This window comes from Carassius gibelio, chromosome B4, assembly GCF_023724105.1.
Source record: "Carassius gibelio isolate Cgi1373 ecotype wild population from Czech Republic chromosome B4, carGib1.2-hapl.c, whole genome shotgun sequence".
Classification (NCBI taxonomy): Eukaryota; Metazoa; Chordata; class Actinopteri; order Cypriniformes; family Cyprinidae; genus Carassius; species Carassius gibelio.
The window spans coordinates 15,672,806-15,816,984 of record NC_068399.1 but is presented as its reverse complement, the minus strand read 5'-3'; the positions used below and the strand labels follow the sequence as shown (position 1 = coordinate 15,816,984).

Sequence of the window (144,179 nt, the reverse complement as noted above, 5' to 3'; positions counted from 1 at the left end):
TTACCACAAACCTCTGGCAGTCCACACCTGACACCCAGCAATAAAGCCGAGCTGTCACTGAAAGATTGATTTTATAAACTGCTATTTTAGCTACCATGTAAAGTCGTAAAAAAAGAACACATGCAAAGATGCGTGTGTGTGTGAGTACTCACAGCCCTCGTAGATATCAGTGGGAATGTGCACTGCTGTTGTGTTGTATGAAACAGGGCGTCTGAAATCAGGATCCTCTTTGAATTCTAGCTTGAGGCGGTTCTGGCGCGTTTCATTGTCATTGATGTCAAACTAGGAACATAAAAATAACCATAAACCTCTCAAACAACAACAACAACAAACACCTGGTTAATTTTCATTGCTTTGTTGTTTAGTTCATATCCAAGCATGCATTTTTAAAAAGAAACCTTACCTTGTCCTTGGCATTGTAGTAGATGGTATCATCAACCTGTTTGACAAAGAGTGAACAAGACTTCAGTGTGAACAGTGAGTGAATCTGATAGTGACTGTGTATTTCCAAGTGTTTTTACTTAGCTCTCTATGTGTGGTTTGTACCTAATCGTTGTGCATTCACAAAATGAAGTTGTTAAATATTTGTACTCTCTTTTTCCCAGAAGTGGTGCATGCTTTAGGTGTGTGTGTGTGTGTTTGTGTCTCCTCCCAGGGTTGTTCTCCTCGCAGTGTGAGGGCGCTGTCAGGACTAGCAATAGTGGGGCGTTAACAAGCAAGCTCACTATCTGACATACAGTTGCCTTGGAGACATAGGAGTGGATCATCACTGGCTGCTGCCACGTGTCCTACTTGCTTGATAATTATGTGACAGACACTCTTTTTAGGTTATGGACTACTAATCGCTGAGACATGCACATATAGGTCAGCCCTGCATGGGATCAAACTCTTGACCTTGCAGACTGTGTCTGTAACACGATTCTACCTGCATCCCATCAATAACTAAAAAGAAAACATCTCTGTCTGTCACAACAATTGTGTTCATAACAAAGGCTTGAAGAGAAGCACCTGCTGTGACAGCTCCAAGCAGGACAGACTTTTGAACACAAAGGCGCCCACACATTTGTTTGATTTACAGTACACACTATGAGTGTAACATCTTAACTAAAACACTAGAACTCATTTTTTAACAGGTGTTATTATAATCCAATAACAATTTTCATATTATGGCCTATATAAATATCCAATGCTATTTTGTGTAAATAAATAAAATGACAACATAATTTGTTATAAATGCTAATCTATATACTACTTTAATATTTATAATTTCAAATTAGCTTTTTATGTTTTTAGATTTTCAGTTTTCATTTCAGATTTAGTTTGCTTTATACATTTTTTGTTATGTACTTTTGTCATTTTCATTATTATTCTTCTATTTAGCTTTTTATATATATAGTTTTACTTTTTGAAATGTATTATTTCAACTAAAATATAATTTTTATTCAATATTTTTCAAAATAATATTTTCAATTATTTCAGCTTAAAGCTGCGGTAGGTAACTTTTGACGCTCTAGCGGTTAATAAACAGAACTGCTTGCGTCTTGTGGAAGAACATCGTAGCCAGAACTACTTCTCTCTGTTTATGTCTATGAAGAATTACAACGGTACTGGGTTACTCCGCTGCAGTACCCCCAAAGCAATCTAAAATAGTCCGGATATAAACACTTATTATAGGTGCACCCTAGTGATTCAGGACAAGCTAAAAACACGGTTTGGAAAATGGATTCATGGTGTACTCGCTTATTATATACATTTTTCTACATTTTGAACACAAACAAAGTTACGGACTGCAGCTCTGATTGGTTGTTTCTTAACGGGAGCGATGTATTTCTGCAAATGGCAATAGGACCACTGGGAGGAGCCAGAGGAGCTTGGTTTTTTTCACAATTATCTGTCTCATATTCTACTGTCAGGACATAATGACAGGTTTAACAAATATGTAAAAAATACATTTTTACAAAAGTTACCTACTGCAGCTTTAATTGAAATTACTAGAAATGTATTTAATAACAATGATCACAACAATATAATATACAGAATCTTAAAAATATATAAATATAAATTTTGAGATCTACAAAAAAAAAAAAATGCATTTAAGTGAACATTAAATGAGGTCTATCTATGCTCACCATCACATATATTACTGTGGCAAACCACCTCTGGTTGTGATCATCTGAATCTCTATATCTCTCTCTAATATTCAGATTAAAACCACTGATTAAACATGTTTTAAAACGTTTTGAGTTAAAGTTTTTTAAAAGCATTTTAAATAGCGAATCTCATCAAATACAAATTTTGATGACTCATTCAGACAATACTTGACTGACAAATCTATAACCAGACAACCAAACATTTCTCTGCAAATTAGAATTGATATTTCAGTCCATGGGAACCTGAAATGTATCAATACCAGATACAGTATCACAGATGCAACGTCTGAGACCAAGATACCAACATTTTAAAACCCAATTGATTATCTCACCATCTAAATAAGTGGATGACGTGTGCAAATGTTTCCAGTACCTGTTTTTATCCAGTAAACGACTGATTGAATACATGCCCTGGCAAAAGTTTCACAGCCTTATTTCTTCTACCTGTGTGTGTGTGTGTGTGTGTGTGTGTGTGTGTGTGTGTGTGTGTGTGTGTGTGTGTGTGAATGTGTGTAACATTACTTCAAGATCATCCTTCCACTGGTGCTCCATCTGCAGGTTTTCCGCTGCCGTCGCCAGCGCCTACAAACACAAGGAACGAGAAAGTGTTAAAGAATGCATTGATTTTTACATTTTTTAAAAATTTTTATAAGTTGTATATGCTGGGAACACAATAGTAAATCGTGGGAATACAACAGTAATCGTGTGCACGTTTTAGTACATTGAGGGAATGGATTAGTAAATCGTGTGCACAATTCATTTATTTTTTCTTGCATGTCATGTACGGGGCTCCGTAGTAATGTATATCAATCACCATCTTAAACCAGAAAATAACACAAAACCATTAGTTCTAACAATATGTGATCATCTATGTAAGAAAGTTGAACTTAATTGATTTTCTCAAATTTAATAAAAGACCCTCAGAACCAAACATTAACATTCAGACACTTTATAACACCAAATAAATGCATTAACATGACAGAGTTCCAATACAATTGGCTAATTTATTTATCATTCTTTAATGAAGGAAAATGAAGCTCTGCTTTAAACCTCCTCATCAAGGAGACACATTTTTCTCAGACTGACCTGCATTCAGCCTTTACTCCAGATTCTCTGCCTATGAGAAAACCCCACAGTGACGGCAGACTAAACTTAGACTGCACCTCAGGTCCGGTCCAGGTCTACTCAACTGATTAGGTTAATAACAGTATAATGGCATCATTTTTTAATCTGGTCTGTACTAGAAACTCACTGTACGCCTAATTTCCCTTGGGAACTTTCACATCCCATTCCTGTAACTTGTCCCGGAGCCTTTTTCTTTATGTATCTTTTTTCCTTTTAGTTTTTATTGGCTTTGAAATCCGATTGAAGATCAGGAAGTCAAGTGAATCTTGATAACCAGGAGACTAAAAGCAAATGAAGAAATTCTCATTTGATGCTCAACGCTTTTTACGTTTTAAATAAAGGCTGAAACTTAATGGTGTTTAAGGGTTTAGTGCAGAAATCGCGCTGCGACTAATAAACATAAATGTAAAATAGAAAAATTTTCACACTTTCCAATTTTTGCTATTTACAAACCATTAACTATGACTTTGCCTCAATAAACTCCTAATTTGCTGCTTATTAATAGTTTGTAAGGTAGTTGTTCAGTTTAGGTATTGGGTAGGAGGGATGTAGAACATGGTCATCCAGAATATGTGCTTTATAATACTAATGAACAGCAGATATGTTAATAAAAGGCATGCTAATAAGCAACTTAATGGTGAGAAATGTTCCCTTTACAAAAATTTTACTGAAAAAACAACAACAAACAAAACAACATAAAACATAGGAAAACATGACATTTTATAATAGAGAGAGAAGACCAAGTTGATCAGAATGATCAGAAAATATGACTTTTTTTTAAAGGTCAAGATTAATTTAGGTTTCAAACATTATTTTTTATTTTTTTGTGGTGCACTTACATTATATTTATTGCAAGAAGCATACTTACATTTATTCAGTATTTTGTGGAAACTATGATACATTTAGTTGTTTTTCTTTGCTAATTACAATTTGCCATTGTTGTGCCATTCATGTGACCTTTGTAAGATCTTTCTGACATGACTTGAAGGCAGCAATAAAACATTTAAAACATCAGCTTGATATCACCGCTGCCAGAATAAATGACATCAGAAGAGCACAAACACCACTAAAGCTAAATAAAGCCAATATACGCACATCTTGCATAATGGTAAAATGGCATTGAAGGCTTTTTTTATGCTGTAGGGACATAGTGGAATTTGAGAGTTTTGTGATGGTAATCCACACAAAAGGTTCACTGGAGACTCCCCATTATAATAAGACTAAAAATACAGTATTTTTAATCACTCAGTCCCTCCAGGGGAAATGAACAAAAAATTGTAACGCATGGCTAGATGATGAAACCTCTCCATCCGATTCAGACATCCCATAATAACACTGACCCCAGGGTCTATGCACTCTGATGAGCTGTTGCCATAACAACCCCAGTGGCGTGGTCTCTCTCAGTCGCATGAGGACTGGGGTGTGTGTTTGTGTGTTTGTCTTGGTGCTGACCCTTACTGTCACACAATCCAAGAACGACGTCACAATCTGAATCGCAAGAGCCTTGATCTTCAGAGAAACATGTCTTATCTCAGACTGATCAGGGTCAGCGCTAAAATTCACAGGGTCTGGAACAATGTTTTTGTGCGTGGGCCCCTCTTCCACGTGAGAAAGGTGATACTATAGAGCTGTAAGGACCCACCAGGAGGCTTCAGCAAACAAAAAATGTATTTAAAAATATTTGGATACACTTTATTTTAAGGTGTCCTTGTTACGCATGTTAAATGTTCTTAATTTTATAATAACAATTAATTATGCATTATTACATGAAAGTAACCCTAAACTAAACCCTAATCCTAACCCTTATCATATAGTAAGTACATGTAGCTAATTCATATTACTCAGTACATGAATGTATAATTACACTGTAAAAAAGACACCTTAAAATAAAGTGTAACCAAACATTTCAAATTATTGATTGATTGATTGACTGGCTTATTAATAGATTGATCAATTCATTCATTTATCTCTGTTTCTTCCTTCAACTCTGGGCTCTTGGCTATACAGTCTCTCTCCTTTGGATTATTAACATTTTTATTTTAAACCTAACTAAAGCTAAACTTCATTCATTCATTTCCTTCCTGGTCCATCCACAAGTATAAGTTGTATCTCTTTTTGATTATTTGAAGAATTATATTTTAATAAAACAATGTTTTTGGGATTGTTTTGAAATGAACTAAACATTTATGTAAAGTATGTATGCATCCATTTATTTATTTATCTAAATCTAACCCCAACTTCAAAGTAAAACAAACTGACATCATCATATTTCGTATGTAGACCCTTTACAGTTTCAAATGTTATCTGTGCAACCCAAAATATATATATATATATATATATACATATTTTTTTTTTTTTATTCTGTTGACTGTTATCACGAAAAATGCAACTAAAGGCACCAACATGTTCACTGATCTCAGAGGGATACATTTCTTCCATCAACAATGATTTTTATTGAGGAACATACAGTTATTAAAACAATTCTATTATGTTTCTCTGTCAATTAAGCCACTTTTTCCCCAGTACTGCACCCCGAAAACAGTAAGACATCCCTCCGACATACAGTATGTTCATAACATCCATCTTCCAAACCCCATCTCTTCTCAATGTTTTTGGAACTGAAAGTTTTTTATATCATTATTATTCATATTTACAGTAATTCACTTAAGCACAGTGTAAGGTTAAAGAACAGACCTGTATCAGCCATAATGAGCTGATGAATAATGAAGCACAGGAGATAAAATCTTTAACAGCACTTTTTAAGCACCGCACACACTCGCATTATGTCTTGTACAGCAGCTCTCATGTACAAACACCTGATGTGCAGAACATCACTGTACATGCTGAGAACACAAACATCTGCTGCTCCTGTCTATCTACCCTTTAATTCCCAGAATACTAAGCAAAAAACAAAAAACAAGAAGATATATATATATATAAAACTATAGGGAATCAACAAAGGACTAATGCACACACACACACACACATGTTCACACAATTGTACAAAACTGGGTTTACACATGCCCTCTGGCTAGCATAATTACATGACTAATTACAGCGATAATTAAATAATATATATGTAGATTCTGCTTTGATGAGTACATTTCATCATTCAAGAAAAGTAAAACAGAACATCCAGTTGATTTATTCACCGTGAATTAAAAGAAAACTACCAGACTTCTGTGTCTCTGTAACAGCCCGACATTTACCATTAAATAAGCCACATTTTGTTGGGTCTTGACAAGCTCTCCAAAAGTCAGCCAATTACCCTTTGAATCCCGCCACAGTGTTGAGGGATGATGGAAGAAATGGCGTGAAATGCTGCAGGGTGGATTCGTCACGTCTCCCTGCTGTAGTTAATGTGCGTCATTTAGTTCAGTTAGTTTAATAAGATCTGACTTCTCTTTTTGTCTCTTTTTCGTTTATTGTTTTCTTATTTCAGCAGCTGCTAAATGCAATGCACAGTATTCACTGTGTTAACGGCATTATTAAATAACTAGTAAAAACAACACTAAAAAACAACACTAAAATATTAAACAGTCATTTATAATATTTATAATAAACGAACCATTGAACTCGGCACACCTGACGGCAACAGATAGGTGCGTAGGAAGCAAAGACCAACAAGGTCAAAAACTGAAAAGCAAAAAAAAAAAAAAAGTTTATTTAATGACAATGTTTCGGTCACATGACCTTCATCAGGAATGTTATTCAAAGATGACATCACAAAGTACACCCCATTTAAAAACAGATTCATGACCAATCACTGTAAAGATCCATTAATTAATAACAACCCTCAATAGGTACATCATCAACTTGAAGTTCACATACACAAACATGTTCTATAAATACATAACGGCTTATTTAGCCCTATACCAAATGGTAATTATCGTTGTGGCAATTGTGCTCAGTGCAATAATACATCAAAAACTGCTTTCTTTTGTCATCCAAGAACCGGAAATATAGAATTAAGAAATAAAGAATTAACTCCATTATTACCTGTGTTTCAATGTATGTTGTTTATTTGTCAACTTAAACAAAGAATTAGTGAACACGAGTTCTGTAGAAATGTGAAGCTGACGTCTTTCTTACAGTTGCCTGAAAGCATCCATACAGTATGTTAACCCTTCGAATGCGACTCAACAATATGGAGAGAATGAACCTCTGAAGTTCTTCGCCTACAAACACAAGCACTTGGAAAATATATTTGTGGAAATCGAGGAGTTTTCACACCTCTGAGCACAGAGTAAACACAGATTATGAATAAGAAACTATGATCCACTCATTTTCTAATGCTCATCGTGTTCAGCCTGGCAAAGACTGATGGGAGCTGGAGCCATATTGGCTTGTGGCAGAGTAAGCTGTACTGGTTTGCCAGAGTGCAACAGGAGCCAATTTGGCTCAAGGTGTGTAGAGTGTGATGCTTATTGGGGATCCACCACCTGTCACTGTTCCAAGCACAACGTGACGAAGCTGGTGTCAAGCACTACACTTCAACATACTGAAGACCAGCCTGAGGCTTTAAAACAGACGCCTCTGTTTATTGGCAAGGCAACACAAAGCATGTTTATTTATACAGCACGTTTCATACACAATGGTAATTCAAAGTGCTTCACACAAAAGAAAAGAAAATAATAATAATTTTTAAAAATCACAAAAATAAAACAAATAATTTGAAAATTTTGAAAATAATAATAAAAAAAAATGATTTTGAAGACTTAAAATGAATTTAAAACAGTTAAGGATAGAAAATGATTATACATTAAATATAGTGCAATCAGTTCGGACATTGCACAGTGCTCATTCAATGAATGCACAGCTAAACAGATGAGTTATATGTTTTATTTGTGTATAGATTTATATGCGAATCAATTCTTGTTTTACCGTCACCACTGGAATGACAAAACCTGTAAATAACTACATTGTTAAACACTAAAAAAACAAAACAAAACAAAAACACAAAACCAAAGCACAAAGCAATGCAAAGAATTTAAATAAAATAAAAAATGATGTCCCCACTAGGATCGTAAAACCTGAAAATATCTACATTTCTAGAATAATAATAATAATAAAAAAATCATAATAAGACAAATTACACAATTAAAAAACACAATAAAATGTATTTAATAATTATTTTTTAATTATATATATATATAATGCTAACAAGTTTGTGAGGGTACTATAAAATTATTTTATAGTTTTGAAACAGTTCCATCCAGATTTTAAGAAGGCATTTCTACCATTGGCTCATGAAATGGATAACTGAATGGATTGCAGTACTGTTGCTGAGAAGCAATAAGATCTCACCTGTATCTACAAATTCAGAACAGATCTCAACAATTTGCCAAATCTGAAATGTAAAGTCAGAGATTCCAACAAGAATTCAAGCGTTTATTCCAACAGCAAACTATTTAGGCTAAAATCTCCTTATTCCCTTCATAACTCTATATACGCTTAATCTCATTTCCGAACCTTAACAACAGGGCGTCTCTCAACTTCTCTCCTCTCAATCTCACTAAAAACATCAGTGAATCAACTGTAAGCTCATAACATCCCATTAAAATTTCCCAGTACAGGGTGTTTAAACAGAAGTGAAAATATCTTCCGGTACAGTCCCAGTGTGGGTGGAAAGCACTGTAATTATACAGCCAGGCATTGCTTGAGATGAGACTTTAACTACTGCCAGCTCTCACACTAGTGCTTCATTACGTCTTATATTAGGTTGGTGGAGTTTGCAGGAAGTTAGTGTGAGCCTTCTATCATTTGTTTCTTATAACATTTGTTGTTTGGAGACAGGCAGTATGGCTAAGTTTACCAGTGCCTCTATGGATGCAGAAGTAGTGTAGCAACCAAACATAATGCACAGTTTGATTGTAACATGTGAAGTTGCCAGTGACCACTATGCTTTATAGCTCAGGATATTTCCAATACAATGTGTGCTAACAACATCAAGACAAACCATGCCTCTTTCCTTTTTTCATTTACATGTCATATATTTGACACGTGGTGCCTGTGACAGCCGTTTGTCCTCTGAGAAGCACTGGACTCTTATTGCTATTGTAATCTGACGTCATACCCTTCCTCCGTCCTTCAAGTCCTCACTCTTTCTCATAACAATGAGTGACTAATTCAGTACATTTCCCAAGGTGCATTTCTCCTTGCTACAATCTAATAAGTCAGTCTAGACATTCATAGAAATTGAGTAAGAGTACAAGCAATGTTGGAATAGAAAAACAGAGTAAATTAGATGCTTCATGATTTTGACAAAAATAATAATAATAAAAGTAAGGCTATACACTGTATTTTTATACATTTAATGAGAGAAGGAATTTGTTTATTTTTTACTTTGTTTGTATTATTTTTATATAATTTATAACTACTGGTATATATACTGTAAAGCTATAAAAGATAAAGAAAAAAAAAATACACATACAATTCATTATAATTATATATATTTATACATATTATACTTATATAATTATACATATATAATTAATTATATTTAACAGTTTTTTTTATTATAATTTTTTTCCCGATCCTGCATAGTTTTACATAATGCATGATGAATGGAAAAAAAAATTAAACTGATAATAAAAATAATTTTGTACAATTTAACATTTTAAAATGTATATCTAAAAATATATAGGCTACAAATAATTGTATTTTTTTCATTAATATTATTATTATTTTTATGACCTTGATTATTTTATAGTTATTTATTTTTGTTGTCTTGTATAGTTTTACAAATACAAAAACAAATTTATATTGTATTGAAATTTTTAAAAGTATTATAAATAAACCTAAATATCACATATACTGTATACAGATACAGTAGAATGTCTCAAAGCTCAAAAGTGATGTACTCTGTATGTATTGTATAGTCTTTGTATTATTATGAGACCAGTTAACCATAGCTGCCCTTTCCCCTTAATCAAGAGAAATAGAAAGTAAAAAAACTATGGAGTTTATTACTTAAACAACAAGAAAGAGAAGGAAGTATATGTTAACAAGCTAACTGTACTGGAGTGAAACCCTATAAAACAACCCAGCGTTGTTTACTGATGTTTTCCTGAAGCTCCTTGGCCCTTCACTGCACATCATTGACAGAAAGACTGATAGTATAAGAAACGAGTGTGGAGAGGAGAGGGAATTTGGTGAAAACCGTACAGGCCCATGAGAATCTGCAATCTAGTTTCCAGAAGCTCTAATAATATTTAGCTGTCTAAGAATCAGCGCATAGAGCGGTGCATAGACCGGGCTGCTGCTGTTTTATCTGCCATATCAAAGAGAGAGCAAACAAACACCCTTCCTTTCCATCTGTTCTTTCCCTTTTGATGGATGCAAGTGACTCTCTCTCTCTATATTTCTGTGCTGCTTTTAATTTTCTACCTTCTGATGTAGCATTTAGCAGGTGGGCTCTCAGATCACTGTGTAAGCTACTCTTTTTTTCTAAAAAAAGAAGCAGATACTTTGAATTGCTAAACATGAACACACTGGATCTGTTCCAAAACATTAAGCTGCCCATAGAACTTTAAGATATAATACACACTTTCCTGACATAAAAGAGGTGTTGAGTGTAATACACTATTTTAATGTACTGAAGTAAGAAGTATCAAAAAAAGATCAACCTAAAAATGATTACTCTCAAATCTTGTGCTTGTTTAATGCTTGGTTAAGTTTTGTGGGTTTATCTTAGCAATAACATCAACTGAAAAGCAGTGTAAATTGATTCTAGTGTGCGTTATCTGTGTATAGTTCCTGCATATGAGTCACTAGCAGCTTCCATTTCAGTTTGGTTATGTAAGTACGAGGTAAACTAACTGGGTTTTTTTGCTTTTAGTTTCATCTGCATATGACACTTTTCATGAATTGGGTACAAAATAGGCTAGGCGGCTCTTAAAATTGTATTTATTTGAACTTTTTAACTTTTTTATACACTGTAAAAAATGACTTTTCAAAGGTTTAAATGAAACAAAGATTACTGGAGGATGTTTTGTGTTACTTGCAGTTTCTTTGTAATAATTTATTAAATTGACTAGCGATTTCAAAGAAAACATTATGCCACTGTTATTTTTATTTAATTAATTATTTCATTGTAACAGGCATTGAAAGATAGTACTTAAAAAAATTCAACTTCAAGGGAACAAAACAAACATTTTATTAGGTGTATATTATCTAGGTATATTATATTATATTTTATTTTAAATGAGATTGCAATATTGTAATCTTGCAACCAAATCTTGAGACATGTCTAAATGTAGTTTAAAACCACTTTTTTTCATTTATTTAGAAATTGTCTAGAAATAAACATCAAAATAAAACAAATTTGAATTTACAGAAATGAAACTAACTAAACAAATTAAAACATTAACAAATAAAAACAAATAAATCAATTAAACAGGGATGCTAATTTGCATTTACTGATTAACCTTAAATTTCCTAAAAGAAAAAATACAGATATAAAATGTTTTTGAATCTCTCTCTCTCTCTCTCTATAGTTTTACGCTTATAAATTTCCTACAATTTCTAACTTTTTTTAATTTATTCTCAGGTTCGGTAAAGTAAATCAAATCTGTCCTCTCATAAGCATCACTTGAGAAAAATGTTTTTTTTTTAAATCTCATAATATCTTGGGAGACGAGATTGAATGCTTGAGGTTACCAAATGCAGTCCAAAACACATTTGATGATAGCTTCTTTTTCAGTATAATATAATATCGCATACTCTTTAAATTAGTTGAGATTCATTGGTGTATAGGGAGGTCAGTAGGATAAAAAAAGCGATGTCCACAAAACAGCTGGAGAGAGAGAGAGCTTGAAGAAACAGCGATTGACAAGGAAAGGTTTATGTTTATAAGATGAATTGCTGTAATTGGAATAAAGTCGGGGGTGGGGGGCACGAGTGAGACATATTCGCTGTTTACATGATTTGACTGACGTTTAGGATAAAACAGGCTCCATTAGCAGGCAGCACCTTCAGTTTCCTGTTAGACAACACAGCATCAGGGCCGCACGTCAAGCAACCTCCGCTAACTCCCATCGACCGTGCAGACAGCTGCTGATGGATGGCTCCAAATTAAAGACTACCACTGATTAACTTAACTGAGCTGCCAATCAATCAATCAATCAATCAATCAATCAGTCTAATCCAACCACAGCGGTCCACCGTCACGTTTGGCATCCGGATCAGTCAGGACCCATCCAGCAGATATTGATTAGAACAAGACACGATCTGTGGCCATCCTGCACCCGAGGGGTCACTCAGGAAAGAACAACAGGAACGTGAACAGCACTACATGATCGGCAAGATATGCTTATCATCATAGTGACAGCTGGCTTCATGTTATGGAATAAGAGTTCTCGCGAAAAAGCAGTTTCATTTGATAAGAGGTTTCTTGGTAGATGATTATAAAGATAATGTGATTCAACCAAGCACCACCCACCGTAGGTTCCACAATAACTTACTGACTTACTGTACATAAAGCAAAATGGATTGTGCAAACAGACTAACAGAAATAAGTCAAGATTGTACGAAGTCATGTGTGTGTGGGATTATCTGATGAACATGTCTAAATCTGTCCTTGGCCAAAGCTTCAAACCCTGTTATGCTATTTACTGGAATATGAAAGACTCCATAAATAATGTTCCTGAGCTTTAGGACTGCATGCTAAAAGTGCAAATTAACTGATTGCATTTTGTTCTCATTAGCTCTCAGCGGTGCTATAGAGACAGAAAAAGAAACTATGTTGCATGCATGTTTGATTTATTTTAGCATGCAAGGCCATTAATCAGCGTGCAACAGTTCAGCAAACTGTTTCATCAAACAATCCTGAAACAATTGATCACTGTTTCCATAAACTATAAACAAAAATAAACAAATAAAGAAAGATATCACAATGTTTTACAAAATGGCAGCACAAGTTTTTGACAATGAAAGTGTTTGACAATGAAAACATAAAAATTTGTATTAATTATGAATAATTAGTACAATAATTAGTATTCTTAGTTTTACATTTTTTGTGCTGAAAAATTATAGTAATAAAATGCATTTGAAAACAGTAAATAAAATTATTAAATCAATGTACTCTACAAAAATATTAATAAAAAAAAATTTTAAGAAGTGTCTGTGTGCTCAAAATGTTATTTCTGTGTGTCTGTCAATAATTATTAGTATTCATTTATTTATTTATTACACTTCTCTCCCTATTTATTATATATTAGTATATTATTTAAAAAAATTAGGATTATTTGATGAATAGGATGAATTTCACAAAAAGGCAGCAGAAGTGTTTTCAACAATCAAAATCATTATTATTCTTAGCCCTAAATGTTCCTTGTGCTGAAAATTCAGCTTCGCAGTTCTTGTAATAAAACTATAAAGTCTTTATACACTAACATAAAAGTAAACAGTGTAAACAAGTATGCTTCAGTGCTTAGCGACAAAACTGAGTTAGCTGCATTCAATTACATTTTCCTCTTGATTCACTAGAGATGCCAAACCGGATATCCCTGTGAATATTCTAATTATAGGCAGGATGCGCAAGAAACTCCAATGAGTCACTGAAATCTTTTTTGTTCGGAATGTGATAAAGAGAGCAAAGAACACAAGCAAGCCTGTGTTTGAGCTGGTGGACGGCCGAGGGAAAACACTGGATAAAGACTACTTTAAATGGAGTGAAATGAGAACAGCAAACAGTTTGGGCATTGTGACCGGAGATAGAGACAATCTGCCAAAAATACACACACACAAATGGACAGAGAAGCAAAAAGCCAAGCTGTCCTAACACCACAGTCAGCTCTTACAGATCCAATGACATAAGAGCAGTTATTTCCATCATATGAGGCACACCAGTGCGTCCATATCCATTAAAACAAGAGCACTTAATTCAGACCAATTAAACACTACAGACAAGAGCCAGCAGTGGAAAACAAGAGAGAGAGAGAGATAGAGAGAAAAGTCAATACTTTCATCAAGGTGAGCTGTCAGTGATGTGTTTAATGCTGACCAATAAAATCAGCTCCACACAGTCTGCCATACACATCACCTGCACTTTAGGAGCAAGAGTTAAACATTTATAACACTGACGGACCCTGCTTAAGCACACACAACATGCAATATTTCTCCACTATCTTGGAAAATGAGCCTGCATAATGATATGTAATGATTTCTATTCATACATTAAGGGGGAAAATGCTCTTGAAATTTAGCTTTCAGGGCACACAGCACACAGTTTATCAAGAAAGAAAATCAAAAGGCCAGATTGTATCGACAAACTAATTAACTTTCAGCTTCAAGCAGCCCTGCCAACATTCTGGAGCCGGTTTTATCAGAGCTAAATCAATCCAGGTCTAACCAAGCTGGATCTTTCTGCAAGATCTAATAATTTTCTAACAATATAAAATATTGGAAGGGTTTAAACAATGAGTATTGGTAAACTAGCTTAGTACACACTACATTGTACACTATTTTTTTGATAATAGATATAGTATTTATTAGGGGTGCTCCGATCACGATCGGCCGATCGTTAATGCGCATTTCGTCAGTAAAGCCGGTTTTCTAATCAGCGGTTAATTCCATCAGGTGTGTGATTTCACATAGAGCAGCTGTTACTACACAGAGCCGTTGTTAACTGAGAAGATGGGCCAATAAACGCTGAAAATTAACGTGATTTGCGCATCTTCTTTATTAACAACGGCTCTGTGTATTAACAGCTACTCTATGTGAAATCACGCACCTGATGGAATTAACCGCTGATTAGAAAACCGGCTTTACTGAGGAGATACGCATAACGATCGGCCGATCGTGATCGGAGCACCTCTAGTATTTATTACATGTCACTGTATACATGTTTCCATGTAGTACATTTTGGTTGTACACTGCTCATTTTTTGCAAATGTAGTGGATCATCTGGCTATTATTTGCATACAGATGAAATATGAATTTTAATCTGCATTAAATCACACATGTATATTCAGTCGCACTGGGTAAATAAAAGTGCTACATGTTTTGGATTATGAGATGATAATGTGAAATAATGCTTATTAATTACCTTTAGAGCTGTGGAACGATTGGCAAGAAGTTTCTCGATTTCAAGTGCAGCGTTTTCCACCAGCTGTTTAGCGTCGTTTTGCTTCACGTTATAATATTGCCGAAACTGCAGGAAAATCTGAGAGAAAAAGATAAAGAGAGGGGGTTAAGGTTTCAGGTTTACTTGCTGGAAATTGTCTCAAAAAGACATTACCTATGTGCGGGGGTGTGTGTGTGTGTATGGGGGGGTGGGGGGGTATAACCATTAAAGACAGCATAGCATTTATGAAAAATTTACCTGCAAAATTAGTCTAATGTAAAAACGGTTGTGGCAAATAAGTAATGCTTAAAAAACACATATCCAACTGATAAATTAGCCTATCCAAACTTTTACTAGCTACTGAAATTTATCCAAAACACGGCTATGTAAAAACAGTAAAGCTGGTAAGAATGTATAGGTTTCAGACATTGCTGAAGGAAACATGCAATTATTTAGTGGTTAGAAGGTCGACTGTAAAACATTAATAATGAGGATGTGCTGAGAAGACTGGAATAGAATAGCAAATAAAAAATATAATAAATATAATGTTAACATCAAGGCCAAAATAAGATTTATCACTTTCTGTCTTTCTTCTGTTTCCATCAATATTGCTGTAACAAGTCCACATATTAAAAAAGTTTGAGGGATATACTTTTTGCTATACTTAATAAAACCTCCTGTATAGGTTTGGATATGTATATATACATTGTATCACTGTGCGTACTTAACTAGTACTGTACAAAAATGTATAACAGAAGAATCTTTGTTTCAGAGAAAACACTGGACCTTATGACCCCCATAAGATGCACCATTAAAGATCGCCACCAAGCTTAACAGCTGGCAGCAGGCATTGTGGGTTGATGAAATTCTTCGACTTTCTCACACAGTAAATAGTCTTTGGCATTGGACACAAACACTTTCAGAATGGCAAACTGCGTGACGTACAGCAGAAGGTTTTGTTCAAACTGGGTGATACACCGATGCTAATGCAGTTTTGCTCCTTTTGACGTTGTACCAGTTCACCCAAAATAAAAATTATTCACCTTCATATCACAACTTTCTTTTATCCATGAATGGAGAACTTCAAAACTACTGCAATAGGAAGACCCATTCATTTTCTGTACTGGGAAATAGATTTTTAAGGAAAACTTCTAAAACTGCATTATTTAGTCCGGATTTCAACATACTTCCAGAACTTAAGACTAAAGGTGGGATATATACTAATTATCAAGCTAATGTGACTCGTGCTTGTATTTTTTTTAAGCATATAAGTACACAAAATATACTGCATAAATTATTAATAAAATGTTTACTAAAACCAATGTGTGGTCTTACATTTTGGAGCTCTTTTATGCCGGTCTCATCATCGATCAACTGCACTAGCTCCTCCTGCATCTGCATCGCCCATTTCCGGGTCCTGTAAACACAAAGAGCCAATCAGATTTAGTTATTAATTACTGATCTCAATCATCTTAAAGAACACTTTAAGTACTTCTTCTATACCAGAGCAAAAAATTCTAACATAACTAATAAAGTTCAAACAAGTGAACAGTCAGTAAAATAAAGAACAAATGCACAAATTACAAACATAGATGCATTGCATACAACAGAACAAAGTTACAAATAAAATAGTCGCATTTTCCAAAAATGACAAAGACAGCAACAGGTATTTATAGACTGCTGTCACTTTAAGACTGAATGCATGGATCCAATACAATAATTCACATCCAATTTCTTTCTGTTTACATTTCCTTCACTTAAAGGGGTCCTATTATGCTCTTTTACAAAGTCTTTGTTTTGTTTCAGAGGTGTACTTGAACAGGCTCATACTAGGTTGTTCAAAAAACACATAATTTTTCACATATCATATATCATAGAAATATCATGTCGCTTACCATAACCACCTACAAGCTTCAGTGTAAATATAACTTCAAAATCAAATCAATTTGAGTGATATTTAAATCCGGATGATTGTAAAGACTCTTTGTCTGCCTTGGGAAAGCTAGCGTGTCTCCAACATAGCGATAACAGTCATTGCCTTCTCTAGTGCAGCTTAACCAGGTCTCGTCCCATTCATCTGTATTTGTGATATCACAAATCCCAGAAAATATGCGTTGTAGTCCAAATGAGTGGTTCGATGTAGTTTTTGAAAAGTGATTTCTGTTAAATAGAATATCTCCTTTTGAAGTGGACTTTGAGCTTTGAAACTTTCCAGATCTTTTTATGATCAACCAGCAACATTAGAGGCTAACTAAAGTTGAAAAAGTGAAAAAGCATAATAGGACCCCTTTAAGACATACACACACAATGATTGACATGTCAATCATTGCAATTTTGAGAGTGAATTGCATATTTATTTGTGGATGGCTTTGCACCATGTAGCTTCTGATTTTTTAGCATAATGAAAAACAACAAAATGGGGGTTGCTCAAGGGTACCTCAGTTGTGGTATTGCCGGCCCGAGACTCTTTTGTAGCATTTTATTTCAATTACATGGCTTATGTGGCATGCTATATGGATTTGGAACATCATGATGGTGAGTAAACAACAAAACTTTAATTTTATGCTGACCAAAAATATCATAAAAGAATGTCATTCTTAATTTGTTATGAAATGAAGGGGGGATGCATATTATAAAATCACTGATTATACTTTTTTTTAACTCCGCCCACAATCTCAGATTAGCACAGCAAGCTGACCAACCAACTGCTGTTTTAAATACTCAACATAAATCTAAAACTGTTGAGCAGACAACATGCATTGCGCCTCCATCTAAAGGCACTATATAGCACTACAGAAGCCTGTTAAAGCAAAGCAGAACGAGTGTGGCGCAGAGGGAGAGAGAGAGAGGTGTAAAGGGTGGGATATGGGTGTCATGCTAGTGAATCTGTACCGAGGACCTTATCCTGTCACCACCACTATGAATCTTATCAGTGTGACTCAAAGCTATGGCTGCAGAGCACACTGAATGTACACAAGGTATCCCGCAGCATAAAACAGAAACCACCGCACACACAAAACAAGGGCTGATTAAAATTTGCTCTTGCTGGAAGGTGATGAATTTGGCCCGTTTTAGTGGGAATATTAAAAAAACACTAAACTTTATATAGACCACCACTCACATGTTACTGAATGTGTGCATCTTGTCTCCAAAAAAGTACCATCTATAGGCTTATGATTAAATGCTTGATATAAGTTCTTTTTCTAACTTCGCTCGGTGTTTCACTATGGGAATCGCTTTAGTGAAACACCTCACTCTGTTATCAAAGAAAACCCGGGATTACGTTAAGAACTGCCACTTTGTCCAGTAGTGGGTGGAACTAATGCGCAGATGGCAATCTCATTGGCTGTCTCTCACTTGTTAATGTCCCTGTTTTGATTTCAGCAAATCATTTTGGGCAAACGCACAAAACCTGATTAATATTCATGAATCCAGTAGCTCACTAATCCTTAGTGCATTTCATATTGTTCTTATAAGTAGAATTCGTATCATTAGTATCTTATCAGTATTTTTGCATACATGATTATCAAGTTTTAAATCTAATTACTAAAGTTCTATCATTAAATAATATTGAATATCATATTATGCTTGACTGACTAATGTTAAGATATTATTATATGTTAAGATATCAGATATTTAAAAATCTGTGCCATTTTACAAACACATATATATATATATATATATATATATATATATATATATATATATATATATATATATATATATATATATATATATATATATATATATATATATCAGTCTGGTGTGTAAACAAAAAAATGTACTAGCCAATGTTGATTAAATTGCCAAGGTGACCATAGAGGTCAATATACAGTATACGGTAAAAATGATGTGAAACAAATATAATGTATTTAAATGGAAATCTGCAGTGCCGCCGCATGACGAAACAAATACTTCTTTCTCAAGAGAGGTCAAATGAAGTTTCAGTCATTTAACTGCCGCTAGCGAATTAAATGTTGGGGTGGCACTCGGGGTGGCCAGTCAAATAACTCCACTACTGCATAAGGTCTTTCTGTCATTCAATCTGCTTTAGATTATATTTATGTTCATAATTATTATTCATGTAAAACGATGGGTAACTTAAAAGCTGAACTCACACTGGTGAGTAAAATCTGAGAATTGATTAGCCATTGGCTAATATTAGACATCATTTAGTCGCCAAAAATGAAGATTTAGTCGCATATGTAAGTGATTTACTTGCAATGTAGAGTGTGCATCACAGCCTTTCTGAAGTAAGTGGTATACCATGTCGATCATTTGCAATTCCAAGAGTTTAAAGTCTAAATGGATTACATATAACCTAGATAGAATGCACAGAGTGCTCTCTGTATAATAATAATAATAATAATAATAATAATAATAATAATAATAATAATAATAATAATAATAATAAATCTGTCACTCGTTTTAATTGTGTTTAACTCTTGGAAAGATTAGCATGATAATATACAGCACATGGCAATGTTAATGTATTTGGTCTTGGTCACAGATCTTCCACGCTGCTGCAGCTGTGAAAAACTCCCATTGTATCCACAGACATGCTTTTGTGAGCATGAAACGTGTACCACTGCAGCACATATACCAGCAGATTTATACAGGTGAAGGGTTTCTGAAAGCGTGCCGCAAACTGCAACATTGCACATTAGTCAAGTATTTGAATGTTTTGCAGCAAGCTCATTGGCTATTCATGTAATAAACCAATCAATGTCATTACTAACAGACCTATCAGCCTGTGTCATTTAGAGTTAAAATTTCTCACATAGTTCCATTATAATCAGGCACTCTACACTACACAATGAATCTCTTATTTGGTGTCAACACTTTATTAAAATGAAAACTAAGCTTTGATCAAAAACTTTGTTGTTTTGAATGGTCAGTGGATTCTGCCTTAAACACGTCTGCCTGGTTCAAGAAATCTAAACGTCTGTGATTGGCTACATTGCTCAAAGCTGCAAAAACACACTATATAAAGAAACCTCTGACTTTCTCTAGAATGCAAATATGTGTTGGCCAGATGTGTTTCACCGATAGCTCTTAATACATGTTCAACTGAGGGTGAAATAAATATATCAATTAAATGATTAGGCTAATTTTATTTGCATTTTAAAGTTCGAAAAACAAAAAATAAGTGATAAATAAAAACAGAAATATAATAATATTCTATATAATTATCCATTATATCACAGTGGAAAAAAACACAGTGGAAGTATTTTGATAGTATTTGCTATCTGATTGATAAGTGACTCTACATCATAGCTAACAACTTCTGCATCTGAATCAGCAGCTTAATTTTCTTCTTTCCAGAGGAAAAAAATTATATAATAATTTATGCACACAAAAAAAAACTGCTCAAACCCTAACAAGCCTCATGCCAAATCAATTCCTCTCTCTGAGTCCTTCTGGTGAGATGATTCATCGAAACTAATCATTGTCATGGATCAGAATGTAGCTCATTCAACAGCATATGAAGACGGGAAAAGGCTGCCAGTCCCTCTTGGTTTAACTGATGAAATTCGATTGAAACTCTCTTCATGACATTACAACAGCAGTATGATCACAACCACCACAGTAGCCATACAAACAGAGCACATACAAGTTAAGTATAGTGCTATGGTTTGGGGGAAAATAGATGAAAAAAGAGGGATGGAAACTTGGAGCAGTGAATGGAAAATTGAGATAAGATCATGTTTGGTCCCTCCCACCTCCAAGTACTCTGGAAAGGGAAGCTGGGGGCAGGGGCGACCCAGTGAGCTGTAAAACATAACGTACTGTAAATAGTTTATGAAACGCTTTCACTTATTTAAGACTTCAGACTTAATTTCCTTGTAAAATTGCATAATCACAATCAGCAAAAATATATATTCATAAATTACATTAGGAAACAAGTTGAAACAATCAGTTTCTGTGAACTCTGCTCAGCTGGAATTCAGTTTACTTTCATAAAGGAAAGAGTAAGTGAAAATAACTGTGCAAAGTTCTCAACTGGCCCACAATAATATCCTGGTTAAAAAAAAATCCAATTATTATCAATCTAAAAAACATTATTCTGCTTAATATTTTTGCATTAACAGTAATACTTTATTCTTTGATGAATAGAAAATTCAAAATAATTCAATTTTCAAACTTTTGAATGGTATACAAATATAAAATGTATTTTGATGGATGAGAGAATTAAAGTGGCTGGAACTGCTTACACATAAGTTTAAGACTGTCCCATGTGAAACACAAGCTCTCTCTCTCTTGCCCTCTTTCTCTATTTTAACTATACTCCCTGAGGAAGTGAGTGCTGTTTCTATGTTCAGAGCCACATTAGACCTACATATCTCCAATGCCTTGGAAATATATGAATTTATATGCCTATAACTTTAATATTTAGAGCACTAAAAATAATAATATAATAATAATATATTTAATATATATTTTACTCATTGTAAAAAAAATAAAAATAAAAAAAAAACAAAAAAAAAAACAATTTAGAGTCTGTAAAAATAGTTTAGCAAAGACGGGAAAGAATAAACATGCTCCATTTTAGGCCACAATGTCATTGCATGACCACACTGCATCCATCTAATAAGGATGAGTGAAATAGACACACACCTGTCCATTACACCAGAAGGAACTTTAATGACATTCTAAATACAATGCATTCTAAATACATGGACATTAATACAAAGTTGATCATGCTGGAATCTCCACGAATTAGAAGCATAGCATTGTCCAAAATGTCTTGGTAGATTGATGCATAAGGATTACCCTTCATTGGATGTAAGAGGCCCTGCCTAACCTTGAGAAACAACCCCATATTATTAGTCTTCCCTCAATAAACTTTACAGTTGGCACAATGCAGTCAGATGGGTAACATTCTCCTGGCATCTGCCAAACCCAGACTCGCCTGTCAAACTGCCAAACAGGTGCTTGGTATTGTGGCGATGTCAAGTCAAGTCAAGTCAAGTCTGCTTTATTGTCAATTCTTCCACATGTACAGCACATACATACAGAGAATTAAAATTCCTTTACTCCCAAACCCTTGGTGAATACAGATAACACTAACAGTAGAACATATAAATACAGATAGATACAGATTAATTATAAAATACAAATTTACAAATAAGGGCATGTTAAAAAATTAAATTCAAATTAAAAATAAAAATACAGTTAAATAAAGCAGCACAAGGCACATGGTAGATAGAGTGTAAACCAGTGAAGTAAACAAACAGTGCAGATAAGATTATTATAAAGTAATTGTAGTGCAAAAGAGCTTATTCAGACTGATTTAAAGTGACAAAAAGCTCAAAGAGCAGTTCTTTATTTAAACTGACTGAAGAGGTAGTTGAATGAGGTAGTGAGCAGACCAATACTTCACAAAGTGTCTGGTGTAGGTTACATGCTTTCTCTGGGATCGAACCCATGATCGCATGATTACATTTCATCATACAATGCAATACACTACCAAGTGAGCTCCGCGAAACCTGAATTATCAAGCAAATAGTACAAAACATTACCGTATTTTCCGGACTATAAGTCGGTCTTGCCACTTATAGTCAGGTGCGACTTAATTATCAAAATTAATTTGACATGAACCGAGAGAAATGAACCAAGAGAAAACATTACTATCTACAGCCGCGAGAGGGCGCTTTATTCTGCTCAATGCTCCTGTAGCATACACTAAGCAGCATATAGCACCCTCTCGCGGCTGTAGACGGTAATGTTTTCTCTTGGTGCTTGGTTCTAAATAAATGTGACTTATAGTCCAGTGCGACTTATATATGTTTTTTCCTTGGCATGACGTATTTTTGGACCGATGTGACTTATACTCAGGTGCGACTTATAGTCCGGAAAATACGGTAATATGAAAATGTCCTGTTACCGATAGGGGCGCAATTGTAGTATATGCTCTGATGGGCCGTATTTCAGGGATTTGGACAAATTACCTATACGGGCGTATTGGACAGGTTGCACTATTTGTTAGTGGGAGGGGGGAGTGGAAGGACCTGGGAATGTGGGAGCTAGGGAGGTGGGGAAGAGGGGAGGGGGTTCAGAGTTCAGTGGTGCCTGGGGTAAAGGAGGGGAGGGGAGGCAAGGTCGGGAGGGAGTTCAGCTTTCTGACAGCCTGATGAATGAAGCTGTCCTTCAGTCTGTTGGTCCTGGCCTGGAGACCCTGATGGCAGAAGACTGAAGAAGCTGTGTGACAGGTGGGTGGGATCACCTGCGATGCAGAGAGCTTTACAGATGAGACGGGTTCCATAAAGGTCCTGGAGGGAGGGGAGAGAGACACCAACGATCTTCTCAGCTGCTCTCACTATGCGTTACAGGCACCATTACACACAGTGATGCAGCTCTTCAGGATGCCCTCGATGGTGCCTCTTCACAGTTTGCGGAGGAAGTAGAGATGCTGCTGTGCTTTCTTGGCTAGAGCTGTGGTGTTGTCAGTCCAGGAGAGGTCCTCTGTGATGTGCACACCCTGGAACTTGGTGCTGCTCAATCTCTCCAAAGTTGCACTGTTGAGGTTTAGAGTGTTCAGTGTGCACTCTCCTGAAGTCAACAAAAATCTCCTTCGTCTTCTCCACATTCAGAGACAGATTGTTTTCACTGCAACACCCGGCCAGGCGGCTCACCTCGCTCCTGTAGTTTGTCTCATTTCTGTTGCTAATGAGACCCAATACAGTTGTGTCATCTGCAAACGTAATGAAGAAGCTGGAGTTGTGTGATGATGTGAAGTAGTGTGTCAGCAGAGTGAAGAGGAGGGGGCTCAGCACACATCCTTGGGGATGCCCAGTGTACAGTGTGATGGTGCTGGATGTGCTACTGCTGACCCATACTGCCAGAGGTCTAGATGTATGAGTGCTGAGTGGAGGGCAGTGGCAATGGCATCATCGGTCGAGTGGTTGGACCGATATGCAAACTGGAAGGGGTCCAGGGAGTGGGGGAGGGCAGACCTGATATGGTGCATGACTAGACATTCAAAGTACTTCATGAGAATAGGAATAGGTGAAACTGGCTGGTAGTCTTGGAAGCAGGATTAAAATGGCTTCTTCATGACTGTTATGATGGTGGTAGCTTTGAAGCATGTTTGGACAACAGCCTGACTTAGTGAGATGTCTGTGAAGACATCAGTGATTTCCACCTTTGTGATGTGAGGGGTGCATGAAGCTACTCGGTCAAGGAAATCCATTTCACAAAGCAGGGAGTTTTGTGTTGAAATTACTGCTGATATTCAATAATCTTCAAATATTTTGTATCAACTGGTGCGTTGGCAACTTCTGTGCACCATACGCCTCTATGATCCATCTTTGTGACTTTACATGGTCTGCTGTTCCTTAACGCTTCCAATTTCCAGTTATAATACTTAAAGTTGACCATGAAATTTCTAGGAAGGATGAATTTTCACAAACTTATCGCAAAGGTGGCACCTTATCACATTAATCAAACAGATTTTGAAAAAATATTTTGGAAGTCAACTGTTTGGTTGCCCAAACTCTTGAAAATATCTTCTTTTGTGTTCAGCAGGAGAGAGAGAAAAAAATTCTTATTAATTGGAGTCAGCGAGTAGCCTTAATGACAGAATAGATAAATTCAGATTTTTATACAGATTTCTTCTTCAAAGTTCTCATTAATTTGTTAGGAATATTTATATACATAAGTATTTATATACATATATATATATTTTCCTTATTGTCTACCATGTATTATTTTAAAAAAGGTAAACAAATCTTCAAATCATAGATGTAGTTAAATGTGCCATTAAATAATACATTAAAGGGGTCATATGATGCTTTTTTAAAGATCATTATTTTGTGTATTTGGTGTAACAGAATATGTGGACATGCTTTAATGTTCAAAAAACACATTCTTTTTCAAATACTGTACATTATTGTAGGTCCTCTATGCCCCGCCTCTCTCAAACGCATAGTTTTCTACAAAATCCTTTTGACAAGCTCAGTCTGCCAACTGAACCAGTGCATTGTGATTGGCCAAACAACGCAAGCACTCATTGGAAATGTAACGCCCCTTTCCATAATCGCAAGCTCCATCTTTCAAAATAAATGTGAAGACAGTTAATAATGTTCTTAGTTTGATCACCAGTTCAAGGCCAAAAGAGGAACAGAGTGGTGTGACAGACACAGTAATGAAGATCATATGTGTTTGCAGTACACAAGCCAGGGACAGTTAAGAGTGCGCACACACACACACACACACACACACACACAACTCCACATTTGAACATTCAGTAGCATATAAACAAAACATACTTGCAGTAGCTGATTCAGAAGCACCTAATTGTTGTAGCACTTTCTACGTGAGAAATGTGTTGAAGACAGAGAGAAAGTGAGTCAGGTAAACTCTCTGAAAAATTGCAATGACAAAGGTAATCATTTTGAATTTTCACAATTTTCTAAAATTTAATTAACGCTCCATATGAATATTTCATATTAACTCATTCATTACCAGCAACTGATATGAGCAGGACTATTATAAGATCATGTTATTAGGAACTCACATTAATCTGAGGTAACTCAGTGTGCTGCATTTGCATGCTCTGTTAACCAATGACACCCAAGATAAAAGAACACTGAAGAATGTTCAATGGGGCTGTCGCTGTGACCCTCCTGCAACCCAAATTCTGTGTGCCCACTACATTCAGCACAGTACCGTCAGCACAACTTGTGCAGCTCTAGTTCCCGCTGTGCCAAGGTAGGAGGGGCTGGAGCCAGACAAAGTCACAGTGACATTGTGAACGACCAGGGATGTTCTCCTAATACAGACTGTTGTATTATTAGAAACTGTTGAAACGGAGCCAACCCGCATAGCTGTGCTTTCAGGCACTAATTTCATGCACACCAAAGAGATATAGTGCCAAGAAAAAGAATGTGAGGCCACTGGAATACATTGGTTTTCTACATTAATTGGTCATAAAATGCCTTCTGATTTTCAATGTCACTAGTATTGGCACACTTAATTTAACAACACAACATTGAACATATCCCACTTTTTGAACAGGTTGATAAGAGTATATATATATATATATATATATATATATATATATATATATATATATATATATATATATATATCCCCTTTACGTGCAAACATCGCCGAGGCCCCAGTTTATTATTGTTTCACTTTCACAGCACATTAAACATCACTCTCTTACTTGATCTGGACAAACTGTGCATCATTTGAAAGTTTAAAGACTCTAGCTTCGATATTTGACCAATATTTTGATAAAATATTGTTGCAGTGACAGTTATTTAGTAATTTATGTCAGGAGTGCAAAATAATAAATCCGTATTATGCCCCATTTTGAATAGAAATTCACCACTCACTCGTATTCAGTCACGTCAGCAGCGGTTTATTTGTGTTCACATAGACTCACTGAACAGCGTCAATAAGGATTTATAGACCAAAGATGCATATCTGCGGAGATATGTGGATATATTTACTGATGTTTACTTCATATTTCTTCAGACAGAATCATCATTCCTATACATTTTCCACTGATTTACGCGATCTGATGATAAATAGCCTCTCCCAGCAGTGTTGCCAACTTCTTTCAATGAAAAGTAGCTAAACCCTGCCTGAAAAGTCGCTAAATGTCGCTAGATTACATCATATGCTAATTAGCATATTCATGACGTAAGTGCGTCATATTATCTTGCCCTTTCTATGCTCATGTACTGCGTTTTAAGGCAGCCAAAATTCTAAATAAAAGTTTTTTATTATTATATTTTAATGTTTCTGTTGTCCGACAACGGAATTAATATTGTAATGACTGAAACGCGATCCATTAAGAATACATAACCAGCTCTCAAAGATGTTAATCTCTGCACTAAAATCCTATTCACGACATTGTCTATTGAAATCACATACACATAAGATTAAGATAATGATTGTACTGTGATTTCGGCTATACTTTTATGTAAAATAGAGTTAGAAGCGACAGAATATATTTTTTTAACTGAAAGTGCTGCTCCTCTCTGCTCGCTGAACAGGGCAGATAGAGATGCGTGTGCGCACGCTGCCTGTGGGGGAGAGAGAGAGAGAGAGAGAGAGAGAGAGAGAGAGAGAGAGAGAGCGCTTGTGCTCGTTCGGCAGTACTGGAGAGTCTCAGAGAATAAATAAGGTCTGTCAAAAAAAGTCGCTAGATTTGTCGCTAGTCGCTTTTTTGGAAAAAAGTCGCTATGGGGGTTTGAAAAGTCGCTAAATCTAGCGACAAATCCGCTAAGTTGGCAACACTGTCTCCCAGTGCCGTCTCTGTGTGTTTGCTTCCGTGTACTCGAGCTGTGACCCAGACAGACTCTGATTGGACCTTCGGCTTGTCAATCTGACAGTCCCAAAACCAGACAGCGTCAGATCGTGTCACATGGTTCATGAACAGTTCCTGGTTCATATCTGCTCACAACAACACTGAAACACCTCTGTATACACGAAATATCCGAATAATAAACCCGCGATTACGATAGAAAAGCTTGGTATGAGATTTTCTTGAGATCTGGGGCATTTTATAAAATATAAAAAAAAATGTACATCGGAAATGCTAACTTGTGCAGCTATGAAAAAGGCTACAAATAGCATATTTTTACAATAGTAACGTTAAACGACCAAATTCCACCCGTGATCACAAAAGGATGTTATTACAAACACTCGATCGGGGTTCAAAGTGAGTTTTGAGTAAAAGTGTACTAATAATTTCATAAATTGTCTGATGTAGCTTGATGCTAACGTAGCTCTAATGCTACTTATAGCAGGTGCATTTCTTCTTCATAATGCATTTCTGTCACAATAATTCACGTAAGGTCGTAAGAAAATGTTTTGTTGTATGCTTTGTTGTACTTTTGATAAATAAGGGCTAAATGCAAAGAGAGACTGAAGTGAGATCGCTGCTTTGTTAACATTGAAAAACCACAACAAAGGCTGATAAAGGTGGAATTAAAACAAAAGAATAATGATAAAAGAATAATGCAGATAATGTGTCGTACCTGGCGGAGGTGTGAAAGACTCGTTTGGTGAGAACAATAGAATAATGAATCGGGCAGCTTTCAAAACACACATACAAAATACACAGCAGTGTTTACATGTGAGATCTCACAGAAATGACAAGTGCCATAAATCAATCTGATTAGCCTTCTCTAAAAAACACACATGACATGGCCTTAGAAAATATTTAATAAAATTCACAGTTTTACAGATTAGATTATGAAATTTCTAATGAAGTTTTGAAAGACTTGTGACTTTAGCTACACTCTATTTCTAAACTCATATCTTACATCAGCACATTTTTAAATACATTTAAAAAAATATGTTTTTAATATTTTTATTTTTGTTTTTATGTTTGAGCTTATATATCTCTATTATCATAACAGTCTGAGTGATTCATGTATCATAAAAATGGCCCATATGAGCCATGCACTATATTCCAAGTCTTCTGAAGGGATTGTATTTTATATATCTGTAATGAATAGATGGAAATTTAAGCTGTCAAAGTTCACATTCAACTTTCAATTCATGATAAAGAGCAGCTTGGACATTCTTTGGAAATTAGGTTCAGGAACAAAATTAGGGTGATGATATGATGACAAAACATCAATTTTGAGAAAACAATTCTATCATCATTTTTGAAACAGATTAAGATATTATTAATAAAGGGTGAGCGACTGGAAGTAATTGAACCAAACCTTTAAAGCTATAAAAAGTTCATAAAAACAAATGTAACAATATGTGACTAAAAGCCTAAAATAAATCTGTTATAAATCGTATCTCTACAGAAAACTTGGATAAACCTTCTTAATTCATATGGATTACTTTTATAATGTCTTGATGCTTAAAAATTTGGGTTGAATTGATTTGCATGGTAAGACAGAAATTTCTTACCATGACAGAAATGGCTTTATAAAAAATAAAAAAATGTATTTGTATTTCAAAGATGAACATAAGACTTCTGCGGTTGAAACGACTGAGGGCGAGTAATTAATGACAATATATACATTTTTGAATAAATAAAAAAAATCTTTTTAAAGGTCAGATTTTGTGACAAGGGGAAGGAATGAATTAAACTACAATAAAAATATACTTTATATACAGTATACATATTTTTTGGATGTAACATTTTTGTCTACGCCTGTCTTGTGGAGCATGTAAAATATGGATCTCTCTCCCCCGGGACTGAGCTTCCCTTAGGTCCTGATATTGAAATTTCTGATTAAAACTGATTTAAGTCAGAATGAATTCCTAAATGTGAGGCTGAAATCAAAATATGCTCTTTCTGCATCCTGCGATAGCTGGCAGAGAGTGAGTATGTGCGTGAGTGAGTCCATCAAGGAGAGTGTAGGGTTTCTTTACACATTAGTAATCTCCTCTGGCAACCGTGGCTGTCTCCACAAATACATCTCTCCTCCTTTCTGTCCCTCTTTTTCTCCTTCCTTCACTCATGGTCAGGACATCTGTCTGTCTCACTATAGCACACGTCTTATAAACAGATGTTAAGATGCACATGTATGTTAAGCCCAGGGTACCTCAAGTACACCAATGCAAGTTAGCATATCATATTCTAACCATAAGATTAATCTCAACCCTATACAACAACCATGGCAACACATGCTTGTTTCCCTCCAATAGCTAAATTCACACACACACACACACACACACACACACACACACACACACACACACATCTGTCCTTCACTGTTCATTCTGGACTTTGTACAGCTTCTCCTGCGTCAGTGTCATAAACAGTGAAATTGGCCTTGTGGGGGAAAATGTCAAATTGATATCAATCTGTCCACCTCACGTATAAAAATGAACCAAGATTTTGCTAAAACTACCAAAAAAAAAAAAAAAACAACAATGGGTAAATATACTGTAGCTCAAATTTGTATTTAAAGTAAGACTGTTGTTATACAAATGTTAATCATTCTGTCAAAAAAAATATAATAATTTCAAAGGCAGTTTTTTTGGCCCTGAAGAACAGGATCTTTATGGTTTGGGTCTCATTTTAAAAAACATTTTTGAGCCAATCACCTGAGCCGTAAATGCCATGTGACTGATAACTTCTTATATTACAACTCTAATTCTAAACTAGACAGACTGAGAACCTACAGTAAATAAATAAATAGTCACTGGTGAATCTTATATGATATAATATATAACATAAACTATTTTTTGAAATGGGTCTCACCAAGGCTGCTTTTTTATACAGATGCTGTAAAAAACTGCAACATTATGACATATATCATTACAATTTTAAGAAATTATTTTACATTTTAATACATTTTAAAATATATTTCTGTACTGTAGTTTGCTGTGTCACATGATCCTATAAAAAATGCATAAGATTTTTGTGGAAAACAAAAAGCGGAAATAACAACATATTTGTTTGAAAAAGATTTTTTTGCAACAATGCATATTTGATCAATGCATCCTTGCTGAATAAAAGTATTAATTTAACAAAACTTGTGAACAGTAGTGTAAATACAGAATAACACTGATATTTCTAATGCAATACTTATGAGCTGCAGAAGATCAATAAGTTATCTTACTGTCTGTTTTTAAAGCCACAAGCTCTCACAAATAGCCTAAAGAATCCACTAATCAGTTATTTAGAGTATCTTTAGCACAAATGAGGAAGGATTGTGAGATATGAGCCTGTAGACAAGTTTACATACTCTCAGAATGTATGTGTCATGATTCTGCCTTCATGTCCCGACTTTTCTCTAGTCTTGAGGCAGGATCATGACAGACCCGTGTTTTGTGTACAAGCACATGGCCTTGTCTTTGGGCCATGTGCTTGTGTTGTCTCATTCCCTTGCCCCGCCCCCCTTGTTATCCTAGTCTTGTTGTGATTGCCGTATCTGTGCCACCTGTCGTGTCTTAATTGTTCCCCTATTTAGATCTCCTAGTGTGCTCTGTCTTTCGTCGGTTCATTGTTCTACTTATGTGTTCCTACATGTCATTCTCCTGAGATACCTTGTCCTAGAAACCCCTCGAAGAAGTCTTTGTCTTGCAGTGAGTGTTTGTTAGTATTTAGTGTTCAGAGTCTTTGTTTACCTTGTTTATTGTGTTTTGTAGAATTCTTTTAGTGTTCACCCTAGCCCTTGTTTTCCCCCTCGTGGGTTTTGTTTTTCCCCTTTTTGTATAATAAATCTTGTGTTCAGTACATCCTGTCTGCATCTGAGTTCGTCCCAAACCCATCCTCACAACAGAATGAACCGACCAAATAGGAACTCAGCAGACAGGATGTCCCCCACTCCTCAATCCCAATTGGAGTTCCGCCAACAGTGTTGGATGTCGTCCCCCGCCGAGAAGAAAAGGGTTGCCCTGCCATACTCGCCTGAGAACGAGTGGGTTCTCTACAATTATGCCCGGCTGTGGGAGAAGTTCTCCCAGGAGGCGCCGCAGGGTACCCCCCAGAGGTCCCCACCTACCCAGCTGCCGGCGATCCCGGAGGGTCGTGTCCTGGCCGTGGCAACCCTGGGGGATCAGTTACGTCCCTCCCAAGATCCTGAGGTACCTCCCACTACCTTAAGTCTCCCCAACAAGCGAGGGAGACGGCTTTCATGGGAGTCAGCTTCAGAGTCTTCGGCGTCCGAGGCTGCCCTGCCCGAGACCAAACTCCCCCAACCCGCCTCTGACCCAGCTGTAGCCTCTGCACCGCGCCCGAGGAGGAAGAGGAGGAAGAAGGGGCCTGCCGGTCCTGTGACCCTGTCTCCTCCCGTGCCAGCAGCGGAGAGAGCTGGTGTGCCCGAGCCAGCAGCGGAGAGAGCTGGCGTGCCCGAGCCAGCAGCGGAGAGAGCAAGCGTGCCCGAGCCAGCAGCGGTGAGCGTGCCCGAGCCAGCAGCGGTGAGCGTGCCCGAGCCAGCAGCGGTGAGCGCTGGCGTGCCCGTGCCAGCAGCGGTGAGCGCTGGCGTGCACGTGCCAGCAGCGGAGAGCGTGCCCGAGCCAGCAGCGGAGAGCGTGCCCGAGCCAGCAGCGGTGACTGTGCCCGAGCCAGCAGCGGTGAGCGCTGGCGTGCCCGGGCCGGCAAGGATGAGAACTGTCACTAAGCCAGCAGTCACGAGGGCGGAGGAGAGAGCCGCGGCCGACTCTGCAGCCAAGGCTTTACTACAATCGGTCTCATCTCGCAAGGAGATGCCCATTGTAATAGCTGTAAAGTCTTTTTCTGATTATTTGTCCCGTCTTGTTCAGATTTTAGAAGTCCCCGTCAGTCCTGTCTCGTCCCCGGACCCTGTCCCCAGAAATCCCGAGTGTCCTGTCGTTGCCTCCCCGTGTCCCGTAGATGTCGTCTCCCCGTGTCCCGTAGATGTTGTTCCCCCGTGTCCCGTAGATGTTGTTCCCCCGTGTCCCGTAGATGTTGTCCCCCCGTGTCCAGTAGATGTTGTCCCCCCGTGTCCAGTAGATGTTGTCCCCCCGTGTCCAGTAGATGTTGTCCCCCCGTGTCCAGTAAATGTTGTCCCCCCGTGTCCAGTAGATGTTGTCCCCCCGCGTCCCGTGTCTGCTCCTGTCATGTCCCCTGTCAGTTGTCCCGAGACCCCTCCCCGTCCCTCACCACCCAGACCTGCCCGTACCCCCCGTCGTCAGCCTTCGTCCTGTCCTCCTAAGATTCCTACCCCACCCACCCACCCTGGTCTGTCCCCCATGAACTTTGTGGTCCCGCCCCCTCCCCTTCCCTGTTTGTTTTTTTTGATTTGTCACCCTAACCCCGTCATTGTCTATTCATGTTTGCCTTTGTTATTATTTGTCATGTCTTGTTGGTTTTTGTCTCTGTCCCAGTCAGTCTTGTCCCGCGTTTGATGTTCCCTTGGGGAGCGTCTGGAAGCCGCTCCTTAAGGGAGGGGTTCTGTCATGATTCTGCCTTCATGTCCCGACTTTTCTCTAGTCTTGAGGCAGGATCATGACAGACCCGTGTTTTGTGTACAAGCACATGGCCTTGTCTTTGGGCCATGTGCTTGTGTTGTCTCATTCCCTTGCCCCGCCCCCCTTGTTATCCTAGTCTTGTTGTGATTGCCGTATCTGTGCCACCTGTCGTGTCTTAATTGTTCCCCTATTTAGATCTCCTAGTGTGCTCTGTCTTTCGTCGGTTCATTGTTCTACTTATGTGTTCCTACATGTCATTCTCCTGAGATACCTTGTCCTAGAAACCCCTCGAAGAAGTCTTTGTCTTGCAGTGAGTGTTTGTTAGTATTTAGTGTTCAGAGTCTTTGTTTACCTTGTTTATTGTGTTTTGTAGAATTCTTTTAGTGTTCACCCTAGCCCTTGTTTTCCCCCTCGTGGGTTTTGTTTTTCCCCTTTTTGTATAATAAATCTTGTGTTCAGTACATCCTGTCTGCATCTGAGTTCGTCCCAAACCCATCCTCACAACAGTATGTATGTATCTTTGCAGTTCTTTAAAACATCAAGCATTATTTAATGTTAAGGCAACATTTTGTGGGGCTACTAAAATCATCTGAAACCATACAATTATGACACTAATGAAAACAAAATTAGACTCAACATATTATATGTGGGCATGGGAAGGGGAGGACTTCTGCTGAGTGGGTTTACTTTAGCTTTACTCTGGGGACAACTTTGTCTAAACCGGTCGAAATCGGGGGATTTCAAATTTTCCAATTTGAGAAATAAAATGAAATAAAACATGATAAAATAAAATATACATTTAAATGAAATTAAAGTGTAAAAAAAGTTATAAGTAAATACATTTAACAAATTTGAGTTGTCACAATCACAGTTTCGTTCAATTCAAAATTCATCATTGATTAAAAAATAGATTAAAAAACATAATTAGCTTTTTACAAATCAACTGAAAGAAATGGAAAAAAATAATGTTTTCACTGACATATCTATGTAAATGTAGCCTATTTGTGTGGAAAGAAAGTAAAAACTTCTATGCAGTTTGCACAAGACTATTAATTGGTAAGACACAAGGGACATTCTGGTCTTCTGCCATTCACCCTGAATCTGACAGAGCTTTAACTTTGCCCGAGTGTCTGAGTGACCAAAAATTGCTCATAGCAAAACATAGCTGTTTTCAGAGGGCTCAGCAAATACCTACAAAAAGGCTTCCTGCTGAACTAAGGTGTTAAAAAAACTGCCCCTAAACACATAAGCACAGCACAAACACATAATGTACAAGCAAAATCTTTTTTTTCTGGAAAGATCTAAAACTCTGGAGCCGCAGTTCAAAGTTAAACCCACACCACAAAGACTGTGAGCCGGCTGATTTCCAAAGGGCAAATAATGCTCATTTTGCACTCTGAGATGGGAGGAATGGGCTAGAAACAGGAAAGGCCCATGTATCGAACTGCTTAAGCATGAAATTTGATTATGCTTGAAGTCAAATGTACAACATGGCAAGGACTCTGACGCAAATGTTGTAGAAGTGTGATTCCAAGATGAAGAGAGGCTAACCGATCCAGTACTGTCATCCCAGAAACCTGAGCCATGAGGGAACCATCAATCTAGTTTGATGGACAAAGAATCCATCACGTGCTGAGAAATCACCTCAGTGTCCGGATCCAAAGTCAAGGCAGTAAAAAAATAATTATTCTTGGTTTTCATACATACAGTGGCATGCAAAGGTTTGGGATGCAGTACGTTTTTTTTATTATATATGTGTGTAGATATAGATAGATGTTTACATTTAGCCAACAAGACAAAAAAATAAAATAAAATTTTAAGTCAAACAAGGAAAATGCTTTTGTACAGTCCAAAACACCCTCTTTTCCCACCATGCACTGAGGCATAAATAAGTTTGATTGCATTTTGACCATTTGACAGTTTGAATTACCCAGTGATTGTTTGTGTCATTTGTAGTACAAATTATCAGTTTTAATAAGTACTTTGCTCTCCTGTGTTAAGTACTTTGTGTCTCCTGCATTATCTTGATCAAACATTACTGTAAATACAATTATATTTTTTTGTATTTTGAACTTTCTACTCATTAAAGAATCAATTAAATAACCTTTTTTCTTTTCTTTTTTACATTGATAATAAGTAATGTTTCTTGAGCATCAAACTAGGAAATCGTGGGTGTGGTATGCCAGGGACGCCTGGGCCTTGGACATTACAGCGGGAAGATGGCAGATCGACCAAGGAAGGCTGAGCTTTCTCCAGCACTCTGTGACTGATCTGTTGCCAACACCAAAAAACATAAAGATCTGGGGTGGAGAGGAAGACCCATCATGCAACCAATGTGGAGCAGTCTCCTGTACACTGAACCACATCCTGACTGGTTGTCCAAAAGCATTGGCAGAAGGGCGGTACAGATGGAGGCATGACAAGGTCCTCAATAAAATCGCTAAATGGGTGTAACACCAGCGAGTCAAAGCCAATAACAAGCAGGCCCATCCGCCCAATACCATAACCTTTGTGAGGGAAGGAGACAAAGCTCATAAGACCGGCAAGGTGGCCAAGAACCCACCCTCTTCCTTGCAACGAGCCTCTGACTGGGATTTGAGAGTGGACCTGAAGAGGAAACTTGTCTTCCCACAGGAACATGGCAGCAACCTCCCTCCGACCAGATATGGTCCTGCAATCCAGGAGCACAAAAACCATCATAATTGCTGAGCTTACGGTGTCCTGGGAAGAGAGGTAAGCCACATCCTACCAACTGAAAAAAGCAAAGTACCAGGATCTGGTTGACGAAGCTGCTGTAAAAGGGTGGCATGCAACCAGCTACCCTATCGAAGTCGGTTGCCGCGGGTTCCCTGCAAAATCGGTGCGCTATTTCCTCTAGCGAATTGGCCTGGAGTCTAAACAGCTGAAAAAAGCCACCAGGGATATAGCTGCAGCAGCTGAGTCCAGCTCAAGATGGCTGTGGCTGAAGAGAGCCCACAGTTGGAACCCTTCTGCAGGTGAAGGCTAGCATCTCTGATGTTTACTTCACCGTCTCCTGCATTATCTTGATCAAACATGTGACACTGAAGACTGGATAAATAATGTTGAAAATTCAGCTTTGCCATCAGAAATGTTAATTTTATGGGAAAATATATGAACATAGAAAATAGTTCTTTTTCAGTTGTAATGGTATTTCACAATGATGCTGATTTTACAATATTTTGGAGCAGATAATGCAGCTTTGATGAGCATAAAAGACTTATTTTAGAAATATTAAAACATCTCACTAACTCCAAACTTTTGAAGGGAAGTGTAAATAATGCCATTTTTTTGGCATAAAAATATTAAGCAGATGAATTCAGTTCAAAATAAGCCATGCAAAGTGTATAAGTTCACAGCTAAAAGTCTGTTTATTATCATGAAAGCCATGAGAGCTCATTAAAAGGAGGACGACAGGTCCCTAACCATTACAGAAGCAAAGATGACAGTTCATAACATCTAAATAATGGCAAAAGTGCATAGAGGCGCTACCTGCTTTGTGCTTCTCTCGAGAAGCTTTCCGGATGGAACGGGTGACATCAGCCTCAGATCTGAGGACATTAATCATTTGCCTCACAGCACAGCAAAAGCCACAAGACACTAAGAAGGGACGAGGGAGATTGGGGAGGAGAGTGCAGTCAGAAGCAGACAGGCTCTGGCATTAGGAGGTTAGAGTTTAGGCACAAAGATGGAGTCATTCAGATCAGGAGGAAAAGGGAAGAAAAAATCACTTATGTAATGTGACATTTCTCAGAGAAATATGATATAAGCAGGAAGGAACATCTGTTGGGTTTTGGTTGTTGCATGAAAGCAAATGGGTGTTAAATACAAGAATGCGCCAGAATTTGTGATGCCTGCTAAAAAGGAAAGTCATTTTAGAAACAAAACAAGTTATTACATTTTAACTAAAGACTATTAATATGACTATTTTGTCTATTTAGAACAATGTAAACCAACAAATCATTCAACAAGACCAAGTAAATAGACCAGATTTTGATTTCAAGTCAATTTTAACTTGTTAGATCAGGTACAAACTCACAACACAGAGTAGACAAAGGCCTAAGGACATCAGACTGTGATTTACATATTACCAAATTCTGTCTCAACCCCAAACAATCTCAAGCAAAGAGTGGAATCTGATTGCTCGCGTTTGACAGATGATTGTTTCTATGCCTTGAGCTGTTCTTGTGTCCAATCTGTCATAGAGAGGAACTATATCAGTTTAAAGATGTTGTGAAACACACTAAAACCCAACAAGTGTACAGTAGTTTAACGCCAGCGACAGGATAGAGAGCACGGTCGAGCAACTCTACACCTGTAAGAGGCTCTGCTCAACTAAAAATAACTCACAGGACACAGGTGGCACATCTGGTTTTGATGACCACTTGTCTGCACTAGCAGCCTGGCTGTTGTTATAAAACCACATAACATGTTGTGAATTAATTTGTTAAAAGATTACATAGTTTACAGTTTATAACAAAAATAATATGAAAGATTTAAAGGGACAGCTCACAAATTCCGGCATTACTTTATTACCCACATGTCTTTTTAAACTTGTATGACTTTCTTCTGCAGAACAGAAAAATATCAAGTTGGTATATATATATATATATAGACTATTCCATTTGTCCTTGAGTTTGATTTGAGAATTGGATCAGTCATATACTTAAAGTAATTATTATTTATTTATCTATTGGAGGGGTTGGTTGGATCAACGTGATTCATTTAAAAGATCTGACTCAAATAAATTATTTATTCACGAATAGGATGTCAGAGACGAAACATGCCAAAAAGAAATAGGTCACATGTTCATCACAGATTGCCTGTATTTTATCTCCACTAAACGTCGTAAACGTGTCATATGAACTACTTTTATTATACTTCGGTGGTCATTTTTGTGTTCTATTTTGAGGAATGAACTCAGGTCACCATTCTCAAAACAGTTGTTAGAAATCGCTGTAGTTTTAGCAGCACTGTACTGTACAAACCTACATTGCAATACCACATTTATACATTACAGTAAAATACTGTAATACAACCAACTAATACTTAAAATGTATGGGGGGAGGATAAATACTTTTACACAAATTAAAAACTTTTATGCACCATTTGTCCAAACGCAACAAACAAAACTCTGTAATTTTTCATTCTATCAAATGATCATAGTGTATTTTTGATTGGCTCTAAACTGACAACTTATTTGGTTAATCATACACTTGACAAAAAAAAAAAATGCTTTTTCCTAAGCATCTAGACATTTATCACAACTGCTTCAGAATTTAAGTTTGAGATCATTCAGGTGGAAAATCAAGATTATTTTCAAATTGAACAGCAGCAATGTTGACATAGTGGTCCAGAACAGCATCACCAGCCTCTAAGAAAGAGGCCTGTGGACATATTGAGACAGGAGTTTATTAAGCATGGATTCAAACCTCTTTTTTCTTTTTCTCCTTTGCAAGTGCAGCAAATATGTAGTCTAGATAAAATGCAATGAAATTCACTTCCAGATGTAAATGAAAAGCAAGATACATAATTCAGGATAATTAATGTAGCAACACACATTCAGTGGTGGCCAAAATTATTAGAACACTGTTACTTTCACCAGCTTAAAAAAAAACAAAGTCTGTATGGCTGTGCTAACTGTTTTTAGAACAAGTAGGCTACATTGCATTGGAGAAAAGTGTCAAATCGATAAAAAAAAAGAACTTAACAAACCGCCACTGAAACGCGATGCAACGCTGAAAGATATCGCTCTGACGCATGTGCATCTCCAAACAACTGTCTCCAAAAAAGCGGACACGGAACGCGCGTAACGTCCCTGTGTAAACACAACTTCTGGCTTGAAAAGTACTGGTCTATCTTCCGCTCTTGGAATACAAAAACGTAAAATTCTTTTGCAATTATAGCCAACAAAAATGCTGATAGTAAGAAGTGAAACAACTCAGAAATCATAACAATAATAGCAAGTTTTGCACTGCCTACTTACAGATGGGAGTCGGGAAATTGTATAGCGCTTCCACAGCTGAATAAAGACAGAACTAGAAGAATAGCAGTGGACAATCTGAACGCATCCATTCTTCTGACTGACATCCAACAACAGACGAGTTTCTCCCACTAAAATCCACTGAAGTGACCCTCCTAAAGCAGCCGAGCTGGCGCCATGAGCGCCGCTATACTTCCAAAATCAAATCTCAGATGTTTCTGGTCCCTCCAGCTACTTCAGCCTGTGCCCTGTTGAATCAGTTCAGATGTTTCTCCAGAGATGTGGAGACTGGCAGGGCGTTTCCGTGTCTCTCCGCTTTGACAGTACGTTAAGAGAGTCTGTGGCGGATCAGTTTCCACACGCCCCCCCACCCATCTGCGCGCGATCTCCATCACGCGTGTGGCTCCATACAAGGAGCGCGCGCCGCACAATAGATACTGTACGCGCTGCGAGGCATCACGAGCTCATAGCGTTGAATGACAAGTTAGAGTTTTATCAGATAGATAGATATATGAACAATAGATAGATGAACTCTTCAAATACAGTTTTAGTTTAATACAACAAACTGCTATTATTGCCTCAAAAATAAAGATACTCTTCCCTGTAAACAAGTTGACATTTTGTGATAATGATCTTCAACCTATTAAGCAGCTGTAGGTTTCTGTAGAATTTGGCATCTTATTGTATGTATATAGCCCCAGCCAGGCACAATTATTGCTAAATGTTTACAGATTGACAGACAGACAGACAGTCAGTGAGACAGACAGGAACAAACACACACAGTTAAATTATGAGAACATTATGTTACTGAGAGTAATAGCATTTATTAAATTATGATTATGGAAATTATGTGTCCAACTAAAAAGTTTCAAAAATAAAAGGCATATAATAATCAATTATATATAACTCTTTGGGCTGACATTTTGAGAACATTTGTAAAGGCCATATAACTCAGAGAGAGAGAGAGAGAGAGAAATACATTTAGATCGAACTTTTAAAGATTGACACTATAAAGCAAATATCTCAGTTCTTAAAAAGGTGTCTATTATCAAATGGCAAAGAGGAAATAAATCTTCCGTGACAATATAAATATATTTTTAGTAAGTTTTTTTTGCAGGTTAGATTGCTCCCTAAGGTTATGATTTCTATGTTATGAAAAGATATGCAGTGTTCGCTGTCTGGATGGGGAGGTGAGCTGCATTTACTGACTTTGATCTCAGCAAATATGAGGATTTACACTCGGGCGTATTTGAAGAACTGTGTGATTGTGTGTGCTGGTGTGTGCGCATGTGTTAGCACTTTGAATATGTGAGGTCCACAATGTTAGATGCATAGGTAGCAGTAGTGCATGAAGACAGAAACTCATTCTCATAAAAGCATCCTCACGGATCCAGCAGCACACTCATAACCTCATTTTAAGTGGATTACAGGGCTTCAGTTAGATTAGGTGGTATTAGTAAGAAGAAACAACATCCAATACAAATGCAACCAATACAGAAAAGTGACTGGATAAGACAGACATTATTATGTTTTGACTGATAATCTCTAAATAGCTGTTATTATTAACACTTTATAAAAAGGTCTAATTTATTAACATTGCTAATTTTTTAACCTTTGTTGATGTCAATAAAAATGTTCATATTAGTTTATATAGCATTAACTAATGTTAACATTATAATGTATAGTATGAAATACTGATATCCATTTAATGTCTAAAACTATGATTGTATGTGACACAGTATGAGAAGAATAAACACTGAAAATATTAAAAGTAATCAAAATTAAATGGGGGGGGGTGCACAATTAAATATAAAAAATCAGCCAATAGCCCATCATAAAAAGGTCTCCTCTAATAATTCGCTAAACTGCAATCAATCAATCATACAACTTAGTATTTTTATCTTTTGTTTTCCAGGATACGTGTCTGTTTTCTGTAAAAAAAATTAAAAAATGTTTTTTTGTTAGTTTAGCTTAAATCACACTTATCTGCCAATGGCATTTCCTTGGAAATTAAGTTATTTTCCTACCACAATTTTTTACTTGTTTAAACTTAAACTAACTTCATTTTGATACATTTAGTCATATAGTCCAGTCATAAAGTACATATAGTCCAGAAACAAGACTATATGATAAACCTTTTTTTTTTTATTCCCTCAAGTAAATGTGTCTCGACTTAAGAATGTTAAGATATTTGTACTGGAAAACAAGACACAAATACTGAGAAAAATTATTTGTTTGCATTGCAGTGGCCAATAAGGTACAGCTATATGATGCATTCTACAATTGTCAGGGTGTCTATCACTGTACAGGATATGCATATATGGGGTCATCAGGAGTTCATGGTTCATCCCCCAGGATGTGAGCTACAGAGCAGGCAGGTAGGGCAAACGCTGTACACACTATCCACAGATTACCTGATCTCAGTCATCTCCTAGAAACACAACACTATCTATTCACAGCCACGGGAGTCACCCGAGTTATCCCAACTCTGTAGCTGAAGAGGACGCACTCTTCAAAAGGCAGAAGATGAATGACAGTAAATCAGCAAAAGATAAAAAGAGCAAGGAAAAGCACAGACAGACAAAGGAAGAAGAGGAATGCAGAAAATACTTTTTAATAAAAAAGGTAACATGCCCTGTCAGTGAGGTACATCTACTCAATTTGCAGTAAATGACCTGGCAGGCGATGCCAAAGAGAGCACTGTGGTACATTTACTGACATCAGGGTGCGTGGGGCTGTTATGGATCCCTCTGTTGGGATTACATTGAGTGATGCTGGTGGGTTTTATTGCCACTTGGAGAGGGTACAGCTGTTGGGGGAGGTAGAGATTATGGAGTAAAATATGAGCAAGTGCTTTGTTTTTTCTCTCTGGTTACTCTTAATGCTCCATAACTTTCATGTTTTTAGATGGATGATTATGATATAAAAGTCAAAGTAATTCATATGCTTCATATTACACTATATTAGACCCCTAACCTACAGGATTGGGCCAAATTCAAAGTCGATTATTTTGGCTGTATTAAAAATAAAACAATTCAATCTTTAATAGTTTCTTTAATTCCATCCTTGTCCCTGTGTGTAAAGCAGATAAACCTATACATTTCAGATATTTTTTAAACCTGTAAAGCTACAAATGAAAGTTTTACTTGACAAAGTTTTGTGTTTGGTGAAAAATTGGTTGAAATTGAACTGTAATGTACTGTAAAAGTCATTCTCAGTTTAATTCTGAATTTCAGAAGTGGACAAGTTTGCCGTCTGATAGCTTTCATGTGATACATGTCAGTTTGGCAAGTATCTCCTCAAGGCAAAGTAACTGCAGTACATTTCAGTTCATTGTTTAGATTGTTGAAAGTCATCAATTATAAATGCAGACCTAGAAAAAATAAACAGGACTTGCACGACAGCCTGAACTGGATAATGATGATAATAATAAGCGCCATGTATATTTAGACCTGGTGTCTTGCTTTAATTTTTAACATAGTCATTTGGCAGGCCAAATCAGCCTTATGCTCTGTCTCTGTCCCAGTAACTAATGATTGTGTGTTAATATTTAAAATTGGCCTAATAATTTTCCTTGCTTAGCTCTTAGGTGTAGGTACTGTAGATCCATTTGGGGACCATTTCCTTTGAGGAATACTGACTTCATTAAATTAAATGACCAAGTTTTGTTTTACATCTTTCCCAAAAATAATATCAATAGTGGCCATCTATGTGGGGCACCATGTGTCACCCCAACTGAGTTTATTCCCCTCTGAATCAACACCCAGAGCTGATTCTATAAGCAGGTTTTAGCTAACTGGGTTGCTCTCCTCCAGAAAAGGGTTTTGTTCGTAATGTTAAACTGCAGAAGAAATTAACCCTGATTCCTATTTTCACTTTACATGAAAGAAAAAGCATGCAAACAAACATTTTTGTCTAAAGGCAATGTGAATGTTTGGACATGAACTGACTTACGTGTCAGAAACACATGAATTGGGTACGGTGGCGGGCATCTCTGTCCTTTTACTTGGCTGCCCTTCTTGTGGTTTTAGGCCTCAGGATTGTAGAGAATAATCTGTCAAATAAAAATATATAATTTGGTTGCTTTTCAGAATATTCATTATTACAGCATATGGTATTTATTCCAGAAACACATTTTTAATTAATTCTTTTTAATCAAGCTTTTCCTCCAATCAGGGTTTACCAAGTGTAATTTATTAATTAATCTATCCCATGGAGATTGGTTCCAAGGCAATTGAGGACTACTGAGTCCCATAAGTTACATAAGAGTTTGGGAACGTTAACTTACAGGTTTGATGCCAGATAAACATGTGAGTTGAAAACACAGATGATAACCTCAATGTCTTACAGATGCCCTTAAATTTTTCAAAAATGTTCATGATCAAAAAATGTTGTGCCAAAAACAATTTGCTATTTGGCATTGCAGCCATTCGGTGGCTTTGTTAGCAGCAATCGGTTTTGGAAATACTTGAGCTGAGAATGCAGATGGAGCCACAGAATGAAGAAAATCTAGCAGAAAAGAAGCTGGCCACCAATACATGACCTGGATGCAGTCCAACAGCTCTGCCTGCAACCAGGACACCAGCAAAAGAGATGCAGCTTCACAGCATCACAGCTTCCTGGCTAATGAGGTGCTGATTCCCTTCTGGTTCGGATTTATTTACAATTCACCTAAAAAGACGGCAATTGATGAAAGGCGTGTAACTTCACATGAGAGGCGCACATACTCAACAGGTGTCAATACTGCCACTTAGTCAATATGCAACATGTTCAGGGATTCAGAAGATCTTAGTAATAAGTATCACATATTTTAAAGATTCAGACTGGAGAAGGAGGTTTTAACACCTGAAGAAAGTGATCTGTTAGCATTGTCATTCATTTTAATGACAGTAAAAGCCTGGACATATTCTCAATGAAATCTGCCACCTTTATTATTGTTAACTAAAATGATTTTTTTTTTTTTTCGCTGAATTAAAATGTCTAAATATCAGAAATAAAAAATAAATGTTTTTCCATTGACTTTTGGATTATTGCATAAAAAAATATCTGTGACCAAAAAAAGTTTGTGACGATTTTTTAAATCATTTTCATAAAAAAACATGACTTTAATGAATTACACTGAGGTTGCATGACTTAAGCGTTACTACAACTAAAAATGAAAATCAGAAACGCTGGCAACTAACTGAAATAACGTACTAAAATAATTATTAAAAAGCCTAATAAAATAAAAGTACACCATAAATTACAAAAAATTCAACTATTTAAAATGAAAACTGAAAAATACATTTACTTATCTGATGCTATAATAGAGAACTGCATTTTTCATTATTATTATTATTATTATTGACTTTTGGATTATTGCAGAAAATACGCTCTGTGGCCAACAAAGGTTAATGATCTTTACAGGTTTCATTCATGAAAATAATCTTCATAAACAAATGAATTACACTGATTTCACTGTTACAACAACTAAAAATGAAAATCAGAAATGTTTGCAACAAACTGAAATAAGTACTAACATAAGCCTAATAAAACAAAAGAACACCAAAAATGAAGAAAAAAAAAAAACTAATTTAAAATACAATATAAATGTAAATTATACCAAAAAACACTGTTGTCCAGTCCAGTGGTTTTTAGTTAATCGCCTGAGATTGTCATGATTCAGCCCTCGTGTTCTTGATTTTCTCTAGTCTTGAGGCAGAATCATGACAGGCCGGTGTTTTGTGTGCAAGCACATGGTCTTGTCTTTGGGTCATGTGCTTGTGTTGTCTCGTTCTCTTGTCCCCGCCCCCTTGTTATCCTGTATTGTCATTATTGCTTTACCTGTGTCACCTGTTATGTTATCATTAGTCTCCCTAATTCAATCCCCTTGTGTTCGCTGTCTGGTGTGGTTCATTGTTACACATTGAAAGACCTGTGGATTGTATTTCTTTCGTGTGTTTACCTAAGTAAAGAGTCTTTTTTTGTTATACTGTTTGTTTTTAGTCCAGTCAAAGACTTGTTAAGGTTTTGTCTATTCCCTAGTCATTGTTTTCCCCCTCTTTGTCAATCAATAAACCTTGTGTGTAGTGCATTCTGTCTGCGCTTGGGTTCATCCCTGCACAGTCGTGACAGAGATATAAATGTCGTGTGATTTATCACTCTAGAGCTGCAGGAAATGACATCATGACAGGGATGACACTAACCATACTAAATTGTCATTAGTGCAAACAGATGTCACAGACGCAACCCTATTCTGTTTGTATTGTATTTTGAGATTGGATTTGTGAGGTCTGACATTCTCAAACCTTGTTTTAAAAAGCATAGATCTCACTGTATCTGACTGCTGTTCATGTAAGACTGACTTTATCTGTAAATATCAAAGGTCTGCTTATACAATAAGAGCCCAAATGGGCCTGTTGTTTCTCCAGGCAGCTGAGGTGTAATTGTGTTATTATGTCTAATGGCTCACTTCATACAGAGTGTCACATGCTAAGGAAGAAAGAAAGCAGACCGACAGGTAAGGGAATGCCAAACTAGACTAAACACTGGCTTGAGATTTAAACTCAGATCCAGCAAGCCTAGATCTTTATACTGGTCTAAGCAGAAATAACCTCTTTCACCTCTATTCGAATATTCCTCCGCTAATGAGACTGGAGGTTGGTGACCATGGAGAAACATATTGCGCATAAACAAAGGAACAACATGGCTTTAATTGTCAGCAGCATGAGGTTTGTTTGTGTGACTCATCAAAGCCAAAGTGAAGAGCATCAATGCAGATCTTTGATAAACAAACAGCTCTTTAGAAGTCCACATCTGAACCTTTGAAGAGGGAAAAACAATGCTGACGAAAGAGAAAAAGAGACGGACAGGTGTCCCCTGATCAAAGTGGACACCCAAAGAATCTCCTCCGTCCTCTATTGTTTCTCTCGCCGCCTAGATCGACAAATCTATTGCGTTACGTAACAGAAATGAAAATAAATCAAGAGTCTACTGTCCTTCATTGAGTCACAGCTCTGAATCTGTCTCACGAGAACACTCTACATAAACACTTTTTGTGTTTATGTAGGTGTAAAAAGGAATTAAATAGCAGCATATCCCAGAACATTCCGTGTCGAGTCAGTTTATCAAATCAATCAAACAACCATTAAGCCATAAAAACAAATGGGATTCTCATCCATTAAAAGTAATTAAAAGTGTGTCAAATAAAATGACAACAAATAAAATATAAGCAAAAAACACACAAGTCAACTGACCCTTTCCAGGAAGTTTGATTGACATTCAGTCTGACCAATCATAATGCCAAATCTGCCATTTTGTCTAACAAACCAGACAGGAGAGTAGATTAATTTTGGTGGACTTTAACTTGAAAAATGGTCTGTACTGACATCTTTTGGCGGTGTGAACAAGAACCTTCTGATGTTCATTCATGTTTATTTCATGCTATAATTAGTATCACCATTTTAAGTAGTGACCAGACTCGTCAACCCATTTCACACAATCTCAACTGCCGTTTATGAGCACTGTTCATTCATACTAAACATTTAAGCCAAATGTTTTCAAACTTATGGTGTACAATACAGCCTCCGTGCTCTTAGTATCCCAAACACAAATCATTTTTATAATCATTTATTTATATTTTCATTGTCTGGCTTTTTGGGATTTGGGTATGGAGTTAAATGGTAGAATACATTTTTTTTGTTGTAGTATTATATCACATTGTGAGTGTATATTAGCACCGTTTGTTGTTTTCTCCTGGCCACTAACAGTGTTTGGACTCGGAAGAGGTTACGCGTGACGTAAGTCTTTGAGATGAACGCTTCACATGCTGCTTGAACCTAAGCACCATCTGTCAGGACATACTAAAGAGCCACAAAATGGCATATATTGTCAGAATTTCTTACAAAATGACAAAACTTGAAAGCTGATACTTTGTTTCATACCAAAAGTAACCTGCTTTGTCTCGCCTGTCAGTGTGTTGTCAGTGTGTCAATTTTCTCTTTGCTCCACAAAGTATTTTTCACTGTGTGAAAACATGGTGTGTGGTGTGAGAGCATTGTCGGACACAGCAACAGTAACTAAGGGGGTGGGTCTTTGTGAAGGTGTCAATTAAAAACACACCATTTCCTCAATATAACACAAACAACTGCTATGAACACAAACTGTTATCAAGAATTAACAATGAACTGAAACTGCTGGGAATCATGGGAAATTAATTACCTGATCTGATGCTATAATAAAGAACTGCAGTGATGGGAGTTAGCATCATCCAACCTGGAAGTTAGCATCATCCTAAATTACATATTTCCATTGACTTTGGAATAATAGGCTAATCCAATTATCCAATTTCCATTGGATTGTTGCAGATATGTGGCCAACAAAAGTTCATTATTTCTACAGGTTTCATTCATGAAAATAATCATAAACAAATATAACTTTTATGAATTACACTTAGGTCGCATGACTTACCACAACTTAGCTTCTGACAACTCTTTCATTCTTTATTTAAAATATACAAGTTGGAATGTGGCAGATCTTGTTTCAACCACAGACCATATTAAAAGCATTTAAACAAACACATTCCAAAAACTGAACAGAAGTGCTTATGCTAACTTGTTTCCAAGCTTTAGGATTCATTCCTTAAGCATTCTATTAAAGTAAATGCTAATGCTTCTAGCTACATGTATGTCATGTCAGAAATGTGCCAGAATGCAGTTCTTAACAATGAAAATACATTATTCTTCCACTGTTGCATGAAAGGGCAATAAAGTTTAAATTTACCATAAAATGTCTTCTTATAGGGACACGTTTCTCTGTCAGATCAACCCCCTTCATGGTGGAGAAACATTTTAAAGGGATTTTTGGTAAGAATGCCACCTATAAACTTTTAGCTATAAAGTTTTAACTAGCTACCTGAATAAATAAGTTAAGTAGCAACTATATCACCCCCTTAAGTTCTGGAGTATTGACAATACAACAGGACTGCACACTTGCCATGCATTTTTACTTCAGACTTTAATGTTTATGGCCTAATATGAAGCAGACACCTCACACATGTGACTGGACCATAATAAACAAATCCTTTGACATCTGATGACATTTATAAAATACAGTTTTCAGACTCTAGCATCACTTCTCCAGTCAGGACACACACACACACGATATGGCTGGCTGTTTCAGCTCTTGATTGCAGACAGATGTCTGCATCTCGCAGCTCTCAGCAGCAGATGTGCCTCGTCTGGCAGACACCAGCAGAGGAAGCTCAGGATCACAGATACGACGCTATAAAGATCTCAGCATCTCATTGCTACTTGTCAACCAAGCCTCATCTGATTACACGGCGAAACAGCTGTGGCTATACAGCACAAACACATTTTTACATGACAATGTATGAATATAACGTAATGAGACGAGATCCGCATGAGACTGAATCACTGTCTTGCATAAGCAGCAATCTCCTTCTGGCTCTCTTGGGTATGTGTCATAGACATACGGAGATAACACATACATAAATCTACTCATCCACTTCTCTCTCTATTTTTCCCATAAGACTAAGAGCACTGTGGGCAATATCATCTTTAAGTTAAGTGGAAGAGTTGCTAACTTTTTCATTTGTATTCATAAACCAACCTCACTGAGGTTAGAAGACACATATTTAACCTTACTTTGGATTAAATGCTCTCAAACATCATTCCCAATCATGGAGGTCTTTGATAGATGGTATTGCACCAAGAGGAGCTCGCTGGGCCGCAGCAGGTGGAGAGAAAGGTGTGATCCATCATGGCGGCCTGGCAGTCTGATGCCCTTCCGAGTTACTCACACACATCTGTCACAGCATGGGAACACCACGGTAGACTCAGAGCACCAACCAACACTTGTCTGTCTGCTGGAGGGAACTTCTGTCACCTGTCCTCAGACCTGTGAAACAGCGGGCAAAATAACCAACGAATTGTCAGGTTTAGCTGGTTGACTGGACACAAACCCTGTTGGAAAAAGAAAACAGTGTATGCTGGTTAGGTATTGTAATAATATAATCTCCATAATCATCGGAAAGGAGGAGGCGGGAACCGGCGTACAATCAAACATCATTTTAATAATTCAAAATAAACGCAAAACAGCGCATCAGCCCCTCACGGACGACTGATGCACGCAAATAAAAAGCAAACTAAAGCCCAGGCCTGGTCCTCTCTCGTCCTTCGCTGTCGTCGCTCCAGTTTAATATCCTTCCATCTCCTACGTGGGACTCGAGACCGGTGGTGGGTCGCAGGTGTAGCTCATCTCCAATCACTACACCGGCCTCACTCCTCGTTCCCACGTCCCTCGGGCCCCGCCCCACTCGTCACAGGTATGTTGTGAAGCAGCTTGGTAGCTGGTTTCATCTGGCCCTGAGCAAGAGCTATCAGCACTTGACCATCTTAAACCAGCTACTTTCCTTCAAAACATACCTAACCAGCATATGCGGGGGGCAGTGGATTAAGAGACATTCTTTTTAACTAAAAAAAAAAACACAATTATTTAACCAATTTTTTGTGTGATTTTGTAGATATTCAATTTGAATATATTGTACAGCACTTTGCTATAACAATTTTTCTTCTTAAATGTGCTTTATAAATAAACTTAAGCATGAACTTCCACTAAGCTCAACTTTATATATTCACAATCGCTATTTTAACTTATCCTTCAATTTGTAAAAACAAGCAAAAAACATGAGTACAATAACATATTTACAATTTAAGTCTATTAGGCAATGCATCCCTGCTTAAAACCCTTTGGTTAAGCTGTTTTTTTTGGCAGGTTTTAGGGCCAACCAGTTTGCTCAGGGCTGCGAGGCCAGTTTAAACCAGCTCAGTAAATAACTTTAACTGGTTTAAGCAGGGTTTTTTTTTTTTTTTTTCAGTAGGGATTTTACCGGAAACAACATTAAAACCAAGTATAAGCAGATATTATATGTTAACACTGAACTAGTGTGACAAAGTCTCTTACTAACCTTGTTGGCTAACTACTAGCAGCATTAACTGGATTAACAATTAGTAGTCTACTGCTTAAACAACTTTACATTTCATAGCACACCATTTTGTATGGAAGAACTAATATAATAATTTAAAATAAAATAAAAAGGCTGTCCTCATTGAATTTATTTTCCTTTAAATCATGTCGTGATGTGTTGTGATGGTATTGTGTTTTTGTAAAATGCACTGCTTATGCAGTCATGTAACAGTGTGTATTTTTGAGCTATGAGGATGTCTACAACCAAGAGCGATCTGCTTCACCGAAAATGACCAAAAGATCTCAGCTGTGAAAATGTTGAAATTAATTCAGCACTACAAGCATGATACAGTCCCACTCACCACTATTAGCTGATTAAACCATGGCACTCTGTGTGTGTGTGTTCAGGATGTGTATGTCTGATTCACAGCCTGTTACGTGCACGTCCTCCCGTTACATTAGGCAGCATTTGTCTCCAGTCTGTCAAAGTCCATGTGCCTGACAGAATTAAAAGACATACAGAAGAAAAAACATGGCAATAGCTTCATGCTCTTGTGCACATTTACATATTCACGTTATCTCAATACTTCTTACTTCAGACTTTAAATATTTTTCAGTACCTTTCTACACTTTTTTAATGCATTGAGTGACAATGGGTATTTATATATTACAAGGAAAGTGAGCAGTGAAGTGACTGTATGTTATTGTACAGTATGAGTATATTAGTTCAAGCTATCATGGTCAGCTAAGCAGAACAAACTAGCGATGAAACCTCAAGTAAATGTCTCAATATACAACACACACACACACACACACACCAGACACCTAAACCTACCCTTCACAGAAAACTTTCTGCATTTTTTAATTCTCAGAAAAAAAAATGCTGTATGATTTAAAAACGTGTTTGCCCATTGGGACCTAAATCAAGTCCCCATGAGTCGCAGTGTGTACACACACACACACACACACACACACAGCACCTTCTTCTTATAGGGCCAAATTATGTTTTGCACTAATTAAACACTTAACTGTGATAAACACTTTTCATAAGCATCATTGAAATTAAATGTACCCGCTCCCTCTAGTGGTCAACACAAGCACCACATTTAGACTCCCATTCAAATGTTTAAACATTTGTCCGACAAACAAACACAAGAGGTGTTTTGCAATGTTTTTTGTGTTTATTAAATGTCAATACATAAATTTCGAAACCACCAAAGACATTATAAAATAAAAAGTGGACTTGTAGCACAAGTACATCTGCAAGATGTCTGTTAAAGATCGTTACATCGTCTGCTGTGTACAAACATCTGAGAGACGCCTATAAGATCTCAGTTTTCCATCCGTTTGTTATCATCTGTTTTATAGGCTAGCTGTGTGTGGACCTAAACGTTGACAAAAACTTTTAGAAGGCCACAAATTTCAAATTCCTTTTCACCTATTTGAATTATATTTAGCAAGTAGTAGAGTATTTTACTACAATTGTTGTTCTTTTAAAGAACTTACTTTTCAGGGGTTTGAAGTAGCCTAGGCATGCAGGTGTGCTGTTAGTTGAAGCTAGAAGGAATACAGCCACAGCCACCGGAGCTTACTGGGCATGCGCACATCAATTGCCTCGTTTTTGTCAAGCTGAACAACATCTACTGTATTTGGATTATTGTAAGAGGTCGGTTTAGGGATGGGGTATGTGTAGACGATAATAAAACAGAATGTGATAGGTGGCGAATGTTCTTTATTGTTATTTTCCGGCCGTAGCTGTATCCCTTCTAGCCACACACGTTCAGTAAACGTTACCGGACATTCGTCATGTTAAATAAAAAATACAAAATAAAAACAGAGGAAAAAAAACAAACAGCTGTAACAGAAGGAAAATGGTCTAATGGCGTCCTCTTGTGATCACACTTCATAAGACAGCACAAACCCCAGATATAATAGTAATTCTGTTCTTGAGATGTTCACCAAATAGCACATTTCAAATAGCCTAGTTTTGTTTAACACGGAGAACCATAATATGGCTTCAGAGGACTTGGAATATGGTGCATAATTAGGTGCTTCTGACCCACTGTCATTGTATGGACGAGAGCAGCATGAATATTGCTCAGAAAAAAGCAAGTCATACTGCATTGGAACAACAAAAGGGCGTTATTCTTTTTGGTGAACCCAACATTTACAGGTTTTAGTAACTGTATAAATTTCTGCTCTATGTTTTTTTTTTTTTTTTTTTGGTTAAAATAGTTTTCTGTTGCTTCGTTGCATCACAGCCTCCTAATGACAAGTGACCAGAAACATTTAATATATGCTATCAAGCACTGTGATACATGGTATTATCATTTAAGATATGGCTGCATTTACTTTTAGAGGAAAAAAACAAACATTAAAAATGACATTTAAGATATCTTGAAATCTTTAAAAAAAAATCCACAAAAATATTAAGCAACACAACTGTTTTGAAAATTGATGATAATAATAATAATAATAATAAATACAAAATAATAATAATAATAATCAACAAAAATATTAATCAAAACGTTTTCAAATGGATAATAAGAAGAAATGTTTCTTAAGCACATTATAATTCTTTCTGAAGGATCATGGAGCCACTGGACTGCTGGCTGCTGAAACGTCAGCTTTGCCATCACAGCAATAAATGACATTTTATAATAAAATAGAAATATAATAAAATATAAAACAGTAATATTGCACTACATTACTGTTTTTAGCCTTGCAGTCTTGTTGAGCATAAGACTTCTCTCAAAATATTTTTTTTTTTAAATCATTCTTTTTTAAAAGTTCTTTTTTTAACAGTATACAGTATAGTGAGATTTAAATGAATATGTTTTTCACAAAGATCCAAAGATTCATACATATTTCAACATATAAGCTGCCACGACCGGGGTTCATGGGACTGTATTCCCCTGTATCCTTCCACACAAAACCCAAACATGCCAGAATTACTCAAAATGCCAAAAAAAAACAGCTGTTTACAAAGATTTGTATGTTCTCCTCCATGTGTCTCTCACAATGTTCTTGGTCCCGGCACAGATATCTTGACTGCATGTGCGTCTAGAAATAGAGTATTCTCAAATATGATTGTGATGCTGCTGCTTTAGTCCTACGACACATTGCGAAGCGAGATGGGTGATGATGCCTCCTGCAGACAAAAAGAGAAATGACACATCAGAACTTCACATTATATTTCAAGTAAAAGATGAACTGTGCACCCTTGTCAAAACTATTTGAAGCTTTTAAGCAGTTTTACCTCAAAGACTCTACTGTGTAGAATCCAAGATGTTTTCCAAAAGCAAAAAATGCTCTGAAATGTTATATTTTAGCTCCAGAGTAATGTCTAGAACAGTTTCACAGGATCTCCAGAAATCCTGAAGCACCTGAATATCATCGAATCCATCATACTGTATGTCATAAATTCAAACAACACATTGCAATATGCTGCAGCAGACTATTCAACAGCATTTAGCTCTTGTTTTAGTAAAACATGGCAATGCATCAGTTTTGGCACAGAATATTGTGTTCTCCAACTTTTATTTATTATTTAGATACTAAATGGAAAATTACAGTTTATTTCAACCATTTTTGTGTTTGAGTATTTTTAACTCCACAAGAGACAGCAGACATCAGTAATCAGAACATTAAAGGCTAAAATAAATCATTTAGTATACAATACATACTTTATGGGTTCAGGGTTTGACCTCAATATCAGGCAGAATACATTACAGTATAATTAATATGTAATAATATGTGTAACACAGTCATCATTTAAACTGATTCTGAATTAAGGCTGATCATGTGCACTATATTGTCTGTGTATTTCTGTACCAGTTCAACATGAGGAAAACATGGAATATGAAGCAAAACTTGAAAAGGATGTGCTCAGCCAACTGTAAAGTTTGATTATACATAGTTTTGTCTTATTTGATGAGCCGGTGTTGTTTCAACTTGCGAGGATTTGGCTTTTCATGAGAACGACTTCGAATCGAATCAGGCTTGCGATTCATCCGAATCCTCGATTTGTAATCTCATGGCCTTCATGTGGTCAACTGTAAACTGGTTTTGCCCATGTTTGTAATAGTGGCTTAAATCATTTGGCTCATCTTCCCCCGTGTCTTCATCACTGCTGTAAATAACAGAGGCCATGTTCTTGTATGGATCATTGTCATCTTCATCATCCTCATTAGCATTGGCGAACATACATTCCTCTCTGGGTCTTACAGAAGTATCTGGGCAACAAACATCAAACATTTCTGCAGGACTTTCTCCTGTAGTGTTAGCAAAAGTGTCCTGCTTCATGACAGGCGTCGAAATATCCGCTTTGTTTTCTATTTGATTACATACAATTATAATTTGTCCTTCATTTTTGGGCAAAGTCTCCACTGCAGCTCCTGTGTCGTCTTTAAAAGAGACTGATTTTCCGAATGCTGTCCCATTGGCCAGCGCTGAAGATGAGGTGTTTGTGGGTATTATTTCTGGAAGCACCAGGATGGGCAGCATGTCTTGCGGTGCCGTGGACCTTTCAGACTCATATGCCCTGATTGATGCAGGAAGCATGTCCTCTGTTTTGGTGTACAAATCACTGGGGTATTCATGGTCAATGAATGCCTCGTTGTGGTAGGAGGCATCCTCTATTAGCGATATGGGATGTCCTGAATTGACCTGTTGACCACGGAGAAAGGGCATTTAAGGGTTGCCTCGAACAATCGTGACATATCCACTGCTGAGGTCCAGCGCTGATTATAGAGTAGTTATGTGTGTCACTGATTCTTGAGACATGGGACAAACTACAGGGAATTAGTTGGGATCAATCTTTTTAGTGCAACGTCCTGCTTATTTTCTCACAAAATTTGAATTATTATTATTTTTTAAACTGTAACGCACATTAGAATTTTTTTTATGTCATATACAGTAGCCAGCATTTGAAGTGGAACAAAAAAGTTAATCAAAGTTGTCCTGAGACAAGAACACATTTTGATTTAAGGTTTTAAGACAAATTTGATTAAAAGTTTTGATCCAAATCTAATAAGTAATATATGTTTGTAATTTAATTTAATTTAATTTAATTAAATTTAATTTAGCCTGTATGGCCTTTAGAATATGTAAAGAAAAGACCTTAAACATTTTAATGATGTTTTTATTTAGCTGTAATGCACATTATCAGACAGAAAAATAATATGTTACTTGTTAATATGATCCGTTATGTCAAATAATTATAATAGATGTTTGCAAAGATAGCATTAAACTATTATTAGAAATATAATAAGCATGGGGCAATAACAGATTTTTAGTTTCGTCTTGTTGCTACCATCATGCTTTATTAAACCATGCATGCATGTGTTAATTTGCTTTTATAGCGTTGCTAGTAACCAGCAGGACCTCCTCAAAATAAATGAAATTAAAGTAATGTATTTTTTCATATTTTTTTCCTGACGGAGATGAGATATCATGATAGTGTGAAAAGATAGAAGCACAATTATTTAAAATAAAATAAATTAGTGATTGTCTTCACTGTTAACTAATGGCAGGTAAAAGTGTGACATTTTGTCTCATCTCTCAAGAGTCAATAAACAATCGATAAACACAATTAACAATTGCTACATTTTCAACAGTGTTTATTAAGCTTAAATATGAAACACAAAATACACATACAAAACGCCTTTCTACACAATAACAGCCACAGACCAATCAAATACACAGTGAACCATACCAATGCATCAAACACAGGGGGGTGTGCTCCATATACTGACCGGTTTAAATGGTGCACCATGTTTATGATAAACTATAACACCGACAATCCCATTTAAACCAGCCTGTCAGTAGTATACGGTTTCCAGACTCTCCGAAAATACATCTCACCTTCACAAGGGACAGTGTCACTGCAGAACACATCTAGCTACTTAATGTCAAGTGCTTACCTGCTGAAACCATCTTAAGCTCTACATGAGAGGAATTAAAAAGGAATGTGAGGGGCAAACGACAAGGGAAGGAAGTGTTTCTTCATTTCTGACTGTAAATGATGTTTTAATTTTTTTCTTGACGATACAATAATCTTTCTCAAATCAGAAGAGGTTATTTATTATGTAGTTTTCCCTTGTTCAGTGCAATAGTCTTGCTTCAACATCTGTATATCAGATACGGTCACCATACACTAAAGCAGTGGGACAGTTTATTTCACAGATGCATGTGTTCTATATTTCTCCTGCTATTTTTAAAAAGGGCATTGGTGGACTTTCTGAGATTGTAGCATTTGCTCAGGATGTAAGGATGTAAGCTCAGCTAGTGTTGCTTTTAGTTCCTTTCTTACCATAACTTGTAGATTTATTAAAAAAATGGTAGATTATCACAGTGCCCAGTTCAGTCAAAACAGCCAAATGTGTTATACTGTAGGTAAATTTTACATCTCGTCTTAGCAGCTGCGTTTCCATCAGTGTTAATGCACAAAGGGACTGAAGGGTACAACTTGGTATGATTGATAAAATATAGTAGCTCTTACCACATTTGGGTGTTTCCCAAGAGCTACTGCGCCCCTGTCCGCTGGATCCCGTCTCTCTCGTCGTCTCTTGGCCAGCCAGAGGATGAGAAATAGTACTATCACTGCCACTATTAGAACAAGGGCAGCGATGCCGCCGGCCATCCCTGCGTGCATATCTCCAAACAGACGTTCCTCACCAAATGGACTTCTGGGAACTATCCGAGAGTTTAGAAGTGGGAAGAAAAAAATAATAATTACAAATCGCTCAAAAATACTTTTGTTAATGGTCAATTCGGTGTATTGCACCTCAAAGAGATTTATTATTTAGTTTGGCTTTGAACGGATGCCAAAGGTAGGGCACAGAGGAGCATGGAGGTTAATGGGAATACAATGAGGCTACATGTAATTGAACTCCTTATTCGTTCCTCTTAAATCAACCATGAATAATCAAATTTACCAGACGAATGATCTGTGAAAACCATTATCCATATTTGGTTTGACCCTCTATTCATGTCATAATTTTATTTTTTTAGAAGCAATAAGGATAAATGATAATGATCCATGCAATTTCAGGTTATAGGAGTTTTATCAATAATGTATCAATATTCAAGAAATATGAACTGAATTAAGATTTTTTTTTTTGTAGTAGTAGTACAGAGTTTCCATATTGGATATATATATATATATATATATATATATATATATATATATATATATATATATATATATATATATATATATATATTTATATATATAATTCTCAAAAGGTTACTCTTTACATTTGTTTTATCACTTCAATGTAAGAAAAAGATATAGAAAAAAATATATTTCATTGTTAGAACATAATTCATACAATGGAGAGTTAATTGTAGTAACATAATGTTGATATTAAAGAAATCTCAAGATCTTAAGTGGATTTACCTGGCTGTCCCCTCTGCAGCACTTCAATATCCACTGAAGCATGGGCTGTCTCACCTGACTCTTCATCTGTTGCAATCACCTTTAATAATAAAAAAAGCATCACATCATCAGCAATGTTATGACAAATATGTATTGCTATAAGGCAAATCATGTAGATCTGTGGTGGTGAACCAGCGGCTCGTGAGCCACACTAGCTCTCTAACCTTTTATCAATAAATAATACATAAAATATTTGACAATAGATTTCAGCTCTTTACAGCCAATTACAACGCCTTTGTTGTACAGCCTACAGTACCAAAGTAAATAAAAAGTTTAGAAGAAGAATATATTTACAGTTGCTCCGGTCAAGTGTGTGTTCAGTGCTGTTCGTGTCAGCAATCAACTGCAAACCTCTTATGCTATGGTAACCTAAAGTTCCCGTAGCTTGTTTTTGGTATTGACAAAACACTTTTCGACTTTTAGAACAGAGGCAAAATTAAAAATGACAGAAAAAATTACCGGGCCAAAAAGCATATCATTTTATTGAAACTGGTGTTCTGTGCCATGAGATTTCAAAACATTTCACAATGTACTTTCACTTTTGCAGCACAGATCTTTTATGTCCTATAAATGTGTCTTATTTATGTACTGTATGATAATCCATGCAGCTTTCAGTGGACGGACAGTTTTAATGAATTAATGAAGAAAAACACAGATGAATGAAGTAAAGAGTGGAATATGCTTGATTATAAAAAAGAAACAGTAAAAGCGCAATAAGCCGCAAAAGAGAACTGAATCCGCTACTCAAAGAATGATGAACGTTGAGTAGCATAGCCAATCACAGACATATCTGGTGATTTGGCAATGGCCAATCAGAGGCATCCATTTTGATCAAAAAAAGGTTCCTGAACCCTGATGTAGATCATATCATAATTGTCACCTCCAGAATGTGTCGGTTGAACGCTCTGAGTTGGTCCGTCTTTGCAATCACAATGCCATCCTGGGTTATGTGGTAAAGTTTATTGCTACCCGTCAGGGGCTGCATTGTGTAATGGATCTTTGGATTTATTCCCTGCAAAAGAGCAAAAAAAGAGATAAAATGCTCTGGTTTGCAGGCATATTTCAAGTGTTTCCTATAGAGGAAATATTTTCACTCTACATCTCTGAAGTCCCTGTCGATTGCCTGGACGACCAGGACTTGGTTCCCGTAGGTAGTGACCAGCGTGGCAGGGCTGGAGCTCTCAATGAGGAACCCTTTGTAGACGGTTTTGTTGAAGAATGGAGGAAACCGGTTCTCTGACACCACATGCACCAGTGCCGTCGCCACCGAATATTTCTTTGGGTCGTTCACCTGAGCAGCCTGTAAGGGCAGTTATGAGGAAACCTTTGATGTCATTGTTGTGTCACATTTGTTTGTTCAATGCAATTTCTTTTTATTGCCTAGAATTATGGTGTGCAATATGGCAGTTGAAGTACTTCCATTCTGTGTCCTTGTTAACACTACACAGCAGATCAGCGTGGTAAATCAGCCGTCACTTTGCCGTTCATAAACACTGACATTATCTCGTCATACCATTATGCGGAGCTTGAATGAAGGCGTGAGGAGTCTGTTTTCAACACGCTGCCTGAGAGAGATCTCTCCTGTTTTAGAGTCGATTGTAAATCTGCCTTTGTCATCACCTAGAAAGTCAATTTGGACATTATTAAAAAACTATAATGAAGATTTAAAGGATGCAATAGTTTATAAATCAATGGAACATAAAGTAAACTCACCTGACAGAATACTGTAGACCAGAGGAGTCAGTATGTCTTTGTCTCCATCTTCAGCACGAATGGGCCCCGGAGAAAAATAGAGCACAGCATCCTAGATCATAAAGAGCATTATACTTTTAAACATACAGGTAAAGAGAACAAGCTTCACAACAACAACAAGCTAAACAATGCTGTGAAATATAGATCTAATTTAATTATTTAATTTTGGCAGATACTTTGCAGACAGCTAATGTGGCTACTCTAGTTTTCATATTTATAACTTTTTCAAAATTTTGAGGTTGTTACGCATTTTTTTAGGTTTTTGGAAGGAGTCGATCAGGACTGCATTTGTTATCATTTTTTTTTATCATATTTTATTACTTATTTACAATTTAAAAGAACTGTTTTATATTTAATATATTTGACAATGTAATTTATTCCTGTGATGGCAACACTGAATTTTTAGCAGTTATAACTCTAGTGTTCAGTGTCACATGATCCTTTAGAAATCATTCTAATATTCTGATTTGCTATTTAGAAACATTTGTTATTATCATCAACATTGAAAACATTTTTTTTTTTTCTTCAGGAATCTTTGATGAATACAAAGTTCAAAAGAACAGCATTTATTTGAAATGTATTTGAAATATTTTATTTACTTTTGTAAGTTAATAAATGTCTTAACTGTCGCATTTGATCAGTTAATCCCTCCTTGCAGAATAAAAATATTATTATTAAACGTACTGACTTCAAACATTCGAACAGTAATCGAAGTATATTAATTAATTTCAGCTAAATGAATCACCTCACCTCATCTGTCTCTGTGATGTTAACACTGTACACAGGGTTGGTGCAGATATTATGATCTCCGTCCTCATAAACAGGTGCACACGGCTGAAACTGAGGATACTGGTCATCACCGTCTACAACGTTCACAGTGACTGTAGCTGTTGTGCTGTACTTTTCTTTTGTGGTCGTTTCCTGTTGATTTAAATAGCAGTTCAAACTGTTTTCTCTTCATTATGATTATTTTCCAGCACATAAATGTCTTGTGATTTCCACTCAGCACATATGTGAATAACGTGTACTACATACCACAGCAAATATGACCACCTGCAGCTGGGTTTTAGTCTCATAGTCCAAAGGTTTATCCAGGATCACCATCCCGCTGTTGGGCAGATCAATCCTAAAATAGCAGGCATCATCCTGAATGAGAGAGACACACAGTGCTGGTAATGTTCTCTTGGATTGTGGAAAGGAAAAGGGGTTCTCTAATAACATTTGTGTATTTTTACAGCTGCAGACAGACCAATTGAGGCTACTGCATAACCTTTTGTTTAGCCTTTCATCTGTAATTTTGACTTTTATCGAAGGCATCACTCACTGTAGATTTGTCGGTCATATAAGTGATTGTGTCTCCATCGCCGTCTCTAGCTTTTACTGTGAACACCATTGAGTTTACGCTCAGCAACTGTAGGAAGAGAGTCAGCGGATGTCAGGACTCTAGGTTATAATGTTTCATTAAAATAATCACGCATGTCAAAAGTTAATTTCAGACAGGGGTCTATTTCTGAAAAAATTCAGTATACAGAGTAAAACCTGGAGTAAAAATGGACCAAAGTGAGTTTACCTCACTTATATATCGTGGCTGAATGGTGTCTTCAAGGAAATATGGCATGTTGTCATTTTCATTCAGTATTTCCACCATAATTCGATATCGACTCTGAAATAAGAAACTCAGGGCTAAAAGTGCTCCATTATGAAATATCGTTATTTTGGTTATTATGTTTTTATACCATACCCTTATTACATTATCTTCATAACATGTCAAAGCAGCGATCAAAACTGATCCCAGGACCTGTAAATGACCACATAAAAATAGAGTTGCATAGAGAGGTTAATATTTATATTGTCATTTATTTTATTTTTTTATCACAATTATCACTCAAAACTAAAATTACAAAACAAAAAATGGTCACACTTTATTTTAAGGTCCAATTCTCGCTATAAACAAACCATTAACTATGACTTCTGCCTCAATAAACTAATAATGTGTTGCGTCTTAATAGTTAGTAAGGTAGATAACTTAAGTTTAGGTATTAGGGATGTAGAATATGGACATGCAGAATATAACATGTCCATGCTTTATAAGTACTAATAAACAACCAATATGATCATAATAGATATGTTATTAAGCAACTAGTTAACAGTGACAATTGGTCCCTATACTAAAGTGTTACCAAAAAAACTATACTATTTTAGGACATTCAAGAAATGTGATTGTATTTTAATGTCGTCTCTTGTTTTATGCTCATTTTGCTTATCATTGTAAGGTTTTGTGTTATTTTGCCCCAGTCTCAACAGGTGAGTCTGGTATATAACTTATAACATTTGTCATTTATAGACATTCTATTTTAATACCCCAAACTGTGGCTTAAAACTCCTCCACTGTGTTGGCTGGCAGTCCTAATGCTTCAGTGTTATTCTGGCTTCCCTCCACACGCTAACAGACACTACTCATGTTAATCACCTCTCGATCTAAGGACCTTGAAAACGACGAGTTGAGTCGGATTGTTCGGCCGTCAAGGTAAAACCAGTCCGCGTTTTCTCCAGTGAGACACAGGCGTATGCTTGCTCCAGGGTCTCCGTTGATACTGATGTTGGCTATGATCTCTCCAGTGGGACTGTTCTCTCGGACCGTGGCAAATATGTCTTGACCACCAAGGCATAAACTGGCTGCAGTTCAGATGAGAGACTGATTAGATTAGAGGACTACACAAATCATCCACATTTATAAAACAACACCTTTGTAATAGCAGGGATAATTGTAACATGTATTGGATTTTGCCCAACTATTCCTGTATTGAAGTTTATGTCTATTATATGGAGTTGTGAGCTAACATCTTGTAATTTAGACTTTAGAATTAAGTTTATAACAAAAAGTGGTTGCACTTTATTTTACAGTACGTGTACTAACATGTACTTATAGTGTACTTACAATGTACAGTATTTATCTAAGAAAATTCTGGTAACACAAGGTAACTACAATGGGGTAGGGTTAGGTTTAGGGGTAGGTTCAGGTTACTAGTTATTACATAGTTATTGTAATTACTACAATAAGTACATAGTAAGTACATGAGGAACAGGACTGTAAAATAAAGTGCTACCCAAAAAGTTTGTACTTTGTCTGACTATTCTGACTCATTTTCTCAGAATTAGTAATTAAGAGCTCACAAATCGGATTTTCTATCTTAGAATTCTAAAGTAATATTCCCAATTCTGACTTTCCATTAGAAGAGTTCATAGAGTTAACACCTTGGAAATGTTTTTTTCCAGAATTCAGAATACACACTTCCATTAACTATTTCATTTAATATTCATATTAATTGTACAAAATTAAATTCACTAAATTAATATTATATTCAAACGATTGTTGATAGAACAGAATTATAAAATTAATGCATACTGTCTATATAAGTTGGTCTGAGATATTTGATGAGAAATCTTGCTCATATTGAAATCTCTTTTTGTTTTTGTTTTTTTGGTTGCAGACTTTGGTATCTAGGCAAATCTGTGCAGATTGTGTGACAAGAAAATATGGTTTCTGTTTATAATACTTAATAAAGATATAAACAACAACCTGTACCACATCTGAAATGTTTTTCTTTTTCCAGGTAATGTCACCAATCCCTCTTATTTTTTTAACTTCGCCAATTCCCGAATGTAAAATGGGATTCTCTATAAATATGATCTTAAAAATACCTCAAGTGGAAGCCACAAGGCCACAAGAAGACACACATCATGAGGCCTTTGACTTGGGCCTTTACATTTTTTTTTTGTTTGGCGAATATCCTGACATTTGCGATGTAATGAGAGTAAAAATAACTTGGGAACACAGTTTAATATTTGCTTTATGCAAAAGTCTCCATTTGCTTTCCCTTTCTCCATCTAATATCTGTCCAAAAAAAAATTAAATAATTTTTTCCTGATAGGCTGAGTGAAAGAGAGATAATGTGAAAATGATAATGAGTCTTTGAATGACTCTCTGCAAGTCATTCAAAGACTCATTATCATTTTCACATCCTCATAACCATGCCTGTTACATACATTACCACAGAGCAGCGATTCATGAAAATTAGCCTTTGCGGATCCTGATTTTACAGAGGTGTTTACCTTTCGCGATGTGATAGAATACATTCAGTGCCATCTGGCAGAGGAACAATCTCCATGGTGTCAGCATGGTGGATATTCCCCTGGGCTCACGTCTCCTTGTACCCGCTGTAAAAGAAATGCCAAACCCTGACAGTCAATCGCTCTGAAGGATTTCGAGTGCTCATATTACCTGTCACAAAGAGCAGACTTACCCATTCACACCAAAGGTCAATTAAATCAGAAGATTAACAAAGCATATTTATACTGTCGCGCCACCATCTGACATTCATCAGCCAAGTTACTCAAGTGAGTCGAATCAAACCGCTAAATGAATTACTATAGAACGTCACACAGTCTCACCTCTCAGTGTCTGTTTACTTCTGCTTCGGGCTTTAGTCATGTTAAGTCTTTACCCCAAGGTCTTTCCTAGAACTTAAAACCTATTATGATGTCTTTAGCCAGTGTCAAGCCACCAGCCTGGCAGTGATGTCGGTTACGTGACCTCCAGGCCACACTTTTGATCCTCCACCTTCCACTTCCACGCACCCCTCCACAATAAGAGCTTTTTCAAATCCTCACATAATACCTGCAAAGCTGCCTAAGAACTGTTGTTTCCCCTCTCAAGTCTTGCTGTCTGCCCAGGTGAGACGTTTCATCCTACTACACATAATTACACATTTACTGTTCAATTATAGATCATTTTGTTGGGATAATTCATGCAAAAATATTTTTCATTATGTAATTCACTTATTCCAAACCGGCATGCTCTGAAAGGACATATTTTATGTAGCTGTTTTCTACAAAAGAAAAGAAATAACAGCATGAGGATTAGTAAATAATCACAGGATTGTCATTTTTGGTTGAATTATACCTTTACAGTGGATTCATCACATGACCACTAGGCGACACCATCACTCTTGTCCTCCTTGAGTAAGGTTATAAGGACAGTCCTTCAGACCAGGTAATGTCAAAAACACATCTCACGGTCTGGGATGATTTGAGCTTTGTGACATGTAGCATTATCCTGCTGGAGGTAGCCATCAGAAGATGGGTACACTGTAGTCATAAAGGGAAGGACATACTCAGGTACTGAGAGCTGTGGCGTTTAAATGATGCTCAATTGGTTCTAAGGGGCCCAAAGTGTGCCAAGAATATATACCCCGCACCATTACACCACCACCAGCAGCCTGAACCGTTGAGACAAGGCAGGATGGATCCATGTTCTCATGTTCTTTACGCCAAGTTCTGATCCTACCATCTGAATGACGCAGAAGAAATTGAGACTCTTTAGACCAGGCAGCGTTTTTCCAATCTTCTATTTACCAATTTTGGTGAGGCTGTGTGAATTGAATCCTTTTTTTCTTTTCCTTAGCTGACAGTAGCAGTACCTGGTGTGATCTTCTGAGATGGTGTTCTGCATACCTTGGTTGTAACGAGTGGTTATTAGAGTTACTGTTGCCTTTCTATCATCTCTAACCAGTCTGCCCATTCCCCTCTGACCTCCGACATAAAGGCATTTTTGTCCACACAACTGCCGCTCACTGGATATTTCTGTAAATCCTAGAGATGGTTGTGCGTGAAAATCCCAGAAGTTCAGCAGTTTAAATAAAAATACCCAACCAGCCCATCTGGCACCAACAACCATTCCACGTTCAAAGTCACTTAAATCCCTTTCCTTCCTCATTCTGATGCTCAGTTTGAACTTCAGGTAGTCGTCTTCACCACATCTAGATGTCTAAATGCATTGAGTTGCTGCCATGTGATTGTCTGATTTACAGTTTGCTGCATATTTTTGTTGAACAGATTTTGGAATTCTTTGTTGAATAGAACGTAAAAAAAAAAAAAGAAAAAAAAGACCAGGATCCCTTGGTCAGTAAAGAAGAAATGGTCCGGGAACTCACTATTATGTGCTATAATGAGCCTCTAATAACATACATACATAATGTATTTACTGTACATTACATTACGATGCTTATATTGCAAAGCCATTACAATCATTATTGATGTATAAAGTTTAATTTACAGTTTCATTTTAATACATTTTAATGTGTAAGTTTAGCAGCTTGATTTTGGCATTAGTTGATTGTAATCATGTTTTCTTATTATTCCCTGCTTGTCAGTCTTCTAGCCAAGTCCTATTAACAGCACATTTAAGTAATACTATTCATAATTTAGTAGTTGAACTGCAACTGATTAAAATGTGTCATAATGTAATCCTGTATCATGAGGTATGGATAACCATGTTAACCATGTCAGAAATGTTCCCATTTAAGTGGCCTTAAATAAAAAAAAAAAGTACAGTATACTTATTGTGTTCATATTGTATTGCAAAATACTTTTGCTGCTATTTAGGTGGGAAGTGGGTAAGGTTAGGGACAGGTTTGGTGGGATGGGTATAGGGTAAGTCAACAGTATAATTATAAATGTCATTACAGAAATTGATTACAGATGTAATTACATGCAGAATTTTTTTAAATATAAGTACAATGTCAAAACATGAATGTACACAATAAGTACATTGTACCAAATGATTACATTAAATATAGTAGTTAAGGCCACTTAATATAAAGTGGGACCTCAGAAATCTGTAATAAATGATTGTTTGGTTATAGGATGACTGTATGTGGACTGCATGTGATTAGGGATTAAATCGAGTAATTCATGCGAAACAGGAAGTAGGTCTCAAGATTATGGGATTACAGTACAATATGGTGTAATATTCTTGCTGCACACGGCAGTCTGTTATTTATTATGCACGTCTCTGCATGTCTGAGTTTGTCTGCAAGTGTTGATCGAGACCACTTTTGTCGATTAAAGCTCTTCTTAGTTTTAGCAGAAGTATATGTAGAATTAGCCCCTTCGCTGTATTATATTGTTTTGGTTTGATTAGTCTAATCTCACATATGAGAGCTCTCATCTGCAGAGATGATATACAGTAGTGCACTCCTCAATAGGGATTGTCAGTGCATTTATTATTTAATACATAAACTGAGGTGGTACCCTTAAATCAGCATTTACTCACCCTTAAGGTGTTCCAAATCTTTATGGGTTTCTTTCTTTTGTGGAATATAAAAGAAGATATTTTAAAGACTGTGGGTAACCAAACAGTTGCTTGTCCTCACTGACTTCTGTAGTATGGAAGAAATACTATGAAATACTAAGAAATACTACAACTTGAGGGTCATTAAACAATGACAGAATAATTTTCCTTTTTGGGTGAACTATCCATTTTAAAGGTCAGTATTAGTCTTGTCACAACATTTGTAAAAAAAAAAAAAAAAAAAAACTTTTGTACCTTAAAGCATCATCATAATAAAGATGGTGAAATAGAGGGCCTCATGTGTTAAAGTCTTCAGAATTTGACTTTAAAATATATATATTCCACCAAGGAAATAAACTCATACAGGTTTGCAACAACCTGAGGGTGTGTAAATGCTGACATCATTTTTAGGTTGGGGTGAAATCTCCCTTTAAGGTATTAATACGCAATCAATTGGGTATAAATAAGTAACCTTTTAAAAGGGTACCATCCCAGTGGCACCAGTTTAAGTATAAAATAATATCATTATTTTACAGTAAATGTGAGAGGAAGGTTTATGGCTAAATCTGCAGAAACACGTTAATAAACACTACAGAGACTGGCAACTCAAGTGAGGTTCAGCATGTTTAGAAGCGTTAATGATTGATGCAGTCTCCTTAGATGAGACCATCAGACTCATTAGAGCAGCTAGTATGAAGCAGAGCCAGTCGGAAAACTGAAAAAATAACATACTTTCTGATCGAAGACAAATGAAACACTCTCAGCAAACCATGTATCACAAAACCATGTATCTGTATTCCTGTCATCTTTATAAGATCAGGCCCAAGCTATGCTGACTGGATGCTTCAGCAATCAGATTGTTTTGAGACCGATCTAAAGAGGTCATTGTACATCTATACAGCTGTCTATGACTACAGCTGGAAAAACTCATCAAACATTCACTCAATCAAAAAAACTGGTCTGAACAGCGCACTTTACAAAACCCCATGGCATGCTGGGAAAGTGAGCTTTCGCTACAGTCATGACAAGAAAGCACCAGTTGTCAATGTCCTTTGAAGTGTAGACAACACAATCACACACTAGACCAAACGCCCTCAGTATTTCCTCACCGTTAATCGGTGGTGGTTATCCTTTGTTTTTGAGCTCAGGGGATCCTGCTGTCACTTCCTGCGGTGGCCGCTCTTGTCCTCCGCCTCATGTCTCTCCTCTTAGGGGGGCTCAAACCTGCGCCACAAGGGACAGTGGGCAGCCACAGTGCAAAACGCAACAGATTTCTCTGGCTAGTTAAGTCAGGGCTGCTCAGAGCGAGAGAGAAAGAGAGAGAGGGAGCACAATGCGTTTAGCTGGAGGGAATTAAGAGCTCTCACACAGCAGAGCGAGGGCTTAGGCAGCATTTCCAGGACAGGATAACTCTGGCTGCTGAGAGGGAGGTTAAACTGAGAACATTAGCTCAGGCGCTGACGCTAATGCAGTCCAAGGTGTCCAAATGCTGCTAGTTTGTCATTAGAATACAGACTGAGGGCACATTGGCCTGACTGCAATCAGTCTGAGTAGCTGTCTCTGGGGTCAAAAGGACCACAGGAACTGTCCCTTGTTTTGGTGTATGTACAGTATGGGTGAATGTCATGAAAAATAACTCCAGGTCACGCTACACATAAAACCATAATGATCTTTTTTTGCACTGTGAGAGGACTGTTTTTTAAATCATTTTATCAATAAATTATCATACTTTTTATTTATTTATTTATTTTTCATTTCCTACTATTTTCATTATTGATTTCCATTTATGATTTACAATGTCAGAGTTAATTCAAATTTATCTACGAATAATATTCATACAATCTCAGCAAGCAACAGTTACCTACAGAAGTCCGTTTCCAACACATAAGAAAAACAAAACATGGCAAATCATAATTATGACTTCAAACAGTCAAAATAATAATGAGATAATAAGTCATAATGGTTGGTGTAAAAATAGAATTTTAATTTCATAATTATGACTTGGCAAGTCATGATTTCAGTTTATCTCAGAATGAAGACTTTTGTTTAATTTTGAAAGTTTTTCGCATTTTCTCAACTCATTATTTTTTATCTCATAATGGCTTAGTATGCCAGTTTCTATTTTTATCTGATAATCATCACTTTTTATCTAACTTTCTGTGTCGTATCTCATAATTATGACTTGGTGTCTCATGATTACTATCTCATAATTTCATACTTTTTGTAGAAATTTTTACTTTTATGTCATAATTATGATTTACCAAAGCATGATTTTTCGTCTTTACATGGAGAGAATGAGCTTTCATAGAAAGCAGAGGTGGAAAAGTCAATTGACCTACAATCTTCCGCCCTTCCTCTCTATATATGAGATAGCCTGCTAGGCTGATCTGCTTTCAGTGGGACCACTCCTTAACGCCCCGTATGAGGGGAGATAATTGGCTTAGACTTCTTGCAATGATTGCACACCACTGTGGATTAGACACTTTGACATTCACTTCTCATAGCTGGTCCTAGGTAGCGCACCTGTGGGAGCTCAAGGGATGTGCAAATTCAAAGCAAAAACCCTTCAGTTTCTGCTCTCGTAGCCTTGGAATCAATCAGAGGCATGTTTGCATCGATCGGCGGGGCTCACAGAGGAGTTAATTATCCTCCATTGCTGCTTTCTGATCCATGTCCTTCCCTGTCAGCTTCGGCACCTCTTAGGCACGTTATCCAGAGATGATTTGCAGGGCGGCAGGGGCCACTGGAGATTTTCTTGTTTGTTTGGGAATTGAGGGCTCTTAGACTTAGTTCACCTCTGGAGCTCCTGCTAGAGTTGACAGATGTACACGTCCTCGTGAGGAGAGAGCTCAATATACACTTGCTCACAAGCTAGTGTATAGGCTACTTTCAAGGATATGCGCTTATGAAATTCTTGTTTTAAGTCATTTTCAGTCACATATGCATTGAAATATTGAATAATACGCACAGCATTGCTATCTGCATGCATATAGGCCAAGTTTTTTTTTTGATGTGCATAAACTCAGAAAAATCTTCCAAATAAATAAATAAATAAAAATCGATCCCAGACTGGAATGGTGTTTACTTGATTTTGCTGGTCTAGTATTATTTATGTGCTATATTACAGCATGATGTTTTGAATTTATTTGAATATTTTAATTTTAATTTTAGCTTATGTTTTGGATATTTAAGCTATGTGCTTTTGTCATTTTTATTATTTAGGAAAACTTAGGGAATTTTTTTTTAAGTTTAAGTTTTTCATCTAATATTTATATTTCATTGGCAACACCTTGCAATAATGCTCCATTTGTTGACATTCATTAACTTCAGTAAATTCGTTCTTATGAGCTAACAATGAAAATACTTTGTTGAAACTAATCCTCCACCCCGTGGTGGTGAGGGAAAGCTCCACTACAGCTTTCCCTCACCACCAGGCACTAGTCAAACACTAGTGGAAAATGTACAGGTGCCAAGTAACTTCAGTAGAACAACAGTGAACTGCGGTCTGATTAGATGTTGTTTCCTGTCCTGTCAGTCGTGTACTGTGCTCACAACGCACGCTCTTCAACTGTACACGACTATGAGGAGCACACAATATATCACTTCATCCTTATCTACAACCATGCATCATCAGTTGAGTCATGAAATTACCAAAATGGCAATTATTTTAATTACATTAAATACAAATTAATTGTGTTCAGTTGTGTTTTAAATACAAAAACAGTAGTTAAACACATTTGCGATGTTTGATTTACATTTGAGAGAAACTGAGAACAAGTATACATACTAGCCTTTCGCCGAAAATTGCCATTTTGAATTCAAAATATCTGTGTGATTCAAGTAGATCTGCTGAGTTGAAAACTTTTGCCACTTCATACTTCAATACAGAACAAAACAAACATTTTAAAATTGCTATAATAGTATTTTTATAGTTTCCAAATATAAATCCATTAGTAAAACATTCTTTGTGTGAACATTTGGGCGGTGTTATGCAAATCTTCCCACATCGTGATGTAGACATGTGGGGGCGTGTTTAAACCAGGTGTTTTAAGAGCATGTGGTTGACTCTTAACTTTGATAAAGAATATCTTTTTGGATTTGAGACTTTAGTCTTTGCAACTTTACAGATCTTCTTTATGCACCAAGAGCTCGTAACACTCCAAAGAGAAAGGAAAAATTTAAATCACATCCTATGACCCCTTTAAAGTAAAGTTTACCAACGGTGTACACATTTTATATATAAAATGTGCAGAAATATGAACAAATTTAAAGCAAATGAATAATATATATTAAATATATAAATTCAAATGACATAACTAAAAAGCGTATTACATGTGTTTGTAAATAAAAATGAATTCTACTGTCTGGGGTCCACCATCAGGAGTTGTCTTTGTCACTTCTTTCCTCTCCTGATGAGTTTGTATCCTTCTATAAACTGGGCTTTTGCTCCATAGGCGGAGTTTCACTTTTGTGCGTGGGGGGGCACCTACCAGCAGATGCGGTGTAGCAGTCGATTCTGTTCCCCTCGGAATGTCTGTTTCCCTTTACGCAAACATACTACAATTCTTGCGTAGTTGCCGAGTTACTATCATAGACAGTAAAAGAAATGGACACAGCGACCCCATTGGAACTCAATTGAGACGAATGAAGCCCAGTTTTAGCGTTTTTTAGCACTTCCGTTTCTGACGCGCAGACTCAAATGAAGCTTGACGACGTCAGCAACCTGTCTGACAGATGTAAATCTTCTAAGTGGCTGTGCGTGCAAACTGCCATCGTTAATCTTGCAGAGACGGCGAGCTTGAGCGGGGAGTTCTTTGTCGTGAGCGAGCAGGAGTAAGTATTCTGATTAATCATTTTGTATAGTATTTTAAAATGTAACGCCAGTACGCCATATTAAGTTAATTGCCTGCGAGCTTCTCCACCTGTCTGTACGGTAATGCGACAGAGAGCCGAGTGGTTATGACGCAATCGTTAGCCTATTTTTTACAAAAACTGTTTATACGGGGCCATAATGTAACATAGAAGGTAATGGAGCCCTTTATATATTGTTGTGTATCTTTAGAAATAAATAATGGACAAACTTTCTATTCTTTAAACGCCTTTAAACGCCTCAGATGTAAAGTTATTCGCTGTCAAAGTGACGCCAAAATGAATGGGAGTCAATGGGAATGCTAACGCAAGTGAAGTTCTGCTAAAAGATGGCAGCCCCCACCCGACTTCAACTTCCGGTCGAGTTCCTTGCCCCTTGGTTACTATACGTACGATCAGAACTAGCGTGCGCAAGAAGCGTGACTGGATGTACGGCAAGTCAAATAGTTCAAAATACCGCCGTAAATCTTAAACTTGAAAATAAATTTAAGACGAGAGGTTTTTCAACTTGAAATGTAAAAACATAAGACAAAAATAACGGAACAACTGCAAAATGAATAATAAAAAAAAGAACATAAACGGGAGTGTGAGAATCATTTTACTATGCTGCAGTGTAACAAGAAAAATTTGTCCCTTTTTGCTTTCCTTAAATCCAGGTGTGTTTGGTGTATTTGTATGTTTCCAAATCCGTGGAATTTAGGCTACTTTGGGAAAATGTTTGATTAACTATTTGGTTGGGTTTATTACACGGACCTGGCAACCCGAGGGGAAACAGACATTCAGAGGGGAACAGAATCGACTGCTACACCGGCCTCGGTTGCTGAGTCAGAGCAGTGGAATTGATGGTTGAAGTGCCAGAGTTAGAAAACTCCACACTTTTACTAGTGGGTTTATTTAAAAAAAACAACGAATGTCCATTTTGTTTATTTAGCATGTAGACTAAAGAGGGAACAGAACGAGAAGTCCACTCACGTAACTTACCACGATACTTTGAAGTCCACCAAAATAAGCTTCTTTTTCAATATAGTAATTAAAAATAATTAATTCTAAACTTACTCATTATATCCACAAAAATTATAAGATAGGACAAATAAAATTTGAAAATATGAATTCTGTATTTATTTATATTTTTCAAATCACAAGACTGGTCTGGGGGGGGGAGTGTCCCCCTTATCCCCCCCCTTATCCCCCCCAAACTCCGCCCATGTTTCGGTCACTGATTTACAGAAAGTTTTCTGTGGGAGTTAGTGTTAGGGGCTGTTATAATACGGGGGGGGGGGGGGGGGGGGGCACCAACACTGATCTTAGGTTACCCTTCAACAAGTGTGCAGTTGGTTGGACAAATAGCCCCAACAGACCAACAGTCTCTAAATAAATAAACAGCTTAACGTTAAAACACAGCACGCATAACCTTCAAGGCTGCTTTTCCTCTTACATAATGAAAATCAAGTGTCATTTATTCCAGCGTCATAAATGTGATCAAGCCTCTGAATGAAAGAGCCGCTCAGTGATTCAGCGTTGGATTAGCTGTAGGCTACTATGCTGATCCTCTGTTTATACAGTTCATCGTGTATGCAGTGCTGCTTTTATTCCTCTCATAACAAGTTTGTTATGCCATATAGAACCTGTTGCCATGCAACTAGAGCGAGTTCACGGCACAGAGAACTAAACACAATATTTTCGTCTCTCTGAGAAGGATTGTTCTGTGGTATTACTTGTTTGAGTAGGGTTTATGGTTTATGTGAGATTATTTTAATATATGTGGTAGGGGTCGTGGGAGTTGGTGTGAAGAGGAATAATTTTTATATGATTGAGGTGAGACTCTTTATCTTTGTGATTGACAGGTTCATATTGATTGAATTCTCTCTGACGTGCGCTTATATTTTTACCACCAGAGGGCACCAGGAATAAAATACGAGTAAGGGTGCACGAAGTATGTTTTTTTTTCTTTTACAATTGATAGTACTTCTTTTTGTTCTTGTTCTTCTTCTTTTTCAAGGAGACACTGCCATATTGAGATCACAAAACCAGCCCAATACTGTATCCTGAATCTCAGTAAAACATTATTATTGGACAATGTTACAGATAAAATGAATTAATCACAGCTCACTTCTCAAAAGAAAAAATAATCCATTATCACTGGTAACTGAAACTATTGCTATGTATGTTGATGCATCCACAACAACTAAACTATTTATATATATCACCAATATAAATAAATAGCAATTATAAATAACACTTGTAGGCTAATGATAACAGCATAGCAACAAATTATTTGTAAAAGTATTTGTTAATCATACAAAGACGACTACAACAATTTGTTTTTCATTCTTATTATAATTAATAATAATAACAACAACAACAACGTTTTATTTTATATATTTATATTTTATATATTTTATTTTATAAATCACTTTTATTCAAATAACAACAATTATTATAATTATTTTTTTTGTTTTTGTAATAATAATAATATTCTGATATTTATAATAATAATAATTATTTTCTAAAAACTTTTTAATTATACAAAAAAGACCATTACCACCACCACCACCACCAATAATAATAATTATTAAAAAATTAAATTATTAAAAATTTTATTTTATATATTTTATTTTATAAATCCCTTTTTCATCATACAACCATTATTATAATTAAATAATAATTGTATAATTATAAATAATATGTATACCGATTATAATAATAACAATTGATTTTCATTATAATTTTCAAAAAACATTTTTAATTATACAAAAACCACAACACCAACAACAACAATTATTACCACTACTGTATATTGATTTTATGGCTTTTGTGTGTGTGTGTGTGTGTGTGTGTGTACATTCTTCATTTAGAAGAATTCTTTCTCTGTCTTTTGCTCAGCTCTCTTTGTTTTCCTGTCTTTTAATTTAATTTAATTTTCTTTTTTATTTATTTGTCGTCACTTCTTCTACCCTCTCCTGTCTGCCGCTATCTCCTGTCTTTTGTCTTTGTAAAGGCCAATTTCCTCACTTGGTTTGATTTGGTTTAGTGGCCACTCAGCCATTGTTCTGATCCACTGACCTTTCCCTCAGCGCTGGAAGCACAATTAAATAAGACTGTGGGCACACATGTCAGGAATATCTCTCTCTGAACGGCAGTTCTTTTGATGAAATATGCCCTCCATCAGAATTTAAGGGCATCTTAGTGTGACAGGAGCACCTCAAAGATTTCAGTCACTTTCCTGAGCGCAACCTATGAAGCGGGAAATATTATTCTGGATTTGGCCACTGGAAAATTGCCCTTTCCTTCTTCTCTTGAGGAAGGAAATAAGCTGTTTAATTTCACTTCAAGCAGGCTCAACTTCACATATTTAGACTCGCTTTTGATTGTGTGACTGACATGATTTGTGCTTAATCTATGAGGGCGCCAAGAGAATGGTATGCAATAATTTCGAATAAAACACACCTGCACCAGAAGCATATTATTCCTGATTACTTCCTGTCTTGCTCACATATTGAGCACAAAGCATTTAACTACATTTGGTCTCTTTAACGCTTCAGGGGAGCCAGTGTTTGAATTGTGTCAAATAAAGAAATCGATTTTGCTTCAGTGTAGCATATCAAATACAAAACATGAAATCAGAATTGAATTAACACAATCCGGCTAAAATAAATATTCAATATTTAAACCTTGATGAACTCGTATTTATTCAAGTCTTCAGCATTATAAGAAATACACAGTGGCTAAATGCAATGACTATAGAAATAAGAAAAAAACAATTGCTGAGTGCAAAGAAATATTTATTTTATTCTGTTGCTCTTATCAGGGTCCCCTGTCTCTTATGGAGGATTTAAGGACCTTCTAAGTCCAAAAACTGGCATTTTTCATGTGTTTTAATCTGGATCTTTTGAGATGTGCAGCAAGAGGTACTTGTAAAAAACTGTACATGTCTGAGTGGTGGATTTTTACATTAATTTGGTGGATTTTACATCTAATCATAAGTGATGTAATTGGTAAATGTGGATAATTTATTATGTTTATGTGCTCAGCTTGTGGTATGATTGGTGTGTGATTTGGAAAGTAATTGCTTTTTGTTGTTGAGTGAACATTGAGTGAAATGCAAAGATGTGCTTCATATCGAGCAAGTTTAAAGCAGTTTCAGGTGAACTTTTTCTATGGTCGGCAGGGTGAGCACAAATTGATTTTAAGATCAGCAATTATATAACAAATTATTATGATGATGTTTTCGCATTGTCAAGTGCTGTCATGTGTGTGTATTTGAGAGAGACAGCTTGTGGAGGAGTATAATTACAGTATGTATTGATTACATTGTGATCTATTCTTGTCTTATTGGACTTCAAAATTGCCTCTAATCTTGCTTTAACTCCCAATAAACTGTCTCTCCCAGTTTTAATGGTTCTTCATGTTTTCTCTCTTACACATCCTAACATTGATTTTCCCTCTTTGTCCTTTTCCACCTAAATGAATATCATGGTTAGCACAAGTAGAAATTGAAAAGATGTGCTCAGAGCAGCAGTTTGCTTAAGACTTAGCACTAGTTAAGGGCAATATTGACCCTATTCACCACACATTCTTACATAACATGACTCCTGCTGATGTCTCTTATTCCCAGGACCTCCTCACAGCTGTTAACTACCTGACAAATCAATGTGAATGTGTTTAATGAAGCATAGTTATGGTCCGATTCCTGTCCATTATAGCAGAACAGTGACACGGAGACCCTGCTAAAGCTCACACTTGTGTCTGTTTACTGTCTGTTTCAGGTGCTAGTGCACAGTGCAATATACTGCAATATATTTAAAATTTATTTCAACAGATGCCGTCAGGTAAATGTAAAAAACTTTAGTATAGGGACCAATTCAGTAGATTATTAGCATGCTTATTATTAACATATTGCATTTATTCTGCATGAGCATATTCTACATCCCTAATCCTATCCAATATCTAAACTTAACAAATACCTTACTAACTATCAATTAGCAGCAAATTAGGAGTTTACTGAAGCAAAAGTTGTTGTTAATGGTTTGTTGCTAGCAATAATTGGACCTTAAAATAAAGTGTGACCAAATCGATAAGAATTTCCAGAGCACATCGAATTTGGTTGAATTTATAAAGAAAGAAACGACTTGTGGAAATGAATTATTAATAATTTACCCTAACGACTTTTTGAGTGAACCCACTGTTCCAATCAGTGCTTGGTAATCACACAGAACAGAATGAAACCATTCATATCAAATTTAATAAGTGCGTAAATGGTGTAAACATTAATATTAAACATATCTGATTAGACATGATAACTTTGAAAAATAAAAGGTATTTTTTTCCCTTTCATCATCTATGATTAATGCACTCGGCTACACATAAAAAAATAAAATAAATAAACAAAATAAAAGTCATCCTATCAGTGATGCACTTTGCCAGTATTTGAGAAGCTAATATAAGTTTTTTTTTTTGTTTTATTTTTTATTTTTTTATGTTGCAGTAAATCCCAGAGGACTGCTGGCTGTTGCCTGAACAAGATTCATGCATAATTTCCACTTGGTTGTCTGCAAATATATGTGTCTATATGTGCACATTAAATGAAATCAGAGTACATATTTTAGTAGATATAGACACGTTTATGACAAACTATTAAGCAAGGCGACTAGATCAATGTGACCCAGGATCAATAAAACAGTCTGTTGTTAGTATTTTAATGTGACTAAGCCGTCCAAACCTTTCAGACTCAGACTAATGAGAAAACGAGGTCTGTTGAACAGACACAGAGTTAATTACAGAGTATGGTGTATTTTAAAGATAGAGGGTGAGAGATGCTGCTAGAAATGTATTCCAATAACACTTATGGCATGACTAAATACATGATTTACTTTGCTATACCTTCATAAACTGCAAAGTAGTTTATGGTTTTAAAAAAAGCATCAGATGATTCAATTTAAAACGACAGCAAAATCAAAAGCACACATTTCTGTGCCCATGGCCAGAGAGAGAGCATGAGTAAATGAATGATACGAAACGAATTAAGGCAGTTAGATATTTTGGGGAATGGAGAAAAGGTGTGTTATTCCAGCAGCAGCAGGGTTAACTCTCATAAATGAGATTTTAACTCTGGTTTGGTTCTCTTATATAGAATAAACTGTCCCAGGCTTTTTCTCATCTGCTACATTGTAATGCTTTTTTTTTCGGCCTCTACTTTACTCTTCATATTTACTCTTTTCTCTTCACTGTTCTTCTCAGAGCAGCAGAGTGTCAAAGTAAAACCAAGATAACACGCTAACCCTTCTGTAAATGCTAGAATGGGCTAGCGTACTATTCTTATTATTTTACAGACTCAAATTCATACTGTGTTACATGAAAAAACATTCTGTATGTATAGAATACTCCCACCCTCTATATGTGCGTTCACACCATGTCTGAATTACCATAATTACAAGACTCTAACTTGCAAAAAGCACTCCCAACCTCACAGAACTTGTAATTAAAGCTCGGAGTTTTCTGACAGCTTTAAGTTGTAACACAAGACCACTGCATCTCGCAGAAATTCAGTTAACTGTAATTCGCATTGATTTGTATAGCGCTTTTCACAATACACACTGTTGCAAAGCAGCTTCACAGGAAATCAAAGTTTCTACATTACAATTAGGTGACTAGTCACTATGTATAGTATTCTATTTAAAAGTTATCATCGTTTAGAGCCATAATGTTACTAATACAATACACTTGTATTAGTTACTAATACACACTGCACCACAGTTCCACCACAGGGGAGAGGAAAGGAGGGAAACAAGAGGAGCGAGATGAAAAGCTTTTGCATCTTACGTTAAGTGGAACCAAATCACAAAAGCGCTGAGAGGAGTGAATTGACACTGTATGAGTCATTCTGACACTGTGGTGTGAATAATCCTGTAAATGGTTTTTATACGGTTGCCCTCTATCAGTAAGTCTGATCTAGGTCAGCGCAATAATATGTCAAGGTTATCCTTTGTTCACTAATATATTATACACCTTATTTTAACAGCTATTATGCAGTGTGTGTACGTGCACACACATGGATTGAGAACAAGAAGCGGAAGACTTGGAAAGATGTTGATCGAAGAACACGTCCTAGTTGGACGAGTCTTGGTGGTTTGCGGTTATATAATGTTGCTTATTTCAGTGGTGTAGGCCAAACACATTTGGGTGAACTATCCCTTTAAAGATAATAGACAAACTGAAAGTTACAAAACTCTAACGTTTTTTTTTTTTTTTTTTTCACAGTCACTGATTGCCAAATTAGCAGCTTTAAACACTCTCCTGTGGAGTTTGAGTCCTTCACACAGAGTTAAATTCAGTTCTCTGTAATGCGACAGTGCCCACTTTACACCAAACATCTCTGATGCCTATAATCCAGCACAGAAGTTCCAGTAAATTAACATCACTTGTACTTCCGACTCATTAACCGATTCTCATTAGCGGATGATTTGACATTTAATTTATGCCCCATGGCCGCTAAGTGTTATAAATGGCTAGAAAGCTCTGACTCTCGACCTGCCCTTCAGCATGGCCCCTGCTCCACCTCTCGGTGCCTTGTTTCCGTGGTTACTTGCAGATCTGCCGGCGCTTACACAATCCTTTTAATCTATTTTTGTGTACCGCTGAGTGTGGACACCCACTTTCCGCATGAGGCATGGAGGAGTCATCAGCCCTGGTTAAACAGACCAGCATGCGGCTTATTCCCACTGCGGGATCTCTTGTACGCAAATAAAACCACATCAAAACAATGAATAGCAGCTGACTGTTTACAGAACTTGTCATGTCAGCCGGAGATCTTTTTCCGACAGACTATCAGAACATCTTTCTTCACGATTTTTCAAGTTTTTATGAAGACTCCTTGATCTGAATTTCCTGCCTGATGCTAAATAAAACACAAATTGCCCTCATTTCCTCTGTCAGTCTTTGTTGTGCTCTCGTCTGGGCTTTGACAGCTGTGTTTATAGGGCAGTTGTCTAATGGAGGGTTGGAGCATCATGTCCAAGGGGGAACTGCGTGATTGCTGGTATATATCCACTTGTGAACGCTGCCATATTCATTCCCACTGACAAACATGACAACTTTAAATGAACCGTTCACTGAAATCAGTTGTCACTCACCCTCAAACCACCCTTAGTAACTATGAACAGCCATTGTATTGCATATAAGTTTGGAAAGATATGAGGGGGAGACAGAATTTCATTTTGGGAGCTATTTATCTGCTGAGTACAGATATAGTGCTCTCTGGGGCGCCTCAGTTCAGATTTGTACATCGCAGGATACATGGTGTCTCAAGTCTGCTTATGAGATATGAATCAGTGTTCGGCTTAAAGGGTTGGAATATTGTGGAGTGCTTTTCGGAATGTCATCCTGTGATTGTTATCATCGTTGTAAACATGCTGAACGTCTCAGTCTGGTGGTTCCTTGGAGTGTGGAGACTGCATTATGGCAAACCTATGAAAAAAATTGCAATATTCAGTAGTTTTTCTGCAATATAGACAACAAATATTAAAACCAAAAAATGCTTTTTCACTTGGTCCGTGGTTGCTATGAAATGTACATTTATCATAAAGAACTTTTCTGATTGTTGATGAATGATTGTTTATATACAGCACGTTCAAAAGTTTGGGGTTGCCTTGATTTTTTTAAATGTTTTGAAGTCTCTTGTTCTCACAAAGGCTGCATTTTTAAATTTTCTGTCGTTGTATATAAAATGTAATTTATTCCTGTGATGGCAAAGCTGAATATTCAGCAGCAATTACTTCAATTTTATATAACATCCCTCAGATTAATTTTAATATGCCTATACAACATTTTACATTTTTTTTTTTTACTTTTGTGCTGTTTAATGTTTTCTTTAAAAAATATTATAAATGAGTATTTTCATTCTTATATTCAGATTAGTCTTAAATTGCACGGGTATATTTGTAGTTATTATTGAATTTTATTGATTGATTTTTAAAATTATTGTTTTTTCTTTTATGCCAAAAAATAATTAGGATATTAATGGGAGTTCATGTTCCGTGAAGATATTTTGTAACTATTCCTAATGTAAATATATAAAAACTTCATTTTTGATCTATTTAACATCTTCTTGCTAAATAAATGTACTAATAAAAATGATTACCAACCCCAAACTTGTCAACTGTAGTGTAAATATTTGCATCTATAGTGAGGCCCAAAAGGATGCGACCATATACAATTGTATTTATTTATTTATTTTTTTAATTATATTACCATAGTAAAGTAAAATTAAGATGAATTTCACAAATCCTAAATTCAACCCCAGATTGTTAGTGATGTTTCAGACTTATGAAGCTCACTGCTTATATATTTGTACAGTCTAAGCAGTAAAGCACACACATCTCCATAAAGTGACAGATGCATTGATGATCCTGTACACGAACAGCAATACTCATTCCACAAGTCTCTTTACAACACTGATTCTTAGAAGCACAATTACTATAATCCGCCCCAGATAATACCCACAATCCCCATGCCATTATGCAGTTTATTACCAGTCAATGCTGAGCATATCTACAGTACACATTTTGTGTATCACACTTGCAACAAAACTAAATTGGCAGACTGTGTGCACTAGGGCAGAGAAAGGCATCCAATGATTTTGGCAACTGTATATACACCCCCAACAGTTGGCACATTTTCCTCTTTGTATGGATGAAGCCACAGAATTAACTTCTTAACATCGTTTGTTCTAACTAAAGGTGACGTAGGCATGAAAATGAGATCTTTCCCTGGCTATGTTTACATGGTTTTACAGAGCTTGGATCATTTTGTCAGGGAAAATGTAGTAATAAACAATCTCACCATATGCAGCTTTAAGAATCGATGGCTGTGTTCGGAATAGAATAAGCATACTAGCCTACCATACTAGTAGACACCATATTTCTTGTATTAGTATAGCAGTCTTCTAGCATATAATATGCATGTGTGAAAAATAAATGAGCACATGCTTGAAATAAAAGCACACTGCGACTGTATTTGAGATGATAACTGGGTCGTAGTTGAAGTAAACATACAATGTGTCAAGTTCTGCCACTGTTCATTCAATTTTTCAAAACATTAGGCTTCCCACTGACAATATACTGCTTTTTACACAGTATGCTGGTATGCCATTCCAAACACAGCTCATGATCTAACTTTCTCTTAAATTAAAAAGCTGGCTGAGCACTCAGCATATCTATTGAAAACAACCAACACTTAAAAAAGAAGGGGGAAAGATAAGATTCATTTTAAAATTCATTTAAATATAATTAAATCAACACTGATACCAATACAACATCTCAAACACAGACAACTGTTAACTTCAATGTGGACGTTTTCACATATTTTATGCCTCTGGGCTATGGGATCAACAGTATTCTGTTATCAACTGTAGTGTTCAAGCAATAATTTTACAAGAAAATGTTCGGTTGACTAAGGCATCAGAAGTTTTCCTCAGCGGTACATCCCACTGCGCATTCAGTCTTTTCGGTAATCCATCGTTTCGTAATGTTCAGTTTTCTTAAAGCATTCCTTTGCTTGGAGAACACTGTGTACTCAGCTCATCCAGGTGTTTTTGTCTTTGCTTCCTTTAATCATAATTGTTTTAATTATTTAATTATTCATCATGAATTTAGGCTTGTGCTAAAGAGGGTTTGGCCTTAGGAGCGACAGCAGAGCAGTTTGTGAAAGACGTTCCTGAACTCCACATTGAAGGCAGTGTAGATGATGGGGTTGACGGCGCTGTTCACGTAACCGAGCCATGTGACCACACTGATCAGCGTCGGCCCGATGTCACATGACTCACACAGCGCCTTCGTCACATGGACCACGAAGAAAGGAGTCCAGCAGGCCAGAAACACACCTGGAGAGGAGAAAATCATGTCAGGAGTTTATATATATTCTCCAATATGGTCATTGCGTTCATTGCCCTGGAAACAGCTTTATATATTACACTTGAAAGGACTTCTTTTAGAAAGCAGTTTTCATGTTAATAATCCTAGAGCAGCAGGTGTCACATCAAAGCATGGAAAGTTTTTATATATTGCAGAATGTGACATTTGAACAGTTTTCGTCATACTTGACCACCTGATGGCTGTCATTTAGTTCTGAATACTGCTAACGCATTTATTCATGCCTTGAATCATTTCACATGAATGAACATTCAAACACACTGATGGATACCCGCACAGTCTTGATTCTAAAAACCTCAGATCACGGCAAGGTACTTCACGTGTTTGAAGTGTTTGAAAAGACCAGCATGGCTGCTCACCAGCATTCGCTTTGGATGCCTTTTGAATCCCCTAAAATCTTCTTAAAGGGACATAAATAAATTTGTTGTCATAATTACACTGTGTCATTTCATATCAGTCATTTAGGAGAATGTTCACGACGCTCCCAAGATGTTTACAAACATCTATGCAAAATCCAAATATGCCGATTTTCTCTCTTGACATGAAGAGTGCTGTCAAATGATTAATCGCAATTAATCGCATCCAAAATAATTAAAAAATAAATATAAAATAAAAAATAAAATAAAAGTGTGTGTACTGTCTATATTTATTATGTATATAGTAATTTGCACACATACACTATATATATTGAAAATATTTATATTCATTAATATATTTCATATAAAAACTAAAAAATCTGAAATATATACATGCATGTGTATTTATGTATAAATAATAAATATTCACAGTTCACACACATATATAAACTTTTAATTTGGATGCAATTAATTTAAATTAACATTAATCCCTTAAGCAAAAACACACAAAAAATATACAATTTTATTATGCATCTTAAAATGCAAGTCCATTTCTGCCACTGAATGAAATATATTTAAAAAAAAAGGTAATTGCGACATTTTCTAACAATTCTAAAACAAATTCTTGCAACTCGCAATTCTGAAATTTTCTCTCAGAAATGCGTAATACAGAATTGCAATTCTGACTTTTCTCTCAGAATTGTATGATATAAACTCATATTCGCAAGCTATAAAGCTTGAATAGCTGGATATAAACTGGCAATTGCAAGAAAAACTCACAATTCAGACTTTTTTAAATATAGTTTATATCTCACAATTCTGACAATATTTCTCAGAATTGCGAGTTTATATCACACAATACTGACCAATAAAAGTTTATAAAAATAAAAACAACTCAGAATTGTGAGATATAATCAATACAAAAAAGTCAGAATTGTGTTTTTATCTAGCAATTCTGACAATTTCTCGCAATTGCGAGTTTGTATCCCACTATTCTGGCTTTATAACTCGCAATTATGAGTTTATATCACACAGTTCTGATAAAAAGGTCATATTTATAAGGTGCAAACTCATAATTGCGAGAAAAGCCAGAGTTGTGAGATAAACCAATAACCCTTTTTTTAATGTTTTATTCAGTGGGAGAAATGGGCTTCCATATGCTTTAGACATTTATGTTGTGAGAAGCACAATAACAAACATTTGAAATGAATTGATACATACCCACAACCACGGGCAGCACCTTCATTGCCTTCCGCTCTCGTCCGCTCACCCTGTTGCTCTTGCTGTGGCGGCGTCCCGTATGAGGACGATGGTTCTTCCCTACACCATTCTCCCGTCCGCTCTCATCCTCAGTGGCACGCTCAGGGTTCTCTGCATCCGAAACACTGTCCATCTGGGTGGTCATGGGGTCACTCTCTGCTGCCGGCGTCTGACCTTCTGCCTGCTCATCTGTGGTAAGAGTAACCGGGCTGGCTGGGGAGACTGGAGTAGTCGGGGTAGCGGTGAGAGATGTCGGACTGAGACTTGCAGGCATGAGGTACACCACCTTTTCCCTTGCCCGTCCCTTCTCCTTTTGTAGAGCCGCTCCTAGGCGCAAAGACAGGCTTCTACGGCCTCTGGGGGGGTGGTGGAGGTGCGACCGGCTACGACCAGAGCTCCATCGCTTTAGTCCCCTGAACATCCAGTAGTACAGGAGGAGCATGACAGGGCAGGGGACAAAGAAGGAGCAGATGGAGGAATAGACCACAAACTGGTTGTCCTCCAGCTTACACACATGAGGGTCCCTGTTGGGGACCTGGTTTAAGCCGAATATGACAGGACTGGCTACACCTAGGGAAAGCACCCAGGTGGCTGTGATCAAGGCTAGCTGACGAACACTAAACTGGTTCCTGTTGTATTTCAGGGGGACCACTACTGCAATGTACCTGTAACAGAGATGTAGAGAAAGTAATACGATTCACTGACACCTATTAGGATAACTATAATGATAACTATATAACACCAGTGGACACTAGCATTCTGTGTTTTAAAAGCGTGCACTGTAGTTTTGTTGTCTGCCACTTTAGATGCTCCAGCTATTTAAAGCAGGATAGATTCTGATTTTATTGTCCTTATTCTATTGACCATCCCATAAAATGACAATATTATGAATATTATTATTATTTTTTTTTTTACATTTTTGAGAGTTATATGAAAGGCCACACCCTTTTTTTTACCAAAAAAAAAAAATCGTGTTTTGGTAAATGAGATATTAAGTAGTAGTCATTTTGAAATAAAAGGTTGAAGCTATGAGATATTAAGTCATAATTTCGGCCTTTATGACTATGATTTTTTTTCATATTTATTTTTGTCACAGTTTTAGCTTTGTAACTCAAAATGTTCTCTTTTTATGGTTTTTATACCACAATTTTGCCTTTTATGCTATTTTCTCATAATTTCAACATTTTATTTCTTAATTATGAGTCATGCCAAAGCATGGTGGAAATGGGCCCATAATATGTGGTCTTTTTATGTTTTATTTTTTGTTGTATATATTGACATAATTCCAAGAGTGTAAGTTACACCTCAGTGTAAGTGATTTCCTACTGTTCATTTTTATAAGTTATAAGTTTTTATAAGTTTGAGCTATTTTTAATAGTGATGGGTGAGCAGGTGTGTAGGTGGTGGGGGGGGGGTGCATGTCTCACCTGTCCACACTAATTGCACATAGATTCAAAATGGAGGCAGTGCAGAGCATCACGTCCATTGTCATTAGGGCATCACAGATGTACATACTCAGGGTCCACATGCCTCCCAGAAACTAAAACACACCCACACACACAGACAGAGAAAGATAGAATGTGTAAGACGACAGGACACACACTCTCATCTATACAGTATCTGCCAGGGGCATCAATTGCATATATATATATATATATATATATATATATATATATATATATATATATATATTGATTTTTGCCAAGCACTAATATGTATACATATACAGTGTATATAAGTGTAATAACATTTGGTTTGCAAACACTTTAAACAAATAAGGTGCTTTTTACAGGAGTGTTCCTTTTACATAGCAGTTAAAATATTTATTGTAGCCTACATCTCAACTTGTAACATTAATGTAATTCAATTAATTATAAAACAAGCCATTTGTCTTTGCCAAGACATTAAAGTTTTTATAGAAAATATTATATAGTTTGTTATAGAACAAAAAATTGATCATAACATTATAACAGACATCTTCCTATTAGAGACCTGCACGTTCGCAGGACCCATCGCAGTAGAGCTGATGTGCGAGTAGAGACTCGTATGAGCGGGATGCGAGAGAATAATTAGTGTGTGCTCACACTAGGCAACCTTAACCATGCCGGAGCGCGTTTGACCCCCAAAGCCTGGTTCGTGGCAAGAGGTGGGCAAGAGCGCGGTTCAAATATATATATAGATCAGTAAGTGTGAGCGTGCTACGTGCTGCATGATTGCATGAATATTTCTGAGCGGCAAAAGCGATAGATCTGTAAGCCAATATATTGTTAACAAAATGATACACTCCACTGTGTTGAGCGAGAGTGCTTCTCTGCTGTCTTCAAATGCAATCGGAAACTTCCTATTTCAAACTTATCAAGTCAAGATTATGACCTTGTTGCATTCTTTTCTGTTAAAAATAACAGTGGACAGTGGTTTGTGAATGCTGATGCTTAGCCTAAATAATTTGATAATAAATAAAATAAAATAATCAGAAGTATCCCCTCCCTGTGACCCATGATTTGTCTGTAGGCCGGTGTGTATTCAGAGCCAATGAGCAACGAACTTTCATAATAATAATAAAACTGCGTTAACGCAAGATAGAATAATTGTCGGCATTAATCAATTAATGTGTTAGCGTGATAATAATGTATTAACTTGCCCAGCCCATATATATAAATCATCAAAACCATTAAAAACAAATATAATATGAATATAATTATTTAAATTTGGATATTCAAATATTTACGAAATATATTATTCTTTAAAAATTATTTAAAATATATTCTTTAAAGTTATGTTCAAGGCCATTTTAGTTAAATCTTAATGGATCTTTTGGGAACAGATGGTACTGTAGATGTTAATCAGTTGATGGTCTAGATTGACTGCAATTAAAATTTGAACTAATTCAAAGAATTTACCAAAAACTATGTTTATTTAAACCAACCATGATACAATAAAGACAGGAAGTCTCTGAGGGAAATCACTCGCTGCATCAAGATTCACTTCACAGACAAGCAAACTTCAAAAGCTAAACTTCACACCATCTGACATTAAAATACTTTTCTGGAATACAAAATGTACCCTAAAATGGCATATTCTGCTCATTCATTTCAAACACCTTGCACTTGTCCAATAGTAACACTTCAATGAGGAATAATTACAAGTTCAACACGATCTGAATGACTCATGTATTCTCAGAAACCCTGTAGCGCTCAATGCTCAATGTACCAGCATCACCTACAGAAATATTTTCAAAGTTGATCAAAAAAATACAAATGACTGGGTGGACAATATGCTCAGTTCATTCCATATCATCATTTTGGCCTTGAGCAGGTCACTTTACCCCAGTTGGTCCAGTCAGACTGTCCCGGTAAGAAGTGTAGCATTGTTTGCATGGATAAAAACATCAGCTAAATCGAAGCTTAGTGAATTAGTAGTCTGAAACATAGAGGAGCAGTTTAGACCATCTCTCATTGGTCACTGGCACTCACCTCAGAGTAGACGTAGAGCGGCAGGACCAGCACGGCCAAAAGAAGGTCAGCCACAGCCAAACTGACGATAAAGTAGTTAGTTGCGGTTTTAAGAGAGCGTTCGGTCAACACACTGAGACACACTAGGACATTCCCCAAGATGATGATGAGGATGAGAGGCACGCCGCATATCAACGCGAGGTAGTTGTACCTCTCGTGGGCCACCGCTGGGTCTATACTGGGTGTCACATTGACCATGGTGCCATGAAGTTCAGCTGCCAACCTGGATTCAACATCTGTGAGAGGGAAATATTGACACGGTGGCGACTGTTTGTAGAGACGAATGGGTCTTGAGTGTTTTTGCATGCTGAACCGTGTTTGTGTTCATGCCCTTATGTTACTAGGAGAGGAATTATGACAAGTAGAGGCTGTAAATATGAACAAGCAACCTCATTTCACTGTCGTTTATATGCAGACTGCTTTAAAATGCAGTCAAATGTCTTCTTATTTTTCGACAATACCAGACTCAATCTCTATTTGTCATTGAATGCTAACAAAACATTGTCGTTTTATGCTGTAAATGTGTTCAGATGTTTGTGTCTGGCTCGCTTTCATTCTACTCAAAGTTCTTACCTTGAAACTGTCACAATCAGACAGGGTTTTCGGGCTTTGTAGAGTATGTTGACTTGTCTGGCGTCTGAGAGTTTTGTAATCACATTTTGGAGGTGTGTGGGATAAAGTTGACTCTTTACGTCATCAGGAGACATGTTGAAAGAGTTAGCACTTCGTTCACGCGATCTGACAGAGCTGAAAGAGAAGAGAGGTGATAATTGAATCTTCTCTTTATGCTTTATATAGGCGTCATCAGAAATGCGCATGACTTAGCTGTGATAATCAAGTTAAAAAAAAGGACGCATATGAGAAGAGTTTGACACCCTTGAATTAAGGAAGAGCGGTGATGACTTGAAGCTTTGCCGTCACAAACAAGCTAAAATGTGCCGAAACTCATTTGCAGCTGTCGTCGTACCTCATGGTATGTTGAAATATCTTTTACACATTTTTCATTCTTTAAATGCAGGTTTAATTGCTTGTTTAATAGCTGATGATATCATTGTGGCATTCTGAAGTTAGTATTTAAAAAGGCACAAAGACATAAAATAACATGAATAAAATGTTGGGGTCAATTAAAATGAGTTGCACCAAATGTTAACTTTATGAAATTGGCTGTCAGCATGCAATTCGCCTCGGTTTCTTTATTCTACGAGTGACACGTTGGAGAATTGGATCGGAGGATGCTCTGCTTCTGTGATAACGGACTGTTTGAAATTCTCCCCTCTCACAACAACAGGTGAAGGTTGCCATGACAACCTCCAGTGTGCGTGTGTGTGTGTGTGTGTGTGTGTGTGTGTGTGTGTGTGTGTGTCTGTGTGTAAGCCACAATGAAGACGGGAGGCACTTGTGAGCATGTACATAAATAAAGACCCAATCAAACCCGTTCCAGTTCACATCACCCTTTGGTAACTAATGAAAATGTTCAATTAGAGGAGTCTCCTCTCAGGTCGATGTTATCGTTTCTTCCCCTGCAGCTTCTTCTGTTGGAAGTCTGTAGTTGGAGGAGTTGTGTACCATTCCAGATTGAATTGAGAACGCCTTTTAAATTCCAATTTAATCCCTATTAAACATGATTTGACATGAAGTGTAACTCCAAAATGAAATCAGGGAAGCAGAATAAAATCCATAGCTGTTTGTGTAGTTTTTAATAATCTTACATTCACTGTCAGCATAAATTACTAATAAACATCTTTTTTTTTTTAGACATCCTCAATTTGAGATATTCGATATATATTATGAAATATAATTTTTGGGCAATGGTGAAACAACACCACATAAATTACTCTATTTTAAAGTATTTTTTATTTATTTAATAACATTTTATGAATTTACATAAGGCACCCCAAGGATTAGCGTAGGATTAGACAATTATGAAATATATATAGTTGATTGTTTAATTTAAGAATTTTCTGAATTTTTGTTTAAATATGCAAATGATGCATTATAATTATATGGGCATTACATATTATAATTATAATGTGATGCATTTCCAGAACAGAAATCTAAATATTTTAGGTTTGAGTGCCTTGACAAATGCTATATAAATGTAATGCGTTATTATTATTAGGGGCCAAGCACCGAAGGTGCGTAGGACCCTATTGTGTTTGTTCCCGTTCTTATTATTTTTCTTCCTTTTTCCGACTGGGAGTCTATGGCAGCCCATAGAACCGATTGCGGGAAAGTTGTATAATTTGGCACACTGACAGAGGACAGTCCCAACATTAACTATAGCAAATTTGAAGTCTCTAACTCCAACTCTCTAGCGACACCACTTGTCCAAAGTTTAATATTTGCATGCTAATAACTTTTGAACCGTATGCCAGAAAATGGAAATTCTTTTTTTCCTCTGAATCCTTGGTTCATGCCAAGTTGAATGAATTCAAAAATCGCAAGGTTTAGTTTTTTCGCTATTTTAAATTTTTTGAAAACCTACTTTTTCGAACTTGTCCTAGACCGTTTGTCCGATTGCCACAAGATCATCTTCAGACCACGCTGGCAAAAAGTTGTGCAATTCAAGTTGATTCGTCCAACCGTTCTCGAAGGACACGTGAACAAATTTTACAAAAAGCACGCAAAAATACCCGTGAGGCTATATCTTGGCAACGGTTTGGCATATTGAGACCAATCTTGCTGTTTGTTTTAACAAGCATAATCTACGACTACCTGCAGTGTTTCAACGCAACGCCACCTAGTGGTCAGGAGATATGAAAAATGCATATTTTGGCTTATAACTTCTGAACGGTTTGGCCAAAAATCACACAACTGGTCTTTTTCAGTTCAGTGAGTGATGTTGAGTTGAATGATATCCAATTTTCCCGTGTCGGCCATTTTAGGCGTCGGCCATTTTGAATTATGTTTTAAAATGCTGTATTTTTTGAACGCAGCATCGTATCGTCACAAAAATAACTACAAAATATTCGGCTCCATGCCCTGAAGGTACTCAAAAAGTTTGGTGGCAGCGCCACCTTGTGGCCAAGAGTTATAATGAAATTTCAAATAAATGCTAATAACTTTTGAATAAATTAGACTATTAAAATGAAAATGGTCTCCCTATATTCTCTGCTTCATGCCGAGAGCATTGATACAAATTATGCGAAAATTAGCCATTCTTCCTGTCCGCCATTTTGATTAATGTTAAAAACCTACTTTTTCGAACTTCTCCTAGACCGTTAGTCCGATTTTCATCAAATTAGACGTGAATCATCTTCAGATCATGCTGGCAAAAGTTATGGATTTCATGTCGATATACAAAACGGTTCTCATTTAGCGCATCAACGAATTTGCTGGAAGGGTGCCAAAATGCATTTGAGGCTGTATCTCTGCAACACTTTAACATATTTGCACCAAACTTTGTATGTGTCATTGCCACCTCACACTTACCATGCCACATAAATTTGGTAACAGCGCCACCTATTGGTCAAGAGTAATAAGCCATTCATTAACCACGAATAATTACACTTTTAAAATTGCTAATAACTTTTTATTGCATTAGCCTATTTGAATGAAACTGTGCTCAAAATATTCCCTGGCTTATGCCGATAACATAGATACCAAATATGCCAGTGTATGCTGAACTTCCGGTCCGCCATTTTTATTTATGTTGAAACCCTACTTTTTCGAACTCCTTATCAACCGTAGGTCTGATTTTCACCAAATTTGAATCAGATGATCTTCAGACTATTCTGACACAAATTTATGGATTTTGTGTCGATAGACAAAACATTTTCACATAACACAGCGACGAATTTGAGGCACTGTGACAAAATGACTCTTGAGGCTGTATCTCTGGAATGCTTTGACATATTAACACCAAACTTTGTGTGTGTCATTGAAAAGTCACACAGAGTACACCAAATTGATTTTATAACAGTGCCACCTATTGGTCAAACTTGATAAGCCAAGTAATCATGCTACTGGAGGTGGTATTTATGATTTTTTTTAGCCATTTCAATTACAATAATCCTAAAATTGCTCTTATTGCTCATTAATGCTTTTGGTGTTATGCTCCATGCCATGCTTAGCTCCTACATTTGCCGTTGGAGTGCTTGGCCCTGTAATTGCTGCTTGCAGCTATATTTATTATTATTATTATTATTATTATTATTATTATTATTATTATTATTATTATTATAGGTATAAAATGAAATAAAAAACAGTAACATTGAAAGAAGTGGAAATGTCTTGCTCAGTGCAAGCAAAAAAAATAAAAAAATAAAAATTTGAGAAAACAGACACACTTCAGTGACCAATTCTCACTGTTAACTAGTTGCTTATTAGCATGCCTATTATTAACATATTGGCTGTTTATTAGTATTATAAAGCACATATTCATCATGAGCATAATCTACATCCCTAATCCTATCCAATACCTAAACTTAACAACTACCTCACTAACTATAAATAGGCAGCAAATTAGGAGTTTACTGAATCAGAAATCATAGTGAAAGTTTGTTAAAAGCAAGAACTGGACCTTAAAATAAAGTGTGACCAAAATAATTTAAATCTAAAGACACAAATAGATAAAGTGTAATAAACACTTGAACTGTTTTTAATGCATTCTTTCTACTAGTGTGAAAATGTTATGAAAAGCCCAAAATCTCTCAACTGACAAGTACATTTTTCTGTCTTTCTTTAATGAAATGAAATGAAATGAAATTAGTAAAATGTCAAATTGATGTGCTGTTCAGGCTGTGCCAGTGTGCCATAAGGTTTTCTGGTTGCATGAATCACATACCCTGCCATTATGTGGGTATTAGCAGAAATCTAAAAATCACTATGTGCTGACTCTATAATCTTCCAAAGTACAAAGGTAAGCAGACACAGCGTGCCACTGGCAGTTCTCATTCTGGTAATCTATCCCCATGCTTCTCGTACCCTGCGTTCTGCTTGTAAATGTCATCCCAGGCAGGAGATCCCTGGGTAATGGAAACAGAATGGAAAAGAAGGAAAAGTCACTCACACACCCTGGTGTTAGTCTGTCGGACCGGAACGTTTCATACAAGGCACACGGATAACATAACCAGCCATCTCACCCATGTCCCAGAACATCCCTTCGGGAGAGCCGTCAAAGCACAAACAGCTTCTGACTGTCTAGTTGACAAAGGACGCCTGCAATAATTTCATTAGAAAGTCTAAAATGCCATTGTCACATTGGCATTCGCCCTACAGCAGAAGGACTCGGAAGGTTGCATCTCATTATGCTCCACCTTCAAGCATGAACTGTTTGATTTTGCACATATGAGTCTACCGAGGCCAATATGAGACGCTTTATTGGGATTAAGTTCATGCAGAAAGGTCGTTTCATTACAGGTGAAATGATTTAAGAATTAGTCTCTTTAGCGGAAATGCCCTTTAGAGGCTTCACGTTCTCTGACCTTCTGAAAACGTTTTTGTTCTGCACTTTTCACAGGTACAGTACATTCTGGTGTCCCTTGACTTCCTGTGAGAGCACTTCAAATGGAAATGCCATGTTTAGAACTATTAGTTATGAATACATCAATATGTTTCAATTCCAATATGTTTTTAAACATATCGAATATATCTCATGTATATATATATATATATTTATATATAAAAAGACACCGTTTTAAATTATATTTAGACATTTTACAGACATTTCAGGAGTTTTTATACATTTGAGTGTACATAACCATATTTTGAGGACAAAATTTGAGAGAGAAAATATTTGGGCTGACATTACAGGACATTCAGTAATGTAAAAATTATGTATGAAATCAGTAAATGATATTTGTTTGTTTGTTTCCAAAAATGCCAAATGTTTCCTGTCAGAGAAATGTGAGTATGTATTTGTATAACTGCTTTAATAGAGCCATGTAAAGGTCACTATTGCATTCATTTCTTTCTCCCTGTTGTTTTGGACCGTCAAACCATTACTGATTTCCCTTTCTCGGTTATGCTCAATTAAAAGTGTGTTTTAGGATTGAGACACTGCTCTCACCTCCAGCGATGGCAGCCGGCTTTAATTATAGACAGAGAATTTCAGAGCTGCTACGATCCTCCACGTCGGGAACAATGAAGAGTGATCAAGGTAATTACTGCCTTTCCTCTCTCTGTATTATAGTCATTTATTTCTAAGCTAATCAGAGCTCAGCAGTCTTTTTGTAGAGGTTCAGAAACTTTTCCTGTGTCTTTGTGATCATTCTGTCCAATAATAATGTTTGCACAGTATAAGTTGATGCCTTATTAGTGGAGGTTAGTAAAGTGTCTTTTTAAATTGCTGCAGAGAATAAAGAGAGAATCTGATACGCCAGACTGAGGCATCTCAGCCATCAGTGAGAGCTTGTCATCATTTTTTATATGTCGAGGTTATGGAAAAAGCTTGACAGAAAGTGTTTTTCACCCTTAAATGGATTGATTCATGAGAAGTTTTGGGAGGCGGCAGATCAGGTGATGGCCTGTGGCATTTCCTTTGTGTGGCTGAATGTCTTTTTGAAGATTTATAGCCATGAGGCTCTACAGGAAAACACTGAGAGAGCAAGAGGAGAGATAAATGAGGAGACACTCACAGAAACAATAAAAGCTCCAGAAGGAGGTGAGGCAATGATCTGTGTTAAGGGAGGCGATCACGTATTAAAGTGGGTGTTTTTTGTGTGTATGTGCCAGGAGCATGTGAAAAACATCAGGATCGTATCACAAAGGAGCAAATAGCTATTATTTATTATTAAGTGTGTGTCTGTCTTTGTAGGGTAAGAAAATAATCTGTATTTACATATCTATATTTTACAAAATTAGAAATTAGCAGACTATTACACAATATGTAATGTATAAAGTGTAGTAAGTTACTTGACTATTAGCTTTGAGCAAAGAGAAAACTATCTATTAGCATTAACAAGTACTTCAGCGGTACTTGCTCAACAGCCAAACGTCAATTCTTTAGCCAATCACCTGAACAGTAAATGTCATGTGACTAATCAATCATGATTCACAAGAAACATCCTGACAAATGTTTTGCCCCCATGAAGCAAAATTCTGTCATTCCAATAGGAATCCACACTATGGCTTTTTTGCACGAAACCTTTTCCACTTGTGTTCAAGTTGGTCATGAAAATTCGCTGCGTTGACCAAAAGAAAATGTTTCATTTATTAATGGTTTAGTATTGAGGACATCTATATGCTAGCCAGTGTAGTCCTAAAAGTTGATTAAATTAACCGTTGGGTGGATTAGCAGCATTAGCATGTAGCATGTGAAATCCCGGAAGTCTTTCTCCTCCAGGGCCAAAACATAGATGTTTCATCTAGCACTATACACATTTTGTGCAGTAAAATTGTGTTGATAGCAATGGCAAATAGCAGAACATTGAATTAATTATTTTGAATTCAGCTGAGCTAACAAGGTATTCAAACAGACTGTGTTTTTGCTTTAACAAAAAAAAACTCAAGACATGCTTTTTCTTTTCATTGAGTGTCATGTTTTTAGAAAGCCATGTTAAGACACTGCAAGAAACACAAATGCAATAGTCAATTATGTACGTTTAAATATAAAAAATTGGAAAAGAAGTGCAATGGAATGGAAAAATGGCACCTAATGCTAGTACTTTATTGTATTTCCCAACAACCAATTTATATGTGCGTCCACAACTTTTTTTGCGTCCACAAAATTTGACATATCTTACATGTACACAATGTGTCGAGTTGTATCTGCATTAAGCCAATAATGAGCTAATGGCAGTAAAATGTCAGGGGTTAATTAAACATGCTTCTAACATAATCGACTAAAGCTGTCACCAGTTAGTTACTTAAATGGCATCATCTCAACACAGACTGTGATAAGATTTCAGCTTCAGTTAATTTCACGCTGAAAGATATATGAAACACAGACTGTCTAATGTACTCTATCCACCATTAGTGCTTCATGATAATTGCCCCATTGTGAGATCTTGTTCATTGATTTTCACGTCTTAAGTCTTGTAGATCAACTACTGGCTTATCTAGAGGCCATTTCACAATCTTGCTGTCTCATTGGCCAAACAGCATTAAACACACATTCGAGATCTGAAAGAGAACAAGCACTGTTCTGCCCTTTTCTGCATAATTCAGATTTTATAGGTCTTGCTGTTCTGGGAGTGATTTTATAGAAATAACTGATGCATGGTGTTTTGAAAACATGTTTGTGAACGCAAACAAAGATCTTCACTATACCAATTAGGGACATTTTGTTGGCACCCACATGGTGAAATATTATTAGGGTTGTGAATAAACTCAACGGTTCGGTGGTCCCAGTGCAGCTGCGATTAGTGCAAGGTCACAGACAGAACCCCTCAGACTGTCAATTAGAAGGTCTGAGATGAAGAAAAGAAAATAAAGAGAGAAACGATGAGATTATTATTCTGATGGCAGGAGAAGATTAGATGTGATATGGAATGGAATGGGTCTGAGGAACAGCAGGCTCCAGATCATAGTAGCTTTTGGTTATTATTAATTCATTTGTTTGTTTTGAGGGACTGATGATTTACAATCTCTATTGGATTTCATCTTAAATGTTGGTAGTTTGTGTTTGAATATTTCCATTATATGGCCGAGTAAATTGGCCTACACAAATGCAAAAAGTTTTTCATAATTTAAAACATACTTTTGCTAATAATAAAAATGTATTTATTAATTGATTTAATTTATGTATAATAATTCAAAAATTATAAAATGTTAATTTTTAAGGTAGGGGTTTGGGGGCTCTAGTGTCATGCTAAAACCGAAATGAAAAAAAAATATTATAATAATTTAATATAAACATTTATATAAGTCTCAACATCTAACTAATGGGGTGCCTCAGGGATCACTTCTTTGACCACTTCTCTTCTCTGTCTGCATGATATCCCTAGGTTCTGTTATTTGGAAACATGGCTTTTCGTATCACTATTATGCTGATGACACTCAACTCTACCTCTCCCTGATGATCTGAAAATAGCTGCTCGCATCTCAGTTTGTCTATCAGACATTTCTTGCTGGATGAAGGACCATCACCTTCAACTCAACCTTGCCAAGGCAGAACTGCTTCTGGCTTCATAAAACTCATCGTTTGATCACAATTAATTTTTGACATTTGACATTTCAACATCCATTTAGACACATCAACCAAAACTCATTAAAAACAGCCAGAGATCTTGAAGTTAAGATTGATGATAAGCTGACATTCTTAGACCACATTGCTAAAACTGACCAGTCCTGCATTTTGCTTAATTCAACATGCTTCACAACTCCTTGATCAAGCTCTTATTCTGTATAGTCTGTACTATTGCAATGCTCTCTTGGCAGGTCTTCCAGCCAGTTCTTTCAAACCTTTATCCAGAAAATAGCAGCAAGATACATTTTTAATGAGCCAAAAAAATGCATGTCACACCTCAGTTTATACATTTGCACTGGCTACCAATAGCTGATCGCATAAAATTCAAGTCATCAATGATTGCCTACAAAACCACCACTCGCTCTGCACCCCTTTACCTAAATTCATTACTTCAGACTAATGTGCCCTCTAGAAGCTTGCATTCTTCAACTGAACATCGCTTTATAGTGCCATCCAAAAGAGGCACAAAATCATTTTCACTGACTTTTAAATTAAATGTTCCCTCGTGGTGGAATGACCTGCCAAACTTAATTCTTAGTCATCCTCAAGAATCAGCTAAAAGCACATCTCTTCCAACCCGCCCCCCTTTTTTGGACTCTCTAAATCTAGCACTCTCTATTTCTATTCTTTAAAAAAAAATTATAATAATAAAAACGTGTAACTTTTAGACGTTCACTCTATTCATTTACTGCTTGTAAACAAAACGAAAACTAACACTTTTCTAACACTTTTTTCACTTTTCTAATCTTTTTGTGTTTTATATGTTTATTTTTTTATTATATAACTAACAAAAGCATAAAAAGGCCTCTAACACTAGCTTGCTCTATTCTTTTTCTATTCTGTTTTCTTTTTATTTATTATATAATAAAAATAAAAAAAACCTGCTATGTGTACTGCGTTAAGCAAACTGAGACTTGTTATAGCACTTGAATATTATTGCTATTTTGTTGATTTTAATTGCTTCTTCATTTGTAAGTAGCTCTGGATAAATTGGAGCTTTAAAACATGCACACAGACACACACGTGTGGATGTTTATGTGGTTTTTGAGGACAAAAATTTGCATAGTGACATGGGTATGACATAGGTTTTTACAACATGAAGGTGATTATGAGGACACTTTCGGTTTCCCAATAATTCAAAAGGCTTATAAATAATTCAGAATAAGTAAAAAAAAATGCACAGTGTTTACTGGGAAAGATTTAGGTGTAGGGAATTTTTTTAATTTACCGTAATCATTTAATCATTTAGCAGACGCTTTTATCCAAAGCGACTTACAAATGAGAACAATAGAAGCAATCAGGTCAAGAAAGAACAACAACAGTATACAAGTGCCATGACAAGTCTCAGTTAGTCTAGTACCGAATGCATTTTTTCTTTTTTCTATATGGAAGACAAGAAAAGAAGGAAAAGTGCAAGTAGAGCACTAAAAGTGCTAGGGTAGAAAATACAGTTTGTATAGTATAAAAACCATTACGCCTATGGAGAGTCCACTTAAACCATACAAACCATGTGTGTGTTAGGAAGAGGGTCCCTCACAAGGGGGTCATCATATTTTGGGGCTAGAATGATGACATAAATTTCTTCTTTTTCTTTTACCAATCTTGACCCTCTTCATCATGGCCCCACTTTCTGCTTTACTCCATGAGAGTGGCGCCTGCTGTGAGGTAGGAACCATCTGCTAGGATGGCACTTGAATGAGTGAATTCTTCTCTATCATACTCAAACACTCACATTAGACTCTCTTCACCATGGTCAGATTACTATCAAACACCCCAGCTTCAGTGTTTCCCAGTGCCAGGTATTTATGTCCCCCTCGACTTTGTTCCAGACAGAGCCAAGTGGCTTATAAATACAAGATATAATTGACCTTTTCCTGCTTGATCTTGGCTTCTCAATGGATTTACAGACCTGGCACCTAACAACGTGAGTTGCCCTTTCAATCAGGATTTAGATTTAGCTCTGTTTTAACTCTAACTAAGTTCAAAAGAAGCACCTTGTAGATCCCCAGTTTAAACTTATCCAATCATGTCTATGCAAATTTTTTTAATTTGCTGAGGAAATAATCAAACATGTTCATCTACTGTAAATGCCCCCCCCCCCCCCTCTCTATCTCTCTCTTATTTACACTGTAACCCTTTGCTGTAAATTTACAGCGAATTTCTTACAGAATTGTACTGTATTTCCATAATACAGTATAAGGCTGTATAATTTACAGAACAGCTGTAAATATACAGCACATTTCTGTTTTCTTCCCGATAAATTTGTAATACAGTATCAGACTGTAAATGCATTGCATTTTGGGATTGATTTTAATTTCGCGCTCAAATTCAGATGAGACCTGACGCCAACTGATGTGCCAACTGTGTGAGTTTTTGTGAGTTTGCAATTAATCTTTAAGCTTTTTGGTTCGTGTGAGCTTCGTTTCGTGTAAGCATTTGTCTGCGTCTTTCAAATATGAGTTGCCTGTGACGCAGCAGAAACGGTTAAGTCTCATGAACTTCATGAAGATGGGAGGAAGAATCGGTCATGCATTTGTGAGCAAAAGTGGATTTTAGAGCTTGAGAAGACTTCAACTGACTGATACGGTAAGCCAATCTATTTTTATTTATTTATTGCGTTCGGTTTAAGTTGCACGAATAAGTTTGATTTTGCGAACGTGGTTTTGTAACGCGAAAAAAAAACGCACTCCTTCGATCTTTACCAAGTAACTAACGTTAACTTAACTTCGAAATTTCACACAAGCAGCATACCATTTCATTTGCATGACCTACTTGTGTGTGTGTGTGTGTGTGTGTATATATATATAAACAAGTTACATAAAATAAAATCACGAAACTAAAAATCACTCGTTCCACCGAGTGATTTACCATGTCATTTGGATAATCTGCTATTTTTTTTCTTCGTTTCAGGTTTTACAATCTGATGAAAAATCCAGTGCTATTAAGTGCTTCAGTACGTTAGTGTCTAGTCCACGTGCAAAAATGCCATGGTGTCAGTTCTGCGATTGTACTTTTGAATCGTTGTCAGCATTTTGCCAGCACATGAAAATCCATAGTCATGTTCCAAATTCCGTTTTCAAATTTGGTATCAGTCAAATGTTTCAGTACAGAATCAGATGCCGCATGGTGAGGCCGAACACTCACATCCACAGTCTGAATTCTTTGATTGTGGTGATGGCAGAGAGCAGTTGGAGAATGCACTTTTGCCAGATAATGCAGATGAATCTCTTTTTTTTTTTTTTAAACATGCATTTAGTTTTGCAGAAGAATGATGAGGGAATTATGTTTGGGAACATTCAGTTAATTATTGTACATGACAATAGCAATGTGTATTTTGTCTCAAAGAAAAGTCAGTCTTTTTGTCTTGTAGACCAGGGAGTTCATTGCTTGAAACCACAAGATCAAGGCTAGCTATGCATAAATCAAGACAGTCTACTGGATTACTATCCTCTGCCTGAATATTAATTGTGTGGCTTGTCAGTAATTGTTCTCTCATCATTCCTTCCCAATTTTAGAATAATGTCTGGAATGAAAGAAGTCCTGAAAGATGCTGTATTGTTGGTGTTGCCAAGCCTATCTCCATATGTAACCAACCAGCTTGTTGAGAAGCTCATGGACCAAGGTGTCGAAGGCTTGGATGATTTGGTTTACATAAAAGATGACATTTTGGAGTTCCAATGCAGAAAACTTCTTTGTTCATGGAAAAATCAAGGTAAAGATTAAGTTGATGTAAAAGAAGTCTAAGTAAACCATTTTCAGAAAACAACACATAATTTTTACTTCTCTAGTTTATTATTCTTGATGTAATAACTTGTAGTTATTTGTCTGGAAACTAAACAAAATAGTAACTAAGAAAAGGATTTTTTTGCAGGGGGGTGTTGTTTCAATATCGTATGACTTTTTCAGGAAGTGTGGTGATGGTATGAGAAATATAAAACAGATTTTAATTGGCAACATATGTATGAAAGAATCAACTGTGTTCAGCAAAATTGTGTGGTTAGTCCAGCTAACTAACTCTAACACTACTTTCATTTAACCAGGGAAAATTCCTTTAAATAGGATTAAATAATATAAATTTAATTATAGTATTACTGTATTGATGAACCCTACCCAAAAGTCCACTAAGGCAAAATGAAATGGTGTATCCTGTGAACAGAGTTCTTTTAACAGTTATGTAAAATTATGAATAGACAACTACATAGAAACAAATTGGAACCGACAATAGTTATTTTAAATATTATTATTACTTTTTCATTCTGATTTTTATTTTTATTAAAGGTCAATCTCTGAGCAACCAGTGCTGGATGTTGAGTTTGGAGGGTCAAATTGTGTGTGAAGGAGCACAGCCCAACTTCATCACTGGCCTGGCAGCGCTGTTTGCCTCTTATAATTTCAATTTACAGTACCAGGAAGATGCAGCACCCTTGAGTTTGTTCAGAGGTAAGTCATTAGCATATTTGACATATATGTTTTAGACTGAATTGTCACTAACCTTTGTCTTGACAGTATTTGTTAAGGACTTCATTTTTCTTTTCATTAACTTTTTGTACAGCTGACTACTGGGAATAACAATATGGATCTGGTTTAACACACTGCAAAACATGCTTTACTTACTTGTTTCCAGTCTGAAAAAAAAACTTAATTTGGAATTATTCACTTGGAAAACAAGACATTATATCTTATCTAATTTTACGTATCTAGTAAATGCATCTTGATTTAGGATTTTTTTTTGACTGGAAACCAGACAAAAAGAAAAGCATTTTTTTGCAGGGCAGACAGGGCTTAGCTTACAGGGTTAGTTCACAGAAAAATGTAAATAATGTCATTAATGGCTCACCCTCATGTCGTTCCAAACCCATAAGACCTCCATTTATCTTCGGGACACAGTTTAAGGTATTTTAGATTTAGTCCGAGAGCTCTCAGTCCCACCATTGAATTTGCGTGTACGGTATACTGTCTATGTCCAGAAAGGTAAGAAAAACATCTTCAAAGTAGTCCATGTGACATCAGAGGGTCAGTTAGAATATGTTGAAGCATCGAAAATACATTTTGGTCAAAAAATAACAAAAATTACAACTTTATTCAGCATTGTCTTCTCTTCCGTGTCTGTTGTGAGTGTGTTCACAACACTGCAGTGACGCTGCTGACGTGTTATCTTTGTTATTGGGCGCACCAGAAAACACGTCAGCAGCACCGTGAACTCTCACAACAGACCCGGAAGAGAAGACAATGTTGAATAAAGTCGTAATTGTTGTTTTTTTTGGACCAAAATGTATTTTCGATGCTTCAACAAATTCTAACGGACCCTCTGATGTCACATGGACTACTTTCATGATGTTTTTCTTACCTTTCTGGACATGGACAGTAGACCGGACACACAGCTTTAATGGAGGGACTGAGAGCTCTCGGACTAAATCTAAAATATCTTAAACTGTGGTCTTACAGGTTTGGAACGACATGAGGGTGAGTCATATATGACATATTTTTTATATTTCAGTGAACTTACTGTTTAAGCCTTAGTAAAATAAGGGTATTTAAAGGGATGGTTCTGAGTAAAATCAACCTAGGGTCATTTTCACCATGACAATGAGCCAAACACCCGACCCCCCCCCCCCCCCCACCCTCCCCAAGAAGCCTTTTCCAAAAGTTGTGTCTAGTAAATTACCCCAGTAATAATGATGACCAGAAGGGTACCAAACTTCTACAGTAGTACAAATAGGTTATGTACTCCTAAAACGAGGGATTGGAAGGTTTGTAAGTACATGAAAGTGAAAGTGACGTGACATTCAGCCAAGTATGGTGACCCGTACTCAGAATTTGTGCTCTGCATTTAACCCATCCAAAGTGCACACACACACAGAGCAGTGAACACACACACACTGTGAACACACACCCGGAGCAGTGGGCAGCCATTTATGCTGCGGCACCCGGGGAGCAGTTGGGGGTTCGATGCCTTGCTCAAGGGCACCTAAGTCGTGTTATTGAAGGTGGAGAGAGAACTGTTCATGCACTACCCCCACCCACAATTCCTGCCAGCCCAGGACTTGATCTCGCAACCTTTCGATTGGGAGTCCGACTCTCTAACCATTAGGCCACGACTTCCCTCATCAGGAGTTTATTAAATAACAATTGCCTGATGGCGAATGCTACCGCTAACAAAGACGTGGAGTTCACTTACATGATTTGGTAAAAGTTTGTAAGGACTTGCGCAATCAACCGGTGTTGTTGAAAAAGTTTTTTGGACAACTTAGTATTTGGCTCAAGGTCATGGTGCAAAGGACCCTAGGTTGAAATTTAGTTATATTAATGAAGTCACAAATGTTTGGACTGGATTCGGCAATGTGTGCTCTACATAAACAGGGTTTATGGCTGCATTTCAACAGATACTCTGGTAGGCCCTGATCCAGTACCTGATGAAGGGATTATTATGTTAATATAAGCTGGGTGAACAGTCGTTAAATTTCTCTCTCTCTCTCTCTATCACTATATGCACAGTCTATAATATTTCATTGTTTTTTTCCTCTTTTCTGCATTTTAGACGCTTTGTTGACATCAATCCTGAACGTGGACCAAGGCAAAAAAAAAGGAAAAGTGACTTCAAAGAAAACTGGCCAAGTTGTGCAAAAAAAGAACGCCACTGTAAGCCCACCAGTTTCCTCACTTCTGCGAAAACTTTCAGACTCTGAATGGAACTTTGTTTAGATCCTGTCAGCAAGTACATTAAAAGTGATTATGATTACTGCATCATTAATTCCATTTATATAATACAACTGCCATTTTTAAGCTCTATTCTTTAAATATCTGAATAAAAAAAAAAATGTTAAAGGATAACAAGATTACTATATTATAAAGTGTTAAGTGTCCAACTAACATTTTAAATGTAAAAAAATAAATAAATAAAACTGATTGCATTTCCGCCAAATGTGTTTACAAAAGGCAAATGTCTGGTCATTGCTTTTAAAATAAATGTTTTAAAACCCAGATAATGTTGTTGGTTTCTGTTTTCTTGTTTAAAGTTCAGAGTATAATGTTTTCCCTGTAAAAAAAGGTGTTTTTTTTTTGCTGTAGACAGTATAATTCCGTAAAATTTTGTGGTATGTGTATTTTGTAATTACAGTGCAGTACAGTAAATTTAGGAACCCACCTGCCAGTATTTTACTGTAAATTTACAGTACAACGGTTTACAGAACTAGTACTGTAAATTCTGATTACAGTACTAGTTCTGTAAAAATACAGTATGTGGCTGGCAACCCAGCTGCCAGTATTTTACTGTAAATTTACAGTATAACGGTTTACAGAACTAGTACTGTAAATTTTGATTACAGTACTAGTTCTGTAAAAATACAGTATGTGGCTGGCAACCCAGCTGCCAGTATTTTACTGTAAATTTACAGTGAAAAGTTTTACAGTGTAGATTTAGATATAAATCTGATTAGTTTAAGTGAATTACCTCTTTCTCATATGCCGAAAGGTCTGATTCACTGTAGTAAATTATTCTTTCTTTTTTATTTGTACTATAGCACTGAAAGGTCTGATTCAAGTAATTGAATCTGATTTGTTCAAATGAATCCTAAATTATATTTTCTCTCCAATATGTAGAGCTAAAATGTCTGTTTCATTGTAGTGAATCTAATTCACAAGTAAATCAGAAATTATTCTTTCTTTTTCATTTGTACTGTACCACTGAAAGGTCTTGTTCAATGCATTTAATCTGATTTGTTCAAGTGAATCCTAAATGATCTTCTCAAACACGCACACACACACATACATTCTCTCTCACATATAGGGTTGAAAAGTCTGATTCGACCTTTGTTAATGAATCCTAAATTATTCTTTCTTCCTATCATATGAAGCATTGGAATTTTATAGTGAATAGTGAATTCACAATTATAGTGAATTGTTTCATGCTAAATTATCCTCTCTTTCTCTTAATATAGAACTGGAAAGTCTGATTATGATTTCTAGTGAATTGATTCATTTGGATGGTTAATGTAAATGAACAGACTCTTTTGTTATTGTATTTAGAGCAAATTCAGTAAAAAAAATGAATACATCAGATCAAATTATTAATTATGTCACTTTTATTTATAAAAACATACTTCCACCATAAATTACTTAAATGTATTTAGTTACTTTAACACTTTCAATTAAAAAAAAAAAAAAAAAAATATATATATATATATATATATATATATATATATATATATATATATATATATATTTTTTTTTTTTTTTTTTTTTTTTTTTTTTTTTTTTTTTCAGTCATAAACGTAATGAGCTATAATTTAAAAATAGTTCCCAAAACTGATGTTTAAGGATTGAGTTCAGGTTAAGGATAGGATTAGACGGTGGACAACAGGACTGTTGTTCAAAGACCGAAATATGCTCCCTTGATGCACATCCTTCTTGGCAAAAATCAGTCAATAAAAAATATTACAAAAAGAAACCTGTGTCCACTAAGCAAATTCTCTATTGATTGTGTTTTGTTCATTCTTGGCCTTTAGCTCTCATACCGCTAAAGTTTTATGCATATTTCCATATACTGTGAAATATAGGTGACCGGTGTATTTTACACTCAAGCATATGGTAATGATGTAATTTATTCTCAACCCACATTGCTGAGGGGCGTTTGACAGTCGTCACCAAGGGCCTGAAATAGCATACTGATCTACTTCCTGCAATTTTCAAGAGATTCTTCAGACATGTAGCATAATTGTGTATATTACACAATTGAAGGAGGGGGCTGATATGAGGGTAGGGTGGGCCATAAATAAAAAGTCTGCCCACTTGCGGTCCACAGTACCATAGCAACGAACCTGTGGATTTCAGTGCCAGATGGTCACCAGGAATTTAATGGTCTGTATATTTTCACCCAATTGTGTGAAGAGAATCATAACTTTTCAGGGCGGGGGGCATGGCCAGACTCTAGATGTAATAAAAAATCACAGGTTCCTCAACGGGTCATTGGATGAACATGGGATGAATGATCAATGTTCTGCAGATGCTGAGCAGAGGTGTGAGATTCATAGTGAGTGCGGACATGTTGTCAGAGCGTTTCTTTGAAGGCTGCTTGCGTGTCTTGAGCAACAGGTGCTAAACAGCCCAGACTCCATTACAGCCACCTGTCTGGTTCCATCACTGTGGTTCTGTTGGATCTGCTCCACTGAGTTTCTGTCACCAGAGGAAACGACAACCTCAATGTGTCTTTTCGACCAGCTGTGTGCACAGCAACAACAGCATGACAGCGGTGGGGGGCGGAGGGGAAAGATTGAGCTGGCACCAGACCCACGGATGGACACTGTGTGTGTCCGTATGTGAGTGTGTGTGTGTTGAGTTAGTTGCTATGGTTTCTAAAACTCATGCTCATTTCAGAATGCTGTGTGTGATATGTACTTCATATGGGCGGTGTTAATGATCCAACCCAATCTCATGAGAAAATGTAAGGATTTAAGGAGTTATGTGATTCATTCGAAAAAAGAAGTTAAACATGAAGGTCTAACTTAAACCTGTCAGGGTAGTGTAAGCAGATTGTACTTAAATGTATGAATGAGTAATAATTAGCCACCAGTTAGGCAAAATGTAAGATAGTTATGCTGAGTTGTTTGGAATGAAACATCTGTGTAGGTTGAGATTTAGTTAAGGGCACAAGGTTCACTGACTAAAAATAGTTTTAAAACTTAAAAATAGAACTTTCACCAGATTTCAGTTTCTCATTTTCAGTTCAATGAAAATATTCCTTTTTTACATTATAACACCTGTTGATAATAATAATAATACACCTGTTGACAACTAATGTATGTCTTAATTAATTATTAAAACAATTAATATATTTCATGTAATTATTGTCTCTATTCAATTGGTTTATTAACCCCCCCCCCCCCCCCATGTGTGTGTGTGTGTGTGTGTGTGTGGTCATGCGTACATATTTATACTCATTATATAATTATTAATATGTTATTGTTGTCTTGCGTTGTATTGTATTGTTATGAGATTTTTAAAATATTTTAGAAAATATAAATAGCAAAATATCAGCTATGCACTGTCTGAGGATATCTGCTTAATTTGGTTGTCACTTTTCAAGTGTTTTGGTTCAGGTCATGGCTATTGCTGTCATTTGAAGATGTGATCAAATGCAGAAAAAAGGAAGGATTCACTCAAGAAGAAAGGCGTTGTACTGATACACCGTGAGCCCTGTCTCAATTCAGTGCAGATAAGTCTGTGCTCATTCATATTCATGAATTTTGTTTGTCATTTGCGTAATTTAAAAGGCAAATGTATCTGGTTCACCCAAAACGAAGATGTAAAATCTAACACGAACAGACCGCCATTTATCTTATCTTGTTTGCCTCATTCAGTTGAGTCTTGCATACAGGTAAAGAAAAAAAAACTGCACAGTTATTAAAAAAGAATTAGCCAACTGTTCTTACCTGAAGCTTGACGCTCTAAACTGACAAAAAACTGTCATAGGAAATCATCAGAAATTTCCATGCAGAATTTTCCATTCCAATTTCCGTCTTTCCATCCTACAAGGTGTCAGCGCAGAGGTCAAAAGAGTGTCCTATCAGTCTCCCATTGTCCCAGCATTTACGTTATTCTCCAAGAGAGAAGTGCATCTTCCAGCTAGGCTCTTTTTTTTTTCCTGTGCAACCCAGTGATAGTCTCTGACAGGTGTCTTGTAGGTGTCAGAAAGTTTCCTCAGGTAGCAGATCACTAGTTTTATACGTGTCGTCTCTGGCTTTCTTAGTTCATTAGCTGCTGTCTGTGAAGATGGGGTGAGAGAGCGCTCTTATTCTCTCCACTCCTCTGTCTGCGCGCCACATGCTCTCTTCTCTTACTCGCTCTCTCTTTCTCACCTCTCTCTCTCCTCTCCTTCTTACCTTGTGACTCCTTTTCTATTTATGTGTTTCTTTTCTTCTGTTTCTCACAGGCTCTCTTTAGACCTGTCTATCAATCTTTCTTTTTCTTCTCTTTTCACTTTTTCTCTTGCTTTGTCTCTCTCTCTCTCTCTCTCTCTCTTTCTCCCTTTCCTCCACGTTTAATTGACCAGGGTGCACCTGTGGCTGTGATTGGTTGACAGATGAATGCTTTGAACTCCCTCTCTGTGAACAGCTGTTGACCAATCACTGACCCAGAACAAGCTTCTGGTTCTGAGACGCAAAACTGCTCAATTTGAGCCCAGGACAAGGGGTCCTAAATGTGTGCCATGTCCTTCATGTCTGACTGCTAAATATGTTCAAAGGGAAGAGGTAGGGATGGCTTCTTTGACTCCAGTGTTCAGATGCATTACCCATCTGATAACAAGCAATTAGGTGTTGTTTGCTTTGGTTGTGGTGGTTATATCTATTTGAGCTTTTAGAACAGTAAATGTTCCTGAGCTCTTGAGGAGTATAAGCAGTAATGCAACCAAAATGGGGGTTATTTACTTTTGAGTGGATATTTTAAGAGACAGATGAAAATGTGTGTGTGTATGAGGGATGTTGTGTAAGAGTGTGAGATCTGTGAAACCCAATAGGTGGGTGGAAACCGTTACTTTCCAACAAATGTATTTGTCAGGGTAATACCTGCCCAGACTCAGCCCACCATCTTGCCTTATCCTTATCTCTCTCCTTGCCAACAAAATGTCTTATTGTGAAAATAGGTCCTGTCCAATCTAGTTCTGATCCCACCAGTAGTATATAGCAATGAGACATAATATATATAAAAAATTCAAATATGTGTATATTTTTCACATTTGATACATTTTCAATAAAAACAACTGTTCTTTGGCTAGTCACTTCCCTTTCAGTCCATTAGTCATCAGATCCTCTGTAAGCATTGCACGTGTCAAAATGATTGCAGTTTTCATTCAAAAGAGCTGAGTACTCACAGGAAAATGACTCACAGATCATTTCACGTGTCAAGACATTTTAAGTGAAATTGATAATATCTCAGTGGGTGAGTTGTTTACTCTGTAATTAATTCACCCATTTCCAAAAGTGTATCCATTTGGGACGATTAGTGGACTGTTTGTAAACTTATGCATTATTGCAGTGACAGGTTAATAAGCATAATTTCAATTGGCTCTGAAACTTGGGCAGTGTTACTTCAGAAAAATGGATGATTTAGACACTTTTTAATCTCACTTGCTCATAAGTGCATATTTGCATGTAAACTCTACTCAACTTTCTACTTAATATCTGGCCTCAACTCAGCAGTTATTATTAAACAATTGATCAACAATTGAACAAATTACTGCTCTTTTGTCAAAGCACAAATTGCCGGCAGACCATGCAGGTTCTGCAGTGAGGACCACTTTGTATTTATGTATAGATGGATAGATGTTCGAATGTTTGTGTTTGATAAGTTTTGGATGCAAGAATCCGAACATGTGCTCTAAACCTCTGCAAACAGAGATAAGGAAAAATGGATTTCTGAACATTTGCTGACTGCTGATAAAGTGCAGGAAATCTATCAAATATGAGGAGACCCCAGTAAAAAAGACATCACTTTGGCCTGTCAGTCTCACCCAGGCCAAGGTCATAATTCGGGCTGGGATTGGATACAATGCACAACAGCAGAATACCAAAATACAGTAGAACACTGTAAAACGTACTGCATGTATGCAGAGTAACGGAGAAACAAGAGGGAAAAAGACTGTAAAAAGAATCAGAATTTGGATTTTATATGAAATATTAAATTTTTAAAGAGAGTTTGTTAAAGACTGGGCCTGTGTGTCGTATTTTTAAAATAGAAACTTAAAATAAGATTAGCTAAAAACACCCTGCCTTGAAAGCATTAAATATCCTTCCTGACATCTTTAATTGATCAGTCTATATATTAGCTTGCATGAATCTTTAGCAGAGAACATATTGTGTGTGCTTTGTTTCTTTCTTGAGACAGTTAAGCCACTGAAATAAACAAGTTGCGCAAATCTTCAAACTTTAATTACCCACTAATTACACTGATTAGATAATCATTCCTCCCTGGTTAACAAATGCTAAAGAGAGAAAAACTGAGCTCGGGCAGAGGAAGGAAAAGAGTTTGTTACGTTGTTATCTAGGAACCATGATAACAAAACATATTCCTGTTTGTGTCACTCCGTGATTTCATCCAGCACAGAGTTGTCAGATCTGTGATGCCTGATCTTTGTCATAACATGCACAGCTTATACAAAACCTAGAGGTCTGCAATTGTCACTGATTCATCTTCTATCATCTTTAATAAAACAGATTTTTTTTTATTAATTTATGTGTACAGTAGTATTTCTTACAGTCAGTTTCAAATGGATCTAACAACAAAATATGAATAGAAAATTATTAAACTTTACATCCCCTCAAATATTTTAAATAAAACAGGAAATCAGAATGTTTTAAAATTAAATATTTGTCTTAAATGCATTTATTGTGGGTCATTCCTAATTCAAAGTAATAATAAAATGTAATAAAAACATTCAAAAAGTCATTAAAGAACTTAAAAAAAATATAAAGGCAGCTCTTTCTTTCTTTGACATCTTTTTGTGTTTTTTATGCTCCGTGTTGCCTCTTAGAATTTGAAGTGACTCATTCTTGTTTTCTAAAAACCTGTAAGTAGTCATCATCCCATCTGCACACACAAAAAAAGCTACTTTTATCAAACCTCTCTCTCTCTCTCTCTCTCTCTCTCTCTCTCTGTCTCTCTCTCTCCTTCCTCTTCTTTCATGAAAAATTAATTGAGTTTTCTCGTACCTCAAAAGTAGCAGAGGTTTTGACGCTGTTGCCATTTCAGTATGTGTGAAGAAAAGCAAGTGTGAAGCTGCTTGTACCTTACGCATCCTTTCCTTTTACAGTGAATACATCTGAAAGAGACATGTTTCTCATAATTTTATTTTCAGGGTTACAGTTATTTGTTGCTTAATTAAGTTGTGTGATGTAAAATACCTGTAATGAAGCAGAAATGTGTATATGTGTTTGTGTGTGTGTGTCTCTCCCTTACAGAAGCAGTTTTGCAGAGACAGATGTTGTTCTTTAGTGTTAAGTCAGCACTGGTGTTTTTGTTGTTTTCTGTTATATTTGATTCTGTCATTCTAATCTCAGCAAAGACGTCATTTGTAGAGTAGTGTTGCTCTTGTTAAGCTACATTAGGCATACTGAGAGGGAAAATGATTACCGCTAATATTATAATTTTCATATTTATCTCCTGAATCAGCCTCAGAGACAAGCAGTTCTCAAAACTGTCTGTTATGAAGAGCATTAAGCATATGTTTTTATAAAGATGGAAGTTTACATATACCTAATAAAACCACTGCAATGTTATTTCTATTGAATCGTACATTTCTAAAAATGATACATCTAATGTCAGTTGTTTCCACATATGAAGGGATGCAAAGAGGATAGATAAAGAGGAGAGGAGAAAAGGAAAGAAGAGAAAATGGCCAATAAAGAAAATAAGAGATGAACTGCAAAGAAAGGAGAGGAGAACTGAGGAGGAGTTGTGAAAGGAGCAATGAGGAGAGACGAGAAGATGAGACAAGAAGACACAATGACAAGACAATGAGTGGAAACGTGAAAGAAGAGATAAGGAGAGGAGGAATCAGGAGTGGAGATGCAAGATGAGGAGACAAGGAAATGAGACAGCACAAGTAGAGGACAAAAGATAGAGGAGAGAAAAGGAGAGACAGAAATGAAGGCAAGGGAAGACGCGGAGAGGATCGATTAGAAGAGGAGACACAAGTTGATGAGACAAGGAGATGAGATAAGGCAAAGTGAGGACAACAGAGGAGGGACATGAAGGAGAGGAGAAGTCAAGGAGAGGAGATACAAGATGATGACAATAAGAGATGAGATGAGACAAGGAGAGGACAAGAAAGGAGACACAGGGAGAGAGAGATAGATGAGGGGAGAAATTATGAGGAGAATGACAGATTAGGACAGGAGTCAATATAAGACAAGAGGAGGAGAGGAGATACAAGATTATGAGACAATGAGATGAGATGAGACAATTGGAGGACAAAAGATGTGAGACAATGAGAGATGGAGATAGAGAACAGGACAAATTATATTGAGAAGAAGACTGTAGATGATAGATTAGGAGAGAGGAAACATGAAGACGAGACAGGGACTTGAGATGAGACAAGAGGTGGGAGATACAAGATGTTAAGACAAGGAGACAAAACAAGGAGATGAGAAGAGACAGGAGAGAAAACAGATGAGGGAGAGTATAATTGTTGAGGAAATTATAAATTAGTAGAGGAGATACAAAAAGAGGAGACAAAAAGACAGGGAGGGGAGAATAGAAAAGAAAGACCAGGAGAGAAAGAGAGGTGAAACAATGAGACAAGAAGAGACAAAAAGTGGAGAGGAGAGGATAAAGGTGAGTGGATGAGAAGACAGAGAAAAGACGGGGAGAGAGTTGAGGAGTGAATACATGAGATAAGACTAGAAATGGAGAGGAGAGGAGAGGAGAGGAGAGGAGAGGAGAGGAGAGGAGAGGAGAGGAGAGGAGAGGAGAGGAGAGGAGAGGAGAGGAGAGGAGAGGAGAGGAGAGGAGAGACAAGAAACAAGACAAGGAAACTAATGGAGAGGAGAAAATAAATATATAAATAAGGAAAAGGGAGACAAGGACATAAGAAAAGGAGCAAAAAGTAAAGGAGACTTTGACTTTGTGAGCCACTTTAATGACCAAATTGTAAAGCCAGCATACATTAAAGCATACATTAATTCATATCAGAAGGGGGAAAAGACTAAATTGTACATTCAAACATATTGTAACACATATTGGCTTAAAACAATTGTTGTAGTCGCACACACTGACAAAATAAATGGAAAAGTGAAGGAGAGAGGGGGATAGAAGAGGAGAGGAAAGTCAAAAAGATGAGAGAATAAAAGTGGGGAGATGATGAAAGGCGCAATGATGAGAGACAAGAAGGTGAGAAAACGAGAGGAGAAGAGAGAGGAGAGACGAGGAAAGATGGAGGAGAATTTACGAGTAAAGGTGAAATGAGGAGATGAGAAGAGACAAAGAGTTCAGAAGAAAGAGAAGAGAAAAGACTAAAAGAAGACATAAATGAAGATGAAGAGAGGAGGCAAAACCATGAGAGAAGTGGAGGAGGAGAGATAAGACGCCAGAGAAGAAGAGGAGGGTAAAGGATGGTTCAGTCACTTCACCTTCACTCACGCTCATTCATTTTTCTGGTCTCCGACTCTCCTCTTTCATCTGTGCACTCAGGCCGTTTCCACAGAGATCCCCTTCATTTGTCCTTCCTCTGTCCCTTTATCTCTCGCTCCCTCTTTCTTTTTTCTTCTCATCTCTGACCTAACACTGAAAATGGCAAAGACCCAAAAAAGACCAGTGAATTCATCCATTCCTCGCTCTCTCACTATGACACATGCTCTCAGCATCCACCATAAGTGACACGCACAGCGGCCCTTAATTGGACGACTGTGTTTTGAGAGTCCAGCATGCAGTCCAAGTGCGCTGAAGGAGAGCGATGGTACATTTTACTCACTCAGGTTACCTGCTCACTCCTTCATTTATGTGGAAAGACAACAGTGGTCAGAAGTGTGTGTAGCCAGGTTTTATAATGAGAAACCCTATTTAGCTGTCTAACCCACGAAAGGGTTAACTTTCATTTTGATTCTTTGATGGACTTTTGAGTGAGCCAATGGGTGAATTTTATGAGGTACTGAACTGACCAATCAGCTGCCAGCTAGGCTCCGTTACAGTTACGCCTCTAGTTTTGTGTCACTGCACGTTCTTTTGGCGCTTGCATTTGAGCATAGAAGGCTGCGTTATCTGCTTGGTAAGATGAACGAAACAATATAAAGTTAATTAAACGAGTTCTGTAATCATTATCGATTATACTAACTATACCTTATTGTAATATAGAGTGTAAACGAAAGCTGTGCCTGAATCCACTGTTATCACGGAGCTAAAAGCAGTGAATTCCGTTAAAATGGTGAGTTGTTTATCTGTCTGAGATCGCTAATATTCATGCTAACAGGCCAGGCAAAGGTGCTCATTGTGTAAAGCTAAAAGTGTAAGGTGTAAAGCCTGCAGTGTGCATATGTTAATAAGGTAATTAGCCACAATAGGCTAGCGAAATACTGGTTAATGTGTTTGAAACCATAAAGAAATGTTAACTTTTCATACTGTTGATAAATAGTTAGTTTGTTAAATAATGATGTTAAAAATTGTAGATTTAATTGTGGTCACTGAAGCTTAAAGAGGTAATAATTTTTAGTGCATTCTTTCCACTGTTACCGGTGCAGAGGGGGATAAATAAGCACACTAACGCCTTAATGCCTCTAATTTAAAGTGATACAATTTGATTAATGTTTACATGCAATTTATGCAGTTTTATTCTTCATACTGTTAATGTTACTACCGTAAGGTTTCATAAAACTTGATTTTGAAATGTGTCTTTATGGAGGATGTAATTTATGTAAATTTAATTTTGATACTAGAGAGAAATTTATATGGTTTTGATACCTGAGAAGAAACATAAGAGCTGTTGTACAACGAGAGAAAGATTTTTATACTGCATTATAGGTGTACTGAAATATTATTTCATTTTATTTTGTAGAAGCCTGTAGCAGTCCATTTATTCACTGAATGGTAATTGAAAGAAATGATTTGGCCTTATTTATAGGTCAGGTTTTGGTAAAGAGTTGGAAACATCGTGCAGAGATCCTTTCCACGGAGTGATACAGATCCACACGTTCCAGACGTTCTCCCAGAGATTCATAGATTCCCAGTCCGGGTGGCTGGGTGGCGAGCCAACCGTGTTTGTGACTCTGACTTTAGACGAACTGCCTGGATCATCCTCTTCATCTTCGTTGTGGTAGGACAAAAACTAACTCAGAGTTAAAAAAAAGGGCCCAACGGTGAAACTGAACTTTTGTCAACCAAGGCAAAACGAACCGAGGACGAACTGAGCTCAACGATTCTGATACGAGAGGGTTTTGTTTTGTTTTTTTGTGCGCACTTTATTATTTTAGTTTGTTATTTTTCATAAATGTGTTTTTGCTTGTATGTATGTTTCACCCTGTGAATTTAATACAGGTTTGTCTAAACTGTCATTCTGGTGTGGTATTCCTTTTTAATTGATCTTCAATTCTCAGGCTCTTAACAATTTAGCGTCTTCTGATTCTGGTCCAAATCGTATTTATGATAACCTCTATGACTACTTTAGACTATTAAATCTATGTACGTTATTACTACCTCGTAATAAGGGTTACATTATTGGCGAGCCAGCCAGGAGCCAGAGACATTGAATATCAATATTGAAAGAATACGCAAAATGGATTTCATACAGAAGTCAGGTGTTAAAATTCCAAATTCAGTGATCGTTAGTGGGGTAACACAGGTAGCAGATCAGGATGAGCAAGTCGTTGACTTCCTTAGGGAGTACGGTTCCATCGAAGTAGCCATTCTCGTTGATGATTCTAAATCAGAATTTTACCAAAACCTGATCATTGAGTTTTCGAGCGGTTCAGCTTTAGTGAACTTAGAGCCACTTTTGCCATTCACACACACAGTGCAGGGTGATCCATGTGCTAAATATGTTGTAAAAGCATTAAGCAGTGTGTACACTACGCAGATTGGCAGTAATGCTACAAAAACGTATCTAGCTGAGTTAAAGGGCTTAGCCAAGCTAAGTGGAAAAGACTATGGGGAGGTGTTGAAAGAGATGATGTCTCAGATTGGTGAAGATATTGAAGCTATGAAACCCGTAGGTATAGATGTCTCCCCTTCACATGTCGAGACCCCAGTTGTGACACTTCAACCCCCTACCCCTGAAGATCAACAGCCCCTAGTCTCACTCTTGAATGCCCCACGGGAAGGAAATCGCTTAAATGCCACTGATTCAGTCCTGTTCACTAATGGAGGGAAAGCTCCGTCCCTTTCAGTGAGTGACATAAACCCAGCAGAGATACAGAAGGTGGTGGTTGAGCATATTGTGAGGAGTGAAGGTGTTAGCCCACACTTGCAATCTCCTGTAAGGCTTCGTTCTTTTTCTGGAAAAGTTCCCAGACCCAGTAACGAAGCTGATTACGACACTTGGCGCTCACACATCGAACTGCTTTTAAATGATCCTAGCATGTCCCATCTTCAGATCTCAAGAAGAATACTCGAATGTCTACTTTCGCCTGCAGCAGATGTTGTCAAAGGGCTACGGCCTGGATCACCCCCCATCGCTTACCTGCAGCTCTTGGACTCAGCCTTTGGTACTGTTGAGGATGGGGAAGAACTTTTTGCACAGTTTATGAACACCCTTCAAGACCCGGGTGAGAAACCCTCCACTTATCTTCATCGATTGCAATTAGCATTGAACCTAGCTGTGAGAAGGGGTGGGGCTGCACCGGCCGATGTAGATAAACACCTACTCAAACAGTTCTGTAGAGGATGCTGGGACAATTCTCTACTTTCTTGCCTGCAACTTGAGCAGAAGAAAAGCAACCCCCCTTCATTTGCTGACCTCTTGCTGTTACTAAGAACAGAAGAAGACCAACAGTTAGCAAAAGCTAGTCGCATGAAAAAACACATTGGCACCACCAGGCAACGTGGCCAGCTTCAGCTCCAAAGTGCGTGGGCCTGTGCAGAGTCAAGAGAGAAGTCAGAGGTCAGTCTCAGTGTTATTGAGGATCTTGGGAGGCAAGTAGCCAGTTTACAAAGCCAATTAACCTATTTGATGGCACAGAAAAAGACAAAGGGGGCTGATAACAGGGGAGCAGCAGGGAAAAGTCCAGGCAGAGTACAAAAACTTGATCGTGTTGACACAGACATGCTAAAACAGACAAAGAAAAAGCAGACTAACAGACCCAGGCCTTGGTACTGCTTTAACTGTGGGGAGGATGGGCACATTGCCCCAGTTTGCACAGACAGGGCAAACTCTGCTTTAGTAGCTGAAAAGAAAAAAAAGTTAGAGGAGAAGCAGCAATTGTGGGACGCACAAAACAGTCTCAACTTACCTTTAAACGACTAGCAGTTCCTGTTGGGGGACAAACAGGGACTGAAGAGAGTCAACAACGTCCCTCAGACGTAAATGGTGAAGACAAGGCTGAAGTATGTGCTAATCTAAAACACTCAAGTAAGAACCACCCTTTTAAACTCCCTAAGGGGTTGGTTGGTACCAAGAGTACAGCTAAAGTCCACATAAAGGGTGAAGAAGTCAGCTGCCTACTAGATACGGGTTCCCAAGTAACAACAGTCCCCCGGTCATTTTATGAACAGCACTTTCCAGAGCAGGATATTAAGCCACTACATGATCTCTTGGAGGTGGAAGGAGCGAATGGACAGTCCGTACCCTACTTGGGTTACATAGAAATGACTGTGACTTTTCCAAAAGAGTTTATTGGAGCGTCAATGGATGTAAATACACTCGCTTTGGTTGTTCCTGACATTCGAGCCACTTCACAGTCTCTTGTGCTTATAGGCACCAATACGCTGGATGTACTGTATGACATGTACTTCGAAGCCGGATTGACAAGCCATCAACCAATCCCACATGGCTATAGAGCAGTTCTTAAATGTCTTGAGCTTAGACAAAAACAGACCAACAACAGTCAACCCAGTGTAGTAACATTGCAAGGTAGAAGTTCTAAAGTCATTCCAGCGGGTGAAACTGTAGTAGTTGAGGGAGTTGCTTTAGCTTATTGTTTGCAGAATGAGAAGTTTGTAGTCATTGAGCAGCCATCATTGCCCTCCTTGCCGGGTGGCTTGTTAGTAACCGCTAGCTTAGTCGACATTCCCCAGCAGCGGCCCTATAAGCTACCAGTAGTCATCAGTAATGAGTCTGACCATGATATAGTCATTCCTGCTAAATGTGCGATTGCAGAGATAAGTGCTTACCAGAGCATCTTGTTACAGGAGCACAGTGTAGTAAAACAATCAGAACCCCTCCCAAAATCACCAGAGGCTCAGTCAAACAATAAGCACAACTTAAACTTCAATTTCAGTGAGTCCCCAATTCCATCTGAATGGAGAGAACGCATCACTCAGCAGCTCAACAACATGCCCGACGTGTTTGCACAACATGACTTGGATTTTGGCAGAACGGATAAGGTGGCACACAACATAAAACTCTCAGATGAAACTCCTTTTAAACAGCGTGCAAGACCAATACACCCACAAGACATCGAAGCTGTTCGCAAACACATTCAGGAGCTTCTTGATGCAGGAGTCATCAGAGAGTCTGAGTCACCATTTTCGTCACCGATAGTAGTGGTCAGGAAAAAGAATGGCCAAGTCCGGTTGTGCATAGATTACAGGCGTCTGAATCTCCAGACCATAAAAGATGCATACTCTCTTCCAAAGCTGGAAGACACATTCTCAGCGCTCAGTGGTTCCCAGTGGTTCTCCGTCCTTGATTTAAAGTCTGGTTATTACCAAATCGAAGTTGAGGAAGCAGACAAACCCAAGACCGCATTCGTGTGTCCACTTGGGTTCTGGGAATTTAACCGAATGCCTCAGGGAGTGACTAATGCACCGAGCACATTCCAAAGACTAATGGAAAAGTGCATGGGGGACATGCATTTAAAGGATGTGCTAGTCTTTATTGACGACTTGATTGTGTTCTCAAAGACTCTAGAGGAGCATGAAGCAAGGCTGATGAAGGTGCTCACACGCCTCAGAGAGTTCGGGTTGAAATTATCACCTGAAAAGTGTGTCTTCTTCCAGACGTCAGTCCGTTATCTTGGGCATGTAGTTTCCAGGAATGGAGTCGAGACTGATCCAGAGAAGATTGCTGCTCTTAAGACTTGGCCAGTCCCAAAAAACCTGCGAGAGCTGAGATCTTTTCTTGGGTTTGCTGGGTACTATCGGAGGTTTGTTAAGGGCTACTCCAACATCGTTAAGCCCCTCCACAATCTAACCTCTGGTTACCCACCTTCTCACAGGAAATTAAAGTCAGATGAGAAAGCAGGTCAGTACCGCAACCCAAAGGAGGTCTTTGGGAGTCGCTGGACACCCGCTTGCCAGCAGGCATTTGACCTGGTGATTGAGAGCCTTACCTCCGCCCCTGTGTTAGGTTTTGCTGATCCCCAGAAGCCCTATGTACTCCACACCGATGCAAGCACCACTGGACTCGGTGCTGTTTTGTATCAGGAACAGGAGGGTCAGTGTCGAGTCATAGGCTATGCAAGCAGAGGGTTGTCAAGGAGTGAGAGCCGCTATCCAGCACACAAGTTGGAATTTTTAGCACTCAAGTGGTCAGTGACAGAAAAGTTCAGTGATTATCTCTACGGCAACCACTTCACCGTTGTTACTGACAGCAATCCGCTGACATACATACTGACCTCAGCAAAACTTGATGCGACAAGCTATAGGTGGCTGGCAGCACTGTCCACTTTCTCATTCAAACTTCTCTATCGTCCAGGAAAGCAAAATGGCGATGCAGATGGACTGTCCCCCAGGCCTCATGGGGAGCTGGCTGATGATCTTAAATCTCAAAAAGAGAGAGAGCGCATAAGACAGTTTACTCAGGGTCACCTCTCTGATCCAGAAAATATAGATGCAGTAGATCAAGCTGTTGTGCAAGCAATCTGTGAGAGACAGCTCATTTACAGTGTCAGTACAGACGGTGTTGCCTTAGTTGAAACTCTTGCCATCTCACCTACTGCTGTGCCTGACAGTTATGGGCAAGAAGATGACCTTGGTGGGTTGCCAGTTATCCCCCACTTAACTGAGACAGAGCTTGTGAGTAAACAAAGAGCTGATCAGAGTATAAAGCATGTCATTTCCCAGATCGAGCAGGGAGAAAAACCACCCCCAACCTTGCGACATGAACTCACTGAGCTTCCACTGTTGTTGAGGGAGTTAAATCGCCTTGAACTCCGTAATAACATCTTGTACCGGAGGCGCCAAGTGGGCTCTCAGACCTTTTATCAGCTTGTACTCCCAGCTGAACTTCGTGACACAGTGTTGACCAGCCTACACAATCACATGGGTCATATGGGGGTTGATCGCACACTGGATCTTGTAAGGACCAGATTCTTTTGGCCAAAAATGGCTTTGGATGTGGAGAGAAAAGTCAAAACATGTGGCAGGTGCGTAAGGAGGAAGGCAACATTAACACCACCAGACCCCTTGAGCTCCTCTGTATGGACTTCCTCTCTCTTGAACCTGACAAAAGTGGGACCAAAGACATACTGGTGATTACAGATCACTTTACTAAGTTTGCGGTTGCCATACCAACACCTAACCAAAAGGCCCGCACAGTGGCAAAGTGTCTGTGGGAGAACTTTATGGTGAACTATGGAATGCCAGAAAAGTTACACAGTGATCAGGGACGTGATTTCGAGTCCCGCACGATAAAAGAACTCTGTCGAGTGGCCGGCATACATAAAGTAAGAACAACCCCATACCACCCTAGGGGCAACCCCGTTGAGCGATTTAATCGCACCCTACTAAACATGCTAGGTACTCTTGAAAGCCCAGAAAAATCTCGTTGGCGTGATTTTGTAAAACCTCTGGTCCACGCTTATAATTGCACCAGGAATGAGGTGACAGGATTCACACCATATGAACTGATGTTCGGACGTCAGCCTCGTCTGCCGGTTGATTTGGCGTTTGGATTGCCAGTGCAAGGGGGTCAGCAAACATCACACGCAGAGTATGTGCAAAACCTTAAGTCACGACTTGAAGACAGCTACAAGATAGCAATTGAAAATGCTGCAAAGATAGCACGCAAGAACAAAGTGAGGTATGACAGGCATGTGACTGCTTCGGACTTGGAAGCTGGAGACCGAGTATTGGTCAGAAACGTTCGCATTCGAGGAAAACATAAGATTTCAGACAAGTGGGAGTCAATTGTCCATGTGGTGGTGAGGAGAGCAGGTACCCTGCCCGTCTATACAGTCAAACCTGAAAATCAGGATGGTCCTTTGAGAACACTGCATAGGGACTTACTCCTTCCGTGTGGTTACTTGTCTACAGAGGTCAACAAGGCGCCTGACCAGCAGCCCACAAGGCGCAGACCAGCAACCCGTGCAAATCCTACTGTGGATGAAAATAATTTCTCAGACGATGAAGATGAAATCATTCCTGCTTACTATTTCAGAGAACCCCAAAATGCTCAGTTTCCCACAGTCCATGACCGTCTAGTGCAGCCTGATCCACCTATGTCTACTGTGCAGGATAAACAGCATACTGAACCTCCAAGCAATTGTCCTGTTGAGAGTCCTGTAAATGCTAAAAATGTTGATTGCACTCCTGAGATTAACAAGCCACCTGATATGTCTAATGGTGCCTCAAACAGTCCTCTCACACTTAATGACCCTAACTGTCACCACTACGACACTGAGGACCTACTTACCGAAAGAGTCATGCTTGATGAACAAGTGGATGAAATCGTTTTGACCGAAAGTAACTTACCTGCTAGTAAAAACCCTGTGGAGGAACAAAACTTACCTGATGATGACATTCAAATTGAGCAGCTTCCAGTGTTCTCTGACATGTTAGAGAGTGGAAAGGAGATGAACCGTAAAGAACCAGAAGAGGAAATAAAGGATACAACAGTCAGGAGATCAGAGAGAAACCGTCAGCCATCAAAGAGACTTGACTATACTGAACTCTGAAACCCCTTTGTCACAGTGGTTAAATCATTCTTTCAGGGGTTAACCACAGCTGTGGCTGACATCTTAAGTGAGGGTGAGAACTCATATCCTTCTGTTCTGTACCCTGAGATACAAACAGTTCAACCATTGCCATGTACAGGGACGTACATGAGTTCAAAGGGGGAGAGTGTAGCCAGGTTTTATAATGAGAAACCCTATTTAGCTGTCTAACCCACGAAAGGGTTAACTTTCATTTTGATTCTTTGATGGACTTTTGAGTGAGCCAATGGGTGAATTTTATGAGGTACTGAACTGACCAATCAGCTGCCAGCTAGGCTCCGTTACAGTTACGCCTCTAGTTTTGTGTCACTGCACGTTCTTTTGGCGCTTGCATTTGAGCATAGAAGGCTGCGTTATCTGCTTGGTAAGATGAACGAAACAATATAAAGTTAATTAAACGAGTTCTGTAATCATTATCGATTATACTAACTATACCTTATTGTAATATAGAGTGTAAACGAAAGCTGTGCCTGAATCCACTGTTATCACGGAGCTAAAAGCAGTGAATTCCGTTAAAATGGTGAGTTGTTTATCTGTCTGAGATCGCTAATATTCATGCTAACAGGCCAGGCAAAGGTGCTCATTGTGTAAAGCTAAAAGTGTAAGGTGTAAAGCCTGCAGTGTGCATATGTTAATAAGGTAATTAGCCACAATAGGCTAGCGAAATACTGGTTAATGTGTTTGAAACCATAAAGAAATGTTAACTTTTCATACTGTTGATAAATAGTTAGTTTGTTAAATAATGATGTTAAAAATTGTAGATTTAATTGTGGTCACTGAAGCTTAAAGAGGTAATAATTTTTAGTGCATTCTTTCCACTGTTACCGGTGCAGAGGGGGATAAATAAGCACACTAACGCCTTAATGCCTCTAATTTAAAGTGATACAATTTGATTAATGTTTACATGCAATTTATGCAGTTTTATTCTTCATACTGTTAATGTTACTACCGTAAGGTTTCATAAAACTTGATTTTGAAATGTGTCTTTATGGAGGATGTAATTTATGTAAATTTAATTTTGATACTAGAGAGAAATTTATATGGTTTTGATACCTGAGAAGAAACATAAGAGCTGTTGTACAACGAGAGAAAGATTTTTATACTGCATTATAGGTGTACTGAAATATTATTTCATTTTATTTTGTAGAAGCCTGTAGCAGTCCATTTATTCACTGAATGGTAATTGAAAGAAATGATTTGGCCTTATTTATAGGTCAGGTTTTGGTAAAGAGTTGGAAACATCGTGCAGAGATCCTTTCCACGGAGTGATACAGATCCACACGTTCCAGACGTTCTCCCAGAGATTCATAGATTCCCAGTCCGGGTGGCTGGGTGGCGAGCCAACCGTGTTTGTGACTCTGACTTTAGACGAACTGCCTGGATCATCCTCTTCATCTTCGTTGTGGTAGGACAAAAACTAACTCAGAGTTAAAAAAAAGGGCCCAACGGTGAAACTGAACTTTTGTCAACCAAGGCAAAACGAACCGAGGACGAACTGAGCTCAACGATTCTGATACGAGAGGGTTTTGTTTTGTTTTTTGTGCGCACTTTATTATTTTAGTTTGTTATTTTTCATAAATGTGTTTTTGCTTGTATGTATGTTTCACCCTGTGAATTTAATACAGGTTTGTCTAAACTGTCATTCTGGTGTGGTATTCCTTTTTAATTGATCTTCAATTCTCAGGCTCTTAACAATTTAGCGTCTTCTGATTCTGGTCCAAATCGTATTTATGATAACCTCTATGACTACTTTAGACTATTAAATCTATGTACGTTATTACTACCTCGTAATAAGGGTTACATGTGTGTGTGAGGTAGTGTGAGAGACAGAGGGACTCTGATTGGATTTTAAAAGGAAGTTTGATTGTGAGTGGCTTTGAGTGATGTTTGTGGAAACAAATAGATACAGCTGCGGCTATGTGCACATCAATAAAGTATCATTTTTGCATTACTGTTTAGGGTTAGGCTAGGTGTATACATTAATAAAACACAAACTAATAAGTAGAAATTTTCATTTATTGTTATTTTCCGGCTGTAGCAGTCTGACAAGATGGCGGATTCTGCATTATGATTGGTCAGATCGCCTATCAATCAAGTTTTTTGCGAAGGGCCAATTACACTTAGGATGCGGGATACTTGGGTGTGAATCCCGTGTCAAAAACATGACTCATGATGTTCAATCCGTCTCAGATTGCCCGTGCACACACACAAACGTTTTCACTTATGTGAAGACCATTGAATGACACAACAGGTTTGGAGAGGTCAACGACAGACAAACATGCGAACACACCTGTCTGTATGTCATCGCGCGCAATAGATGAAGGACACTGCAGATACACCTGCATCTCTATTGTCCCTGTAGCTGTGTATGTGCGTGTTTGACCTCCCTCCAACTATTATGTTTCAATCAGTGGCCCTCGTGAAACACATGGCTCTGTCTATGCTGACGTGGCCTCCCTCCTTCAAGCCATCTGGAAATGGCACAGTTTCATTTGCCACATCACTTAAAAAAATAGACGCCTTAGTCCCATAATCCTGTACACGAGAGGAGATCAGTGTGTGAGTGCGAGCCTGATATTTGGGTTGTCATTCGCTGTCAAACACAGTATGGTTTGACTGACCTCCAGAGCTCCTTGTGAGCATGGTGAGGGCGTTCGAAAGGCAGGGTGGTGGGGGGCACTTAATGGTATTTAAGTGCCATTTATTTTGTACTCCATATAGTGAATAAGAGATTCAAAACACATATGACCCTTCTGTACACATCCACTCGGTCACAAACACTCTCTCCATTCCCATTTTTTCCCATTTTCTCTCCTGTTTCCAGGCGCAAGCAAAGCAGATTTATCCGGACTTCAAGGCTGGTGCTCTGAGATAAACATGGTATAGAGACCATGTGATGGATACTGATTACTGGTGACTGCGTCATTGCACACACACACACACACACACACACACAAAGAAATGGTACCTACCTACCTACACACTCTCAAGAAGCAAATAATGTTTATATAATCATTTTTATTAACATACTATTTATTTGTTAAAACCAAATCATTTTATCAAAAATGTAAACACTGCTTTAAAAAATAAGGACAATACCTGTTGTTTGGATTTTATTAATAGTTCTTAACTTATTCATCTTATTAGTAGTTTTTTGCACCATCAGCGAACAAATCTTTCATGACATTTGGAGATGGAAATTCAAGTTGACCATCCAAGTAGGCACTAAAAATCAACTCACTAACATCATTGTATTGTTACAAGTTAATTTAGATTCAGACATGACCAAAAGTGGGGGATTTACATGGTCTTTAGTTATGTTGACATATATGCACTGCATGATGATGTCATGACTCAATGAGAAAAAAATTTCTTAGGCAAATTATTTAAAAAAAGTAATGAATAATAAAATGTTCATGGTCACTTTAAAAACAACTAATCAAACACCAATAATAAAGTATTACATTATAAATTTAATGCCACACTACGCTTGTTAGGGTAGTAACCATCATCTTTGAAAGGCTGTTTACTCTGAATTAACAAGGCGGATATTTGAGTCATTATTTACAAGTAGTTATTGAATGCCTGCCAGAATCCATTCATACCAGTTTGACCCATTCGTGTAGATTTGCAGACCTGCTATGAAAAATGATTAGCAGGTTTATAAACCAATTATAGACACAAGGAAGCAATGCCATAAAAAATTTGTATAGACTATAATTGAATTTAATGTAAAATGTATATTAACTTCATATGTTTCTGTTTGTTATTTTATTCCTACAATATCTATATTTATTTATTTTATTTGCATTTGTTTATTTATCTATTTTTATCTGTTTTTATAGGTTTTATATATATAAATATATATATATATATATATATATATATATATATATATATATATATATATATATATATATATATATATATATATATTTTCTTTTTTTTTTTTTAGAAGGCAGAGTTTATTTTGATTCCTCCGACAAGCCCTCTGATAAACATGAATAAAAACTTTTTTGTGTGTGTGTGAAAGATTTTTCCCAGTGTGATGTGAGCCCCCCATTAGAGTTTTCTATCAGTGTGGAGCCATTCAAACAGATAGGAAGTGCAGTGCATCTGCTTTGCCATGTCCATCTGACTGATCTTAATTCAATATGCTGCAGCAAAACCTAGCAGAGCTAAAGGTTAAAACCTTGTTGCCATTTTCATAGGAGGATACTGACCTAATACGGGCCAGAGGCACACTCTCTGCTCAAATGTCTGCTTCCTGTTGAGCTCATTTTGCCTTATTGCAGTGGAAATAGAAAAAGCCTGGTCACTCAAAAGACAAAGGGTGGTTTTATTTTTATAGGCTTTAAAGCAATAAAAGGAGGTCAAATCTAAAGCATTTAAAAGCAATATATGTGTTATTACTTTTATTTTTTATCATTATTTTATTAAAAAAAATTTAAATAAAAAAAAATATTATGAAAGTAGCTGAACTATGAAACTGAATGATGAGCGTCAAATCTACACTCAACTCTATATAATTTTAATAATAATTTTCACTGTATAGTACCACCCATTTATTGAGCTCAGTGCTAAATGCAGACATGAGTAATAGCTCAAAATGTGTGGCTGGTTGAAAAGAGATGGATTATTATTCTTCTAAGCAATCCTATTTTTACCTTTCGTTACCTTTCTGGTTTTCAGTTCGTTCCTATGCTTTTGGTTATTGGCAGTAATAATTGCGCCAGGCTGAACAGCTCTTAACTGTATTTTTTTTTATTTGACCAATTCCCTTGAGCTTTATTCCTCGCACGCTTCTTGTTCTGCACGGCACTTTTGAGGAGCTATTTTGAGAAATCAATGATAATCTAGAGTGACAATTATTTCTTCTGGGAGTTACCAAAGCTTTATCTGTAAGTTCTCTCACATTTCGTTCCCTGGGCAACAACCTCTTAGAGGCGCACAAATTGGATAGTAAGAATTTAACAGTCCTTCACAAGAAGAAGAGCTGAAAGTGGGCTGCATATGTGTTAAGGATTATTCTGGGTTCAATACTGGGTTCAGTATTTGGGGCATAATATTAATTACCACAAATTTCTACTTTAAGTCTTTTTCTACTTGAGTAAATTTGGATTATAGTGAAGCAAATATATCATGATAATGGGATGCCTAAAACCCTAAAATGTCTGTAAAAATGAAGAGAACACATTTACAATGAATGATGAGTGCATTGCTTTCCAGACAAGATGATGTTTTCAATGGAGAAAGCAACATTATGGATAGAGGACTTGCATTTTAACCAGAAGCAATGCTTTGAAGTTAAATACCTCATCTTAATGATGGATTTGTTTCTTACAAACACTTAACTTTTTGCTTCACACTTACTCTAATTGATTAACTGGACTGGACTTACATTCTGACGGCACCCATTCACTGCAGAGGATCCATTGGTGAGCAAGTGATGGAAAATGCTAAATTTCTCCAAATCTGTTCTGATAAAGAACAAACTCATCTGCAGGTACATCTTGGATGAGAGTTTCAGCAAATTGTATTTTGGTGAACTATATCTTTAAGGCAAGCACACTACCAGACAAGACCATCACCATTTAAACTTTCAAGTCTGCAACATAAGCAAAGAGTAATTTGTACCTCCCTTTTCTGGCAATGCTGACTGCATGTTTGTCTACTAAAGAAGTGCACGTCTCCATGGAAGCTTTTATCTTTTGCAATGCTTGCAGGCTCTGCATGCAGAGCATGTGTTGGCTGCAGTCGCAAAGAGAGCAGTGAAGAGTCGAAGCATTAAGGAGCTCAGCTCCTCTGGATTTGGCAGGCAGACCTCACGGCATACTGAAATGTGCTTAAGCATTTTAAGTGGCCCCAGTGTGCCAATATTTCACTCAGCCAGAATAACTGTCTTAATGTATCCAGCTATCCATTGAGCATGTTTTCGATCTTTAAACATCACTTTTGCTATGATTTTGCACTCTGGAGAGAGGGAGAGGACAAAAAAAATGGCAGAAGACAAGACATTATATACAACATTAAACCCAATCAGGGTGTCAAGATGCTTCGTAGTTCTTTATTTCACACAGCAAGATAAAAATAGCACAAAAAACAGAGAATGAGAGCGCACATGAGCCAGTTCAAACATCAAGATGGTATTGGCTGTCTGCGCTTCTACTGTTGACTTGGTGAATGGGTCCTGTCTGATCTTGACAGACTGTTTTATTAGAGAAGGAATAGGTACAACAAATGTCCAAATCACATAAGGCAGGAAGAAAAAAAAGAAAAAAAAAAAAGGTCTCTCTGTTCTCACTGACAGTGATGGAGTCAAGCCACGGAGCTGTTGGTTTCTTGTAGGTGTGTGGCATCTAACTGTATAAGGTGGCTGATCACTGTTTGCATCACCACACAAGGCAATGTTCATTGGAATAATTCTTAACTTAGTTGTATTATTAACTGTTTCTGTCACTTAAATAATATCTCAATCTGCAAGTTGCAAAAAGGAGGAGATTGAGGAGTGACTGTCGGGTCTCGGGGCTAATCACCTGCCTTTTTTGGTGTGTGTGTGTTTATCACTTGTCAGCTCACCGTGTCTACCTGTTTGAGTTTTCCCCGCCCTCCTTGTTTCTGTGTTGTGAACCTTAATTGCTCGCCACCTGTTTTCTATGTTCTTCTAATTTTACACCTTTATCATTCCCTGTGTTTCTCTGCCTATTGTCAGACTGTTGTTACTCGTTCCAATAGCTCGGATCTTCTAGCTGTTCTTAGCACTCACCTTGGTCGTGTCTTGTCCTCAGGCTCCAGTGTGTTTAGCTGTTTTCTCTGCCCCCTGTTCTCCAGCGCAGAGCTCTTGGAAGCTTCAGTGTCATCCCTCCGGTCTCAGTGGTCGTACAAATAACTGTGGAACGTTACTCATCGGTTTGATTCATCTGCTTCGACTATTCTTCCAGTCACTACGAGTAATCCTGTGAACGTGACTCATCTGATCTGCCTCCTCTGCTTTAAATAAACCCTTGTGTCAACCCGCATCTGAATCCTGCCCATTTCTCCTGACAGTGAGATTTTATTAATGTTTTTTCAAGAACTGTCTTCTGTTCATCAAGTTGTATTTACTTTATCAAAAAAAAGGTAGTGTCAAAAGCTGTATTTTCAGCAGCCATTATTTCAGTCTTGAGTGTGACAATAATAATAATGCTGATTTATATAAATATTTATTATTATTATCAGTGTTGAAAACCATGATACATTTTGTAATATTAACGTCTTTAGTGTCACTTTTGATCAATTTAACCTGTTCATGCCGGATAAAAGTATTAATTTCTTAAAAAATATAAAAATAAAATCTTACTGATGTAAAAAATATATGGTAGTGTGTGTATTTACATCTCACTGTATTTAGTAAATTTGATTTTACTTTGTGAACCTGAGATGTAATCACAATTCTGCATTCTGTTTTTACGTTAATTTAAATTCCATAATAAAAGGTATTCTAAGTTCTTCTCTGAAAGAGACTTTCATTAAAAAATCATTATCTAACACATATTGCACAAGTTGTAGATGTTTTGCTTTAAGTTTGAAAAGGTTGTCATGATCTCATTGCTTAAAATTTTTTCATCACTTGAATTTTTTTTTATATTGTTTTTTTTTTTTTTTTTTTTTTTTTTGACAATTAACCATATGGAACAGCAGGAGAGAAGGTAGAAAAAATTTAAGGTATACAAGAGGGCCAGATTTGAACTTGTGTTATCAAAGATTTATGTGAATAATTCCAAGCAGTTCCAAGTCCATTAATGACATTCATGTGCTTTAAAATGCAAAAACTAAATCAGGTAAATAATTTGTATTGCTATATCAGTGCACGCAGGTGCTGCTCATATAATTAGAATATCATGAAAAAGTTGATTTATTTCACAAATTCCATTCAGAAAGTGAAACTTGTATATTATATTCATTCATTACACACAGACTGATATATTTCAAATGTTTATTTCTTTTAATTTTGATAATTATAACTGACAATTAAGGAAAATCCCAAATTCAGTATCTCAGAAAATTTGAATATTGTGAAAAGCACCTGCAAAGCCTTTAAATGGTCTCTCAGTCTTGTTCTGTAGGCTACACAATGACAGGGAAGACTGTTGACTTGAAAGTTGTCCAAAAGATGACCATTGACAACTTGCACAAGGAGGGCAAGACACAAAAGGTCATTGCAAAAGAGTTCACAGAGCTCTGTGTCCAAGAACATTAATAGAGAGGCGAAGGGAAGGAAAAGATGTGGTAGAAAAAAAGTGTACAAGCAATAGGGAGAACCGCACCCCAGAGAGGATTGTGAAACAAAACCCCGTCAAAAATGTGGGGGAGATTCACAAAGAGTGGACTGCAGCTGGAGTCAGTGCTTCAAGAACATTGGTTTCAGCTGTCGCACTCCTTGTGTCAAGCCACTCTTGAACAACAGACCGTGTCAGAAGCGTCTCGCCTGAGTTAAAGACAAAAAGGACTGGACTGCTGGTGAGGGGTCCAAAATTATATTCTCTGATGAAAGTAAATTTTAAAGTAATGGAATAAAGTAAAGTAATATTCAAATTTTCTGAAATACTGAATTTGGGATTTTCCTAATTGTCAATTATAATCATCAAAATTAAAAGAAATAAACAATTTAAATATATAATTCTCTGTGTAATGAATGAATATAATATACACGTTTCACTTTCTGAATGGAATAAGTGAAATAAATCAACTTTTTGATGATATTCCAATAATATCACCAACTCCTGTATATTATTTTCTACTAAAGTTCCCGGCCTCAAAACTATACACCTAAATATATTATGAATTCAGCATCAATATAACAGCTGAAAAAGTCTGAGATATAATTTAGCCTTTTCTTGTCCAGTCTTTATAATTCTGTTGATCTTGAGCTGTATGGGATGTTATAAGGAAACCAGCGTCATTGGACACCACACTGTGTGGATGAAACAGCTGTTCCCTCTGGCACACAGGAATAGATGTTCCCGCCTCGTGCCATCTTTGTTTCTCACCAAACTTCAGATTTGAGAGTTAAAACTAGGCCTGCGAAAGATGTCTTCTATGCAAAGCTGAATGAAATCATACGGTGTGATTTAACAGCAGCTGAGCCTGCACGCACCACTTTGTAGTTAGAACCTGAACTAATGTTTTACACATTACTATCACCTTTTTAGTGCTAATCAAAGTGACACTGAGTCTTTTGTGCTTTCTCCTGAATATTTTGTTTACCGGTATTGGGTTAATTTTCCAATATCAATGCAAAACAGATATTTCAGAGGAAGATTTGCACCTGAAGATACATTTTTTTCTCAGCATACAATACATTCTGAGTCTGAAAGTGAAACATTTCCCAGAAAGCTTAGTGCCTTTGCTTTACTCCAGGTTGGGTAACAAAAACCTACCTCAAGGGGCATTTTGAATCACAACCCTCTCAATATTTAACAATAAGATGGACTGCAGTAAATGATGTTGGCATCCATCACAAAGACGATTCAGAATTCATATCTGCCCTTTCATGCTGCACCTGGTGGGAAGAAAAAAATGAAGACGTTAGCAACATTTCAAGTTGTTTTCTGATTTGACATCTGGCCAATAGTGTGTGAATATTTATATTTTACCTGCAACCTACAGATGTTATGAAATCAGCTGTGACAGTTAGGGGCTTCCTTAATGTCAGCATTTTATGAACAGCTGTAGATAAAACCTCATTTGTAAAAGGCTATAAAACTGCCCTTTATTTTTTAAATAAAAACTCACTGTGTCATACACAAAATCTATTAATGATTGCTGTGCAGGTATGTATGAGAAAGGACTCGTCTGAGCTAAACTGTACAGCCTGCTAGGATCCCAAAAGCAAACTCGTCTTATGATGGAAATTATTTCTGATTAAACTAGGGCTCAGGTAAACACCATTAAAAAGGTTATAAGTTTGGTGGATAAAAGACATATTTTTTACTTTCTTAGGATTGTTTTGAAAGAAATGCACGGTATGGTATCTCCTCTGTTGTGAAAGGAAAACCCCGTCTGAGGTTGGATCTAGTGTCAAAACAGCAGGCTAACTCATAAAACCTTTAACGAAGGCTCTAACAGTCTTCACTAGTGTCGAGATAAAAGTTTTCAGCTGAAATTTTTATAATGTCTGTAGGGTGTCTAAGCCATGTCAAGTTTTGTTTATTGCACTTCTGAGACTTTCAGGAAAGAGGATGTTGGTTCTACGGGAAGCATAATAATGCGCAGTGTTTACCCGAGTCTTTGAATACCATGTTGAGACATGTACTACAAACGACTTCCAAAAGCTTAAGGGGAAATAAAATGAACATTTTGTTATCTTTTACTATCCTTGCATCATCTTTCCTCTTTATTTTACAGAAAACTTAAAACCGTACATGTTTGGAACAACATAAGGGTGAGTAAATAATAACAGTAATTTCAATTTTTGGATGGACAGTCCTTTTAACCACTTCTTTTGAAGCAAAACTTTTATAGAAAGAAGTCATAAAAATATTTTATGACAAGATTACATTTAACAAAAGAAAATTCCAGGTTTATTTTAGGCTCAGTCAATTGATTGAGGTTCAGAATGTTGATTATTACCAAAATAACAATAAAAAATGTAATAATAAAAACAACAATAATAATTCTCACTCATTACTGTGTTTTTTTTAAATCTGGGTAGAAAGGCACTTACAATGCAAGTGAATGGAGTCAATTCATTAACATTCAAATAAACACTGTTTTAATATTATAGCCACAAGATGTAAACAATTTGTGATTTTAATGTGAAAAAGTAATCTACTCAGTAATTTAAATTTCTGTCCTAAAAAATTGTCCTAAACTCTAAATGGTTTGCTTACTACAAACCCTAAAATGACCATAAAATGACAAAAATTTTACAGTTCAAAAAATGCACAAGCTTTAAGGGAACAATTAACAAATACACTTTTATTAAGTTGTAAAATGTACTTATGTACAATGTACATACAGATCAGAGGGTCACTGCAGTCACCCGGATCCAGTACGTATCCAGACCAGATGGTGGATCAGCACCTAGAAAGGACCTCTACATCCCTGAAAGACAGCGGAGACCAGGACAACTAGAGCCCAGATACAGATCCCCTGTAAAGACCTTGTCTCAGAGGACCACCAGGACAAGACCACAGGAAACTGATGATTCTTCTGCACAATCTGACTTTGCTGCAGCCTGGAATTGAACTGCTGGTTTTGTTTGGTCAGAGGAGAACTGGCCCCCCAACTGAGCCTGGTTTCTCCCAAGGTTTTTTCTCCATTCTGTCACCGATGGAGTTTCGGTTCCTTGCCGCTGTCGCCTCTGGCTTGCTTAGTTGGGGTCACTTCATCTACAGCGATATCGCTGACTTGATTGCAAATAAATGCACAGACACTATTTAACTGAACAGAGATGACATCACTGAATTCAATGATGAACTGCCTTTAACTATCATTTTGCATTATTAACACTGTTTTCCAAATGAATGTTGTTCAGTTGCTTTACCGCAATGTATTTTGTTTAAAGCGCTATATAAATAAAGATAGACTTGTGTCATCTATTCCTTAAGCCAGTCTATACAAGCTATTTTAGCAAAGTACAATGGACAACACAAGATTTACCACTTTAATAAAAGATAAAAGGTTACATACAAACGTTAAGACAACAAGTGTGTGAGTGTGTGTCATTTCAAAGAAGCATTCAATGGTAATCACATTATGATCCCTCACATCTGTTCTGAACGACCTCTTCCAGCCCTTTAACTTCATTCAGCCTAGAAGCCTGAGAGCTTTTCGTGGTTCCCCTGCACACTAAATGAAGATGATTCGAGAAGATGACAAGAACGCTCGGTGGGATGTTTCTCTCTCTCTGTTAGAGGCGAACTAACAGCCCTCCTGAAGATCACAGAGCAGTCTTGAAACACTCTAACAAAAGTATCTCAGTCCTCCACTTTGATCTTGGTAATGTTACAGTCAGACTGAAATGGAAAACACCAGCGGTGACAGCAAAGCAAGCAAACTGATTTCTTTGATATCATCTACATGAGCGGTGTGGCTGGAGAGTTGATTCCAGAATGAAAGTTAAACGTGAAATTGTATCCCTGTTGCGTCTCTTCTAAAACAAATGATATATTTTACATATGAAGATTATAAGTTAATGCTCCCTTTTTATGCTCATAGAATGTTAATTCTTGGAATTAATAACTTGATTAAATTTGTTTACTGTACCTTATTTGACATTATTGTTAATTTCTATTTGAAGTATCCCATCACTTTACTCAAGTGTGAATTTTAAATGTTACATTTTCATTTATTTAATTTTTTATTTGCTATGAGATATGAAGAATATCTATATTGTAGCTAAAATAATTTTCATTGTACATTTATTTTCCTATTTATCATAGATTCTTTTATATTGTAAATAAATGTACCTACAGTACAAATATATTTGGAATACTAATACAATATAAAGAACTTATTTTTATTTTTACGAAACTCCACATAAAAACATTAATTATTTGAATATAATATTATAGAATAATATGTTTCTAAAACCGTGAATACAATTTTTTAATAATATTAATATAAAGAAGAATTATAAAGAGTTTTTTATGGTTGTAAAACATGTGCATTCATAAATACTCAGACATTTAAATGCTACATATAAATGTATTGTTTCAGAGTATCAAACTGCCCAAAATTGTATGCGTTTATGAACGCATAGTTGCAAATTCTTGAGCTGTTATAACATTGCCAAACATATTATTGCATCACTGTGGCTCTAGCAGCCCTTTACTTGCTTTCGAAACGGCACATTTGGACTAATGCTGCACCTGTGATGGTGAGAAACGGAGAATAAATGGACAGATTTAGACAACTGTGGACGGGAAATGTACTTCTCCCTTCAGGACAGCATGCAGCCAAGACTATCAGCAGCACAGAGGGGGAAAGTAGAGGAGCAGGTGGCTCTGGCAACACAGAGAGCAGCTCCCATCAAGTTTTTAGAAACACACACACACATCGAGGACACAAAATGTCATCTGTGAGCACACACATTCACGCATACAGACAAGCCATAATGTGCGCGGACAAGATGCACGTTCAGTCCAAAACAGGTTGCCACTTTAGTCGTCATTAAGTGGGAACATCTGGCACTGAACTGCAGCCTCACTAAAAGGAAAACACACACACACACAAATCGCAGGTTTAAATGCCCTCAGTAAAAAAATTAAAAAAAAAAGTTTCACGTTTAATAGCATGACCCTCATAAAGACCATCATCTAATGGTTGACCATAACTTTTATCTTCCCATTTCACCATATTAATAGGATTATATGTGTACCATGACCAGAATGTAAGGACATTGCATGATTCTGGACTTTCTCAACTGAATTTTAGATGTATATTTAAAGGAATATTCCAGGATCAAAGCTCACTCAGCAGCATTGTAATATATGGAATCCAATTTTTGCCAAGAAATAAAATAATAATAATAATAATAAAACAGCTCATTTTTAAACACAGAATTCAGACTTTTTATTTTTGAGATTCCAAGTTTATATCTCACAATCCTGACCTTTATTTAGTTTTTGGTAAACAGAATTCTAAATTTCGATTTGAAATTCTGACTTTTTCACTTTGTTTCAGAAAGCTGAGAGATATAAACTCAGAATTGTGTGGGGAAAGAGCTTTGAATTTTGAGATGGAAAGTCACAATTGGCTTTTTTATTTCTTTATCCCAGGTTTTAACGGGTTTCCATTTTAATATAAATAAGTCAAAATGTTTTTTCTTTTCATAAATAAATTACATTTATTAAAATAAATTACAATGTAAGCAAATGGGGCCAATTGTATGACGATTTACATGCATAAATGTGAAGTGCGTGAATTTATAAAAGCATTTACATAAATTTTTCTGTTAAAGCTTGTCATAATCTCATTATTTTTAGGTCAGTCATTTTAGAGTTTTGTGTGTTTTCTATGTGTTGGCTCTTTTTCACACTAAACTCATGTTAGCGTGTATATTATTTAAAAGGTGAGTTTAACATTTACAGATTTGTCCCCATTCACTTCCATTTCAAGTGCTTCATGTAACGATGAAGGGACACGGTAAAATCATGTTTGTGGTAATCAGAGTGCTGTTTATTCGTACTGAACCTGAAATATTCCTTTATCTCAAAAAGACAATGTTGTGAAACTGCTTCGGTGAAGGTGATAAAGAGCGAGAGAGCGGTTAATGGAGAAATGGCACAACCTCTCCATGGATCAAAAGTGCTGGCGGACTGATTGTCAAGAAGATCGATCCTCAACTATTAGATACAATAGCAACTACATCTATATGACACTCAGAAACTCAGCAGTCAACAACAATCACAGCATGCATTCAAACACTGCTGGCCACAGGTCAACACAGAGAAAAGAACAATCAAGTTGAGTTATTTCTCTCCACCAAATGTTGGTGCAGCTAAATGTAAGATAGGCTTTTGTGCTGTTTAATAGAGACATTTTCATAGTTTCTTAGCTTATTCTGACTGAAAACCTGCCACTTAAGAAACCATCTGATGACATGGGAAAAACATGCACTTGTGGTTAAAAAAATTTGGGTTGGTAAATTTTTTACTGGTTTTGAAAGTCGTTAAGCTCACCAAGGCTACATTTATCTAAAAAAAATACATTAAAAACAATAAAATAATAAAATATTACTTCAAATTAAACAAAAACTATTTATTGCTGATGGACGAACAGATTTTTCAGCAGCCATTACTCCAGTCTTCAGTATCACATGATCCTTTCAGAAAAAAAAAGTTGCTCTACTTATTATTTTTGTGGAAACTGAGACACATTTATTTTTCAGGACTTTATTAAGATATATTTAACATATGCATGTACGTTGCTTGCAACAATATACATGTCTTTACTGTCACTTTTGATCAGTTTCATGCTTCCAAATTACTATTATTATAAATTATAATTCTAAGTCAGTTTATTTACTTATTTTTTTATTATTATTTTTATTGAGGTATTTTAGGATTTTCAGACACTTAAACAATGAAATCACAAAACAGGATATAAAAACTCTTACAAAGAAAAAAAACCTCCTTCAATTAGATTTAATTAAACCGAGTAGAAATGAAGAGGTTAAAACTGATTATAATAATAAAAAAGGATATTAACCTTAAAACAAGGGTGATACTTAAGGAAAGTGGCATTAAAAATAGAGAGCAGATAGATTTGCAAGTGTCAACATTGTTGCTAGTTTTGACAAATAATCATGGAAAAAAATAGTAGTATTTTTACATTATCCACATAAATAACATGAATGTTTCAGAGGTTTTGGGATCAGCAGACCTGCGAGAGACAGACTTACTGTATAAAAATCTAGATTGCATTATTTGCACAACCAACACTCTCAAAACTGTTTTGTGGAGTTTTTATCTACAAAAAGTATTTTTTAAGCATTTAAGTTTTTTTTTTTTAATGAATGCACTTTACTTCTATCCATCACAGCCTCACATTCATTCCTGTCAACAATTAAATAAGGTGCTACCCTTATTGAGACTAGATATCAGCAACCACTGGCTTTGATAATACTTTTAGTGGCATCACCCATCCCAGACTAATGCAGTAAAAGATTCAGGTTTCTGCAGTTTGCAGTTCTTTTCCTGTGCTCTTTGGTCTTTTATTTAAAGCCAGCGTGGTTTCTATTTTAGAGTGTCTGAGCCTGACACACATCCACAGATGTTTGACGTTTACTCAGCTCTGCCAATACACAGCGGGTTTGTTTAGTTTCCTTTTTCATGCCATAAGGCAATCACTGCATAATTTTGGTGCGCAACCTTCAGCTGTGAATTTGTCAAACTGATGAATAAAAAACACTTTGCGTGCCGCATTCATACAAAACTGGGCTCCCATTCTACCGTTAAACCCAACAGATGGGCTTATTTGATTCTCCTGCAAGGAATAGGGTGTGAGAGCAATAATTAGCACACTTTCAAGCCAAGCGCGTGTGAAGTGAAGGAAAGGAAGAACGGCATCATCCAAAATTGGCGCGACAGCGTGACATTAAAAACGGCTTCGGTGAAGGTGATAAAGAGCGAGATAGGGGTTAACGGAGAAATGTCACAACCTCTCTATGGATCAAAAAAACTACTTCACAAACTTACTGACTGCTCTGAACTTTGACAGTAAAGATGTTTAATGGCTTTGTTACTGAAGCCGGTGCCTTTTTGCCCTGGTTACAGCACTGTTCCCGCTAAAGCTCAGGAGTAGGTGGTTTTTGTGTGGGTCTTAAGTATAGACTCTCTCACTGGTAAGAGCTCAAGACACGGTGACTCAGACGCTGATTAGGCCCTGGATGAGGGCATCTGGATTAGACACGGACTGTGAAATGGAATTTTAGAGCTCAGACAGAAGGGACAGCTGTAATTTCCTGAGCTAAATCTCATCCTTTTTTTTTAAAAAAAAGGTCCAATAACTTACATGTGACTCTGGACAACAAAACCATTCTTAAGTCACTGTGGTTTATTTTTAGCAATAGCCCAAAATCATTAGGATATCAAGTAAAGATCATGTTCCATGAAGATATTTTGTAAATGTCCTACCGTAAATATATCCGAATTTATTTTTTGATTTGTAATATGCATTGCTTAGAATTCATTTTGGACAACTTCAAAGGCGATTTTCTCAGTATTCAGATTTTTTTGCACCCTCAGACTCTAGATTTTCTATTAGTTGTATATCATATAAACCATATATCAATGGAAAGCTTATTTATAAAAAAATGGACACTTAAGACTGGTTTTGAGGTCCAGGGTCACATATATGGCACAACATGTTTAAATGCCCTGGGGAAAAAAGTCCAATTAATTTTCTTCCAAAGCACAAAATAGCAGCAGCATTTTCTTAAACACCTGTTAAGAAAAAAAAAACACTGAATGTTGCATGTTAATATGTTGCAGGTTCAATAGCCTTTCCAAAGTATGCATTTATAATTGGTTAAATAATGTATTTCAATTTTACTTAAAATAACTTTCTATATCAAAAAGGTATGGTGTCACAACTGCCACCATTTCTTATTATTTTGCTTTATCTATGCACAGTATTAGAATAATTTATGCGATTTACAGTTTTTTTTTTGTTTTGTTTTTTTTGTTTGTGTTTTAGTCCAATTACTGGCACCAAAAGTTATGGAATGAAATGATAAAATTACCTTAAAAGTGCTTTGGATAAAATCATCTGCCAAATAAACAGTCACAGGAAAAAGTATCTGAACCTGCATAAATTAGCACCAAAATTTGATCAGCTTTCATAGAAGTCAAAAGAACTGTCTTTCTGCTGAAACATCTTATGTCTAACGTTTTATTGTTGTTAGTCCCATGAGAGTACCTTTCAGTTAGGAATATAATTTAATCTACTTGTTTCTTGCTATTGCTATTCAGTGATACCTCTAATAAGGGGCTTGAAGGCCCTCAGCGGTCCACAGGGTTCAACAGTTAGTCCATTCATTACTAGCATAAAAAAAATGTCAATCATGGCAGTTTGGTCATTAACGTGCAGGAATGTTTTTTTTTTTTTTTTTTTGGCCAATCATTACTGTGGCAGAATACCTTTTATGAATTTCCAAATGGTGTTTGCACCCCACGATGTCCATTAGTCGTCCTCCTGTGGTGGAGATATCGACAGCCATTTAAAAATCCCCTGGTGTCAGTCAATGGCTTCCCCAGCTAATCCATTTATTTATCCATTAGACCTCACGTTTCCTCGTATTTCTCAGGAGCGACACAGTTTACTGGTGTCTCCATTTCAGTGATAAAATGAAAGTAGTTAAACTGCAGTCCACCTCCACACATACACACACACACACACACACACATATTATGTATATGTGTGTGCGTGTGTGTAAGATCTCCTCGTACAAATTAGTTAGACACAAACCTTTTCAACTATAACTATGTTAATTGTCAAACAATAAACCAAATGAATAATTACTATGCTGTATTGTTCTGAGTCTAACAGAACCACCATCATTAAACTGTAAAAAAAAGATCAAAATATGAAAAAATAAATGCAGAGACCTTTTATTTTATTGATGTGAATAAATGATACTTGATGACACTACTGAAAAACATTGTGTTCTATGCATTTTTCTAAACAGATTCTGATCTGCTTGAACCAATTCAATTAAATGTGCTGAAGTTATTGAGACATTCTAGTAGTGTGTTTCATTATCTAAACTCCTCAGGTTGTCTGCCTAATAAAGAGACTTAAAAACAGTGATGCTAAAGATATAGCTTGCTGCTGAAAAAGCTAACAACTTCAAAACAGCTGCTGTACCACTGCTAAAAATTTAGTTATCTTGTGTAATGTAATATAGTTTAACTAAAGTCGTTAAGTTGTTTCTATAGGTGTTTGCTGTCTGATGCCATCTGGTCTTTTGTGCGTGCATTCACGTTACCCTCTCCTGCCTGTTTGCCTCCCATTACTCTCCTAATTCAACAACTTGTTACATCACACTGCCAGTTGGAGGCAGTTCCCTGGATCAAGCTATATATTTGATGTTTGGTTTTCCAGGCTTCGTCAGCTTCCATGTTCACATCTCCCCATGTTCGCTGCTCTCTCGCACCTGCTCCTCTCTCCCCCTCGGCCACAGCTGATTGCTCCTGGAGCTCCCAACCCCTGCGGATAATCATCTAATCAGGCAGCTATGGTGGGTTGTGATTGCTTTTCCAATCAGTTAACCCTCCTTCACCCTGATTCACTCACTGTTCTGAAGGTACCCAGTGCAGCTGCCATCAGCACCACTAATTAAAACTGGAAGACCATGACTGAGTATGAGGTGTGATGAAAAGTCAGCTGGAAAGTCGTATGATGCTGGGAAATTGTTCATAATACTGCTTAAAGGCATTGCATTGTTTGCGATTTTTTTATTAACTTAATGTGAGGTCATCTACAACTTTTTAAACAGTCATTGAGAACTACTATGACAACTCCTTATTTTTGATTTTATTTTTGTCTGGACATTATTTCAAATACTTATTTCAGTTATTGCACCAGCTCTCTGTTGGTCAATGCAGTTAAATTGCATTACCAACTTGAAACTTAAAACTCCTTAATGTACAGATTCTTGTTAAATTTACTGAATTTCATCAGTGAAATTTAATGGAGCATCGTGCATTTTTGGGGCGCAGTCACATTTGTCATTTATCTGCAAACTTTTTGTGACCGACTATTCCTTTGTCAAGTGAAATTCTGTGGGAAAAGTACAGTTATCTCAGTAGGTATCTGTATTGTCTGGAATTTTTAAACATTCCTCCATGCAGATTTAGCATATAATTGAAATTTGTTTAAATTAGAGCATGCGAATCTGCAGCATTGGTGACCTCTTGAGTAAACAGTTTTTAATGCTTCTCTACACAATTTATATTGGACAATGCACCTTTCACAGCTCATAAAAAATGTGCTTCATATAAAATGTTATTCAAAGAAGTATTTTTAGAGAACAATGTCCATCAGCGGACTATGACCTACTTTTCATACCAAATAAATAAACAAACAAACAAATAAATGGCTGGAACTTCGTCATTGAGTTGAATTATACTTATATAAGAACACTACACGAATACTTACCTGAAATTACTCCTTAGAATGTGTAACCAGGTGTAAAAGTATTATATTATTCATGCTCCACATTTTTTTTACTAAGCAGTATGGCCTATTAAATGCATAAGAATCATTTTATTTAGATAACCACATTATTATTGTGATACTGATTTCATACAACAGTTAAATGAACAAGATATTGTCTGGCGTACATTTTAGAGACTTGTCAGATAACTTCTATTTTTGGTCAGTAACAGTTCCAAACAAACTGCAGCAGAATCTAATGTATTGACTCACTCGAGTTTCTGAATGTAACACAGCAGTGGATTTTTTTCCTCAGTGGATTTGTGTTTTAAATGAATCAGTTGAATGAATGATTCAATGACTCACTAGTGCTCTGTTGCCACCTACTGGTGTATCGACATAGCTTGCAAAAAGTTAGCACTACTACTAATGCTCAAACTGACAGCCTGAAAAGTTACCTTTTTAAAACCGAATTCAATTCTGAAAAATTGTTGTAGTTAATGATAAGTGTTTATGTAAAGCACGTTATTCCTGATTCAAGGTACAGATGGATGAATTTGATCTAGAAGTGTATAATCAAACAAAGTACCAGTTTTCTTGACATTTAGATGGATTAACTGCTTTCGTGTGTTGAAGGATGTGACTAGTGGCAAGGCCAACAACAACACGTGGTGTCCACATTGACTTGTTGGCTGCGGTTCCAGCACGTCTGTGGGCAGGACTGTAAACACCTGAGGAGGGGCAGATATCTAGCTGGGAGCAGGCGAACATTGCTCTCTGGCAAAGCAGAGTACAAAAGTCATCCAACACAACTGAGAAGCGACACCCTGACATTTCACACTTATATTCATCTGGGCTCTACAGGGACATTACACAAAAAAGGCCACAGCCGCAGCCCGGGGAGAGTAACAGAGTATTAAAGCAGATGAGTCAATAACGTGTGAAAAACAGATGAATGGGAGGAAAATAAATGAAGAGATGCAGGGAAAATGAAAAAGGCATTATGTATTATGGAGTTGATGGCCTGGCTATGAGCATAAAACATGTCAATTTTACTCTATCAAGGATTTCTAATTTGCAGTCTCTGTATGTAAGCTCTTGTCCTCTGAAGGTAACAGATAAGTGTCATGATCCAGTATTTGTTCTATCCTTTTTTTTATAAGCTTGCACTTTTACAATCTGATTTGTGTATTCAATTAACAGTGAATGACCTTTAATAGGATTCGAGTTCCTTTGACCTTTTTTTCCTTTTGATTTTCTAATCATTAATAACCTTCATGGTAAGTTCTCATGTTAACTTTCTTTCTCACATGTTGGCGGAGTATTTAACACTCCAACAATCTCTGTGGGCATATGGCTCTCCTCTGTATCACTGTATAATGTTTGCCATATTTCATATGTGGGAGAGACTACATCCCAAATACAGAGGAGGAACAGTTGGCACGGACGTGCCTGTAGGGAGTGTGAAGGCATTCGGTCATTTGATTGTGAGCTATGTGAAATCATTGCCAGGGTGGCTGACAGCCAGCTGCCTGTGAGATTCATTTGCAGAAATGAACTGTAATTTGTTTCCATCTTTCACATAATTACCCCACTGATAGTCCAGGTTTAAGACCGAACAAAAGGGGTGCATGGAATTAAAGTCATGAAGATGAGCTTCAGGTGGAGACTGAGATGAGATTAAGACGAGATGGAGAGTTGAATGACATAATTTAGATGAGATTGACGATGATTTTAGACTGAGATTTAGATTGGTATGAGGTTAAGGATGAGATTAGATGAGATAAGGAGATCACTTACCACAAAGAAGTATACTTAAAGTCTATTTTATTAAGTATATTTAAGTAAAGTTCAAGTATATTTTAAGAATAATTTAAGTATTAAGTATACAAATATCAGTGTATTGGTAGTTTACTTGTAATTGTACTTTTTCAATACTTTTTCGGACTAAATTGGCCCGCTTTCTAGTATATCAAAGTAGTAGAAATGAGTAAATTTACATTTATGCATTTAACAGAGTACACTGAGTACACAACTAGTTTACATCTCTGACTACGTTTACATGCAGCCAATAACCCGTTCAAAACCGGGATATTAGCAATAACCCGGTCGCACACGGCCATGTATACATTCCATGTATACAGGAGTAACTCTCTCTGCTCACGCATGTAAACGGGTTATCCCGAATGTTTCAGTAACCCAAATAGTGACCTTAACCCGACCATAACCCGAATTTTAACAGCATGTAAACGTAGTCTATGTTTTTAGTTTTTTAGTGTGTACTAATTATTACTTGTAGCAGTTTTAGTACACCTTGAAGTATAGTTCTAGTTTAGTAGTTTTATACTGCAAGTATACATATGAACTTTACATATACCCCCATTTAAATTTGTATATATTTTGTTACATGAATGTCTGAACATACAAACATCAAAAGAAAAACAAAACGGTATCTGCATGTGTTATGATCATTAGCCAGAGTGCCCACGAACTTCAGTGGGCACTTCACTCAGTACCATTCCACCCATCAACCACCAGATGTCACCATATCATCACTTGGACACTAGCACCTCTCATACTGTCGCACCACACCCGAACTACATCTCCCATGAGTCTCTGCATCACAATCACCTTGCCACACCTGAACCTCATTCAGCAGCCAATTCCCTTGCCACACCTGCACCTCATTTACACACACATGAGCACCACAATCACTCTCACTCACAGCAAAGTCTTGTTTAGCCAGTCTAACATTTCCGAGCGCTTTTCCCCTTTGTTTGTTATCCCTGTGTTTGACCTTTGGACTGTGTATTCCGACTCTGCTGCCTGTCCCGATCTCTGCTTGTTTCTGGTTACGATTCTGGTTATCCCTGACACACCTGACGCCATTCCTGATCTCTGCTTGTCTGACCATTCTGTTTAATAAATGCTGCACATGGATACGAACGCCTCTGACTCTCACTTCATAGCAGAATGTAAACAAAATGATTCATAGCAGAATGTAAACAATGATTTTATGCTTATTCTAGTATCATGCATTCTTTTTTTAATAACGCTTAAATGTGGGTAAGTTTTATTTAAAAAAAAATAATAATAAAGAAAGAAACAACATTTTGAACAACAAGCTCAAAAAATACTATGAATTGGATTCAGAGTGATAATCAAAACATAGATGGAGTCGATCAAAAGCTTGACAGTCATTACCTCTTCATGGCTTGACTTTTATTCCATAACGTTACTCAATTTGTATGCTGTTTTATGTCTGATGATTGTGTTAGATTACATGTGGAAGCATCTGTTGTTTTGGTTTCTTCTTCTTCACTTGTGTTTTGGAAATTCTGTACAGAAGATGTGTAATAGTGCCCCCTACCATATATGAAAACATGGATTCCTGGAGTACACGTATAGAT

At 36.9% G+C, this 144,179-nt stretch overlaps 3 protein-coding genes and 2 long non-coding RNA genes across 12 annotated transcripts in view; 2 read left to right on the top strand and 3 right to left on the bottom strand.

The window, feature by feature from the left end:
* LOC127956800 (voltage-dependent calcium channel subunit alpha-2/delta-1) overlaps positions 1 to 43,268 on the bottom strand; it is a 78,162-nt gene extending 34,894 nt beyond the window's left edge. For 2 of the 4 annotated variants that reach the window (XM_052555002.1, XM_052555005.1), the window contains exons 1-6: positions 39,215 to 39,547; positions 16,678 to 16,759; positions 15,325 to 15,441; positions 2,673 to 2,732; positions 404 to 439; positions 153 to 282 (exon numbers count right to left, since the gene is read on the bottom strand). In XM_052555002.1, the coding sequence (XP_052410962.1) occupies positions 153 to 282; positions 404 to 439; positions 2,673 to 2,732; positions 15,325 to 15,441; positions 16,678 to 16,759; positions 39,215 to 39,318 (529 nt within the window). In that variant the 5' untranslated portion in view covers positions 39,319 to 39,547. Of the gene's footprint in view, positions 1 to 152; positions 283 to 403; positions 440 to 2,672; positions 2,733 to 15,324; positions 15,442 to 16,677; positions 16,760 to 39,214; positions 39,590 to 43,165 lie in introns of those variants that run through there. The other 2 variants (XM_052555003.1, XM_052555001.1) reach the window with 2 other exon arrangements.
* LOC127956801 (uncharacterized) lies at positions 31,035 to 33,671 on the top strand. Its single transcript, XR_008153645.1, has 2 exons — positions 31,035 to 31,435; positions 33,595 to 33,671. It is a non-coding gene; the product is annotated as an uncharacterized LOC127956801 (long non-coding RNA).
* An 8,069-nt stretch (positions 43,269 to 51,337) lies between the features above and the next one.
* Positions 51,338 to 67,791, bottom strand: LOC127956293 (cadherin-related family member 5-like). Of its 5 annotated transcripts, XM_052554132.1 has the most exons (16): positions 67,611 to 67,791; positions 63,483 to 63,587; positions 61,840 to 62,045; positions 61,111 to 61,167; positions 60,940 to 61,032; positions 60,694 to 60,780; positions 60,405 to 60,515; positions 60,120 to 60,290; positions 59,331 to 59,421; positions 59,131 to 59,237; positions 58,717 to 58,917; positions 58,498 to 58,629; positions 57,579 to 57,657; positions 56,679 to 56,872; positions 56,101 to 56,121; positions 53,700 to 54,844 (listed from the first exon to the last, which is right to left on the bottom strand). In XM_052554132.1, exons 2-16 carry the CDS (start codon positions 63,547 to 63,549, stop codon positions 54,173 to 54,175), a joined length of 2,289 nt encoding a protein of 762 aa, XP_052410092.1. In that variant the 5' UTR covers positions 63,550 to 63,587; positions 67,611 to 67,791; the 3' UTR covers positions 53,700 to 54,172. The 5 variants fall into 5 exon arrangements, with proteins under 5 accessions (XP_052410094.1, XP_052410092.1, XP_052410090.1 ...); XM_052554130.1 differs by having other exon boundaries at positions 60,940 to 61,167; XM_052554134.1 differs by lacking the exons at positions 53,700 to 54,844; positions 56,101 to 56,121 and adding an exon at positions 51,338 to 53,327 and having other exon boundaries at positions 60,940 to 61,167.
* A 12,821-nt stretch (positions 67,792 to 80,612) lies between these two features.
* Positions 80,613 to 107,497, bottom strand: LOC127956300 (D(4) dopamine receptor-like). The gene is made up of 5 exons (XM_052554139.1): positions 106,981 to 107,497; positions 87,385 to 88,170; positions 85,339 to 85,451; positions 83,873 to 84,576; positions 80,613 to 82,246 (listed from the first exon to the last, which is right to left on the bottom strand). The coding sequence occupies exons 2-5, from the start codon at positions 87,727 to 87,729 to the stop codon at positions 82,044 to 82,046; spliced, it is 1,365 nt and encodes a 454-aa protein (XP_052410099.1). The 5' UTR covers positions 87,730 to 88,170; positions 106,981 to 107,497; the 3' UTR covers positions 80,613 to 82,043.
* A 13,838-nt stretch (positions 107,498 to 121,335) lies between these two features.
* LOC127955904 (uncharacterized) lies at positions 121,336 to 122,923 on the top strand. Its single transcript, XR_008153412.1, has 3 exons — positions 121,336 to 121,489; positions 121,576 to 121,645; positions 122,339 to 122,923. It is a non-coding gene; the product is annotated as an uncharacterized LOC127955904 (long non-coding RNA).
* The last annotated feature ends 21,256 nt before the right edge of the window (positions 122,924 to 144,179 follow it).

Bases quoted from the DNA above. Each gene is read 5' to 3' on its own strand.
- LOC127956293 (XM_052554130.1), bottom strand. From the start codon at position 63,549: ATGCTGACACCATGGAGATTGTTCCTCTGCCAGATGGCACTGAATGTA. The intron at 59,422-60,119 runs GTGAGGTGATTC...TTTATGATCTAG, and splicing joins ACATCACAGAGACAGATGAG to GATGCTGTGCTCTATTTTTC. The intron at 59,238-59,330 runs GTGAGTTTACTT...TTGACTTTCTAG, and splicing joins GGTCTACAGTATTCTGTCAG to GTGATGACAAAGGCAGATTT.
- LOC127956300 (XM_052554139.1), bottom strand. From the start codon at position 87,729: ATGCAAAAACACTCAAGACCCATTCGTCTCTACAAACAGTCGCCACCG. The intron at 85,452-87,384 runs GTGAGTGCCAGT...GGTGTGTTTTAG, and splicing joins CGCTCTACGTCTACTCTGAG to TTTCTGGGAGGCATGTGGAC. The intron at 82,247-83,872 runs GTATGTATCAAT...TCTCCTCTCCAG, and splicing joins GGTGCTGCCCGTGGTTGTGG to GTGTGTTTCTGGCCTGCTGG.